Source organism: Cricetulus griseus (genome assembly GCF_003668045.3).
Source record: "Cricetulus griseus strain 17A/GY chromosome 1 unlocalized genomic scaffold, alternate assembly CriGri-PICRH-1.0 chr1_0, whole genome shotgun sequence".
NCBI classification, from domain to species: Eukaryota; Metazoa; Chordata; class Mammalia; order Rodentia; family Cricetidae; genus Cricetulus; species Cricetulus griseus.
This window is the reverse complement of record NW_023276806.1, coordinates 155756725-155863047: the sequence shown is the minus strand read 5'-3', so window position 1 is coordinate 155863047 and position 106323 is coordinate 155756725. Positions and strand designations below refer to the sequence as shown.

Genomic DNA, 106323 nt, shown 5'->3' with positions numbered 1-106323 from the left:
GTCACATAGGCCACCATCATCTCATGAAGAGGTAGCCTACAGAATGTGGGGGAAAAACAGCCTTTTCAGCTGTATGTCTGACAGTGGGTTAGTGTCTAACATATGCAAAGAACTTTAATTAGAAAAAAAAAATAAACAGGTGGTCTTGGTGTACACCTTTAATCCAGTACTTTGGAGGCAGACGCAGTGGGATCTTTTGAGTTTGAGGCCAGCCTGGTCTACAGAGAGAGTTCCAGGACAGGCAGGGCTACACAAAAAATGCTAATGTTGTAGGATATTTGATCACACTGTGAACCCTGAGAGTGCATTATTTATTGGAAAAACTTGCCTCTAGCTGTGGTGTGGTCCAGCCCTCAGTCCATGAGCTTTTTGTTTACTGTATACAGGATTAAATAAAATCAACCATAGGTCAAGAGGTGGAGCAAGTAACTATTTGACAGAAAGAAGCCATAGAGAGTAAGAGTAAATCAGAAAGATGGATAGACATATAGGAAGTAGTAAGGAGGGACTTTGACTTCGGCAGTCCTCTTTTATTTGGCACAGCTAAAGAGTGCTCTCTTTCGAGGACATCAACTAAGGAGAAAAATCAGCCTGCTGCTTTCTCTGCCTCTCAGAGCTAGCAGGTTTTCACCCCAGCATTTGGCTCCTAAATCTTTATTAGTAAAATAAAAGGATAAAGACTTAGAACATTTGTCTACTTATATGGAGGCGGTTGGGGGGCAGCTGTGGAGGCACAGTCACTACCTAAGGTAATAAGATCAGGTGTAGCTCTGTGTGGCGATTTTCTTTTTTAACCAATAAATTTTTTAGGAGGATTTTTGACCCGTCCCGCGGGTCCAGTCATTCAGGGTTCCGAAGGGGGGCTGCCTGAAAGAGTCATGGTCGAGAGAAAGAAAGGAGACCAAGCGGTTCAAGAAAGGAGAAGAGTCCGTCTATGCAATGTCAAGGTCTCGATTTATTGGGCCTTAGAGTGGGCTTAAATAGCCCTGCAACAATAGAATTGGGGGGGAATAACAGAAGGAATATCTGGTATTTGCTGGGGCTGGAACATTCTTAACAGCCGGAACATCTTGTGGTCTTCCTTGGAACAGCGAACAGAAAAGCCCCAGACCCTTTCTCGGAACAGAAGCAGTTAGCAGTTCCGCTTGGCCAAACCGTGTCTAATTACAGGTTACAGGAGGCTCACAGAGCTGGCTTTAAGCAGCAAACTTAAAGGTCATTAAAAGGCTTACAAAGGTGGGCTTTAAGCCGCATAGTTTTGGGCCCATGGCCCCTTACAGATTTTTGTAACCTCTCCTTTGTTAAACCCTATAGAATCATCTGTATAGATTTCTTTGCTCTTAAGTCAAAGCCAGAGGCTTTTGCTGTTTTTTCACCAACTGGCTCTGAGGGCTCAAATTGCCAATCTTTTCTAGTTAAGACCTTAACTGATTGATTGGATGCTCTTTTCAACTATGTTTAAAGCAATTTTGGTAGCCTTTTAACTCTATCCGAAGCAAAAAAAAAAAAAAAAAAAAAAAAAAAAAAAAAAAAATTAGAGACACAGGTGTTGGACCTTTGATTGTGAAACAACTAGCTATATGAGAACGCTAGTACAGCATGCCAGGCTGTGCCAAGGCCTCACAGGAAGAAGGCTGACATAGACAAGTTCATTAAGATTTGTTTAGATATTGGGACCTGCTTATACTCAGGGATTAGTGATGGCAGCTGCCTTGCAGGAACTTCAGTTAAAATATGTTATGACTACAGAGAGAGCAAGGAATAAGGAGGAAGAAAGGCACAGAGCCTTCTAGAGATTGCTTTGGATGTGGCCAGGAAGGGCACCAGGTCAGACAGAGTCCCAACAGAAGAGGAAATAGGGAATCATGCTTATTATGCCTGAGATTCAGGACAGAAAGGCAGCTACAGATCATCTACAGTGGGCCAGAGGGCAAAAGGCAAGGATGGCCAAGGCCAAAACCTAAGAAACTTGCAGCCTCAAGAGCTGCTACCATGGCGGACACCCAATCTAATGTACCAAAAAGAAAATACTATTGATACAGCTAATCAAAAACTGTTTTAAGACCTTGTGGGAAAAGAAAGGCAACATAGAAAAATTTGGATTTGTTCAAATTTTGGATGCTCATAATTCAAGGATTGGCTATAACTGCTATGTTACAAGAGATTTCAATTAAAGAAGTTTCATTTCAACAAACTAATCATAACCTAAGCAAAACGAGAAATGAGAGATGTGTGCATGTTCCTCGTGTATGGTGTGGCCACACCGGTATGTATGGAATGTGATTGTGAATGTCTGAATGTTGACAAAAAACAAACAAACAAAAAGCTTGAATTGCTTTGGACATGATTAAAAGGATACTTGAATTGCTTCAGATACCTAAACAAATCTTAATGAACTTGTCTATGTCAGCCTTCTTCCTGTGAGGCCTTGGCACAGTCTGGCATGCTGTACTAGCGTTCTCATATAGCTAGTTGTTTCACAATCAAAGGTCCAACACCCGTGTCTCTAATTTTTTTTTTTTTTTTTTTTTTTTTTTTTTTTTGCTTCGGATAGAGTTAAAAAGCTACCAAAATTGCTTTAAACATAGTTGAAAAGAGCATCCAATCAACCAGTCAAGGTCTTAACTAGAAAAGATTGGCGATTTGAGCCCTCAGAGCTAGTCGGTGAAAAAATAGCAAAAGCCTATGGCTTTGATTTAAGAGCAAAAGAAATCTATACAGATGATTCTATAGGGTTTAACAAAGGAGAGGTTACAAAAATCCCCCCAAAAATTTTATTGGTTTAAAATGGAGGTGAAGACTCTCCATCCTGATACTTAGCAACTCTCTCTTTATACTCATCCCAATCACTCTGCCCTGTATTTTCTTTTTTATCTAGCCACTCCTCAGTAGGTCTCTGGTCTCTATTACATTGCTAACCAGTTCAGGGGCAGATATTTCCTGCTGTCCTGCATGTATGCAGTCACACCTTCATTTCCCCAAGCCCCGGGGCAGCTCTGATATAGTAGAGGGAAGGATCCTTTTAAACTTTTAAACTCTAAAATTTTCTGTATTTGCTTTTTGCTTTACTTCAGCTCTCTTGGCTATTAAAATATACTTAAGTAAATATGTAATCATCTGACTAATAATTCTCCATCTCATATCTTTACATAATTTTTATTCTCAAGGTTAACTCACTTCTCTATATCATCTGGCTAATATTCCTGGTCATTACCATTTATAACCAACCCCATTTTAATAAAAATATACATTTATAAACAATATGTGGGAATGTGGGCATCGTTCTTTCCAAACTACTTCCTGCTGATTAGGGGCGCTGAAATGCCATGGGGATCCTAAGAAAACCCAGAAATCAGCCAGGCGTTGGTGGTGCACGCCTTTAATCCCAGCACTCGGGAGGCAGAGGCAGGCAGATCTCTGTGAGTTCGAGGCCAGCTGGTCTCCAGAGCGAGTGCCAGGATAGACTCCAAAGCTGTACAAAGAAACCCTGTCTCGAAACCCAGAAATCCTGATTGTAGTGGTCTGTGACTGCATCATCCCAGGTGTCTTCAATGTTGGATCACCTGGCTATTGCTTCAGGGAGTCTTGCTTCATCAAACCATGTTAGTCCAAAAGGAATCTACAGCTTTTCATTTTCTGTGGAAACAAAAGCAGAAATTCTTTTCCCAAGTAACCTGCCCTTATATTTAAATCTAGAAGTCAAAGCCTTTTTAAAATATATAAGTTGGATTAATTCAGCAGCATTTATAATCAAATATCTGTTAGCAGCTTTTGCTGTTTCCTTAGCAATTGAACAATTCAAAGACAGCACAATAGCATACAGTATCCAGACTCTCTGTGTATTTTTTACTTTTCATTTTCTCTTTAAAACTTTACTTTTCATTTTCTTTTTAAACTCTGTATTTGTTACATTTTATTTTCTTTTTCAAACTTTACTTTTTATTTTCTATTTTTCTATTATTTTTACTTTCCATAACAATTCCACTAACTGCAGTTTTCTTTTTGAGACAGCGCTTTCTGTATTTCCAACCCAACTCTCTCAGGAGTTGAGGCACCCTTCCAGTACCTTCCAGCTCTCTCAAGAGCCAAGATACCCACTTTCCAATACCTTTACCAATTCACCCTCATACACCTTACTTACTGGCCAGCCTTCAGAGGGCAATCTCTCAGGGTCCCCTTTCTGTTTCAAGGCCAATGTGGACATTGTCCAAAAAGGTTAGACACACAGGTGTCGATCCTTTGTGAAACAGCTGGATTATGATAATGCTGGTACTGCATGCCGGGCCTCACTAAGGCCTCACAGGAAGAGGGCTGACGTGGGGGAGTTCATTAAGATGTGTTCAGATATGGACCTAGTTTACACTCAGGGATTAGTGATGGCGGCTCCCTTACAGGAACTTCAGTTAAAAACATGTTATTCCCAAAGAGAAAACAAGAAATAAGGAGGAAGAAAGACACAGAGCCCTCTAGAGGTTACTTTGGATGTGGTCAATAAGGGCACATTTTCAGACAACATCCCAACAGAGAAGAAAATTGGAAGGCCAGGGCTAAAAGGCTTCCAGCCTTGGGAACTGCCACTGTAGCTGGTGCCCAGTCAAATGCATAGAAAATGCTTTTAATATAGCCAGTCAGAAACTGTCTTAAGACCTAATGGAGAAAAGAAAGGCAACATAGATAAGCTTAGATCTGTTCAAATTTTGGATGCTCATAATTCAAGGATTGGCTATAGCTGCTTTGTTACAAGAAATTTCTTTCTTTCTTTTTTTTCCCGAGACAGGGTTTCTCTGTGTAGCTTTGGAGCCTATCCTGGCACTCGCTCTGGAGACCAGGCTGGCCTTGAATTCACAGACATCCACCTGCCTCTGCCTCCCGAGTGCTGGGATTAAAGGAGTGCGCTACCAATGCCCAGCTGTTACAAGAGATTTCAATGAAGGATTTTTCATTTCAACAGACTGGTCATAACCTAGGCAAAAGGAGAGATGTGAGATGTAGTCAAGTTATGAATGTAAGGTGTAGCCACACCAATATGCATGATATGTGATTGTGAATGCCTGAATGTTGAAAAAAAAACTCAAATTATTTTGAATATGAACAAAGAAATAGTTAATTTGCTTTGGATATAGTAAAAAAGCTACCAAAATTGTTTTGAATATAGTTAAAAAGAGCATCCAGTCAGTCAGTCAGTGTCTTAACAGGAAAAATTAATGATTTGAACCCTAGGAGACAGTCGATGGGAAAGATAGCAAAGGCCTACAGCATTGACTTAAGAGCAAAAGAAATCTATACAGATAATTCTATGGGGTTTAACAAAAGTGAGGATACAAAAATCCTCCTAAAGTTTTATTGGTTAAAAAAATGTAGGAAATAAAAGTTGATGCATGATTTAGAAAAAGTTTTTTTTTTAAAAAAACAAAAACAAAAACAAAAACAAAAACTTAAAAGCAGCTGCATAATATCAGTGTAGATGATGATTAGGCCTTGTCAGCTAATGAGAGATTCGTAGGTTAGATTGAAAAAGCTGCTCAAAAACTTTAAGTAAACCTCAAAAATTGTTTGACTGTGAGTTGGAGAACAGCCTGGTCTACAATAGCTAGTTCCAGGACAGCCTCCAAACCCACAGAGAAACCCTGCCTGGAAAAACCAAAAAAAAAAAAAAAAATTGTTTGGACATATGTTGTATTCTAAAGAAATTAAGGCTTAATAGATAGCAATTAGAAAGGATAGTTTACAATCTTTGAGTGATTTTATTTTTACAAGTTGTTAAAAAATATTCAATGGTTAAGTCCTTTTTGGGGGGCATCGAGTGATGATTTAAAATCTTTAAATCAGATTCTATAAGGAGATAGTGATCCCAGTTTATCCAGACAGCTAAGAGCGTAGGAAAGTTCTACTGTTAGAGAATGTATCTAACATCAGCAGACATTATGTTAGCAATGCAAAACCATGGGAAGCTTATGTGCTCCCCAAAAAGCATGGCTTTGCAATAGTCTTTCAGCTCCTAGAAAATAATTAATTTAATTTGTATACTGATAGTCACTATGTCTTTAAGGCTCTTCAGGCAATAGAGACTGTTCCATACATAGGATCCTGTAATAGTCAGGTTAGAATATTATTTGAGCAAATTCAAAATGCAATTCACCTGAGAAAATTGCCATGTTTTGTGGTTCATATAAGAGACCACTCAAACCTTCCAGGGCCACTAGCCAAAGGAAACCAATCTGCAGATAAATTAACCAAACTGATTGCTCTGTACCAGGTAGAGAGAGCAAGGCAGTCTCATAACTTTCATCATCAAAATAGCAAGGATTTAAAAAAACAATTAGGCTTAACTAAGAGACTGCTAGCCAAAATACCAAGCAGTAAGATATAAATACAATGTTTACCTGTGGCTAATTTAGGAATGAACCCTAAAGGTCCACTTCCTAATCATCTATGGCAAATAGATGTTACTCATATTACAGAGTTTGGCAAATTAAAATACTTACACATGGCAATTGACACAATTCAGGTTTCTTAATGTTATAAGTCACTATTTTTTTTTTTTTTTGGTTTTTCAAGACAGGGTTTCTCTGTGTAGCTTTGGAGCCTATCCTGGCACTCGATCTTGAGACCAGGCTGGCCTCGCACTCACAGAGATCTGCCTGCCTCTGCCTCCCAAGTGCTGGGATTAAAGGCGTTTGCCAACGCCCGGCATAAGTCACTCTTTAGGATGTATTTGCTTACATGGGAGTCCCAAAAATAATAAAAACAGACAATGGATCTAGATATGCTAGCAAAGCTTTCCAACAATTTTGTGCTCAATGAAAAATTGATCACAAAACAGGTTTCCTTATAATCCCCAAACAGGGAATTGTGGAAAGGGCCCATGGAGCTTTAAAAACGCAGCTGCAAAACATAAAAAGGGGGGACCTGGAACTCATAGAGATCCAACTACCTTGATTTTCTCCCTCTGCCTTCTACAGGCTGGAAGTTAAGAGATGTGCCAGAACATCCAGTTTTTTATTTGTTTGTTTGTTGTTTCTGTTTTTTAATTTCTTTTGCTCAGTGGCTAGAGAGGTGGCTCAGTAGTTTAGAGTACTTACTGGTCTTCCAGAGGATGCAGGTTCTGTTCCCACCCTGTAACTCTGTAGTTACAGGGGTACCTGTTTGCACATGGTACATATAAGCTCATGCAGACACATGCACATACACATAAACAAAAATAAATAATTTCTTAGAATCGTCCTTTTGCTCAATAGCAAACTCTTTATTTGAGGGAGTTGAGCCAGTTACTAAGTAAAGGCAATCAGTATGGGCTGGAGAGATGGCTTGGCAGTGAAGAGCATGGACTGGTTTCCAGTATTCACATTAGGCAGCTCACAACCACCTGTAACTTCAGCTCCAGGGGATCTGTATTATCGAGGATTCCCTAGGGTAACAAAATTTAAACAACTCCCCCTCTGTGTGTGTGTGTGTGTGTGTGTGTGTGTGTGTGTGTGTGTAAAGGAAATTTATTAGAATGACTTATATACTGTGGTCCAGCTAATCCAACACTGGTTGGATATTAATGAAAAGTTCCAGAATCTAGAGGTTGCTGAATCCATGAGGCTGGATGTCTCAGCTGGTCCTCTGTATACAATGGAATCCCGAAAGGACTTTCTAGGAAGGAGAGCCCAAGCAGGCAAAAAGCAAAAGCTTCCTTCTTTAGTGTCCTTTATATACGAAACTACTTCTAACAGAAACTGGGTCTCAGACTAGGTCTGGATTAAAGGTCAGTCTTCCAACCTCAAAGACCCAGATTAGAAGTAGACCTTCCGACTTCAAATTATGCAGAAATCCCACACAGTTGTGCCCTCCAATTTTGGGTTCTAGTTAATTCCAGATAAGAGTCAAGTTGACAACACTTCTGGTCTTTATTGGCACCTGCACTCATGTGCACTTGTCTACATACAGCACACACACACACACACACACACACACACAGTAAAAATAAATTTTTAAAACTATAAGCCTGTGTGTGTGTGTGTGTGTGGTGTGTGTGTGTGTGTGTGTGTGTGTGTGTGTGTGTGTGTGTTGCTTTCAGGTGCTGAAAGGGGCTGAAGAGATGGCTTAATGGTTAAGGGAATGAGCTGTTCTTCCAGAGCATCTGAGTTTGGTTTCAGCAACAATATCAGAGTACTCACAAGTGCCTGTAACTCCAGCTCCAGGTGAACTGACATTCTCTTCTGGCTTCTGTGTGTACCCCCACACATATATGGCAGAGACACAGACATGTTGTCTCTGTCAGTGTCCTATCCCTGTGGAGAGACAGCACGACCACAACAACCCTTATAAAGGAAACCTCTTAACTGGGTCTGGCTTTACAGTTCAGAGGTTTAGTCCATTATCATGGCAGAAGCATGGTGGCTTGTCTGCATGAGGGTGTCAGGACTACGGAGCGGCTCCTGAATGGGTAGCGGGGAGCCTGAGAGGCTGTGGGCACTGAAGTCTGGCATATTTCCTGAACAATTTACCTCTTTCATTAAACAAGTAGGTTAAATCGTCCTTGTTTGTTTGGAACGGCGGCACTGGGGCAATCTGAAAACTTCGTAGAAACGCAGATTATCCGACCCTACTTCTGCATCAGAATCTGCGTTTCAACTCGGCCCTATGTGGGAAGCATGGCTTTCCTAAAGTTCTAAGGGCACATTAGGAAAGTAAGGGGGAAGGCTGAATCCACAGTGCCCTGACCCTAGACCTATAAGGACAGGTGGCCTGGGAAACAGGAAAGGGGCGGGGCCCCAGAATCAGAGCTGCAGAGTTCAACCAAGCGGTGACAGCCGCTTCTGTAACTCATCTCCATTATATATTTGGCTGCCTGTTCTCGTTTTCTTGGAGACTCACCTTCTATGGCCCCGGAAACTCGGCCTGCCCAGCCTGTGCCGGGTGAGCCCGTCCTGCCTGCCAAATCTTCCAATCTGAGAGTCAAAAGGCTCCGCCCCCACCGCCTCGCCTTCCCAGCACCCGGGAGTGACGTCATGTCAAACCGGGCAAACATTTCGGTGCTCTTCCCCGTCTCGTGCTCTTCTTCCCCAGTCCCTTCCCTCCTTTCTCCCTCTGGTCCTGTGTCTTGGGGTTGTGCGGCCTCGGGAGTGGCGGGGGAGATGAAGTAAGCGTTCGGGAGCGGTCAGGCGCGTGGCCCGAGCAGTCACAGCCCGGAGCATTGAGGGAGCCGGCGGGGACGGGCCCCAGCACCGCCCCTCCAGGTAGCCGGCTGCGAGGTGAGCGACCGGTCGCGGGCACCGGCGACCTGGGTCTGGGTCAGCAAGTGGGCTAAGGCCTCTCCGAGCCTCGTGGCTGGCGACTGTTGCCTAGTGACGGACTGGGTCGATCGGGCCGGCGGTGGGTGGCCCGGGAAGACCGACCCAGGTAGCCAGGAGCCGAGGGGAGCTGATCTCAGAGGCCGGAGACTCCAGGAGAGGCCTTGGGGCGACGGGATACTCGCTGCTGGGTCGTCTGCTGCTGGGAGAGCTCCCCAAGCCAGGGCAGGAGCTCGGGTTTCCGCGATGGAGATCTCGGTATCCTTTTGGGAAATGGTACCCTGCATCGGGGCTGGTGAGACAGCCCCACCTTGTTTGAGGCTCGGTTCTGGTAACCTGGGTCACCACCAACTATGGCCCTCGCACTCTGGTCGCCCTTCTCTGACGGTAGTTGTCTTTCTGGACTGGACGGTTTTTGTGTGTGAGGTGGGTGGGGCAGAGAAGGTTCGTAAGAATAAAATCCCCATTCAGGGCTCCAGTGCGCGTGTTTGGGCTACAGAGAAAGGGTAAAGGTTTGGACAGATAAAGCGTGCAGAAACTTGGGATTCAACTGGACACATTGCTTGTGTTCAGTAATTAAGGACACCACTGTTATCAAATCTACCTCTTTGCAGCGACTTTAGGTTTGTAAGTTTCAGATGGAGTATTGGCACACCAAATCCAGGGATTGTGATTGTGTGGTGACACTTTAAAAAAGCTGGGTTTAAGTTTTCTAGGTAGTATGCCTCTGTGTGGGTAAATTATAATGCAAAAATGCTGCAAGTCAGTCAGCCATTATAAAACCTGAGCCTGTTTGGTGATTGCTTCAAAGATTCCATTTCGACTTTGGAGGCCTTCCCGGTTTCCCCCTTAGTAAAGGTTGGGAGAGAGTGTAAAGGAAAGGAACCTAATTGAAGATATATGGTGCTTTATTCTGTTAAGATACATCTTACACACAGGTGAAAATTATTCATTTTGTCTTTAAGAGCGGTAAACTAATACAGCTGTGTTGTAATTAAGACAGTGCCACCCAAGTCCATTCTGTAATTGGGAATTATATCGTGTTGACATAGTTGAAATTTATGATCTATCTTCCCAAGAGAAAAAAAAGGGTCCTCATACTGTGTTTCTATCCCCTTCTATAGGAGTTGAAATTTGTCAAGCTTCTGTCATTCTCATTCTCTACTTCTTATGAAATCCTATTGATTTGACCTTTTAAATATTTCTTGAGTTCTCATATTCTTCGTCTTCAGCATTACCTTCTAGTTCCAGCCACCATCATTTTCTCTACTGCTTCATTAAGTCTCCTACATCTGGAGTGGTTAACTCCTGGAGTTTCTATGTTAGAATTGATATTTTCAAAATATAGATCCAATCACAATTGCTTCTTCTCATTGACTCTAGGATTAACTGAAATTTTTAACATGGTCTGTAAAGCCCTGCACAGTTGTCCCCTCTGTGTGCTCTTCAGCTTTATCTCTACAATGCCTTTGGCGTTGTTCTCCTCTCTTGTCAGTGTGTATACTGTCTGTCTTTCTGTTCCTCCTTTCAGGTACATGGCTATTGTTTATAGTTCCTGGAAGTGTCCACGAGAGCCTGGAAATGCTCTTCTTTCCCCGTGCTTCCAGTTAATGCCTGTTTATCATGGGGTTCCCTTCAGGGAGACTTTTGAGTATAAATCCTCTTCAGGTGTTCTCAGGACATCATTGCAGGGTTCCTATAGTTATGTCTCCCATCTCCTGATACTGCATAGATGTTTGTTAAATGAGTGAATTACTAAGTGCTTACTAAGTGCACCAGAAATGTACCAAGTATCCTAGATATATCATTATCTTTAATTCCTACAATGACTAGGAAGTATGGTGACTTTGCCTTTTCATAGACTAGGGATTGTGTTGTTAGTTGGGGTTCTCTAAAATCTATAGAATCAAAATATATTAAAGAGGATTGATTAAAAGGTCGGCTTCCACAATAGGAGTGGCGAAGTCTAACATTGGCCATCTGCATGCTGGAGCGGCTAACCTGGTAGCTGTTCAGTCCCCAAGGGTGCATGTCTCTGTAGGCCCAGTCTGGCATAGGAGGTTTGGAATATTTGTGGAGAGCTGCTTGTTTTCAGTCAACATTGGGAGGCTGAAGAAACTGGGTTCTGCTGTCAGCAAGGATGGCAACAGTAGCAGCAGCACCTGGCTAGCTTTAAGCAGGGAAAGAGGGTTAAGTCTCAGGTGACTTCTTAGGGGATGAGAAGAAATGGCTTGCATATAAACAAACATTTCTGCCATTTATAATTTTTCCTTTTATGAAAAAAATCAGCTCATTTCTGTCTTCTTTAATCAAGTAAAAATTGAAAAGCTATCTAGAAAAGATACAACCTTCCTGAGTTTTGTGCATGTGAAGTTTCTACCAGGCTAGCACTGCACACTTCCCAGATTTCTGGAAGCAGAAACAGGTGGATCTCTGTGAGTTTGGGGCCAGCATGGACCACAGAGTGAGTTCTTGGCCAAGTCTAAATGATGAGAACTTGTTTTAAGCAAACAAACTAAACTCCAAACAACCAAGTCTCATATAAGTTTAGGTTTTATCCCACTGTTTTGTGTTTGTTTCAGTTGTTCATAGACTCACTGAAAACTATCGTGTCTTTGGCCACCTGTTGCACTTACAGTGTGCTTTTCCCTGAGTTTACTTTGGATGACCCTTCCCAAGGCCACAGTTTTCTGTTCTTACTCATGGAGCTTAAAGTTTTACCCTCAGTGCAGACCTCTATATCAAAACCTAATTTTCCTTATTTGTCATTTGTGTGCATCCAATATTGAGTTTTTCTTCTCCTGAAAACCGCTGTTATGCACATGTCCTGGCTTGGTAAATGGCTTCTTCTACACTTGGATTTGGATTTTGAAACTGGGGATGAAGGTGAAGAGTGGAAGTCTTTTCTTTGTTCTCCTTCCTCACTGCTGTTTTCTTAATTCAAGATTTGAAATGTGAAGTGTACCAACATTGCATAATGTAATTATTTCATAATTATAAAACACATTTCTATGTAGCTAGCCATTTTTGTCTCTATTTCCGTGTGGCCTTGGTTTTCTTGGTTGGTTTTTCTTTTCTTTTTTTTTTTTTTTCTTGCTTTCTAAACTGTTTAATCATCTCTTACTACATGCTGACGTTCTCTCCAGTCTTCCGTGCTCCCAGCCTCCTCCTGAATGTACCTCTTCCACTCTGTTGGATGAATTGATTAGTCATCTACTCAGTGCCAGCTTTCTGTGACATCTTATAGCCTGGTTTGTTCATGCTCATTGCTCTGGGTAATCTGGATTTCCTGATATCTTTGTCATGTTTTCTTCCTGCTTTTGTTTGAATGGCTTTGTTTTTACTCCGGAATCCTTTCTATTATCTAGTCCTTGCTGTTCTCCTTGAAAACAAACATCTTTAACATTGTCCTGTGGGGCTGGGCGTTGGTGGCGCAAGCCTTTAATCCCAGCACTCATGAAGGCAGATCTCTGTGAGTTTGAGGCCAGCCTGGTCTCCAGAGCAAGTGCCAGGATAGACTCCAAAGCTACACAGAGAAACCCTGTCTCGAATAACCAAAAAAAAGTTCTGTGAGGAAACATTCTTCCATCCCATTACTTTGCTCTTGGAGCACTGCACATCACATATGTATGTATATTTTATCTCTTGTCTGAAGAATAAATCCTTAATAGTTTTTTTCCTTTACTCCCCTCAGTTCCTTTTAATGATGTCAGACACATAAGGAGTTTTCAATAATAAGTAATTGATTAGTTTCCATGCCTCCTACCTGTGTTATTAATGTTGATTCTCTTTGGATGCTCCATAGGCACTTTAGATTTGAACATCAATTCTGAAACTGTCTTTTTTTTTTCATAATTTTTTTTCTTTTTTTTTATCATTTTCAGTGTACATCGTACAATTGAAGAGTGCTGTTATGGATAATCCTGTCACTAGGGAATTTGATGTTGGTCGACACATTGCCAGTGGTGGCAATGGGCTGGCATGGAAGATTTTTAATGGCACAAAGAAGTCAACTAAACAGGTTAGTTATTAATGTAATATGAAACAGTAACATACCAAATTCCATAGAATGATTTCATTTTTCTATTGAGAAGTGCCAAAAGTTCTCAAGTGGCTTTCCCCTGAGACGGTTAGAGTAGGCTGTCCGAATACTCCACCTGGTTGTGTAGTTGGGGCTGCCCTTGAACTTGAATGTCCTATTTGTACTCACCACACGTGAGGATTATAAGGATTGCCAGTGTTTTTGAATACATTGTTTGTGGTTTTGGTATGTCTAGGTTTGGGTGAGTATGTGTGTGGAAGCTGGAGGTCTACATTGGGATGTCTTCCTAAGTCATTCTGCATGTTCTCTTTTGAGACAGAGTCTCTCATTGAACCTGGAGCTCACTGGTTGTCTAGACTGACTGGCCAGTGATCTCTGGGCATCAGTCCACTTGTCTCCTCCTGGCAGGCACATGTTGCTGTGCCAGCTCTTATGTTGGTGCTGGGGAACTAAACTTGGATCTTCATGTTTGCACAGCAAGCACTTTACCCCCTGACCCATCATTCCAGCCCTTTAATGACATCTTAAATGACATCTTAAATGGACTCTTTAGGTCTCGTTTTATGAAGTCAAAGCAAATGCTTTTAAATACCTACTGTATCTCCTGGTTGCAGAATCATCATTGTTTTATAAATTAATTTATTTTGTACGTACCAATCCCAGTTACTCCTCTCTCCTCTTCTTCTGTTCTCCCCAAACTGCACCCCCCTCCCCCCCGCCATCTGCTCCTGGGAGAGGGTAAGGTCTCCCCTAGAAAGTCTACTAAATCTGTCGTATCATCTTGTTGAGGCAGGACCAAGGCACCTCCCCACACCCTACACCCATGTGTCTAGGCTGGGCAAGGTATCTCTCCATATAGAATGAGCTCCACTAAGTCAGTTTGTGCATTAGTGTTAAATCTTGGACCCACTGCCAGTGGCTTCATATATTGTATCGGCCACACCATGGTCACCTATATTAAGGGAGTCTAGTTCAGTCTTATTCAGTTTCCCCATTTGTCAGACCTGAGACAGTGATCTCTCACTAGTTTATTCGGTGGGTTTCCCCATCTTGGTCTTGACTTCTTTGTTCATATTATCGATCCTCCTCACTCAATTGTACTCCAGGAGCTTGATCCACTGGTTAATTGTGTATTTCTTCATCTGCTTCCATCTGTTTGTGGAAGAAGGTTCTAGCTTCTCTGGGGTTGTAGATTGTAGGCTGGGGATCTTTTGTTGTATGTCTGGTATCCACTTACGAGTGAGTATATAATATATTTGTCTTTCTGTGTCTGGGTTAGCTCACTCAGGATGTTTTTTTTCTACTTCTGTCCATTTGCCTGCAAATTTTAGGATGTCATTGTTTCTAACCGCTGAGTAGTACTCCATTGTGTAAATATACAACATTGTCTTTATCCATTCTTCAGTTGAGAGGCATCTAGGTTGTTTCCAAGATCTGGCTATTACAAATAATGTTGCTATGAACATAGTTGAGCAAATGTCCTTGTGGTGTGAATGTGTCTCCTTTGGGTACATGCCCAAAAGTGGTATTGCAGGGCTTTGAGGTAAGTTGATCCCTAATTTTCTGAGAAATCACCATACTGATTTCCACAGAGGCTGTACAAGTTGGCACTCCCACCAGCAATGGAAAAGTTTCCCTCTTCTCCACATTCTCTACAGTATAAGCTGTGCAGATTCATCATTTTACATATCATCTTGCAATTTACTTCTGCTTGAGTAATTAAAAAAAGTCATGTTAGCATAATATATGGGAATATTCAGTGAAGTATATGTTTTAGGATAAATATTCTCAGTCTGTAAATTTAGTAAATCTCAATTGTGACTGTTGAAATATCGTGTTAAATTTTTTTTGCCAGCATTAAGTATGCCTTATTTAGTACTTTTGTTGTATAATAGCACTAGAGAATTGCACTTGGTTTCAAATTACCTAGGTAAGGACTTTACCAGTGAGTTCTACCTCAGCCCAGTTGCTGTATTATTTGCTCTTTTAGTCTATAGAATTATAGAAAGTACATTTCTCCAGTTTTTATTTTGTTTATTAACTATTCGTTTGGAGTAGTTTGAATGAGTTATATTGATAAAAAATGGCTTAAGACACCAGGGAATGTTGTTAGAAATGTAAAGGGTGATTATTTAATTAACTGATTATGTATACTTGTGGAGTGGTGACTGTGCACATGAATGCATAGACCTTTAGAGGCCAGAGGCACAGATCCCATGGAGCTGGAGTTACACATGGCTGTGAGCCACCTTGCATGGGTGCTGTAACTGAATTTGGGTCCTCTGGAAGAGCAAGCAGTTTGTGCTGTTAAACTCAGAGCTGTCTTTCAAGCTCCTGTTGAAATTTAAAAATATGGATAACTTGTTTTTTTACATATACAACTGTACCTGTGGTGGAGACAATGTGATGTCTCTTTCTTTTTATCTTGTGGGTCCTGGGGTTGGAAGTCAGGTTGTCAGGCTCGTTGGCAAGTGCTTTTACCCACATCTCACTAGCCCAATTAGTGTTGCAGTTTATTATCAGTTTGTGTTGGGATTGTAAGGTTAGAAATACCAAGTTTGGCTAGACAGTGGTGGAGCAGGCCTTTAATCCCAGCACTCTGAGAGGCAGAGTCAGGCAGATCTCTGAGTTCAAGGCCTGCTTGGTCTACAGAGTGAGTTCCAGGACAGCCAGAGCTACACAGAGAAACCCTGTCTTGAAAAATAACAAAAAACAAAAACAAAAACAAAAAAAATCCAGGTTTCAATTTCTGTAGAAATAGGATTTTCTTCTATTCATTGCATTTGGTTAGAAATCTATTGAAATTCAAAGTTGATATTTCTCGTAAATGATAGTTGATTTAAATTGTCAATTTTGAACATTGTTTTCTCTTTCAACTGATTATATAAAAAGTGAGTAGTTACTAAGTGTAAACTAGCTGAGTAATCATTAATGTAGTTGTAAATGGATAGTCAACAGCAATATTGCAGATTGCATTTGTAGTCACTTTCATCTATATATTGCTGAATACCTTAAGATAGACTGTAAGAAATATTGAAATCTTCATTGTAGGAGTATCATAATGTGTCGTTAATAAACTATGACAACTTTGATATTACTAGACAGTATACTTTTGGGGGCACTGCCATGTACTTTGAAGACTAACACATTGTTCCACAGTGAATATGAACAATATGAAAATCCTTGCCAGATTTACAGCATGCATTCTTACTAAGGCTCTGGAAATCAATCACCTAGTGTCTTTGTGCCTACTCAGAATTTTAGGGGCTGATGCTCACTTGTTAAGTGTGCTTCACCTCTTAAAATGCCATGGTAAGTAAAGTGGGGGCTTGTATTGTGATGCAGAGAGCAGGAGAGCCAGGACAAATGCTCCAACCACAGCCTGTTGTCAGCTGCTGCCTGAATGTGTGAGCTGGCTTCTCCCAGGTGGTTTTGTTCTACTCTATCTTTCCTCAAATTGTATTGCTTTGGGGAGTGGAAGTACCTGGATAAAGCAGTGTGTTTGGTGGACATAGTTTTTGAAATACAGTTTTGAATTCTTTTTCTTTGGTGCCTGCAACCCATAGTACTTCTCTCTCAGCCTTCGTCCTGCTGGAATTATTGGTTTAGTCCAGACTTTGAGGCTGGAAGGCCACATGTTTAATCTGGGCAACACCTTCTACTGGAAGCCTATATAAGGACAGTGGAAGCAGGAAGGGTTTGCTCTTTGCCTGCTTGCCTTCTTCTTGTCAATAATCCTTTCCTTTTTGGATGTACTGACATGTTCAGAACCAGAGCTGAGGCATCCAGCCTCATGAAACTGAGCACTGAGCAGCTATTAGAGTCTTGGACTTTCCATTCATAAGTAGCTATTGTTGAACTGCAGCCTATACGTCATTTCAATAAATTCACACACACACACACACACACACACACACACACACACACACACTCACACTCTCTCTCTCTCTCTCTCTCACACACACACACACACACACATCTTTAGGTTCTGTGACTTTTGAGAACCCTGACTAATACAGATTTTGGGACCAGAGTGGTTCTAGAGAAACAGAAGTATAAGGATAAATCTTTTAAGTATCGGGAATAGGTTGTCTACACCTTCAAATTCATCAACACCTTCAGCTACTGAAACCTCTCCAGTCACTCTCCTGGAAACTCAGAAAGTAATGAAAGTCCAAGGTGTAAAGTACATTTCAGACTTAAAGAGATAAATGCCTTTGATTACCTTGATTCAACACTAGTGAGTGGCAATGGAATCAGTGATGTTATATTTGAAACTTTTGACAGTTTGAGGAAAATAAGGAAAATTATCCTGCTGGTTGGTTGCTGTTAATATTCCTGGCTAAATTACTAAAGGATAGGAACAAGCTCAGTGATTAAAATTAACCAACTTCAAAATATGGTGAAGGACAACAACGAGCTTTGTGATAAAATTGAGCATCTCCAAATGCGAATAAGCAGTCTGCAGTCTAAAGGTTTCTAAGTGTGCCCTGGAAGAGAAGCTGCTCTCCAGCAGCCATAGTACATGAGTTATGGAAAATCAAACCTAAGCCCTTTAAAAGTGCAAAGTTTTAATTTACAGAGTCATCAAGAGGCCTGAAATGGTTAACAGTACATTTTTGTTGAAATTGATGAATTGTAATTAACTGACTGAAGAAGAAAAGTTTGAAAGATTGTTAATAACTTCTTGTGATCTATGGGGGAAGAATCTGTCGTCTTCGAATTTTGAGTAGTAAATTTACAATCTCCTGATAGAATTGTTTCTTTTTCCTCATGAACTGGAGTGTTTCTCTTTAACAGCAGTGAAATGGCAAGAGTGCCAGAGCCATTTCATGTGATACATTTTAAAAAGACACTGTGAAAAACACATTTAAAATAGACGCATTTATAAAAGGTGTTATAAAAGAGCACTCACTAAAATAAATTTTTTTTTCACTTGAGTATAAGTGAACAGTGAGGTAGAAATCTAGACTTCCTGGTCACTTGCTTTATGATTTAACTAGTGTCATATGAGCCTTTCCCCCTCTGGTTACAATGTATTTAAGAGTCAAAAGAGGAGGTATACAATGTTGTATATACACACTGTGAGCATCCCTCATCTAAAAACCTACATTCAATGTGCTCCACTTCTAACAACCTGAGTGACAATATGATGTGTTAGAAAATTCTACACCTGATACCATGTATCAAATTGTATTAAAAATACAAGTCCCTAATACTGTTCAAAAATTATCCTCAGGCTCTGTGTAAGGTGTATGTGAAACATAGTAGATTTCGTGCCCAGACTTGCATCACGTCTGCAAGAGAGCTCATGCATTTGTAAAGTCCTGTTTCTGTATCAGGAACAATCCTGGTCCCAAACAGTATTCTTTGTGTAAGGGTTACTCAGTCTGTGTCTGAAATTTAAAGTTGTCGCTCCACATCAAGGACACCTACCTACCCCAAAGCGGTATATATCATGAATTCTCCTTGTTTATCCTATGTTATTTCTGAGCTGACAGAATGGTGTATTTGTTCTAGAATTAAAGACTCAAACTTTGAGTCTTGACTCTTCATCTTTCTTGTGGAATCTTTTACAATATTTCTTCTCCAGTGTCATTTTTAAATTGGGATAGCTATAAAATAGTATGTCTGATGGGATACCCTTGAAGAATTGCATAATCCCTGAAAAAGACTTAGCCCCAGTACTTGGCACATAACTGCAAATGTAACCTGTTTCTGTAATTAATCAGCTGACTTGAGAAATGCTTTATTTGTCCAGTCTTTGGTAGACTAAACCCTGCAACTTATCTAGAGGGCTTGTTACCTGTTTATTCCTCACCTGATTTGCTTTTATAGTACTGTTGTTTGAAAATAACAAGAACCAGGATTTGAGTTCTAGGTCAGTGTAAGAATAAGTGGCAGGAGTAGTATTCCAGTTTGGACCTGTGTGTTTCAAGAGATTGGTTTCTTTCTTTCTTTTTTTTAAAAGGTTTTTATTTATTATGTATGTAACATTTTGCCTGCATGTATACCTGCACGTCAGAAGAGGGTACTAGATCTCATTACAGATGGTTGTGAGCCACCATGTGGTTGCCAGGAATTGAACTTAGGACCTATGGAAGAGCAGCCAGGGCTCTTAGCCTCTGAACTATCTCTCCATTCCAAGAAATTGGATTCTTTGGTTCCCCCCCCCCCAAGACAAGGTTTCTCTGTGGCTTTGGAGGCTGTCCTGGAACTAGCTCTTGTAGACCAAGCTGGTCTCGAACTCACAGAGATCTGCCTGCCTCTGCCTCCCGAGTGCTAGGATTAAAGGCGTGCGCCACCAACGCCCGGCTTGGATTCTTTTAAAACATATTATATATAGTTTGCTTAGAGGGAGGGGTGACAGACAGTGAATGTGGGCACACTTGCCATGGCACACATGTGCAGGTCAGAAGACGTGTTGTGATAGTTCTGTCCTTCCACCATTGGTCCCAGGGATTGAACTCAGATTGACAGGTTTGGAGACAGGTGTCCAGAGCCATCTTACCGGCCCTGGAAATTGGACCTTTAACCACTCTCTTAGTTACATTTTTGGGTGTTAACTGTCTCTGACATTGGTGTGACATTAGATATATATCACAACATTTTCACAATCCGAATGTATTGATGTTTCCTACTAAATTGACAGTATGAGACTTAACCTGTATTTTTCACAGATGCTATTGATCTTGAATGTACAGGTGTATAGCACTGATCAGATGGGTATTAGCAGAAAACTGATGCTTGTAGTAGAATAGAAACAAAGTAAACAAAGTAAAGGTGTTGACATGGTATCCTAAGATGCCTAAAATTTAATGTTTATAATGTGTCAGGGATTGTGGTCATTTCTTTGTCTGTATAGTGTGGTATTTGATCTCCAGTTATCAAATCTCCCATTTTCCTGTTTGAAAACTTCTTCAATGGCAGCTGGCTGTTTGGAGGGAAATTTTCTCAAAACTCTGGTCTGAACTTGTGCAAATATATTGAATAATGTGTCCTGTTTTTTTATGGTACATGTCATGATTTCCAAGTCCTTGAAGTTTCTAGGTTGTCATTTCTCTCTGTCTCACCTCTCTTTAAGGCCTTCATTCACTAAAATCCTTAACCTACTTCTCTACGTATTCACATCATTCAACTTATTATATTTGAGGAAACTTCTGATTTGAAAATTTACAATAAAGTTTTGAGGTAAGTAGGTTTCCAGACTAACTTTTAATGGCAATCCTAATATCTATGCAAAAACCAAAAACCCAGAAAATAATGAGAATACACATATGAGTGGAATGGGAGGCAGCCTAACAGTTTCATTCAAGGCTTTTGAGGGGGTCTTTTACTCAAAATCTTTGTTCAGAGCGTCTTGGCAAATACCTGCTGTTCTGTGCCAGTTTGCTGTCAGCTTTCTGGAGTGCCTGTCACCTGAAGATGGTGCTGTTTCTGGTCTCAACTAGGAAGAGAGAGTAAATATAGAAAGATTTGCCTTGTGTGTGTGAGAAAATAAAAAGAATATGGCAAAGAGGATGTAGGCTTTAGTGTGTGTGTGTGTGTGTGTGTGTGTGTGTGTGTGTGTGTGTGTCTGCATGTGAGTGTGTGAGAATGTGTGTGTGTGTGTGTGTGTGTGTGTGAGTGAGTATGTGTGTGAGTGTCACTAAGAAATAAAAACTTAATTGTTTTAGAGAAGTGAGGAGCAGCTCCTGGTGCTGTCCAGTGACTGTTGTAGATGACAGGGCGAGGGAAGAGGATAGATTACTCATGCATAAAAGCTCCTTAGAAGCTAGGTGTTTGGGCAAATGATCACTCCTGTTTTTGTGAAGGTCTTTTCAAGATTTTGTTGCAGGGCTGGTGGGGTGGTACAGACCAGAAGTTCCAGTGCTCTTCAAGCAGTGGCATCCTTAGCCTGCATAGCCTGGGCTATATGAGACTTTAATAATAATCTAATACTACAAAGTTATTATGAATCTTTAAGCACTTTAAAATGTTTTTTTGTTTAGGAGTACTAAATAAAGGGAATGAGTGATCCATATAGTGTGTGTGTGTCGTATAACACAGTTTCAAGATGGTTATTTTTCTATGTTCTCTTTATGTAAGGACATGGGGTCTTACACTTCTAAATATATTTAGATCTATTTCTATTTATTTATTTAGCTTTTTGATTGGTATATTATTGCAATATTGCTAAAATTTCCATGGTATTAGTTATTTGTTTATACACTGTTAGGGCACTTACATATGATATTACTGTTTTCAAATATTGCCTGATAAAATTATCGACATATTTTTTTTTTAATTAGGAAGTGGCTGTTTTTGTCTTTGATAAAAAGCTGATTGACAAATATCAAAAATTCGAAAAGAATCAAATCATTGATTCTTTAAAACGAGGAGTCCAACAGCTCACCCGGCTACGCCATCCTCGACTTCTTACTGTCCAGCATCCTTTAGAAGAGTCAAGGTAAAACTTTGATAATTCCTACAGGAAGGGTCCTGGATAAATAGTTAAAAGTAACTATTTGGTCTATTTCAAATACTATCAAAAAAATTTCTTGAATAGTAAGTATTGTAACCTTATGGATCATTTATGCATGTGTCTATTTATTTTGTGAGTATGTGAGTGTGTGTGTGTGTGTGTGTGTGTGTGTGTGTGTGTGTGTGTGTATGTATTTGCTTGTGAGTTTATGTGCACTATGTGCGGGCACCCCGAAGAGGCCAGAGGAGGGTGTCATCCTGAAGTGTACTTATGGTTGTTGTGTGTGCCACCATGTGGTGCTGGGAACAGAGTCTGGTCTTGTGTGACAGCAGCCAGTGAGCTCTCTAACTAGTGGCCTCTGAGGTGTTAGCACTTTTCACATTGTCATGAGTCTGTTTAATTGCCTATAGTAGTCATAGTCAGTCCAAGGGAACTATGGAAATACGGTCACTGCCTGAAAGTAGATGGTCTTGCTAGTTGGCTAGAATTTACTGTCTCCTTTTCATTAATTATTTGTTGATCACTTTTGCATGTGTATCAAGTGCCGTTTTAGACATTAAACTTTTTATGTCCAGTATGTCAGTCTGTGGCCCTCAGATATTTTAGCATCATCGATTTTACTTAAAGATAAGCTTGTGAAAAGTTTCTGAGATAATCAGAAAATAAGATTTATGCATCTTGACTGGCTGGACCAATCCTTTAGATACCCTAGCATTGCAATTTTTTCCTACATTATCGATAACTGGTTATTTAAACTTGTTTTTTCCATCATCTATGGCCCATTGTTCCCATCTTAATTTAGAAGGGTCTTAACGTGTTGGCTAGTTGTGTTCTGTGTCCTTTTGGATGTTTAGGATAAGGCAGGAGGAGGCAAATAGAGGATTCCAAGCTTCTCATCTCCCTTCAGCTGGGGCAGCTTTGCTTTTGTCTGTTTTACATATTATGCTTCTGAAAGTTCCTTGTTTGAAATCCTCAGTAACACTCTCCACTCATGACTCCCAAACAAAGGTACAGGCATTTACTATGCACAAAATTATGCTGGATGCTTCTCATTCCTTAACTCCTATAAGCTTCATAATTACACAGAGCTGGGTTGAGTACTATTTAAACTCTGGCTTGGATGGCAAACCTGGAAGTTGGCAGCTTGGTTTCTGAGCCTATGCTATGTATCTATGTCTATATCTATGTGTATGTGTATGTGTATGGTATGTGTATGTGTATGTGTATGTCTTTGTCTTTGTCTTTGTCTATGTCTATGTTGTGCTTATCAAGAAGTATGTTCACATCTCTTATTATTAAAATGACTTATGTTAATTTGATCCATTTGTCTTATATCTCATAATACATTTGAAGCCTATTGAGGTGAGGAGGGCAATGTACTTTTCTGTTCTCAAGCCCCATAGCTTCTTATACAGAGATTTACACATTCTAGAATTAGGAACTTAAATGTTTTTTTATATTAACTAGGGTGTGCATGAAGTATATGTGTGGACACATGTCATGGTTTGTGTGTATAGGTTAGAGGGCATCTTTCTTTGTGGAATCAGTTCTCTCTGTCCCCATTTTGTGGGTTCTGGGAACTGAACCCAGGTCAATTGACTCAGGTCAAAGTGAACTCAGGAACTTGCATGACAAGTTCCACCTGTTGAGCCATCTTGCTGGCCTTAAACTTATTTGCCCTCAGGAAGAGACACAATTCAGAGCTTACTTCATGATCTTTAGTTGTAAGGCTTATTAAAATTGCAGTAAGCATTATGCATTAATGATAGGAGGAGAGACACTTCATTTTAAATATATTATTAAGATTGAGATGATAGATTTAGATCCTCCATTTCTTAGGTTTAGGGCAGAAGAAGTTAAGCAGTATATTGCAGACACATGAAATAAGAGTGCATAGCTGCTGTTAAGTAACTGGCATCTTGGAACTGAAGCTTGGTTTAGCCTTGGCACTTTGTATGTTTTCACTGCTAAGCCCATAGACAGAGACCTAAAATATTGGGGCTGAGTCTCTGACTGCTTGGTAATTATGATGCAGTGCTCAATTTATTGAGCATGCACAGCAGACAAGGTGCTCTGCCTTGTGTTTTGCACGAGTATCTCATTTTCTCCTTATCATAACCCTCCAGGGTGCATCTCTTAGCCCTGTTTTACAGATGAACAAAGCGAGCTTGGGGAGATGCGATGGGGTTCAGCATCACCAAGATAAGACATAGGAAAGCTAGGGCTTGGCCAGATCTCACCTGTCTTCTGAGCTTGAGGAGATCATTATGTCATGAGTGCAGAATGTTGGTATCCATGGTAACAGTCTGTGACATGGGCACAGACTGTTGGTATCCATGGTAACATTCTGTGACATGGGCACAGACTGTCGGTATCCATGGTAACATTCTCTGATATGGACACAGGCTGTCAGTATCCATGGTAACATTCTCTCACATATGCACAGATGGTCAGTGTCCCTGGAAACATTCTCTGAACATTAAAATCTTATTAATCAAGAAAACAGTAATTGAAACTTAAACTGTTGAATCCTTTCAAAATGATGTGCAAAACAGATAAAATGAAGCTTTTGGGGTGAGGAAAGACTGGGGGACCTGTCTCCCTTGAATTGTTCCTGTGGCATATGTGAGAACTATTCTGAAAATTACAGTCTTACACATAAGTGTATGATAGCTTTAATGAAACAGTTTCTGAGTCTGGTTTTATTTCTTTTTGGTTTCTGGCAGTCATTTTAAAAGCAAAATTGAAATAGTTTATCTCCTCTGACTTTTAAAATTTAAAATAAAATGTATCTCAGTTGTCACAGAACTTAGTTTAAAAGATGATTTTGTTGGTTGAAGGGTGTCATAATCATTCTGTCTTATAAACCACAAAGTTTCTTACTGATATTTGATTATCTGTTGTTTCATATGTATTTAATTAATGTATTTTTATAATGTGTAAAAATGATACTAACTCTTTTTCTTATTTGAAACAGGGATTGCTTGGCATTTTGTACAGAACCAGTTTTTGCAAGTTTAGCCAATGTTCTAGGTAACTGGGAAAATCTACCCTCTTCAGTATCTCCAGACATTAAGGATTATAAACTTTATGATATAGAAAATAAGTATGGTTTGCGTCAGGTATGTAGTTTTATTTAATATGAGATTTTTTTTTTAAACCATTTTGAGCTATTTCAGATTTATCTACTATGTAAACTATCTTGTATAGTTTTGGCCCTTGACAATAATTTGAAAATTATTTCCAAGACCAGGATTGTTTTTTTTTATCGTTAGTGTTAAGTTATATTTTATGTACTCTCCCTTTCCCCCAACAAACCAACCAACCAACCAGGGTCTCCGTGTTTTACCCTGATGGGCCTGGTACTTGCTGTATAAGCCAGACTAGCCTTGAACCACAATGCCCTTGCTAAGTTATTTTAAATATATGAAACTGATAACATTGGTAACCTTTGAGAAGGGTTACTTTATGGCTGTTGGATAAGTTCTTTTTAATTCTTTTGAGTCATATAAATTCATTTCATAAACAAAACTAGAAAAATGAAAACAAATGTATTTAGTAAGAATAAAATAGTTGTAAGGAAAATTTATACTTTTTCTTTCTCTGGTAAATCTTTAGCACCATGAAGTAGATTCACTAGGAAATTCTGAGTTCCTTTGAAAGAAAGATTATATTTAAATTTTAAAAACACTTCCTAATTTATCATGATTGTGTGTTGAGTCGTTAGGGCATGTGTGAGTAGATCAGAGGACCACAGTGGGAGTGGGTTCTTCTATGCTGTGTGTGCTCGGGTGGAGCTCAGGTCATCAAGGTTGGCAGCAAATGCCTTGGCCTGATGAGCCTTCACATCAGTCTGGTGCACCTTTTTAAAATTTAAATTAGAAACAAGTTTCATTTACATGTCAGTCCCAGTTCCCTCACCCTCCCATCCTCACCTGCCCCCCACTGGCCCCCATCCCATCCTCTATCTGTTCCCCAGGGGAGGGTGAGGCCTTCCATGGAGGATCTTCAAAGTCTGTCATATCATTTGGAGCAGGGTCTAGACCCTCCTCAGTGTGTCTAGGCTGAGAGAGTATCCCTCTGTGTGGAGTGGGCTGCCAAAGTCCATTTGTGTTCTAGGGATCAATACTGATCCACTACCAGAGGCCTTCCATACCTCTTTCTTTGTTGCTTGTGCTTTTGATCTTACATCTGGGATGTGAGAACTAATGCCAGGAAATGTCTCTATTGTTCTCCCAAGAGTTCTGTAGTTTTTGGTCTTTAATACATTTTGAGATGGTTGGTTTTGTTTTGTTTTGTTTCATTGTAGGGCCTTTCACATGTTTAATATATGCCCTACCATTGAGCTACATTCCTAGATTGAGTTTAATTTTTGTAAATGGCATAAAGGTCTGTCTTCATTCTTTCTTTTCCCAGCATCATTTATTAAGAAGTCTAACCACTGACCCCTCCCCCCACATGGTTTCTGTGCCATCATTAAGAAAATTATTTGACCATATACACAAGGCTATTTCTGGTTTTTCAGTCTGTTTCATTGGTCTGTCTTTATACCAGTACCACCATCATCTTGATTGCTGCTGTTTTGTGGCAAGCAACTGCACTGTTTTCCCAAGCTATATATAATATAGTCCCTAAGATTAACAGATAGTTAAAATAAAAATGAAAAAGTAGAGGCTGGGGAGAAGGCTTAGGATCAGAGCACTTGCTATGCAAAGCATGAAGACCTAAGTTTGAATTCCTTACACTCATTTAAAAACTGGATGTGTGCATGCCTGGAATCCCAGCTCTGTGGGGTGGAGTAAGGAGGCTTGCTGACAGCCAACCTGGCTCTGGGCTCAGTGAAAGACCCTGCTCCAAGGGGTGGGGCAGAGAATGAACCGATAGAGCAGCATAGTGATGTCACCTCTGAACCCACATATACACATGCCTGCATATATTCCCCCATGCACACACACACTCTCATAAGCACAAAAAATAACCTGCATGTATATCTCTATGTAGCCTGATGTGTGTTTGAGTTAATGTGCTAAAAAACTGGCATCTTAGCTAAAGCATATAGGACACCATCCCTGTATATAAATACAAAAATACTGTCAGTTTTCCAAATATACAAGAAGCAGGTAGCTTGTTTTCTTGTGAAGTTAAGGAAACTTCTAGGTTTGGAAAGCTTTGTATTCTTTCAAGTTATATTTGGAAATAACTATTTCTGAAAGTGTAAAATTTTTACAGTTTATTAGCATGTTAACTATATTACTATGGACTTCGTTGTGACATTTTTCACTCATGTGTGTAATGTGTTTTGATCCCGTTTTTTCAGAACTCACTGGTGTTACTGTCTTGCTGCTGATCCTCCTTGTTTTAACATGTATCGTTGTTTGTGTGCTTAAATGCATACATCACACATAGGCCAAAGGAGGACATCAGAGTCCCTGTAACTTGTTACAGATGGTTGTGAGCTACCATGTAGGTGCTGAGAATTGAATCCAGGGACTGCATTGCTCTTAACTGCAGTTGTCTCTCCAGCCCTTTCTTCATCTTTTTTACTAGTCTGTCTTCTGCTTTAAAATGTTTTAAACATAGTGAGTTTAAGTAGGGTTGCTTACAGCAGCCTGGGAACCTTACCAGTGACTACACCAATGGAGGAAATGTCCCTCCTACTCTCAGGAATCATTAAACTGTCTGTAAATCCTCAGAGAGGGTTGGGGACTCATAAGTCCCTGTTCACCCTATGATGAATGTTGACAGGTCCAGTCTTGTGCAGGTAGTCATAGCTGCTATAAGTCTCTGCAGTCAGCACTGCTGATTGACCAAAGTTGATATCTACATTCATCAGTGGACATAGACAAAATGGTTTAGAAGGCAGATTGACAGGTCTGTCATGTCTCTTTAACAAAACAACAGCATTATCTTTCCTACTAGGGACTACAACCTCTTCAGCCATAGGCTTTTGACCAGATTTATAGTATTGTGAGTGAATTTCTTCCTATGGAGTGGGTCTCAGTTCCCATCAGAATGTGGTTGGTTACCTCCATAACAGACTTGTTACTGTTGGACATCTCTCCTGGCAGGTTGGTAGTCCACAGCTAAGACCATTGATAATTGCTTCCCCTAGCAGCCTGCTTGGTCCCTATGGGAACTTCTGTGAGATAGCTGGCAGGCAGAAAGTGTCCAGTTCAGTACCAGCTTCATTTTTCTGTTACCTTCTACAGTAAAGTCTTGCCATCTAGCACTGGTGGGCACTCTACAGTGGCAGTTACTTATATTTGGGGGTTTCCTTGACCAGTAGCTCATAGGAAGGTAGTCTACCTGGCAGTGTGATTTTCATTTAAGTGCCTATGGCTTCTGGGAATTGTTATAAATGCTAACTTTACATGACCTTTATGAGTTCAGTTGTATAGCAGGAAAGTCTTAGAAGCCAAAGCAATGTTTCAGATTTTACTCTGAGAGAAAATAGGTTTCAACAGGAAAGTGAATGTTCTGGGTTATGTTCTAATAATGCTCAAGTGGCTGCGATCATATCCTAGGTATATTTTGAAGTAAAAATAAGATGATTTGCATATGTATGTGCAATATATATATTATTTTTATTTATTTTTGAGTCAGGGTGTTACGATAAATCTTTCTGCCCAAAGCTGCCGACTCCCATCGCCAGGTGTGTGCTCTACGATAGCCGCCCACCCGAGTTAGGGCCCAAATTAATACTATAAACTTGTATTATGTTCAAATGCTGCTTGGCCAATGACTAAGATCTCTCATCTGCTAGCTCAGTCTTAATTATCATAAATCTATACATTTTATAAGACATCTTATCGGACACCTTCCATTGGTGTCCCTCCTTGCCGGTGGATCACATTGTGCCACTGGAGGAAGAGTGGAGGGGAAAAGGGGGCCACTTGCTGTTTCTCCTTGCTTAAATATGAATCTCCTTGCTATGTCACTTCCTGCCTGGATCACCACTTCTCTATTACGTTTCCCAGAATCCTATTTGACTCCTACTCCTGTCTAACTTGCTACCTCATTGGACAAACAGTACTTTATTCAACAATAAGATAAACATACACAGAAGTACATTCCCCATCAACGGGGTCTTAGTGTGTAATCTTGGGTGACCTGGAACTTGCTATGCAGACATAACTGGCCTTTAAACTCACCAGAGATTCACCTGCTTCTGTTGCCAGAGTACTGGGGTTGTGGGGTTGAAGGCATATACCACCATGGCTGGTTAATTAACCAAATTAAGAAACAAAGCAAAACAAAAACAGAACAACCAGGATTTTGTGTTTAGCAAATAGAAAGAGTAACTATTAACTACAATGGAAAACATTATGGGAGAAATGAACAAAGGTTGGGTAGAAACTTGGTTTCGGATTGCTTTGAGAATCAGGTGCTTACAAGAGAATGAAGGGGAGAGAGTGTCAGGTGATAGTCTGGACTTGGAGCAGAGGCCCAGCTGCAGAGTGGGAGCAGACAGCAGCTGAGTGATGGAAACAGGGCTGCCTTAAGACAGAGCAGACCCCCACGCATATCTGGGATTCAGGAAAACAGACCCATAGAGCAGTGACTAGTACCATTTGAAGAAAGTTGGGGACAGGATTCCTGGAAGCCAGAGAACATTCACTTGCTGGACCCACTTCTTCCTGTACAAACAGTCTCCTGTATAGGACTCCAGAGTCACCTTCACACAGACAGACATAACCATGCTACTCAATGTGACAGCACATATTAAACATTTAAAAACTGAGCATAGTACTTGCTACTTAACCACTTACTTAGCAATAGCAACCACACCCGTCTAAAAAAGGAACTTTTTTTTTTTTTCAAGACAGGGTTTCTCTGTGTAGCTTTGGAGCCTATCCTGGCACTCGCTCTGGAGACCAGGCTGGTCTCCAACTCACAAGAAATCCGCATGCCTCTGCCTCCAGAGTGCTGGGATTAAAGGCATGTGCCACCAACACCCGGCAAAAAGGAACTTCTTAATAGATAGATGTACTCGGTTTGTTGCAAGATTTCCCTCGAAGATGGCGCTGAAAGCGAAGAAGGAAGCTCCTGTCCCTCCCAAAGCCAAAGCCAAAGCAAAGGCCTTGAAAGCCAAGAAGACAGTGCTGAAAGGCGTCCACAGCCACAAAAAGATGATCCGCACGTCACCCACCTTCCGGCGGCCCAAGACCCTGCGGCTCCGGGAGCAGCCCAAATACCCGCGAAAGAGCGCGCCAAGGAGAAACAAGCTTGACCACTATGCCATTATCAAATTCCCCCGACCACTGAGTCAGCCATGAAGAAGATAGAAGACAACAACACACTTGTGTTCATTGTGGACTTCAAGGCCAACAAGCACCAGATCAAACAGGCTGTGAAGAAGCTCTATGACATTGATATGGCCAAAGTCAACACCCTCATAAGGCCTGACGGAGAGAAGAAGGCATACGTTCGCTTGGCTCCTGATTATGATGCTCTGGATGTTGCCAACAAAATTGGGATCATCTAAACTGAGTCCAGCGGGCTAATACCAAATATACTCTTTTTCACCATTAAAAAAAAAAAAAAGATTTCCCTCACTAGTTTGATTGCTAGCTGACTTGTAAAAACTTCCTAGCTGAACCAGAAGGTGTTGTGTTCCATATAAAAAGTCATTTTTTTGACAGAAGTAGTTTGTTTTTTTTTTCCACTTCCAGGTTTCTGAAGGATTGTCATTTTTGCATAGCAGTGTGAAAATGGTTCATGGAAATGTTACTCCTGAAAATATAATTTTGAATAAAAGTGGAGCCTGGAAAATAATGGGTTTTGATTTTTGTGTGTCATCAAGCAATGCTTCTGAACAAGAGGTAATAATGGTTTTCATTTTTGGATTGTTTCAAATCATGGAAATCTATGATCACATCTGCAGTGGTAGTCTGGTAAAGTGTGAAACTTGGAAATGTGTACTGAGATGTCTGCTGTAGAGAAAACTCCTGGTGTTGGTTGTTCCTAAGAGTATTCTCTAAATGATTAATTCTGTAGATGTCTGGAACAAAACGTTGACTGAATTAAACAGAAATTTCTTCCTTAGAAACCCAAATATACAAACTGATGATGTGACTTTTAACACCATGTGCCAACTGAGAGAATGTGGGTTCGTCCTTAGGGACCACAGGGGCAGTAATAGTGATTATGTGCTGACATAATGGGATTTTATTAATTTTAAAAATTGGTTGAATTTGTTGTTTGACGACTTCATACATGTATATATTATGCTCTCTTTAGTCTCACTCTCTTTTATTTTCTAAGGTCTTCCATGCACTTGCTTATTTAATACCTACAACAACTCAGTGTGGTGTGGGAACAGTAAGTTTAGGTAGGTGCCAAGTGTTCAGCTAGGATGTGAGCTCCATTTTCCTGCTCCCAAGCATTTGTTTCCCAGTGATTCAGGAAATCAGCATTGATTCTTAGAAATACTGCATTAGGCCAGCCATGCTTTGTGTTGATTGGTTCCTTATGACATGGAATGGCCATAGGGCACCAATTACAGCTCAGGTATTCGTTGCATGCATTTTCTGGATTTGATGATTTGGGTGTTTTAGAGTTAAATGTGGTGGTAGCATTTTCACTTGCTTGGCTATATACAAATTGTTGCTGTTTCTTATAATTTTTTTTTGAAACAGGGTCTGTACATAATCCTGATTGTCTTACAACTCATTGTGTAGATCAGGCTAGCCTGAACTTAGAGATATCAACCTGCCTCTGCCTCCTGAGTGCTGACTGTATCAATGCAGATTTAAAGATAGCTATAGCCTGTAGTGATTTGCTGTTACTTGACATTCTAACCTTGTCATCCTGTTTCTGTCTTCTTATAGCCTAAGTTTCCGTGTAAAGAGTGGGACCCAAACTTACCATCATTGTGTCTTCCAAATCCTGAATACTTGGCTCCTGAATACATCCTCTCTGTGAGCTGTGAGACAGCCAGTGATATGTACTCTTTCGGGACTGTCATATATGCTGTGTTTAATAAAGGGAAACCTATATTTGAAGTCAACAAGCAAGATATTTACAAGAGTTTCAGTAGACATTTGGATCAGGTATTTGCCTGGCAGAACTTGTTAGAATATCTTCTTGGCATCTTTTCTAAAATGTAGACAGAAAATTCTTCTTAAAAATAAATAGCTTTGTTAATTCTTCAAGAATTTCATATACATATGTATTTTTATCACATTCATCTCTTGCCTTTCCCTGAATCTTCCCGGATTTACCCCTTCTTCCCAACTGCCCATCCCAACTCATACTCCTTTTTAATAACCCATCAAGTTTAGTTTGTTCTGTCAAGAGTTGTGCTCATCCATTGGCATGTTCTAGACATGTCTTGGGCCACATCCTTAGGACAGAGCTCCCTTTGCCAGCAGCCAGCAGCTATCAATAGCTCCTCAGCAAGGGGTGAGGTCTTAGGAGTCCTTCTCCCATGTGCTGGAATGTTGACACTCTTGATCTTGTGGATTTTTTTGTAGGCAGTCACAACTGCAGAAATTTCCTAATAGAAATGAATACTTCATTTCAAGTTTGTGTAAAACCAGTTCAGTAAAGCTAACTTCTATAAAGATTACTAAAAGGTAGTTATTACAACTTTGATCACAGCGTTTACTAGAGTATCTAAAATACTGCCCATCTTACTTTAGAAATGGAAATACTTTTGAGTATTAAAGATGTTGTAATTATGTCGGAAGAATAGTTGGTATTTGTACAGTTGCCAGATTCACTGTGTGGAAAAGGTTTGTAGCCTTTCTGAATGTTTAATACTCATACATATTTTTGCTCTTTTGAATAGCGGTATCGTTTAGGATCTAGTTCACTTACAAGTATACCTGAGGAAGTTCGTGAACATGTCAAACTGTTGCTGAATGTAACTCCAACTGTAAGGCCCGATGCAGACCAAATGACAAAAGTGAGTACATCTAGGTTTATTGGAACAAAAACTGAAAAAGAAAAAAGGCAAAAGAGAAGAAACTTATAATGCATAATTTTGTTCTTAGATGCTGTCTGTGTTCTTGAATGTATTAAAACTTCAGCATTTAACATTAAATACCTAAACAATTGATGTACATATTTGTGAAGAAAATTAAGGTTTCAAATTACCAGAGATCCTGATAGTCACAGTTAGGGAGGTAGGCATTTTGGATGCTCAGGAAAGTAAAGTGTTGGGGGCTGGAGAGATGGATCAGAGGTCAAGAGCACTGACTGCTTTTCAAGAGGTCCTGAGTTCAATTCCCAGTAAACACATGGTGGCTCACAGCCACCTGTAATGAGATCTGGTGACCTCTTCTGGCCTGCAGGCATACATACAGTCAGAACACTATACATAATAAATAAATAAATAAATAAATAAATAAATAAATCTTAATAAAAAAGAAGTATTGTCTTTAGCTTGGTAGGTAGCTAGTGCTCATCATGCTTCCAAAGCATTTTATCCTTAAACATTTTATTTCTGTATTTTTAATGGTGTATTTGTGTGTGTCCATTGGAAGATACATGTGTATGAATGCAAAAGTAGCCCGGTGTTTATGCTGGGAAGGCAACACATGCTTTTAGTTGATGAACCGGTTCCAGTCCCAACTTTGAAGCTGCTTGAAAGTTTGAGGATTTTATACATAATGTCAATGCCAAGTTGGGTCACAGGCACTGAAGATTTGAAAATTTGAGTATGCCAGGCTGGCGATTTGAATTTGAAAAGTTAATTTCTTATTTGAAGTTTTCTAATTAGATTTTTAAATATAGTGTTTTGAATATTACCAAATGTTTTTGAATATTTTAAATATGAGCAATTTTAACCGAATTTCTATGAAAATAACTGCTTTCCATACTGTTAGATTCCCTTCTTTGATGATGTTGGTGCAGTCACACTTCAGTATTTTGATACCTTATTCCAAAGAGATAATCTTCAGAAATCACAGTTCTTCAAAGGATTGCCAAAGGTTCTACCAAAGCTGCCTAAGGTTTGTTATCAGTTTTTTTTTTTTTAATGTGGTCAAGAGATTTTTATTTAATTTTACTTTGACTTACTGTAAACTGCTCTTCCAAAGATATAAAACAAATTTACCTTAGGTACATAGATGACAGTAACATACTGAAAACTAAAGCCAAAACTTAGTTATGGTGCAAAATTAAATAGGATTTAAAATATTAGGATGCTGCGTGTGTTAAGGCTACCTGTGCTGGACATTATGTGTCCAAAAGGATGTCTGAGAACAGCCATGGTGGAGCTCACTGCCTCACCAGCAGTTAAGAGATGCATTGGTATTGGTGCAAACCTTCATAGTTCCTTTACTTTTTCTCTGACTTGCTAAACAATGAATTCAGAATAGTGTTAAAGACAGTAATGAGGCCGGGTCTGGAAGCACATGCACATGTCCCAGCATCTGGGAGGCAGGGCAGTGGGTCTCTGAGTTCTAACATAGCCAGACTACATAGTGAGACCCCTTCTTAAGAACAAAAACAAGAATAGTCAATGAATGCTAAAGAAACTACTATTTGTAAAACTATTGATTCCTGACTCTAAAGTCATTTCCAAAGCTTCAGCAATCACAGTCAGTGTTTGTCTACCACTTTCCTTAGGTGGTCTGGAGAGTGAATAGAAAACAGAAGTGGTGTCATTCCTTCCAAGGCCATTCCACTCAACAAAGACATGGTTGCCATCTATGAATTACCAGTTAGAAAGTCCGGATAATGCTTTATCCTGATAGGATAGGTGATAGGAACCGTAAGTAATGACAGGATTAAGAGGAGAAACGCTATCAGTGAACATTAGTTAGAGTTTTGCTAATGGTAGAATGATCATGTATCTTGTTTTACTTGGGACATTCTGAGCCTGTCCTATTTGTCTTGATGTAGCTGGCAACACAGTCTTACTTTTCTCTGAAAACCATTTCCATTTCACTTTATGGTCACTTTAAAGTTCTGAAATAATTTTTCCTTTCAGCGTGTCATCGTGCAGAGAATTTTGCCTTGTTTGACTTCAGAATTTGTAAACCCAGATATGGTACCTTTTGTTCTGCCTAATGTTTTACTGATTGCCGAGGAATGCACCAAAGAAGAGTATGTTAAATTAATTCTGCCTGAACTTGGTCCTGTGTTTAAACAGCAGGAGCCAATCCAGGTATGTTGTGATAACATCTGAATGTTTATACAGTTACAATGATAACTACTCCCACTAAAAACAATTGAGCTTTTTAAAATTGATTAAGTTGCTGGGTGTAGTGGTGGCACATGCCTTTAATCTCTGCACTGAGGAGGTAGAGGTAAGTGGATTTCTTTGAGTTTGAGGCCTGTTCTACAGAGTGAGTTCCAGGACAGCCAAAGCTATACAAAGAACTCCTGTGTCAACAAAACAAAACAAAGCAAAAATTGAGTAAGTAGGGGCTCAAGAAATGGGTTAGCACATGAGCACTGGCCGTCTCTTGGAGGACCTGGGCTCAGTTTCCAGCACCCACATGGTAGTTCACACCATCTGTAACTGCTGTCCTAGTGGATTGAAGGCTGCACTCCAGCAACCAGGCACAATAATTTTAAATGTTTGAAAAAACTTGAGGTAAGTATATTAGGTGTTTTTCTTCATTTCACAGAAAGCTACTTTGCATACATTTGAAGCATTGCCAAAGTTATGATTAAACTTAGCAAATGAATGTGGCTTTTTATAAATCAGTGACTTAGAAAAAAAATTGCAATCAAATTTTGTTTGTGTTTCATTATTCCTAATTGAAAGATAGCAGTTTGGAAAAATAATACTGTTATTTCTAGTTCCAGATATTTTTATTTGGTTTGCTTTTCTAGCAGTTAATTTGCAGAGATTTGTGTCAGTTGTTTCTCTTCATTTTTTTTCTCTAATAAACTTTCATTAGAAGAGTGTAAAGCATTATGGGAATAATATATATGCATAATCTGTATTTATGTGAAATGCAAATTCTGTGTGTAATGTGCATATGTAAGTGAAATAAACTATATAGTTTTGTTAGAGTTTGTATTTGTCAGAAACAAGGGTGTCTTGCATTTAAGAACAGTGGGTCTGTTCCTGGATTTGAGTCTGGGTCTTGTCTCCTTTCCAGACCTATGTACTAGTCATTACCTTCTGAAAACTTGCAAGCCTCCTTTTTTTCCTTTATCTGAATTTGTGTGTGTGTGTGTGTGTGTGTGTGTGTGTGTGTGTGTTTTATAGGTCAATCACAGTTCTCTCTCCCTCCCCTCCCCCACTGACCCCGTATCCCATCCCCTTTCTGCTCCCCAGGGAGATTGAGACCTTCCATGAGGGATCTTCAAAGTTTGTCATAGCATTTGGAGCAGGCCTAGCGGTGCTCCCCCCCTCCTCCCGTATCTAGGCTGAGATCGTATCCCTCTATGTGGAGTGGGCTACCAAAGTCCATTCATATACTAGGAATGAATACTGATCTAATACCATAGACTGCCCAGGCCTTTTAACTGACATCCATGTTCAGAGGGTTTGGATCAGTCCTACGCTGGTTTCCCAGCTATCAGTCCATGAGCTCCCCCTTGTTCAGGTCAGGTGTTTCTGTGGGTTTCCCAGCCTGGTCTTGACCCCTTTTGTTCTTCACTCCTCCCTCTCTGCAACTGGATTCCAGGAGTTTGCCTCAGTGTTTAGCTGTGGGTGTCTGCTTCTGCTTCCATGAAGGCTCTAGGGTGGCATATAAGGTAGTCATCCATCTCATTATCCGGGAAGGGGATTTACAGTAGCCTCTCCACTATTGCTTAGATTCTTAGTTGGGGTCATCCTTGTAGATCTCTGAACATTTCCCTATTGCTAGATTTCTCTTTAAACTTGTAATGGCTCCTCTATTATGGTATCTCTTTTCTTGCTCTCCTCTATTCTTCCCCCATCTCAGTCTTCCTGCTCCCTCATGTCCTCCTCTCCCCTCCTCTTCTCCCCTTCTTTCTCCTAGCTCCTTCTCCCCTCCCCCCGTTCCCAATTAGCTCAGGAGATCTTGTCACTTTCCCCTTCTCCGGGGGACCATGTATGTTTCTTTTAAAGTCCTCCTAGCTTCTCTGGAGGTGAGGATTGTATTCTGGTTATCCTTTGCTCTAGATCTCAAATTCATATATGAGTACATACCATGTTTGTCTTTTTGAAACTGGGTTACCTCACTCAGGATGGTTTCTTCTAGTTCCATCCATTTGCCTGTGAATTTCAAGATTTTTTTTTTCTGCTGAGTAGTACTCCATTGTGTAAATATACCGCATTTTCTTTATGTATTCTTCAGTTGAGGGGCATCTAGGTTGCTTCCAGGTTCTGTCTATTACATATAGTGTTGCTATGAACATCACTGAACAGATGTCCTTGTTGTATGAATGTGCTTCTTTTAGATATATGCCTAAGAGTGGAATTGCTGGATCTTGTGGTAGACTGATTCCTATTTTCCTGAGAAATCTCCATACTGGTTTCCAAAGTGGCTGTATGAGTTTGCACTCCCATCACCAGTGGAGGAATGATCCCCTTTCTCACACCTCTGCAACATAAACTGTCATTAGTGCTTTTGATTTTAGCCATTCTGACAGGAGCAAGATGGTATCTCAGAGTTGTTTTGATTTGCATTTCCCTGATGGCTAAGGATGTTGAGCACTTTCATATGTGTCTTTCAGCCATTTTAGATTCCTCTATTGAGAATTCTATTCGGTGTTCTGTAAGTTTTCTTGTACTTTCATTGGCATGTCTTTCTGTAGGTTGGGAAAGTTTTCTTCTATGATTTTGTTGAATATGTTTTCTGCCCCTTCGAGGTGGGTTTCTTCACCCTCTTCTAAACCTATTATTCTTAGGTTTGGTCTTTTCACGGTGTCCCATATTTCCTGGATATTTTGTGTTTAGGGATTTGTTGGACTTAAGATTTTCTTTGTTCGATGAATCTATTTCTCCTAGTATGCCTGAGATTCTTCCATCTCTTGTATTCTGTTGGTTATGCTTGCATCTGTTGTTCCTGATCATTTGCCCAGCTTTTCTATTTCCAGCATTCCATCAGACTTTTTTTTTATTGTCTCTATTTCAGCCTTCAAGCCCTGCACTGTTTGAATTGTTTCCTTCATTTTGTTTTCTTGGCTTTCCTTGTTTTCTTTAAGAGATTTGTTTATTTCTTTCAATTTTTGGCTTGTCTTTTCTTCCATTTCTTTAATTTTTTTCTTTTTTCTTCCATTTTTTCCCCCTCATTTCCACTTTCGGGTTCCTACCATCTTCATACGGTTGTTTTTAGGATCATTCTCTTCTGCTTCATCTGGGTTGGAATATTCAGGTCTTGCTGGTGTGGAGTCCCTAGACTCTGGTGGCGTCATATTGATTTTTCTGTTGTTCAATGTGTTCTTTCACTGTTGTCTTCCCATCCCATCTTTTATTGTGTCCCTCTGCTGGTAGGTACTGGTCCATGGTTCTCTTCCATTGGGTGCACCTAGGTCCAATACTCTGATGGCTTTTCTCTTCCCCATGGTTGGATGGGGGACTAGCACTGGGAAAGTGGCAGACTCTGGATACTCTGCATGGGCTGGTTTGCAAGGATGGGTACCTCTCCCCCACTCCCCACAGTTCCCAGACCTCAGGAGGCTCTGAGCAGGGCATCTGAAGGAGGGCCAGAAATAGTGCAAACCTCACTTCTAAAATGCAGAGTTGGCATAGACTAAATATTACAAGGTGTTTCTGGTACTGGGTGACAGTAGCTTAGTAGTCAGCTACTAACAGTCTGATATAGTAATGGATTTGTGATTTTTTTGTAGTTCTTCCCTTGACAGTGCAGCTTTTATTTTATAATTTTAAAAAAATGAGCACATAAGTGTTAAATATCACGATGTCATCTTTAAACACCATGCATTTAGTGATTCTCTTCCTCATCCATCCCCTTGCTATTGCTAGTACCCACTCTCCTCTTTTTGAGACAGTGTTGTACCATGTAGCTCTGACTCGCTTGGCACTCACTATGTAGCCCAGGCTAACCTCAAAAATCACAAAAGTTCACCTGGCTTTCCACTTCTGTGTCCTGAGTTTAGGGACTTAAGGCCTGTGCCATCAGCCTGCTGCCAATTCTCTTGGCTCTTTCCCCAGTTTCTGTTCCTTAAAGAGGTCATTAGAAGGCAGTCTGTGGGGGTGTTCCTACTAACCAGAGAAGGGTCTCAGGACAGAGCCATATGATTTAAAGCAGGGCTTCCTGGCAGATGTCACAGTGTCCAGAGGAAAAGTTGATGACATCAAATTAAGTAGATTGTTCATGAGTCATAAAATCCAAGACATATGATTTCAGTTCCCATTTGACCTTGTTCTTTTTATGATGGTAAATTTTGATTGTTGGCCAGATACTATGCTGAATCTCCTGAGGAGAGACTTTCACTGTGTCATTGTCCAGATCAGGTTATTCTGTGGCATGCTTGTGAGGGCTTCTTTTAAGAACATGAGGTGAGGTGGGAAGACCTGCCCTGATGTGGGCAACAAGAACATTTCATGGTTTGTGTCCTGTGCTGAGTGAAAAGGAGAGAGCTGAGCACTGGCAATTCATGTGTACTCTGTGTGTGTGTGTGTGTGTGTGTGTGTGTGTGTGTGTGTGTAAGTCCTGCTGCCTCGACTTTCCTGCACATTGGACTGGGGATTGTGATCCAAATAAACCCTTTATTCTCTAAGTTGCTTTTGTCACAGTATTTATCACAGCCTCAGGAAACGAAACTAAGGTAACTCTGTATTCTTTTTCCTCTGTTTTCAATTAATAAGCCCTCTTGAAAGTTTTTAATTGAGCATTGGCAAAACTAAGTATTCTGAGGCTTGGAGAGGAGGCTCAGCAGCTGAGAACAGCTGTTCTTTAGAGGATCTGGGTTTGATTCCCAGCACTAACAAGACAACCCACAGTCATCATTGACTCTATTACCGCTTTCTGACCTCCCTGTAGACACAGACATATTTGCAGGCAAAATAGTCACACACATACAAAATCTCACCTAAGTATTTTGGTTTGTTTATTACAATTTATGTATGTAAAGACAGCTAGGATAAACTATTAGGAACAATAAAAATGTTTATTCCTAGAATTTGTCCTTACAAAACTTATTTCTTTACTTTCATAGAAACTGAATGACATTTCTCCTTTTGAGACATCTAACTTTGACTCTCTTTGGCTTTTATTTTTGAAACCCAGTAGTTTTCTGGATAGTAGGGACTTGTAGTGGAGTCATGTGTTACTGTAGACATGTTGGAGGTTAGTCTGGAAACAGTTGTTAAGTGCTGCACTTATAGAAGTGTGAGAGACTTTATGTGTATATTTTTGTCTTCCATGCCTTCAGGCTAGCAACATGGTGTGTCAAAATACACAAATTATTCTTCAGAAAATACTATATTTTGGTATATATTGAATTTCTTGAAAATTGTAGATATCAATACATCTTCCCTCTCCTCACACAGATTTTGTTAATTTTCCTACAAAAAATGGATTTGCTCCTAACCAAAACCCCTCCTGATGAGATAAAGAACAGTGTGCTACCCATGGTCTACAGAGCCTTGGAGGCTCCTTCCTTTGAGATCCAGGTACAGTGTCTGGCTTGTTTTTCCTTCATGATGGTCTTAAGGTAGGAGAAAGAAAGCAGGGAATATTACAGAATTATATCTTAACATTGTATGTGCACTCAATAGTTAATATATTTATCGCATTACCTTACTGGTTCACTGTTATCACTATATATTGACTTCTAACTAAAGAATTGGAGGGGGCTAGAGAGATGGCTCAGAGGTTAGGAGTAAGTTTTTGTTTGTTTGGAAATGGTCTTATTGTGTAGCTTAGGCTGAAGTTTTTCCCAGAGCTTCAAGTTCCTGACTGCTAAGTGGTAGGATTCATGATGTATGCCCTCCCAGGACACCTGGTAGGTATTGCTTTTACAGAGAACACAAGTTAGATTCCCAGCACCTGTGTCCGACTGCTCACAATGGCTTATAACTCAAGCTCCCGGGGATCCAATACCTTGTTCTGGACTCCCCTGGCACCTACATTCACAAAGGCACAAAGTCACCTCCAGGCACACATACATGGAATTTAAAAAACAAAAAAGGGGGAAGCTAGAGTCCAGCGTGATAGCATAATACTTGTAATCCCAGCACTGGGGTGTAGAGTCAGGAAGACCAGGAATTCAAGGCTTGCCTGGGGTATACATGATACCCTGTCTCCAAAACACTATGGCTAGCATTGTGGGTTTGTACTGCCTTGCACACATCTGCTTCTACCATGTATTTCAAGTCACATTTTTGAGGCATTTCTATCTTTTTTTTTAAGTTTTTTTTAAGTTTATTTAAGAGAGTGAGGTTGATTTTTTTTTCCCCTTGTAATCATGGCACAAGTGGAAGGTGTACTCATTTCTACTTTTCAACTCTCTTGAGTTACTGCCCTGTACAAATAAGGATGTGGGCCTGTAATCCCAGTACATAGGTTAAAGTAGGAGGGTTGCAGACTGAAGCCAGCCTGGCCTACATAAAGTCCATGCCTCAGGGGAAAATAGTACAGAACTAGTTGTAATTATAGCTTCTCGGAACACTAACACAGGACCTGTGTAGCCACTCCATTTTTCAGATGATCATAACTATGATTTTTCATGTTCAAAAAAAAGTGTTGTAAGGACCAAATAACACAAAGCATATGAAAGTTTATTTTTTTTTTATACTGTAACAAGTTAGCTGAGTGTGTCAGAGGAAGGTGGACTGCTTTTCCTTGAGACTGACCAGATTTATTTTTTCAATAGGAGCTCTGTCTAAACATCATCCCAACTTTTGCAAATCTTATAGACTATCCATCCATGAAAAATGCTTTGATTCCAAGAATTAAAAATGCCTGTTTACAAACATCTTCCCTTGCTGTAAGTAGTTATACATTCATATTTGCCTTTAAGTGCTCAATGGTTGATATCATTTTCCCACTGAATAATAACTAGCTTATGGTTTATTTATGGAGTTTGTCTTAGTTTTAGGTAACCTATATAGAGTATTATGAATTTTTTCATATAACTTGGTTTTACATGTATTTGCTGTATGTATGTGTGAGATCATGCTTATTTGCACATGTTTGAGTGCCGTAGTGAGCATGTGGAAGTCAGGACTGTTTGTGGGAGTTGGTTCTCTCCTTGCACTGTGTGGTTCCAGGGGTCAAACTCACACGGTCAGTTTGGCAGCTCTTTTACCTGCTGAACCCTCTTTTATATTTCCCAGAACTTAATATTTTGCCTTTTATAAACTTTGATCATTTTATCCATCATCTGTGTCTTGTGGTGTATTAGAAAAATACTCATTAGTATCCTAATAGACTCACAGACAAAAGCAGTGTGACACAATTGTACTTTCCAAACATCTTATCCATTTCAGTTGATGTTCCTTGGCAGAAGAGCTCTGAGATGGAAGCTAGAAAGAAGACTGAAGTGGTTGAAAATAAGTCTTTTCTGAAGTGCAAGCATGGGGAAATGGTTTTATTCTGATTTTGTCACTAACTGCCTATGGCCATGAGCATGTCCTAAAACCTCTAGGAAATCCTGATTCTTATATTGACTTTTCAAAATAGATGGCAAAATTTCAGTTTTTAAAATGCCATTCCGGAAACCCTATGCTTTCTTTATACTGTTATAAGTTTATGTCAACAGAAATCTTGTCAAAGTATTCTTCAGTTATGTATAGTGTGCAGGAGTGTGTGAATGCAGGGGCTGCAGACACTGTGTGGTCTACACTAGTGCCACTGTTGCCCTGGTCCTTCAAGACAGGATGCTTATGAGGATGTACAGTGAATATGGCTTAAAATAGCAATTCTGGGGTGGATTTGCATTTTATGTCTCACTTTTTTAGAAGATTTTATTATGTATACAACATTCTGCTTCCATGTATATCTGCACACCAGAAGAGAGCACCAGATCTCATAACAGATGTTTGTGAGCCACCATGTGGTTGTTGGGAATTGAACTCAGGACCTCTGGAAGAGCAGTGGTGCTCTTAACCACTGAGCCATCTCTCCTGCCCTTGTGTCTCACTTTTATAAATACATTTTAGGTGCAACTTTCCATACTTCTTGCTTCCCTTTGTATGGCAGATAGGAAATCTATAGTGTATTTATAATCTCACTCTCTAAGGTCTGGCAGCTTTAACTAGGAAATGCCTAAATCATTAACCATTGGTTAAAATTGCCTGAAAATGAAAAAAAAAAAAAACAGTACATAGCTAGGTGTAGTGTTTCAAAAGGTATAATTGAAATATATTTAATATTTTGTACATCATAAAGGAAAATAAAATTGAACCAACATTTTTGATTTATGTCTAGTAGATGCATTGGTTCTTTAGTGTAAGAAACGGACTCTGAGAACATGTTAAGCCTTCAGATGGTATTTACATTATTCTGTGTTTAAATTTCAGAAAATAGTTGAGCAAAATGAAAATTTTCTTTATATTCATGTACAACTATTAATCCATGGAATTATTTTCTACTTAGTGTTTTAAGACTAGAGTTTTATTGATACGGTTTCATTAATACTATGAACATGACTTACAGATACCCTTGTTTTGGGGGGAGATTGGGAGAGGGATGACTTGGTACTAAATCCTGAATCTATGGTCTGGCATATGCTAGAAAAGAACTCCTCCTACTCACCTGTATTCCCAGCCCTTCCCCCTCTCTTTTCCATGTGTGTGTTGTTTCTAAAGTAGCCTAGGCCAAAGGTAGCATTGACCTTGCTTTATTGGCTGGCCTTTGAATTCGAATCTTCTGCTTTTACCTCCTGAGTCCTGGGGTGATAGGTGTGCATCAGGGTGTCAAGCCCCAGCCCACTTCTTTTTACCTTAGGACAGGGTCCTTCTGAATTGCCCAAGCTGGCCTTGAGCTTGAGATCCTCCTACTCCCATGTCCTGAATAACAGGATCAGAGTTCTTTGCCAGCAGCCCTGGTCTAAGGAAATCCCACTTAAAAGGGCCAGGAAGATGGCTCGGCGGGTAAAAGTGCATGCTGCAAACCTGACCACCTGAGTTTGATTCCCATAACCTACTTACTAAAGAAGAGAACCAACTCTGGCAAGTTATCTTTCGACTTGACATGTATGTTGTGGCATGCACACAACCACCCACATAAATCATTCAATAAATGGAACCAATGGAACCAATTACAGCTAACTGAGGGTATGATGTGCATCAAAAGGTGAATGAATATAAAAAATTTTAAAGAGCTTACAAATGTTGAGCATTCGTGAGTATATTAAAGATGTATTCAGAAATATGAAATTTTATATAAGGCAGATGTGGATAATCTCCTAGGAGATTGGGAATATCCAGGGTGGGATGGCCATAGATTAATATGGACAATTTCAGTTAAAATATTTAATTTTAAGAATGAGTTGAACCTCCCTTAAAGTAACTAAATCTATGTGAGATTGGCTGCTTGGTGGAATATATCCCCTTTATAGTTACATTTTGCTTATAAACAAATAAAAGCCCTCACAGTCCTGCAGGACTGGGATTGTCACTCACTGACAGCTTGGGTGATAGGTGCAAGGCTCTGGCTCTTGTTCCCTGGCACCATAGAAATGAATGAGTGGACGAGTGACCATTACAAGGTTGAACCTCTTTCTTGTCTTTATCTATAGTATCTCAGTTGGAGCATCTGGAGTTCTTTCCGTAATATGCCAGGAAATTAGTAAATAAGGGAATTTCTTTTTTCCTTTTTTTTTTGTTTATTTGTTTTGTTTTGTTTTGTTTTTCAAGGCAAGGCTTTTTTGTGTAGCCTCCGTTGTCCTCACTCTGCAGACCAGTCTGACAGTGAACTTTGAGATCTGCCTGCCTCTGCCTCCCAAGTGCTTTGAGTTAAAGGAGTGTGCCACCACCACCTATCAAATATCTTATGTCAATGAATCCATGTTCATAATCTATTTAAATAAGCCTATTTTTATTGTGATTTTTTTTTTTACCATGTGCCTGTTTGGAAGACTAAATTTATACTGAATTGTTTTACATGAGAAAACTTTACATGACAAGTTTACATGCAATTTATCTCTTTTAACAGGTTCGTGTGAATTCATTAGTCTGCTTAGGAAAGATTTTGGAGTACTTGGATAAGTGGTTTGTACTTGATGATATCCTACCCTTCTTACAACAAATTCCCTCCAAGGAGCCTGCAGTCCTCATGGGAATTTTAGGTAGCTGAAAACTTAATGTCATTTGGTATCATCTTAATCTTACATAATAGTTTTCTATTAAAATGTCCATTTTATAAAACTATTGTGCTCTGTCTGTCTGTCTGACTGACTGACTTATGGAGCTGTAGATAAACACCACAATATAGCTTTGCTCTATTTTAGCAAAAGAAGTAGACTCTTGACATTTATAAACTAAATGGCTGGGGCTATATCAGAGCACTTGACTCATAGGCATGTTCTGAATTTGAGTCCCATGTTTGGGGAAGTGGGGAGAATATCATTTCTGTTGATGTGATAGTGTGTAATTTTCTTCCATAAAGTAGTGTCAAGTACAAAGCTGCTACTCTGAATTTTAGTATTAGGAGAAATAAAAGTGGAGACTATTCTTCACTGTACCTGTATTTAAACATCTTGAAATAGAGTCTGAGATAGATGATTTCAGAGCAAGGGGTTATTCTGCAACCCAGTTGCTGCATTATCATAACCAAGGCTTTAGTTTTGTGTTGCCATTAAATGTGCTCTTAAACCACAAAAGCACAGGATAAATATGTCCTGGCGTTTATACATCTGAACTAAGTGCCACTGAGTCACTGTGGTCCACAACGAAGAGAGCATCCTTATTTTAAGAAGAGGAAATCTGTGCCATACCCATTACCAGAGGCCTTCTGTAGATAATGTTAATGGTTTCTATGAACTGTAGAGCCAATTTCTAAAGTTTATTACTCTGTTTTTCTCAGGTATTTATAAATGTACTTTTACTCACAAGAAACTGGGAATCACCAAAGAGCAGCTGGCTGGAAAAGTACTGCCTCATCTCATTCCCCTGAGTATTGAAAACAATCTTAATCTCAATCAGGTGGGATTATTATATGTGTATTCAATTTTTTTTTCTTTTTTTGCCACTTGCATTATGTGCTTTTATCATATAATAAGTATAGGAGGTCAAAACAAGTATAACATGCCACAGAGGTTTTTTTTTTTTTTTTTAAGACAGAGTTTTTCTGTGGCTTTGGAGGCTGTCCTGGAACTAGCTCTTGTAGACCAGGCTGGTCTGGAACTCTCAGAGATCCACCTGCCTCTGCCTCCCAAGTGCTGGGATTAAAGGTGTGCGCCACTAACGCCTGGCTAACATGCCACAGAGTTAATGAAGGTTTTGGGTAGGAGGATAGACATTAAAGGCTTTCCTGGAGGAGGTAAATGTGCAGGATGCTAGAAGATGTTGAGGTTGTCTCCACCTGAAATTTGAGGCCATTTGTTGATATGAACAGAATTGCATTGCTACATTTAAAAATCATCATAAACAAATGCTTTAGTGTTTTTAAGCAGTGCATACTCACTAATCTTACATTTTCTGTGGGCCCGCCCCACCAGGGCTTCGCTTAGTTGAATTTGTTACTCAATTTCTTATCCTGCTATAATCAAGAACTTGGGTCTCATTTGAAAGTCCATCTGGGGACTCATCTGCTTAGTTTTCTTAAATAGTTGTTGGAGGATTTGACCCCTTTTGGGCTGTTGGGCTGAAAAGGTTTTAGTCTTAGTTGTATGTTAACTAGATGCTGCTGTCACTTCTGTACATGTGGCTCTTTTCCAAATAGCAGCCTGAAGCCACAGTGTCTTGTTAATGTACTAAAGGAAGTGATAGACTGTTACTTTTGTCATATTCTGCTGTTTAGTAGAAGGAAGTCTTGCTCTTTCCCATGCTCATCAATAGGTGACATAAATAGTAGGAAGAAGGGATAATTAGGAACCATTTGTAGAGCATGTCTGCTACAGAGAAGGAACAATTCAGTGATGGGACTGAAGTACGGTGATAATGGATAGACTTGAATATCTATCTGCTTTAGGTATTGAACTGTGAAGATGTGGTAAATGTTTGAGCAAAGCATAAATGTGTGTAGAAAATTCATTACAGAATTATGTCTCTGCATGCCCCTTTTGCTGTAGTTTTACAATAGTTTGCTGTAGGCATGCTTGCATTGAGATCTTGGCAAATTAGTTTCCTTAAGACTGGGCATTCTTCTTATTCTTCATTATATATAGCCCAGTTGTAATGCAGTTCCAGAAAGAGGAACCAAATCAAAAGAAAACAGTAGAAACCTGGTGTCTAATGAAACATGTAAACGACTGAGGAAAGTTACTGTTTAATTGAGGGTCATAGGCAGGGAAGACTTAGAATTGGGATGGAAAAGTTAATAACAGCCATGAAGAACTGGGGGAGAGGAAGGGTGGGGCATTGGGGAAAGAAGTCTTAGCAGGCAGACTTTTGAAGGTGAAGAAATGTGTAGTTGATTAGACCCAACACTGCACCTGAAGTAGTAAGGAAAGCATTTGAGCTTTGCTCCTAGATGTAATGCTTTCTGTTTATCTTGGGTATCAAGTCAGGGTTGACAAATGGGAGATACTGAATATGAAGAAGAATAGTATACTATGCCCAGAACAGTTCTCATATTTTTGTCATTTTCATTGTCTGATTGAGGATGTTTTAAAACACTTCTAGAGGGCTGGAGAGATAGCATGTGTTGCTTTTGCAGAGGACCCGCGTTTGGTTCTTTGTACCCACATGGTGGTTCATAACCATCAGATCCAGGGGATCTGATGCTCTCTTTTGACCTCTGTGAACACCAGGCATGCACATGGTACACATACATGTGTGCGGCTAAAACATTCATACACATAAAATCAAATAGAATAAAATTTAAAGTCCCAGAAGTTAAAGATTTGCCAGCCATCATGTCTCCTCTGTACAAAGACTAAACGCTTGCTTTGGTATTGTGAGTTCAAATGGACTGCCCTTGTGACTTTGGTGTTGTGAGTCCTGTTGCACTAGCAGAGTGGAGGCTGTTAGGATCACCTTACTGAGCTGTCCTGCTTGGTCCCATCCTCACAGTATCTATCTCTTACCATGCCAGTTCAGTTCTTTCATTGCCGTCATAAAGGAGATGCTGAGCAGACTGGAGTCGGAACACAGGACTAAGCTGGAGCAGCTTCACATGATGCAGGAGCAGCAGAGGTGAGCAGCATCTGTACACGTGCACACACCATCCACTGGGATCCAGGACAGCTCATGATTGATTTTCCAGAAGAATGAATAGGAAGATTGATGGATTTTTCATTTGCTAATACATGAGGCATTTTAAAATTTTCCAACAGATTAGTAATTTGAAATTGATTAAAATGGGATGTTGTTGAAAATAGAGTGCAAATATGGAATATGATATGATCTTAGTGCTTTATCTACATGAGGAAGACTTTGTTTCTGAGAATATCTGTCGTCAGCATCAGCCATTGGCATTGTCAGCTCTGGTTGTCGAACATTGACAACAAGGATTTAGGTATTTTTGAAATCTGAGAACCCCTAATGTCAGGATTTCTTCCTGTCTCCTCTAGCCCCAGGAGTATATAAGCATGTAGTACTACAGCATTTACCTGTTTATTTTAGAGGAATTTTCAGAATTACTACAGAAAATACTGGCATTCTAAAGACAAAGATGGAAGTTGTTCATTGGAACTGCTATTTTCTTCAAGTCAAAGGTTTACTATGTCATTTGCTCAAGTGTAAACACATGAGTTCAGGTTCCCCCAAGAAGCATCTGAAAATCAGCAAAATTGTCTGAATCATGAGCAAGGTCCCCAAATCAAAACTCTTTAGCTTCTGTCCCAGTGTAAGGTAAAAACTTGAGGAGTGAATATTCATACTGTAATAGATAAAACAGCCCTTGTGTCTTTCCTTTGTGTGTTGCAGATGTATCTGAGGTTTGATCCATTAAAGCTGTAAAATTAATGTTTGAAATGTGTTTTAGGTGGAAACAATTTATTTTTGTTGCTGGGCATTGAATGTAGAGCCTTGCACATCCTAAACATGAACTTTGCCAAGAAGTTATACCTTCAGCCTTAAACAAAATTGTAATATTTAGTATTTATATTGGATGGGCAATGCAGTCCTTTCGTTTTTGCTTTTCCTGTCTAAATCCTTCCTCATACATTCTATACATCTGGTCATATCACAGTGACTACAGTATTTCTTGTTATGTTCTAAACTTAATCATTAGCCCGTATCACATCTTGTCTCTCAGTGACATAATAAAATCCTCGGCAGTAATAACTGGCATCCCTTGATTCATTGAATACTGGTATATTCACCAACAACTCTCTTAAAGTTTTTAATTTTTACATTTTTTTAAAATAAATCTTTTTTTAATATTTTATTTATTATGTATACAACATTCTGCTTCCATGTATATCTGCACACCAGAAGAGGGCACCAAATCTTATAACGGATGGTTGTGAGCCACCATGTGGTTGCTGGGAATTGAACTCAGGACCTCTGGAAAAGCAGCCAGTGCTCTTAACCTCTGAGCCATCTCTCCAGCCCCCTTAAAATAAATCTTAAGTTTGGTTTTTATGAGTCGTGCATGCATGACACTTGGAGGGCAGGGACAACTTGTAGGACTTAGTTTCCCCTCCACTATTTGGTTCCCAGGGAATTGAGCTCCCTGTGTCAGGCTTGACACATACAAGTGCTTTGACCTGCTGAGCCATCTTCCTTGTCTAAATATTTTCTCCAAGGTTTGTTTATATATCTATTATATGTATGTATGTGTTCAGGTACACTTGTAGTCTAGAATAAGACATTGAATTTCTCTGAAACTGGAGTTACCAGTGTGTTGTAGTCATCTGATGTGGGTATTTATATTAAATACAAAGTGTGGCAGATGGCTAGCTCTTATTGGCTAGCTCTCTCTTAATTATTAACCCATTTCCATTCATCTGTTTATCTCCATGTAGTTTGGCTTACTGGAGAATGCCCAGCATCCTATCTTCCAGGTAGTTGCATGGTGTCTGCCTGGCTACTCACTCACTTTCTTTTTTCCCAGCATTCTCCTAGTCTGGTAGCCCCGATATACTGCCTGCCTGGCTATTAGACAGTCAGTGTTTTATTAAGCCAACAAGAGAAATGTGTATTCACAGCATACAGAAGGACATTGCCCCATCATCTCCTCTTTTCTGTGTAAATAAAAAGAAAGGTTTTAACTTCAACATAGTAAAATTATATATAATAAAACAGTTATCAAGCAAGAACTATAGTCAACAATATTTAGTCCATTTACATTTGGCAAAATTTAAAGAAAATATTCTATCCTATCTTTGAGTCTAAAGTTTTATATGTAACTTGTTTGTAACAATAACTCTTTCTGCCAAGCCGCTCAAACCCCACTGCCACGTGGCCGCCCAAAATAACATGCTGCTGGCCAATGACTAGAATTTCTTATTTGCTAGATCAGTCTTAATTATGAACCAAAACTATTAATGTACATATTTATAAGACTTATAGAGGATACCGGCCTTGGGTCCTGTCTTCCTTTTGGTCACATGGCAACTCCTCTCTCTACTACATTTCCTAGAATCCTCCTCGAATTGTAGTCCCCACCTGTCTTCCCTACTGGCCAACAGTGTTTTACTCATTAACCAAGAGAGACATATACAGAATGACACCCCCCATCATCTCCTCTTTTCTGTCTAAATAAAAAGGGTTTTGCCGGGTGGTGGTGGCACACACCTTTAATCCCAGTACTCAGGAGGCAGAGGCAGGCAGATGTCTGTGAGTTCGAGGCCAGCCTAGTCTACAAGAGCTAGTTCCAGGACATCCTCCAAAGCCACAGAGAAACCCTGTCTCGAAAAAAAAAAAACAGTGAATAAATAAATAAATAAATATATTTTAAAAAAGGGTTTTACCATTAACATAGTAAAATACATAACAAAACAGTTATCAAGTAAGAACTATAGTTACTATATTTCATTAACATATAACAAGATTTAAAGAAAATACTCTATCATCTATCTTATCTTTGTGAGTTCAAGGTCTTATGTAGCTTGTCTTTCATAATAACTAAATAAAACTATAACCATAACTATCTCTCTTCAACTCCATCAAAGACCACAGAAGGACAATATATAAACTCTAGAATTGACCAAGAAATTATACTACCTAGACAGTCACCCAGAATTCCTCTGTGACATTAGGGCATCCATCTTCAGCCTATAGGCCACAGTGTGTCTGGCAGACGTCTCAGTGAAGCAGGAACCCTTCAGGACTGTTCATCTTGTAAGTTTAGCAGTCACTATCTTGTGGGTCCCGCATGTCCAGTTTATCAAAACAGTCCAGGCAAGAGCAGTTTCTTGCCCAAATGTCTATTCCTTTCATGTTGAAGGCAAACTCCATAACGAGTTTCTTCAATTCCCATCTTCCTCTCAGATGTAATTGGTGTGCCAGGAGCATTTGTGTCTCATTGTCATGAAAAACTCTAAAGCATTTAAATGTCATATATTCTGTAGGTCTTTGAAAGGTTTGAAGAATATCTATCCATCTGAAATACATCTCTGTATATCTAGAAAACCTAACTAACTTAAGTATAAGTTTTGACTATTCCTGACTATATACATTCTGTATTTACTTATGCACCACATTTTGAAATATCTGTATGAACACAATACCAAACAAGAGGAGAAATTTACATATCACAAAATTAACCTTAAAGTTGTATCAGTAAATGAAAATCCATACCAATGTATTCATTCCTATATCCTATTCCCCTTTTTTTCCTATAACCACCCGCATTTAAAGGAAAACAAACATTTATAGACAATATTTGGGAATTTGGGTGTTGTTCATTCCAAACTGCTTCCTGCTGGTTGGGGGCGATGTCCATACCATGGGGATCATGATAAAACACAGAAATTCTGTCTGTAGTCGTCTATGACTGCATCATCTCAGCTGTTTTGGATGTAGGATCAGTTGGGCCACTGCTTCAGGGGGTCTTGATTGATCAAACCATTTTAGTCTGGAAGGAATCCATAGCTTTCCATTTTCTGTGGAAACAAGCAAAATCTCCTTTCCCAAGTAACCAGTCTTTATATTTAAATTTAGAATTCAAAGCATTTTTAAAATATGTAAGTTGGATTATTTAGCCGCACCTGTAATTAAATGTAGCTGTAGCCTTTTCCTCGGCAATCAAACGATTTAAAGACAACAATATAGCATATAGTATCCAGATTCTGTATTTTCCATCTTTATGTGGTTTATTTTTTATTCTATTTCTTTTACTTCCTTCAATTTTCTTTTTTCCTGAGACAGGGTTTCTCCGGAAATCCGCCTGCCTCTGCTTCCTTCAGCAAATCCTACCCGTGTGCGCCAACACAACCGGCTTCTCCCTCCTTCCTTCCTTCTTTCTTTCTTCCTTTAATTACTTTATCCTGTTTTCTTTTCTCTCACAAGACTACATATATTTTTAACACACTGTTAACCTTTAGAGAATTTTCTTCACCTGAAACTATCTTTACTGTAAATCTTTGTTTTTCTGGCCATGCAGTCTTTATCTGCTAGACATTGCTAAAATTAAAGCAATGGCTGTTTTAGCCACTGTCTATCCAAGATGGCAGGAGTACGTTTACCACCAGCATTGAGAGCTGTGCTTAACATCTTGGTCTATGCTACCATCAACAGGCTGCCGGCTTGGAGAGCCAACTGCTCATACACACCACTGAATTGTTATCAAGAGACCTGCAGTGTTTTCCACTTATGCTGAGTCAGGAAACCTCTATTAAAGGAACCGCTCAAGTCTCTGCTTGTCTCTAGCAAAACAGAGATCACCTGAGAAAATGCTGCTACCTAGAAGTCATGCTTGTCTCTATAATTTGCTTCTAAAATCCCCTTTTAAGCTTTTGTGAAGTTTTTATGTGGAAGTTTGTAAAACCACGTCCTGACACCATTTTGTAATGATAAATCTTTCTGCCAAACCACTCATGATCTGCTGCCACATGCTCACCCAAAATAACACACAGAGACTAATATTAGGTACAATACTGCTGGCCAATGAGTAAGATTTCTTATCTGCTAGATCAGTCTTAATTATCAACCATTGAAGGACTTAAAAATTAACAAAGAAATAAAATAAGGAGACTTAGAAAAACCTCCCACACCAAAAACAGGGCTACCTGACTTAGAAATCTAACCAAGGTCACAATGGAATTTCCTAGCCAGCAGCAATAACTCCCTTACAAGGCCACAAGACAACCTAACTAAATACCAAGAATTCCCAGAGGGCCACCCTGCTCTGGGGTCATGAAGATAAGAACAGACTATCCCACTGAGTCGGGAGACCATCTGGCCCAAAGATAAGAGACCTCCAAAGGACCTGTGACTCTGGTCACCACCCCTACCCCTAAAAGCCTATGGTTTTCTCCTATAAAAGAAGCCTGCTGCTTTGGAGGAACAGGGCTTCCTTTGTCTGTTGGACTGGGAGGCCCGTTTGCGCAAACATCCCACAATAAACTTACCTCTTGTTTTTACATCAGCTGGACTGGACATTGAGTTTTTTTGGGGGGGACCGTCCGATCGATCGGAGGGTCTTTCACCATAACTATATGTTAGAGTTATAGAGGACACCAACCTTGTGTCCTGTCTTCCTGGCGGTCATGTGGCGACTCTTCTATACTACATTTCCCAGAATCCTCCTCGAAGCCTAGTCCCGACTATCTTGCTACCCTATTGGCTCACAGTGTTTTATTGATTATCCAATAAGAGACATCTACACAGAAGGACATTCCCCCCCCCACCATCCCTTGTCTTTTATCAAAATTAAGGAAAACTGTAACCATAACTATCTGTCTTCAACTCCATCAAGGACCACAGAAGGTCTGGGAGTTGGTAGTGCACACCTTTATCCCAGCACTCGGGAGGCAGAGGCAGAGGCAGGCGGATCTCTGTGAGTTGGAGGCCAGCCTGTTCTCTGGAGCAAGTGCCAGGAGGATAGGCTCCAAAGTTACAAAGAGAAACCCTGTCTACAAAACAAAACAAAACAAAACAAAAGATCACAGAAGGATAATATATAAACTGTAGAATTGACATCTTGCTCTTCAGCCTTTAGGCCCAGTGTCTGGCAGCTTTTCTGTGAAGCAGGAATATTCCCCCCATGATCCCCATTAGCTTAGGAGATCTTGTCCCTTTCCTCTTCTCTGGGGACCACGTATGTCCCTCTTAGGGTCCTTTGTTTCCTAGCTTCTCTGGCAGTGTGGATTGTAGGCTGCTACTTCTTTGCTCTAGATCTAAAATCCATATATGAGTGAGTACAAACCATTTTCGTCTTTTTGGGACTGGGTTACTTCATTCAGGATGGTTTCTTCTAGTTCCATCAATTTGACTGCGATTTTCAAGATTCCATTGTTTTTCCCACTGAGTGGGAAAAACACTCTCCAGTGTAAATGTACCACATTTTCTCCATCCATTCCTCATTTAAGAGGCATCTAGGTTGCTTCCAGGTTCTGGCTATTATACATAATGCTGCTGTGAACATTGCTGAAGAGCTATCCTTGTTGTATGAATGTGCATCTTTTGGGTATATGCCTAAGAGTGGAATTGCTATATTCTCTGTTGCTTTGCAGGCTGTCCTGGAACTAGCTCTTGTAGACCAAGCTTGTCTCAAACTCTCAGAGATATGCCTGCCTCTGCCTCCCAAGTGCTAGGATTAAAGGCGTGTACCACCACTGCCCGGCTATATCTTGTGGTAGACTGATTCCCATTTTCCTGAGGAACCAATTGGCACTCCCACCAGCAGTGGAGGAGTGATCCCATTTCTCCACATCCTCTCCAGCATAAACTGTCATTGTGTTTTTGATTTTAGCCATTCTAACAGATGTAAGACAGTATCTAAGTGGTGTTTTGATTTGCATTTCCCTTATGGATAAGGAGGTTGAGCACTTTCTTAGGGTCTTTCAGCCTTTTTAGATTCTTCTATTGAGATGTCTCTATTTAGTTCTGCACCCCACATTTTAATTGCATTAGTTGGTGTTTTGGAAACTAGCTTCTTGAGTTCTTCGTAAATTTGGGTAATCAGCCCTCTGTCAGCTCTGGGGTTGGTGAATATCTTTTACCATTCTGTGGGCTTCTGTTTTGTCTTGTTGACAGTGTCCTTTGCCTTACAGAAGCTTCTCAATTTCAGGAGGTCCCATTTATTAATTGTCGATCTCAGTGTCTGTGCTGCTGGTATTATGTGCAAAAAGCAGTCTCCTGTACCAATTTGTTCAAGGGTACCACCTACCTTCTCTTCTAATAGGTTCAGTGTGGCTGGATTTATGTTGAGGTCTTTGATTCATTTGGACTTAAGTTTTGTGCATGACGATAGATATGGATCTATCTGCAGTTTTCTACGTGCCAGCATCCAGTTATGCCAGCACCATTTGTTGAAGATGCTTTCCTTTTTCCATTGTATAACTTTAGATTCTTTGTCAAAAACCAGGTGTTCATAGGTGTGTGGGTTAATATCAGGGTTTTCAATTCGATTCCATTGGTCAACCTGTCTATTTTTGTGCCAATACCAAGCTGTTTTCAGGACTATGGCTCCATAATAGAGCTGGAAGTCACGATGGTGATGCCCCCAGAAGTTTCTCTATTGTACAGGGTTATTTTGACTATCCTGGGTCTTTTGTTTTTCCATATAAAGTAGAGAATTGTTCTTACAAGGTCTGTGAAGAATTGTGCTGCTATTTTGATGGGGATTGCATTGAATATGTAGATTGCTTTTGGCAAGATTGCCATTTTTACTATGTTGATCCTACCTATCTTAGAGCATGGGAGATCCTTCCATTTTCTGGTATCCCCTTCAATTTCTTTTTTTAAAGACCCAAAATTCTTACAGTACAGGTCTTTCACTTTTTTGGTTAGCGTTACCCCAAGGTATTTTATTTTGTTTGTGGCATTTGTAAAGGGTGATGTTTCTCTGATTTTCTTCTCAGCTGATTTATCATCTGCATATAGTAGGGCTACTCATATTTTTTTGAGTTAATCTGCCACTTTGCTGAAGGTGTTTATCAGCTGTAGGAGTTCCATGCTAGCGATTTTTTGGTCACTTATTTAAACTCATCTGTAAATAGTTAAAGTTTGACTTTTTCCTTTCCAATTTATATCCCCTTGATTTCCTTTTGTTGTCCTTTTGCTCTAGCTAGATCTTCAAGAACAATATTGAAGAGTTATGGAGAGAGTGGACAGCCTGTCTTGTTCCTGATTTTAGAGGAATATCATTCAGTTTCTCTCCACTTAGTTTGATGTTGGCTCTTGACTTGCTGTATATTGCTTCTCTTATGTTTAGGTATGTTCCTGTTATCCCTGATCTCTCCAAGACCTTTATCATGAAAGGGGTGTTAGATTTTGTCAAAGGCTTTCTCACCATCTAGTGAGATGATCCTGTGGTTTTTCTTTGTCAGTCTGTTTATATGGTGGGTTATGTTGATGGATTTTCATATGTTTAACCATCCTTGCATCCCTGGGATGAAGCCTGCTTGATCATGGTCGATGACTTCTCTGATGTATTCTTGGAATTGATTGCCAGTACTTTATTGAGTATTTTTACATCGATGTTCATGATGGGTATTGGTCTGTAGTCGTCTTTCTTAGTTGTGACTTGGGTACCAAGGTTATTGAAGCCTCGTAGAATGAGTTTGGCAATGACCCTTCTGCTTCTATTGTGTGGAATACTTTGAGTAGAATTGGTATTAGCTGTTCTTTGAATTTCTGGTAGAATTCTGCACTGAAACCATCTGGCCCTGTGCTTTTTTTGGTTGGGAGCCTTTTGATGACTTTTTGTATTTCATTAGGGTTTTTAGGTCTATTTAAATTGCTTGTCTGTTCTTCACTCCATTTTGGTAAGTGATACCTATCCAGAAAATTGTCCATTTCCTTTTGACTTTCAAAATTTTGAGGAATACTGGTTTTCAAAGTATAACCTGAAGATTCTCTGGATTTTCTCTGTGTCTGTTATTATGTCCCCCTTTTTCTTTCTGATTTTGTTAATTTGCATGTTCACTCTCTGCCGTTTGATAAGTTTGGATAAAGGTTTGTCTATCTTGTTGATTTTCTCGAAGAACCAACTCTTCATTACATTGTTTCTTTGTATTGTTTTCCTAGTTTCTACTTTATTGATTTCAGCCCTCAATTTGATTATTTCCTAGTGTCTACTCTTCCGGGGAGAGCTTGCTTCCTTTTGTTCTAGAGCTTTCAGTTGCACTGTTAATTCTCTAGTGTGGCTATTCTCCAGTTTCTTCATGTGGGCATTTAGTACTATGAACTTTCCTCTTAGCACTGATTTCAAAGTGTCCCATAGGTTTGGGTATTTTGTGTCTTCATTCTCATTGAATTCTAGGAAGTCTTTAATTTCTTTTTTTATTTCTTCTGTGACCCAGAATGGTGCAATTTCCATGAGTTTGTAGGTTTTCTGCAGTTTGTGTTGTTGTTGAATTCTAACTTTAAAGCATGTTGGTATGATAAGATACAGTGGGTTATTTTAATTTTTTTATATTGGTGAGATTTGCTGTGTTGCCAAGTATGTGGTCGATTCTAGAGAATGTTCCATGTGGCGCTGAGAATTAGGTGTATTCTTTTGTGTTTGGATGGAATGTTCTATATATGTCTGTTAAACTCAAATGGGCCATAACTTCTATTAGTTCCTTTGTTTCTTTGTTAAGTTTCTGTCTGGTGTTCCTGTCTAGTGGTGAGAGTGGGGTGTTGAAGTCTCCCACTATACGTGTGTGAGGTTTTATGTGTGATTTGAATTTTAGTAATGTTTCTTTTACGGACATGGATGGCGTTGTATTTGGGGCAGATATTCAGAATTGAGACTTCATCTTGATGGATTTCTCCTCTGATGAATAGGAAGTGACCTCTTTCATCTCTGTTGATTGATTTTAGTTTAAAGTGTAATTTGTAAGATATTAGGATTGCTAGCCCCGCTTTTTTCTTGTGTCCATTTGATTGGAAAGTCTTTTTCAAACCCTTTTCTCTGAGGTACCGTCTGTCTTTGTAGTTGAGATGTGTTTCTTATATGCAGCAGAAGGATGGATTCTGTCTCCATATCCATTCTGCTAGCCTGTTTCTTTTTATAGATGAGTGAAGACCATTTTTCTTTTTGCTGTTGGTGATGTTTGATTATGTATTGCCTATGTTTTTCTGGTTGTAGTTAACTTTCTTGGGTTGCAGTTTTCCTTCCAGAACTTTCTGTATGACTGGATTGGTGGATATGTATTGTTTAAATCTGGTTTTGTTGTGGAATATCTTGTTTTCTCCGTCTATAGTGATTGAAAGCTTTGCTGGGTACAGTAGTCTTGGCTGGCATCCATGGTCCCTTAGTGTTGGTAGAATATCTATCCAGGATCTTTTGGCTTTCAGAGTTTCCATGGAAAAGTCAAGTGTAATTCTGATAGGTTTGCCTTTATATGTTACTTGACATTTTTCCTTTGCTGCTCTTAATATTCTTTCTCTATTCTGTATGTTTGGGGTTTTGATTATTATGTGTCGAGGAGACTTTTTTGTGGTCTACTCTATTTGGTGTTCTATAGGCTTCTTGTACTTTCGTTGGCATGTCCTTCTTTTGGTTGGGAAAGTTTTCTTCTATGATTTTGTTGAGTATGTTTTCTGTACCTTTGAGTTGGGTTTCTTCACCTTCTTCTATACCTATTAGTCTTAGGTTTGGTCTTTTCACAGTGTCCCATATTTCCTGGATATTTTTTTGTTAGGGATTTGTTGTATTTAAAATTTTCCTTGGTCAATGAGTCTATTTCTCCTAGAGTATCTTCAACTCCTGAGATTCTCTCTTCCATCTCTTGTATTGTGTTGTTTTTGCTTGCATCTGTAGTTGCTGATCATTTACCCAGCTTTTGTATTTCTAGGATTCCCTCAGTTTGTTTGCTTCTTTATTGTCTCTATTTCAGTTTTTAGGTCTTGAATTGTTTCCTTAAGAGATTTGTTGATTTCTTAAATTTTTTGTTTGTTTCCTCTTCCATTTCTTTCAGGGGTTTTCTCATATCCTCTTTGAGGGCCTGTATCATGTTCATGAAGTTTTTTTTATGGTCATGCTGTTCTGCTTCATCTGCGTTGTGATGTTTAGGTCGCGTTGGTGTAGAGTCCCTAGTGTCCGGTGTTGTCATAATTGTTTTTCTGTTGTTGGATGTGTTTTTATATTATTCTCTTCCCATCTCATCTTCTAGTGGCTGAAGAAGGAGTCCCTTCCTCTCCTGGTGGGTACTGGACCAAGGTTCTGGTGTGTGTAAACAGTTCCTATACTCTGATGTCTCTCCTCTTCCTGTATATGTAGGCAGTTCTGGTACCAGGTCCTTGGCAGACTCTGTGTTGGCTGGATCCCTCTGGATCGGGCCCGCAGCAGTGCTCAGTGCCAGGCCTCAGGTGTCTCCAAGCAGAGTAAGGTGGGCCAGAGTACATTACAATTTTAAAAGAACTGTGTAAACACAATACCTAAACAAGAGTAGAAATATACATATAACAAAATTGACCTTAAATTTTTAACAATAACCCAAAATCCATACCAATGCAAAGTATTCATTTCTACATCCTAACCCCTGTTTTCTTTAGAAAGAGTTTGACTGTGATCATTAGCCATTTATAACTATAACCCTATTCAAATGAAAACAAACATTTATAAACAATATTTGGGAATTTGGGACACAGTTCTCTTCAAATTGTTTCTTGCTGTTTGTGGGTGCTATCAATCCCAAGGGGATCTTGAGAAAACCTAGAATCATAGCCAAATCCTGGCTGTAGTAAGTAGTCAGTTGTTTTGGATGTTGGATCCTCAAGAGGTCTTATTTGATCAAACCATATTATTCTGGAAGGAATCCATAGCTTTTCATCTTCTGTGGAAACAAAAGCAGAACCTCTTCTCCAAAGTAACATGTCCTTAGACTTAAATTTTGAAGTCAAGGCATTTTTAAAATATATACATTAGATTAATCTGGCAGTATTTATAATCAAATGTCTTTTAGCAGCTCTTGCTCCATGTTCAGCAATAGCTTGTCAAGCAATTCAGAGACAACATAACATACAATATCCAGACTCTCTGTGTATTCTCCATCTTTATGTGGCTTTTTTTCTTTCTTTTAAACTACTCTGTTTCTTTTATTTTTTGGCTTTAATGACAGGCTTTCTCTGTGTATCTTTGGCTGTCCTGGAACTTGCTCTGTAAATCAGGCTGAAATCATAGAGATCTGCTGGCCTCTGCCTCTGAAACCCTGGGATTAAAGGCGTGTGCCACCACACCCAGCTACTCTGTTTTTTTCTCTACCAAGCCAATGTATATTTTAAAACACATTGTAAAGAGTTTAGAGGATTTGTTCTGTATTCTATGAAGGACATTCCCCTATCAGACAGTTTTTGGGAGGTGGCTCCCTCCACAGTGTTGAGTCAGCATCTCTTTCTGCTGTGTGTACTACAGACTAGCTGGCCCTGACCTTCCAGTCAATTCTGTAATCTTTGCCCCATGCCTAGCAGGACTGCTAGATTTACGGATGCATGCCACCACAGCTGACTGTTTTACATGGGTTCTGGAGTTGTCACCAGACTTTCATGGCCCCAGATGTTATCATCATCATTTTTATTATTATTTGGGTAAAATAATGTGGGAAAATATTAGGGAAATCTGAGCTAAGGAATGAAGTTGATGTTTGTTTGTTTTAACTACCTTTCCATAATTCTTTCCATCTTGTAGGTCTTTGGACATAGGGAATCAAATGAGCGCTCCCGAGGAGACAAACGTTGCACATGCTGGAAGTCAGGTAAGATGACATTCATTTTTACAGAAAATGTTTGAGAGTGTGCCTCACTTAAGAGTCCTTAGTCTTTTAGGAACAAAATGACAATTATATTGGGGTATCTTTGTCGGACTTGTATTTCAGCAGATTGACAAGGTCTTTAACAACATTGGAGCAGACCTTCTAACTGGTGGGTGAAACAGAAAATAAAGAAGATGGGCTGCAGAATAAACAGAAAAGAGTAAGTTTCTCTACTTTAAACAAAGCGTTTCTATTGTGAGATTTCCTATAAACCACATGTATTTCCTGGGAAATACTGTGTGACCTCTTAACAAGGAATAGTCTAACTCTTTGTGAAGTGTGTTGGGAAGGAGTGTGTATATGCTATTTTGGGTTCCTTTGTTACCACACACACACACACACACACACACACACACACACACACACACACACACACACGGTGTCTTGTCTTGATCGCTTGTCTCTGCTTGGATGGTGCCATCAGTTACAGTTATGCTGCCTGTCTGCTTCTCCTCAATTACTGCTTATCAATAAAGTTTTTCTAATTTTTTAATGTATTCATGGTGTCCGGGAGGGTTGTACAAATGAATGCAGGTGTTCACAGAGGCCAGGAGAGGTTATTGGGCCCTCCAGTGTTGGAGTTACAGGGAACTGGGAGCTGCCTGATAGAGATGTGGGGAGCTGCACTCAGGTCCCCTAAAGAGCAGGTGTCCCCTTCTAGCCACCAAGCCATCTTTCCAGCCGCAGCTTTTCAGTATGAAATCATCTCTGACTACATTCCTGTCAGAGTGAATGCAAGCCCATTCTTTGTTAGCCCAGCAGCCGGTTTTTTGAGCGTAGTTATCTTCATTACATTTGAGTTTTCCTTCCATTAATTTCTGTAGGGCTGGATTTGTGGCTATGTATTGCTTACATCTGGTTTTGTCATGGAATATCTTGTCTTCTCCATCTATAGTGATTGAAAGCTTTTCTGGATACAGTAGTCTGGGCTGGCATCCATGTTCCCTTTGGTGTTTTGATTTTTTTTTTTGTTTGTTTGTTTTTTGTTTTCAAGACAGGGTTTCTCTGTGGCTCTGGAGGCTGTCCTGGAACTAGCTCTTGTTGACCAGGCTAGTCTCGAACTCACAGATCCACCTGACTCTGCCTCCCAAGTGCTGGGATTAAAGCCATCACCACCAATGCCCTGCTGGTGTTTTGATTATTATGTGGCGAGGGGACTTCTTTTTGTGGTCCAATCTATTTATTGTTCTGTAAGCTTCTTGTACTTTTATAGGCATATCTTTAGCTTCAGGAAGTTTTCTCCTATGATTTTGTTGAATAAGCTTTCTGTACTTTTGAGCTGAATTTCTTCACCTTCTTCTATACCTATTATTCTTAGGTTTGGTCTTTTCACTGTGTCTCATATTTCCTGGATATTTTGTGTTAGGGATTTGTTCGACTTGAGATTTTCTTTGGTTGATGACTGTATATCCTCTAATGAGTCTTCAACACCTGGTATTCTCTCTTCCATCTCTTGTTTTCTATTGGCTATTCTTACATTAGAGGTTCCTGATCGTTTACCCAGCTTTTCTATTTCCAGCATCTCCTTATTCTGTGTTTTCTTTATGGTTTCTAATTGTGCTATCAAACTGTGAACTGTTTGAATTGTTTCCGTCACATGTTTGGTTGTTTTTTCTTGTCTTTCTTTAGATTTTTTTAAAAGATTTATTTATTTATTATGTATACAGTGTTTTGTCTTCATGTATGCCTGCAAGCCAGGCACTAGATCTCATTACAGATGGTTGTGAAGCCACCATGTGGTTGCTGAGAATTGAACTCAGGACCCCTGGAAGAGCAGGGGTTGCCTGCCCCTGCCTTCCAAGTGCTGGGATTAAAGGTGTGCGCCACCAACTCCCAGCTCTCTTTAGATTCTTTAAGAGAATTATTTCTTGAATTTTTTGGTTTGTCTTATACCATTTTATGTAACTTTTTGCTTGGTTTTTCTTCTATTTCTTTAAGGGATTTTCTTGTTCCTCTTTAATGGTCTCTATCATCTTCACAAGATAATTTTTTTTCTTAGGTTTTTTGAGACAGGGTTTCTCTTTGTAGCTTAGGAGCCTATCCTGGCACTCGCTCTGGAGACCAGGCTGGCCTCAAACTCACAGAGATCCGCCTGCCTCTGCCTCCCAAGTGCTGGGATTAAAGGCGTGCGCCACCGACGCTCGGCTCATAAGATAATTTTTAAGGTCCATCTCTTCTTCATCCTGTGCATTGAGGTTTTCAATTCTTGCTGGTGTGGAGTCCCTAGATTCTGCTGCTGTCATATTGGTCTCCTTGTTGTTGAGTGTGTTCTTATTCTGTTGTCTTCCCATCCCTTCTTCCAGTGGGTGCAGGTGGGGCCCCTCCCTCTCTCAGGCAGTAGGCAGAGGGCTCAGACTTAGGCTCAGGCAGCAGCTGGAGGGCAGAGGGCTGACAAGGGTGAGGTTCATCCGGACTTAAGGTGGGCCTTCCACTTTCCTTACTTAAATGTAAGTCTAAAAGCTCAAAGCTCTTGAACAATATTCACAATATTATGTTTATGTAAATGTTATGTACTATTGAACCAAGTCAGCTGGGCTTGATTTCAGAATGTTGTGATATTTAATTCCCTTCTCCAAGAAAGTGAGGAGAAGCAAATTGGAAAGGGAGAAAAGGTTAAGGCAAATGGAGATTTAAGATGACAGGGCTGGGCACTGTTGCACATACCTATAATCCCAGCGCTTGGCCAGCAGGAGAATCAATAGTTCAGTATTAGCCAAGGCAACATAGTGAGTTTATTGGCTCTCCTTAGGTTACGTCGTGAGACCCTGTCTCAACTCCATCCTCCACAAAAGACTTACTTTAAAAATGCACACACAGGAAAATATTTGAAATAAAAGTAACAAAGTATGTATTTTCCTTACTGTATTTGCATAAGTAAGGTTTGCAAATCATGAGTGTGATGCAGTACATGTAAAAGTGACCAGAAAGTAGTTGAACCAGAACAGGGTAAGGTTCTTTTGAAATCTATTTTGGGCTGGCAGGATTAGATGGCTCGGATGGTAAAGGTGCTTGCCTGAAAGCCTGAAAGCCTGAGAACCTGAGTTTGGTCACCAGGACCAAATGATGGAAGGAGAAAACTGACTTCACAGAGTTGGCCTCTGACACCCAAGCCCTGGCACACCTGGGTGTGTCTGCTGGTATACACACATAATAAATAAATAGAAATAAATTTTAAAGCTATATGTTATTAAGTTTTTACATACATATAGAGTAGTTATACATAATTAGTGGGCAGACTGTTATTTTGATATGACACACATATACACATGCACACACATACATAAAATTAGGATAGTTAGGACATCTCCTCAGACGTTGTTTCACTGGATTGGGAATTTTTTTAAATTCTACCATTTTGAATAATGGAAATATTTGAACCATATTGTACTATTGTTCTAGAGCATTAGAAATTATTCCCCCTGCCCAAGCACTCTACCATTAACTGTCTTTACTCCACCTCCTACATACCCTTTCCAGGATCTAATAGCCACTCTCAGAATACGTGCTTTGTTTCTAGTTTATTATTTGTGTGTGTGTGAGAGAGAGAGAGAGAGAGAGAGAGAGAGAGAGAGAGAGAGAGAGAGAGAGAGAGAGAGAAAGAGACAGAGACAGAGACAGAGACAGAGAGGTCAAGGGACAGTTATGTGTGCTCTCAAATTGATCTCAGGCTGTAGGATTTGCACAGCAAGCCTCTTTATTCACTCACTGAGTCATATCATTAGTCCTCAGAATAGTTGATGGCTTTTAAGTATAGAAAAGGTTTAATCCTCATATATAGGCAAAAGCTTTAAAAATACAAGGACTGAGCTAGCCATAAATCTTAGAAACAAATTGAAACATATGCACTACATTATGTTGGTCAGCTTTGAGTTGGTGTAACAAAATATGCAAGATAATCAGGGGAGGTTCATTTTGTCTTCAGTTCCCAGAGGTTGGCTCCATAGTAGCTTGGCCAGTGGCAACAGAATAATGTAGCTGGGCATGGTGGCACATGCACCCTGGAGGCAGGAGCAGGTAGAACTCCATGAGTTCAAGCCAGCCTGTCCTGCACAGTCATTTCTAGGACAGTAAGTGCTATGTAATGAGATTCTGTCTGAAAACAAACAAAAATGAATAATAGCATAGGAAAATGTTTGTGGGATAATATTTAATTGAAAATATAAAATAAGCATGTAGCATATAACAAAATCTGTACAAAGAAAAATATTCAAAGGAAAGTATCTCATTGAAAACTTCCTGAGCCAGTCAGTGGTGGTGCACATCTTTAATACTAGCACGTGGGAGGCAGAGGCAGGCATCTCTGTGAATTCAAGACCAGCCTGGTCTACACAGTGAGTTCCAGGACAGCCAGAGCTACACAGAGAAACCCTTTCTCAAAAACCAAACAAAATCCCGTTTTCTGTGTTTTCATTGACTCATCATCTATATTGTGTACTGTACTGATTCATAATACTTTATAATCAGAAAAGAAGATGTTAGGAGTGAGGACATTCTAGTGAGAGTCAGTTCAGAGTACTAAGGGATAGTTCACTCTGTGGTCAGATAAGACCACCTAACACCCATTCTGAGTTTCTTCCTCTGTAGCTGAACTAACACTTGCACTTTAAAGAAAGATTTACAGATTAAATATGATAATCAAATTGAGAATTTTTTGTAAGGTTAAGATTTGTTTTACACATTCAAGAATTTAATATTTCAAATGGGACATGGTAGCCTACACCTGTAATGTTAACACTCTAAAGTCTGAGGCAGGATTATTTCCATGAGTTCAGGGCTAGCCTGGGCCAATTAGTTCTGTACTGTACTGGCTGTTTTTTGTGTAAACTTGACACAAGTTAGAGTCACCAGAGAGGAAGGAGCCTCAGTTGAGGAAATACCTCCATGAGATCCAGATGTAAGACATTTTCTCATTTAGTGATCAGTTGGGGAGAGCCTAGCCCATAGAAGATGGTGCCATCTGGGCTGCTGGTCCTCGGTTCTATAAAAAAGGTGGGTTGAGTAAGTCAGGGGTAGCAAGCTAATAAGCAGCACCCTCCATGGCCTCTGCATCAGATCCTGCTTTCAGGTTCCTGCCATGTTTGAGTTCCTGTCTTGACTTCCTTCAGTGATGAACAGCAATGCTGAAGTGCAAGCCAAATAAACTGTTTCCTTCCCAACTTGCTTTCTGGTCATGGTGTTTTCATCGCAGCAGTAGAAACCGAAACTAAAACTGGACACCTACACACACACACCAAAAAAAGTAGTACTTTAATGTTTCTTAAAAACAACATTATTATATTAATTCTAGCGAGTGTGTGTGTGTGTGTGTGTGTGTGTGTGTGTGTGTGTGTGTGTGTGTGTGTGTTTATTGGCCTTAGAAAGATAAGGTGGGTGCTGGAGAGGTGGCTCAGTGATTAAGAGCACTGGCTGCTCTTCCAAGGGACCCTGGTTTGGTTCCCAGCACCCACATATAGGCTAAAAACTGTTCATAACTATAGTTGCAGCACCATTCTCTGGCCTCTATGGACACTACACATTAGTTTACAAACATACATACCAGCAAAATGCATAATGAATAGAATAAAAATAAAGCTTTAAAAGGAATTTAAATGGTACTTTAAAGTAATGTTCAGTTGTTTCTCATTTCAAATTCTGTCTGTTTATAAATTGTATTTATTTTGTTTGGTGCCATGTGTGGTATATATGCATGTGCATATGAAGACGAGTTGACAGCTTGTGGGAGTCCATTCTCTCCTTCCACCTTGTGGGTCCCAGGGATCGAACTCCTCAAGCTTGAAGGCAGGTTCCTAACATGTGGAAACCCCTTGCCAGACCTCACATTGTACACATTTTTGTCTGTTAGGCAGCTGCATGTTATGGATGAAACTCATGTGATGAATCAAGTGAAAGAAGATGTGTGCTATGTGTCTCAGGACTTCTACAGGGACATGGAGATAGCAAAGTATGTATGATGGTCATTGGCATTTGGCAAGTGGATTTTCAGGTGCTGTTCTCAGTTGCAAATTTTGTAAATATTCTTTTTCAGATTAAAAGGAGAAGATAATACAGTGATGATTGACTACGTTTTGCCTGACTTCAGTACAATTAAAAAGGGCTTTTGTAAGGTAACTTTTAAATTTCTTTTTTGTTTCATATTTTTATTTGATGCATATGGCTATTTTGCTTGCGTGTATGTCTGCATTGCACTCATGAGCAGTGCCCACAGAGGCCAAAAGGTGGTCACATTATCTGGAACTGGAGTTATAGACAGTTGTGAGCCACTATGTGCATAGGTGCTGGGAATTGAACCTGGGTCCTCTAGAAGAGCAGCCAGTTCTCTTAACTGCTAAGCTATCCTTCCAGCCCCTAAAAGGTAATTGAAAACAAAATCCTCTATAATATCTTCTCAAGTGACAACCTTAGCCATATTTGGTAAGTATTTAACATCTGGCTGGGTTGACAGGGTCTTACAGTGACTGCCTTAAAGGCAGTCCTTTTGTAGCCATTTCTTTAGGCACACGTAGGTGAATTTAATTAATGAGTCTCTTACTGAATTTATTTAGGAAAAATATTAGTCAAATGATAGCATATGTGGTGATATTTTGTTTATGATCTAACAAAGCTTTCCTGAAGATCAGAGTGCAGAGCTAGCCACACTAGTCAGTCGTAGAGGCCAGGCTGTGGTGGCACACACCTTTAGTCCCAGCAGCCACACTAGTCAGCCATACAGGCCAGGCTGTGGTGGTGCACACCTTTAGTCCCACACTCTGGAGACAGAGACAGATGGATTTCTGTTAGTTCAAGGCTAACCTGTGCTACATGAAATCGATCTGGTCTAAAAGAGAAACAGAGCTCACAGAACCTAGGTGATCCCAGCACTTGGAGTAACATGCCTTTAATCCCAGCACTAGGGAGGTGGAGACAGAAGTGATATTACTGGGTAAAGAGAGGAATATAAGGAGGAGGAGACAGGAGCTCAGTGCAGTCTGTGGAACAGTGGAGTTGGAAGCTATCTGAGATTCCCTGAAGACAGATGCAGTCTAAGGACAAGATTGACTTTTTTTTTCCTTTTTTAATTTAAATTAGAAACAAGCTTCATTTACATGTCAATCTCAGTTCCCTCTCCCTCCCTTCCTCCCCTGCCTCCACCCAACCCCCTATCCCATCCCCTTTCTGCTCCCTAGGGAGGACAAGACCTTCCATGGGGGATCTTCAAAGTCTGTCATCATTTGGAGCAGGGCCTAGACCCTCCCCTATGTGTCTAGGCTGAGAGAGTATCCCTTTATGTGGAACAGGTTCCCAAAATCCATTCATGTATTAGGGATAAATACTGATCCACTACCAGAGGCCCCATAGATTAACCAGACCTCCAAACTGACATCCTCGTTCAGGGGGTCTGGAACAGTCTTATGCTGGTTTTCCAGCTATCACTGTGGGGTCTACAAGCAACCCCTTCCTTGTTCAGGTCAGCTGTTTCCCTGGGTTTCTCCAGCCTGGTCTTGACCCCTTTGCTCATCACTCCTCCCTCTCTGCAACTGGATTGCAGAGTTCAGCTCAGTGTTTAGCTGTGGGTGACAAGCTCCCCTTTCAGTCTGAGCATTGGTAGAGGTGAGAACGCTCTAGTGGCTGGCCACTTTGCTTCCCTGATCTTCAGCTTTAACCTCAATGTCTGTCTCTGGGTTTTTATTATTAATACCATTGAGAATTTGTGCTACATCCATATGTGACAAATGTTATTTTAAGTAATATTGTTTAAGAATTGTTTTGAGCCTGGTCGTGGCGCACACCTTTAATCCCAGTACTGTGAGGTAGAGGCAGGTGGATCTCTGAGTTAGAAGCCAGCCTGGTCTACAGAGCTAGTTCAGGGCTATACCGAGAGACCCTGTCTTGAAAAACAAAACAACAACAACAACAGCAAAATACTTGAAAACCAGTTAGAGATTACTTATTTTCCTGTTATGAAAAGATTTGATGTGGATGATCCCAAACTGAATTTACTCATGTCTGTTCCAGTATAATCAGATTGTTGTGAAGGGAAATCTCCATTGCACATTCCAAGTGTTAAGAAGCAGTTTATCTTCATTTTCAAGATTATTTCCCCTTGTCTTTGATCAGCTCAGAAAAAGACAGTTCTGTGTTTGACGACTGTGAAGTCTGACCTAGTTAATGGCTTGATAAAGACTCTTGGGAAGTTAAAAACTTCTACTAAGAAATGTACAGAGATATGATAATATTCATTTAGAATAGTGGGAACTTGGCAACAGCCTAAGTAATTTAAGGAAGATAATTTTAATATACTTTTGTAATAAATAATGATGAAAACAAAGTAGAACTACATGATTATCATAGATTCGCCCAAACTGTAATATTTAATAAGAAGCAGTCTATAGACGGGTATGCATACCTTCAGTCTATGTAGAATGCAACAAAACTAACCTAGTTTTGCATAGTTTCAAAAGACTGTGAATGTTGAACATCAGGTTTAAAAAGGAATGATAATGTATTTGTAAACTTGCATCAAGCTACTTAATGGGTATTTGTAGCTTATGTAAGTACTTGTACCTAGCATGCCTGAAATTTTTCTTTCCATTAACACAGAAGTGAAATACAGATTAAAATTCACGAAGGAAAATTGTCCCAAACATTTAGACTGTGGCAGCTCTCTCATTAGACACACTTGATCATCTACATGTTTTTATATCTAATTATAATCACAATCCAATTATAAGAGATGCTTTGGAGACCATAAGACACAGAGGCAAAGTTGTCTGTTCCTGCAGAGATGGGCCTGTGTAAGGTCACAGCGATTTCTAGTTTCTCCCAACCTGACAGATCACTGGAATCATGAGGGCATTAAAAATCTCTATGGTCAAGGCTGGCCAAGTTGGTTCAGTGATTGAGAGCATACACTGCTCTTCCAGAGGACCTGAGTTCGATTCCCAGCACCTGTCAGGTGACTCACAGCCACTTGTAACTCCAGCTTCAGGGAATCTGAGGCCTCTGGTCTCCTTAAACACCTGTAACCATGTGCATAGTCCCCCAGAACACATATACATATAATTAAGAAGTAAATAAATAATTTAGATCTGTTTGGTTTCTCTTCTTCATCCTAGGAGATTTTAGTTCTTAAGTCAGAGAACTTTTCTGGATAATGGACAACTAGGAAGGAATCTTTCTCTTTTTTAGAGCTTTTCTCAGGGCTGGAGAGATGGCTTGGTGCTTCATAACACTGGCTGGTCTTCCAGAGGTCCTGCAGTTAACCAAATGAGGGCTCACAACCATTTGTAATGAGATCTGGTGCCCTCTGCTGGCCTGCAGGGATACATGCAGACAGAATACTGTATACATAATAAATAAATCTAGCCAGGGTCAGTTGGGCTGTGTACATTCTGGTGGAGTGGCACCAAGTTCCACAGCAATCTGGAACCTCAGTCTGTTTATTGCTGCACAGCCAGGAGGAGATAGTGAGTCTCGGTGGGAGGTGTCAGTTACAGTGGTCTCTGGCTGTAATCATTGGTGGGAAGAAGCTATGGTTGCTAGTTTTTGCACATTGGTCAGGTGATAGGAAACATTCCTGTTGGGACCACAGGAAGGCTTTGCCATTCTAACCCTGACCCCTGTGTGGGAGGCTTTGCCACTCCAACCCTGACCCCTATGGGGGAAGGCTTTGCCAGTTCCCATGTGTTGAGGCATTGATACTTGATGTGACTGTGTCATGTTCACAGTACACACTCACTCAAGCCTTCATCTACTTTTTACATACTAGGGGTTGCTAGGCCCCCAAACTAATTGTTATTGATTTTCTTATGTAATGTACATGTTATCAGATGAGAACATAAAGTTAGTTGAATTGGGCTCTTGCTATATGAGCTATTACAATAGTATTTTTTAAGAATGGTTTACTCTTTGTTGATTAATGTTAAAGTTTATACCCTATATACAGCCATGTTTAGTCATTTATATAAAAGTTATTGTGTATAAGTAAGTTCAGTTATAAAATTTGAGTTTCTTTAGTACTTTATTTTGTTGTTTCATGCTAGGAAAACAAAATTTTGACATTAGAGAAACATTGTTGCATGAAATGCGAAAAATGGTTTTGAACCTTCATACTTATTGTCTTTTGTTTTGTTTTTTTAGAGACAGGGTTTCTCTGTGTAGCTTTGGAGCCTATCCTAGCACTAGCTCTGGAGACCAGGCTGGCCTCAAACTCACAGAGATCCGCCTGCCTCTGCCTCCCGAGTGCTGGGATTAAAGGCATGCGCCACCAACGCCTGGCTCCATACTTAGTGTCTTAATTAGGGTTCCAATTCAATGGCTGTGAAAAGACACCCATGACCACAGTAGCTCTTTTTTGGGGGGAGGGGAGGTGTTCGAGACAGGGTTTCTCTGTGTAGCTTTGGAGACGTGGCTGGCCTCAAACTCACAGAGATGAAAGGGAAAGTCAGTAATACTATTATATTTCACAGCTGTTTTCCTGGTTCACATTTTGTTTGAAGTTGCAGTCATGACATATTTTAATCAATACTGTGCTAATATGGGGCACCTTTGTTTTGATGAATAGAAGCAGTAGGTGTGGGATGCCCAGTGTCCATTACTTCTTAGTGGGTTTTCCAGTTGTGCTCTATAGGTTTTTATTATTATTTATGTTTTTGGTTTTTTTGAGATAGGGTTACTCTGTGTAGCCCTAGCTGTTCTGGAACTCACTCTATAGACCAGGATGGCCTGGAACTCAGAGATCTGCTTTCCTCTGCCTCTGGAGTGCTGGAAGTAAAGGCATATACCACCACACCCAACTACTCTGTAGGTTGATTGGTTCAACTTATGCCTGCTGTTTGCTATCACATACCTTTAGTGTGTTCATTTACCCCTAGATTCTTTATTTAAAGGCTATGGATTATGAGTGTTTTTCCTCATCAAATGTAAATATTATTTAGTAGATTTTTTTTTTACTGTGAGAATATGGAAATTTGGACTAACAAGTTAAAAATACCAAGAAAGGCCATTTTAGTGCAAGAGTTTATAATCTCATCTCAAGCAAAGTTCCCTGGATTTTAGGTGCAGAAAGTAATTATATGTTGCTTCCATGCATATATAATCAGTAATTAGTAGTTCTGCCACCTTATTTTTTGTATTAAAGATTTATGAGGTCATATTTTACTGTCTGTAAACCATCGCCTTATCACAAATTTTAAAATGTAGCTAGGTATGGTGGTGCATGTCTATAATCCCAGTATTCTAGACAGTGAGGCAGGGAGATTACAATTTAAGGCTATCCTGTCTTTGTCTCAACAACAGCAACAAGAAAAGCTTAATAGTGAAAACAAAGAAAAAATTAAAATCTTTTTTTTTTTTTTTTTTTGTTTTTGGAGACAGGGTTTCTCTATATAGCTTTGGAGCCTGTCCTGACACTCGCTCTAGAGAACAGGCTGGCCTCAAACTCACAGAGATCCACCTGCTTCTTCCTCCCGAGTGCTGGGATTAAAGGCGTGTGCCACCAACACCCGGCAAAAATTAATATCTTACCAATGGACCCCAACCTGTTTCGAAGCCATAGCCGTGATTGCCGCCTGCCTTTGTGCCTAGCTGAGTCTTTCCAGAGACAAGTAGGTTTCCTAATATTGTTTTTCTTCTTTTTCTCCTTTAAAGAAATGCAGCCACATTTTTTAAGAACATCATTTTGACGGGAGGAAATTCCCTCTTTCCAGGATTCAGAGGTCGGGTTTACTCAGAAGTCCGATGTCTGACGCCAACAGATTATGATGTTTCTGTCGTGCTGCCTGAAAAGTAAGTGTCTTTATAAAGAAGCAGAGCCATCTTCTGGGAAGGTCTATAGGGGTTGGGGATGGGGTGGGGTGAGTGACAAGCTTGGCTCTGTATAGACACTGGCTCATTTATTCCCCAGGGGGATCCTGGCTTTCTTTCTCCAGAAAATGAAAGTTTAAATATTAAGTGAGTTAGAAGAGATGGCATGTAACGTGCCAACCAAGCTGCTCTTTCCATGTGTGTCAGTCCTGGCTCCAAGGATTTTTATAGACAAAGAAGCCAAATTATTGGATTTATTTTAGCCATACCATTATCTGCTGAGTTCTATCAAGAATAGAAGTTTAAGAATTGAGTTATTAAGATCATCTATATCAATTCATATCTTATGGGATTTTTTAGTTGTAAATGTTTTGTGAGAACTTTAGAGTTGACTAGAATGTATTTTTATTAAAAATTGTGAAGTCATTTATGGTGGTCATTGTCCATAATCCCATTTTTAGGAATTTAGAGGCAGAAAAATCAGGAGTTTAATGCCAGGCTCAACTACATAGCAGTTTTGAAGCTGCTGATCCATGTGAGACTCTTTAAAAAAAAAAATACTTAGAGAAATCTGTTTTAATGTCTACTATTGTTTTTATGAAAAAGGGGCAGATAGTATCATTTCACCATAAGCAGTTAAGGTAGAACTCTGGAGCTGTGGATGTGGGTTTACCTATCATTCTCCCCAGAGCTTTGCATTGGCCATTGGAGAGAGAAGGCCTTGTGAGCCCGAATCATTATGGTTAGTTCATAGCAGCTACCAGAGCAAAGCCTAGTTATACTGCCTGAATTAGAAGGGCTTTTATTTTATTGTTTTTTTTTTTTTGTTGTTGTTGTTGTTGTTTGAGACAGGGTTTCTCTGTGGCTTTGGAGGCTATTTTATTGTTTTAAGAGTGTGTGGCGGGGGTTGTGGAAGGGGTGTGCTACAGGCATGTGTGCAGAGGTCAGAGGACAGCTCTGTGGACTTGGTTTTCTCCTTCTACCTTTATATGGGTCCCAGGGATTAACTCTGTTTTCAGACTGAGGTAGAAAGAACTTGTGTGGTGAGCCAGCTACATCACCTGCCCGAAACCTGCTTGTTTGTTTTTGGTCATGCTTTGAGGTCATATCACTGGCTGGTCTGGGACTCACTGTGTAGACCAGGATGGCCTCAAATGCATATCAAGTACTCTGACTTTCTCTGCCCCCTGTGTGCCAGGATTCAAAGCCTGCACCACCAGACCATGGCTAACTCAAAGCTTGCCTAGTGGTAGTGGCAGAGTTACAAATAAGATCCTATTCTAATTAAATTGAAAGGTTTGGGGTTTTTTGTTGTTGTTGCTTTTACACTAAAATAGTATTTTTCAAAGTCTGTAGTAGTAAAAAAGAAGGCCCTCATCTATATCACTTTATTTTCCTTTGTTTTTGTTTTTTTGAGACCCAATGTGGCTTGTCCCAATAGACCCTAAACTGGCAATCATTATGCCCATGCTTCCAAGTGCTGGGATAACAGATATGCACCACCTGTAACACTTTCATTTGTAGCTATTGGGTAAAAGGATTAAAGAATGGTAACTGCTGGAATAATTTTTGGTCAGCAGTAACATTCATATACTTCTTAACACTGGGTTTTTGTCCTGCATATACACATCTGAGGCCAAGGAATTGACACAAATAGCTTTTGTTCTATAATTCTATGAGTCATGATTGTGCATTTTTCCCTTCAAAGGAAAAACACAGGCACAAATATAAGGACATAAATAAACCTGTTAATAAAAGGTTGCAGACAAAGTAGGTAAGGCAGTTCTCTCCACCTCCTCTGATCTCAGCTGGGGAAGAGGAGGAATAGAGCTGAGTCAGCACAGAGCCCTTAGGGGCTGTAGTCAGCAGAGCCAAAGAGTGCCTGACTTGGTCAGATTTTACCTCCTGTCCAGCCTACTGAGAGACAATCAGCAGTGTCTTACAGCAGCAACAGTACAGACTGAGTGGTGCTGAGACAGTTTCTAGGTCCACACTATAGTACAGCTGCAGGGTAACCTTGGAACCTCCTGTTCCCAGCTCCAAAGTGGGACTGACCCATAGCTGTTGATGGCTTCCTATGAGAATCATCAGGTTCATACATCTTCACTTGGGTTTAGGTCCAAAGTTAGCACATTTTTTCCCCCTTACTCATCTCCAGCTTTTGTTTATGTTCTGGGGTTTTCACAAAAGTAGAGGGACCATAAAAGAGGGGACATGGGGGAAAATATCCCACTGCTTTAGTCTGATGAGGAAGAGCTTATCTCTACACTGTAAATGGGATTCCATTAAGTTGAGCGAAAGAGTCTGCAATTGACATTTGTTCTATAAATGGTCAGTTGGCGACTGTGTTCATTTGCATCATCTCTATTTCAGCCCTATTACTTACTCCTGGGAAGGTGGAATATTGATACCTGAAAATGATGACTTTGAAGATATGGTGGTTACAAGAGAAGATTATGAAGAAAATGGATATAGTGTCTATGAAGAGAAATTTGATATTTAAGAAACATTTTGGAATGAAAGTCTTGGGAAGTTTGATTTCAAAGTTCCTTTGAAAGGAGGTTAAGGACTTTGTTACTTTTCATCGTTAAGAGAAAAATCTTCAACTAACATAAATAGTCTGAGTCATGGCTGATGTTCACAGGCATCTAACGTGGGTTTTACTGTCAAGTGTAATTAAGCCCATGTTTCATTTAGTAGTTAGACTACTATACCAATACTTACATTGTTTCTGAGAATACATTGTCTGTCATGAGAAAGTGAGAGTAAATGTTTAATTCTTCATGCTTGAAAACTCACCATTCAGTTGTTCCTAAAAGACCTTTGTGTAGTTTTGACTGTGATAGGCTGTGTTTGTAGACTGATAAGATTCTGATCTCTTGGAACTAAGTATTTTATTTAAAGTTTGTTATTCTTATTTGCACATTATAAAGTTGGAAAGATCAATACTAAATATGTATGTATGATGTTTCCTTTTTATTTAGTAAAAGTTTGAGAGTGTAAAGATTTTCATAGTGTCTGTGGTCACCACTGTTCTGAAAAAAATGTGCTTTGTTTTAGAAGTCCTTTTATGTGAGCCACTGTAAACATAGTAGGATAGGAAGCTTAGTGACAGTACACTTGCCTACCATGCTTAAGGCCCTGGGTGTGAGCTCTGCACTGCCAAAGCAATTGCTTTCCAATTTGAGGAAAGAGCTGTCACTTTCCTGGAGTTAAAACATGCCATCCTGGAGGCAAGTTCCTTAAAACTCAAGAAGAACTAAAGAGGCTCATTAAGACTCAAAAAGCAAACAACTCAAAAATCTCAAAAAGTCCCTAAAACTTAGCAGATTCACAAGGCCTCATCCATCCTAGGATGTATAAATAGTAATGCCTTCTGGGAAAATACTTTCTGACCTGCAAGTCATGTAGAGCACTCCAAAGTATCAGCTTTTTCTGAGTTGTTAGTCATGCTAGAGTGGGTGTTAAGTGACACAGCTACCTTTGAGATATCTATGCTGCTGTATGTATCCCTCACCCATATTCCTGTAATTAATTAACACCAATAAATTCATTGGTTCACTAGTTAGACTTTGGCAATGTTGTTACTTTGATATGTTGTCAGTTCCCTATCTGGGTGACTAGACGTGTGTATGTGCAAATACTGTCATACAACACAGTGACATTAGCAAATGAGTCAGATAGGTTGCTTGGACTACATGTGTGACAGCCATGAACACATGGGGTCTTGTATCTGTCGAGGTCAGAAAGTCAAAAACAGAAAAAGCAGGTGCCCTAACACAAGGATGGATAGCTACATGAAGAGTGAAACTAGATGCTTATCTCTTACCCTGGACAATACTCAACTACAAATGGATCAAGGACCTCAGAATAAGACAGGATCTTGGAATCTGTTACAGGACAAAGTAGGGAATATAGAGGCACAGAAGAGAACTTTCAACCAACCACTGACAAATGGGACCTTGTGTGATTAAAAAGCTTCTGTGTCACATAGGCCACCATCATCTCATGAAGAGGTAGCCTACAGAATGTGGGGGAAAAACAGCCTTTTCAGCTGTATGTCTGACAGTGGGTTAGTGTCTAACATATGCAAAGAACTTTAATTAGAAAAAAAAAAAACAGGTGGTCTTGGTGTGCACCTTTAATCCAGTACTTGGGAGGCAGACGCAGGGGATCTTTTGAGTTTGAGACCAGCCTGGTCTACAGAGAGAGTTCCAGGACAGGCAGGGCTACACAAAGAAATGCAGGGCCAAGCTGGGCATTGGTGGCGCATGCCTTTAATCCCAGCACTCGGGAGGCAGAGGCAGGCGGATCTCTGTGAGTTGGAGACCAGCCTGTTCTCCAGAGTGAGTGCCAGGATAGGCTCTAAAGGTACACAGAGAAACCCTGTCTCAAAAAAACAAAAAACAAAAAACAAACAAAAAAAAAGAAATGCATGGCCTTCAGAACTCCCAGAAATGAACATCTATTCGCTGTAATCACCCAGCCATTCTGATGTAGCAGTATACAGCACAGCAAGTGGATAGAATTTGTTCTGGAGAAAAGAGGATTCTAAATCCTCTGAACTGCAGAAGAGGATACCAAGGTGGTCAGAAACACCTGAGACATTATGGAGTCCAAGAATCTTGACCAAATATCAAGAGGCAGCCTTCTTGCTAAAGTGACTTAACAAGATTATCTGCTTCAATGGGGTTTGATAAGGAAATGCACAGATGGACCTAGGAGGAAGTTTAGAAGTCTCAAATTTGACCAAGCAAAGAATCTTTGTCATAGCCCAATCTGTGAATCACAATTTAAACATTGCTTAAGCATTATAAATCAGAATAAATCCTTGTGGAAATTTAATATTCTACTATGAGGTAAACACTTATTTGTTGGGGAATATTATTTTAAGCTTTGTGGCTTCTGTTTATGCTGCATTTGTTTAACTCTGTGACTCTGTGTTACTATACCTGTCTAAAACATGTGGTGGTCCTAATAAAGAGCTGAATGGTCAATATTGAGGCAGGAGCAAGGATAGGCGGGGCTGGCAGGCAGAGAGGATAAATAGAAGGAGAAATGAGGGAGAGGAGAGCAAAAGAACAATCAGAGGAGGACAACAGGGGCCAGTCATCCACCCACCCAGACACACAGACAGCCACAAGTGAGAAGTAAAAAAGATATACAGAAGAAAGATAAAAGCCCAGAAGGAAAAAATGAGTATGTTAATTTAAGATAAGAAAAGCTGGCTAGAAACAAGCCAGGCTAAGGCCAGACATTCAAAACTAATAATAAGCCTCCAAATGTATTTATTTGGGAGCTGGGTGGCAGACCCCTCAAAAAGGCAAAAAAGCCAAAAGAGCAAAAACACCATGCAACACCTATTACTTACCAAAAGGAAAATTTTAAGCATTCTGCTCTAAAATACTTAGTCTAAAACCAAATGATATTATTCTTAGGATTTTAATTCCTTTTCAGCCCAATAATAGTAATATATTCAGCAGTCATTAGTGGCAAGGACTGGCTGGTTCAGTGGTTTCTGTTTAGAAATTATGTCCAAGAACCCAAAAGAACCACTCAGAAGAAGTAAGTTTTTCTCTATAAATAAGTTAATTGGAGTTCTGTTACTGAATATTTTGCACAACATCATTAAGCTTAAGTAACATTTCATTTATATAAAACATGACCCACTTCCCCCATCCAGGCCCTAATTTCTAAAGGTTCCACAGCTTCCCCAAATAGCACAAGTAGCTGGGAAACATGTTCAGAACATAAGCACTTCAGATTCCAGCCATGTTGGTACTTATGCTATTATCTGACTCAATCTGAAATATAAATACAAATCTATTTGCTTAACCCCCACCACCACACACACACACACCACTTTTTGTTGTTTTGAGATATGGCTCACTCTGCAGCCTTTAAGAGCAAGGAATTTATCATGTGACCCAAGCTGGCCTCAAACTTATGGCAACCCTCTTACCTTAGCCTCCTGAGTACTGGGATTTACAGGCATCAGTCTGATAAGTTTGTGTCTGTATGATTGTACATGTGTATGTGGGTGCATGTACCTGTGCACACACAGAGACCAGGAGACACTGTTGATAGTCTTATCTCTCTTCATTTATTCCTTTGAGGCAGGGTCTCTTCTTTAACTGGCACTCATGTTTTCTCAGCTAAGCTGGAAGTCTTAGTGATCCATTTATCTCCATTCCCTTTAAACTCAGGTGATAGTGTGTGCAGGATGCCTGGCTTATTATGTGTGTGCTGGGATTCAAATTTCTGTCCTCTTCATTGTGCAGACACCCCTAACCACCTCTGCAGTCCCATCATGACCATTTTTATTCTAATGAATTAACTAATTAATTAATTAAAACTCTAAGACTGTTTCTCTCTCTAGCCCTAGCTGGTATATAACTCATATGTAGAACAGTGTGGCCTTAAACTCATAGAGATCCAATTGCCTTTGCCTCACAAGTGTTGGAACTAAAGGTGTGCAGTCCTATTTTTATTTTTGTTAGTTTTATTCTTTACAAGCTTTTTTCAGAAATGATAGATCAAATTTGGGACAACATTAATTTAGAAATTGAAAATACAAAACTGAGGCTCAAAGAGAAGATTTTTGCCTAAAGCTTTTATATTCTAAGTAGTGGTTCCAAAGACAGGCTGATACCATTATGGTATTGGTCAAAGTGTCAGTCAGTCATAGTGATGCCTAGCAATTTTCTATCAGTTCATGTCGAGACTCCTGCCCTTTCTTGGGGGTAAGGTAGGGATATGGATGTACATTTACAATGTTCTTCCAGTTTCTCATGAACTAGCCTCTCAGTGACCCATTGGAAGTTGATTAATAGCCTTCCTAATTCTGAAAAGAACCACACACACATAGGGAAGATTAATCTTTTACTGTCAAAGTATTATTATGCTTTGTGCCCTGCTTTTTCAAGTTGGAAAAAACACAGAAATCCTATAGCTTAATGTTCTTATTGTAATAGAACATTTGGTATTAGATTAATAATTTGTCCATGAATTAAAAGCAAAGTTTGAAAATATATATGTGTCCATGTGGACCCTTGTTGTATCTCTGAAGCAAGCACAATGTGGACTCTAGTCCAATCTCAATTTCCACTATAATCTGGGTGATATCAGGAATCTTTCACTAGAAAAACGCATATGCACAGATATAATGGTTATACCATGGGGATGGTTTTCTGAGAAGACCTCTTCCTTCTGAAACTCAGCTTTTGCCAGACCTTGCAACCAAGTTAAAAAGAAGCTTTGAAACCATTTAAAAGAATGTACTCAAGTCTCCATACTGTGTATTCAACTTGTTTAACTGGCCTTTCAGAAACCAATGTAACCAACCTTGTTTGGATATACCAAGTTTTACAACCTAACAGCTTTCACAACCTAAGCTAAACACTTAGCTTAACTCTGTATTTATTGTGACAAGCCGGGACTCAGAATAGAGGTGTGTGTGTGTGTGTGTGTGTGTGTGTGTGTGTGTGTGTGTGTGTGTGTGTATGTGTGTGTGTATCAGTTATTGAAATCAGCCACTAGGTTGAAAACCATCTGAAAGTAAAATCCACCATAAAATTTGAAGCATCATGTGACTGTGGGTTGATAACTTTTGTTTGAAGTTTTGAGTGCTATTCTGGGTCAGCGGGAGTCAGTCCCTTGCAAAACTCTGTTAAAATTTTCCTGCAAGAAATTCCTCATTCTTTCCTCATACTTTTTTCCTGGTTGTTCGATAAATACAGAACAAAATTCTTTGTTAGGACCAGACAGCAAGGCAGGCAGACATCACACACACATCCACATATACCCCCTCACACCACACACAGACTTCAGACAACTAATAGGTAACTTCATATACAGCAAATAGACAAGAAAGACACACGACACAGACAACAGAGACAGGTGGGTAACACCATGAAAGAATTGGAAAATTCAAATTTGTGTACACTGTTGTCCTAAACTATTCCAAGACAAAGGGTCTTTTTGTTCTTTAATGTGGCATCAATACAGTACACTATAGTTTGGCTATTTGGAATCCCTTCATAAGCATTCCTTTGAGACAGGGTCTCTTGCTGAACCTGGAGCTGGGCTGACAGCGAGCAAGCCCAGCTCTCTGCCCCTAATAGTGCTGGGATTACAGGTATATACAGCCATGCTTGGCTTTTACATGGAAGCTGAGGGCTCATGTTTGTGTAACAAACATCCTTCTCTGCTGAACCTTCTCTCACCCCCTCCTTACCTTTAAAATTAGCATACAAAGTAATGGGTTTCATTGTGGCATTTTCATAAATATATCTGCATACTTTTAATGAAGAGCTTGAATCTAAGCACTTAATTCAAGACAAATGAAACAGCTTTTTTATAAAAAGATGAAACTGATACCAACTCAGCGTGTTTTTTAAGCACTTATATTTTAAACTCCCTTTTCCTCATGACTAATGACAAAAAATATGATTACAAAATGCTGTCTCTTTCTGTGTAATCTTCAGCAGAAATTGAATCTGTAACCTGTGCTATACTAAAAGAATGATGCCAGAGAGTGAAGTAACCAGTGTAATAAAGAGCAAGAAAACAGAGTAAAGAACAGTGAAAAGGAGAGAAGTTGAAACGGTGAGATGGAGAAACATAAAAACTGGGTACCAAAACGGGGCCAGGGAGGATGGGCACAATTATGGTTTTTGGATACTTATGATTTTAAAATATTTAGTTTTTGATTCATTTTTTTATTTTTTATTTTTATTTTTATTTTTGGTTTTTCAAGACAGGGTTTCTCTGTGTAGCTTTGGAGCCTATCCTGGCACTTGCTCTGGAGACCAGGCTGGCCTCGAACTCACAGAGATCCGCCTGCCTCTGCCTCCCGAGTGCTGGGATTAAAAGCGTGCACCACCAATGCCCGGCAAAATATTTAGTTTTTTTGTTTTAAATATTTAGTTTTTAAAAATCCACTTTCTCCTTACTTGCAGAACCAAGTACCTGGTGGTAGCTAGGGTCAAGATGCTACCTATTGCATTCTTCCTGAAGGTCAGAACCAGAAAGGCCTACATATGACATGAACTATGTTCACTCGGCACAAGTGGCTCTACTGAACAAACAATTCTTAAAGAAAGAATATCCAAACGCCAGTGTCAAAGAAAGAGCTTCAAAACTGACCATGGCCCCCACAGTTGTGAAGGTTTGGTTCAAGAACCAATGAGCAAAATGCAAGAGACTCAAATGTGACACTCAGCAGAAACAAGTACACCAGCAGTCACCCCAAGACCAAGAGCAACACCAGCAGTCACCCCAAGTCCAAGAGCAACACCAGCAGATATGTCAATTAAAGCTTCAGGAGTTACTTCAATTCCAATTTCAACAATCACCTCAAGTCCAATGTCAGCTGTCACCGCTACTCCAACACCTACTGTCACCTCAAGTCCAACACCAGCCATCACTTCTTGTCCCACTTCAGTTACCTCAAGTCCAACACCAGCTGTCACCTCAAGTCCTACTTCAGTTAACTGAAGTCCAGCACTAGCTGTCACCTCTAGACTGACTTGAGTTACCTCAAATCCAACACTGGCTGTCACCTCTAGTCCAACACCAGCAGTCACCTCAAGTCCAACACCAGCAGTCACCTCAAGTCCAACACCAGAAGTCACCTCACGTTCAACACCAGCAGTCACCTCAAGTCCAACACTAGCAGTCACCTCAACTCCATCATCAGCTGTCACCTCAAGTTTATCATCAGCTGTCACCTCAAGCCCAACACCAACAGTCACCTCAAGTTCAATGCCAGTGGTCACTTCATGGTGGAGTCAATGCCAGTCTATCCCAGAGTAAGGAGAATACACCACCAGAAGGCCCTACCAGCATCCTGCCTGAAGCCCACGTTTATACCAACAAAGTGATGCCCTCATTCCAACTCTGCCTGTACCCTGACCTTAAGGACTCCAAGTGTCCCCCTGAGGGCCATAAGATAGTCCATTTTGGTTGTTTCCAGGACTCTTCCATATACTGGCTCCGGCCCATCTTGAGGTCTTGCAAACACCTCTAGTACTTCCCATTAAAGAAGCTAGAAATAAGGACGACTCATATTAGACATGTTTGGGGAGGGTTGTTTTTGTTTTTGTTTTTTTTGTGAGACTGGATCTTCCTATAGAGTCTGGTTGGCCTGATACTATGTACACCAAAGATGACCTAGAATCTATGGCTATCCTACTACTTTCTACCCCCACAGGCTGGGATACATCCTTTTAGAACTTATTTATTTTATTATTGAATTGAAACTGGGGAATTGAAACTAGGCTTCCTATGTGTATCCTAGGATGCCGTCCTCTTGAGTGTAAGAGCCTCCTAGAACCCTGGGATGAGTACGATCATCTAACTTGACTTCAAACCTGAGTCTTCAGCCACTCTAGCCTATGCCTCCCTGCCAGCTGTATGTAATTCTGCCCCAGCTGCACCTACCTGATCTTATGGTGGAAGGAGTTCCCACAGAATTTAGAGCATTCCATGTACAAAGATATAAGGCTGTCTTCTTTGGTGTTAAATTAAGACTTTCTGGTATGTCTGTGTGGTGGTTTGTTCAGGAATGGCCTCCATTGGCTCATATTTGACTGTTTGGTCATTAGAGAGGCACTACTAGGAGGTATGGACTTTTCAGAGTAGGTGTGGGCTTGTTGGACAACTGTTACAATAGTTGCCATGGGGGAGGGCCAAGGCCCTGCCCCAAATGACTTGACAGATTTTGAGATGGGAGGGAGAAGGAAATTAGATCGTTTCTAATTGAAATAAACTGTATAAAATCATTTCTATTTAAATAAAATGTATAAAATTGTTTCCAATTTAAATAAAATTTATGAAGAAAAAAATCCACTTTAAAACTCTTAAAAAAACATTTATTTACTTTACTGAAGAAGTGTGTTGCCTGCATGTGTATGTATGTGCACCACATGCATGCATGAGTGTACTGCCTGGAATCCAAAGAGGCCATAGGAGGGCATCAGATCTGTGGAATCTCCCTTTACCCTGTGTGAATATATGTTGCTGTGGTTGGCTAAATAAAGAAGCCGACTGGCCAATAGTTGAACAGGATAAAATTAGTCAGGAGAGCCACCCTGAGAATGCTGGAGGGAGAAGAGCAGAGTCAGAGGAGTCTGGAGCAGACACAGAGAGAGCAAGATGGGCATACTGTACTGAGAACAGGCACCAAGCCATGTGGCAAAGCGTAGATAAGATATATGGCTTAATTTAAATATAAGAGAAAGCTAGGAACAAGCCTGAGCTATTGGCAGAGCATTTATAATTAATACTAAGTCTCTGTGTGGTTACCTGGGAGTGGTTTGTGGGACAGAAACTTCTGCCTACACAGATCCTCTGGAGCTGGAGTACAGATGGTTGTAAGCCATCATGTGGGTTCTAAGACTAAACCCATTGTGGCATTTAGTTTTCCCATAGGAAATTGTTGTTTAAAAATAGGATGGAATCCAAAGAGCTGGATCAGTAAGTAAGAGCATGTACTATTCTTACAGAGAGGACCGGAGTGAGCACCAACAGTGACTCACAGCTGATTGATCAAGAAATTCAGATGCCTTGGACTTCTCCCTGGAGCACTCACATGCATGTGCATTACACATACATACATGCATGCATGCATACATCCATACCTACCCACAATATAAATAATAAGAATTACACAGGGAAAGTATCTTAGAAACAACAATTTAAAAAAAAGAAACCTTAACTCTATTACCTTTATTAACATGTTTTTTACCCAGGGTTTACACAGGAGCTGAGGCCCTAACTCAGGTCTGACACTGTGACTGAGCTACCTCCCTAGCTCCCATGATCATTTTTGACATCTAACATACTTGACTACAGTAATCACTTAAAAATAAAGGAGAAGGACATGGTGGTATACAAATGTCATTCTAGAGCTTAGGAGGCCGATAGGCAGGAGGATCAGGAGTTCAAGGTCACCCTTGGCTAAACATCAAGGTCAAGGCATTCCTGGGCGACATGAAACTACGTCTCAAAAATATTAATACAAACAACCCCACTACTAGTCATAATAATAAAGGAAGAAGTTGGATTCAATACCTGACATCTGGGTCTTCTCCATGTGAAACTTCTTTATTTTCATACTAACCAGATCCAGTAAAGTAACCCATGTCTACAGAAAAACAGGGATTTTCAAATACTTAATACCAGTTGGTTTTTTGTTTTTGGGGTTTTTTTTTTTTTTTTTTTGGTTTTTTTGAGACAGAGTTTCTCTGTGTAGCTTTGCAGATCAGACTGGCCTCAAACTCACAGAGATCCTCCTGCCTCTGCCTCCTGCGTGCTGGGGTTAAAGGCATGTGCTACCACTACCCTGCTTAATACGATATTTTTTGTCATGAATTCAACATAGGGAAAAAACATCTATTTTTGGCTAAATGGCCGAGAATGATTACAGATGAGGGGTGGGTGGTAGAAGGCCTGGTAATATAAAGAGTAGAAAATATTCTTAATATTCTTAAACTCAGTTTTCTGCCTTTGTCCATATACTCTATTTGAACTTAGGTTAATAACTTATTGGAGAAATACTTGTCTGTAATAATAATGTTTACTTATACTTTGATGATGCTATTTGCCTGGAGAGCTTTATATCATCATTACATGGTCTACTTGTACATGGTGGCTCTAAAATACAATGAAACCTTTCCTTAAAGTGGGTCAATACTCCTTTTCCAATTTCAGTTGTACAAAAGGTAATTCTGGATAGCAACACTAGTCTGGGAGCCATACTTCCTCTGCTCACATGGTCACAGAGGCCACTTTTTAGTCACCAGGGCCAAAGCTCATGTCTTGGCAGTACCTTCACCCTGAATCTCAGGCTACCTTTCATTTTATTTTATACTTTACTTTTCCCCTTTCTTTTTAAAATGTTGTTGCCAGGGATCAAGTCCAGGGCCTCATGTATGATAAGCAACTGCTATGCACTGAATGTTATCATAGGGCCCATACCCTTTCCATAGTCACTTCTTAGCTTTGCAGCTTTCCACTTTTATCAGTCATGAAAACTTAGTGATTGTTTCTTGCTAGGTTCTGTTCTAGGTGATGAATAAGCAGATTAATGAAATGACAGTCTCAGAGGACAGAAAGACAATGAAAAAATACACCTGAAAATACATAATTTAGGTGTGGATTTATGTGTCAAAAGAAAACATAAAGCAGGATGGAGGTTAGAGTAAAGAAAGCAGCTGTTTTGGCCAGTAAAGGAAGCTCCTATCTTTCTGAAGGGTAACATTGGAGCAGAGGTCCAAACTACTGTGAAGAAGTGGATTCCAGATATGTTTGGAAGAAAATGGCTCTAGACAGTAGAAAATACGAGTAAGATAAACTGTAACAGAAGCATGTGTACACCTATTAGAAAGACTCCCGAGTCAGGCTCCATGAAATACCGAAGTCTAATCTCTGGGGACCCAGCTTCCTGGATCGTATAGCCCCAACTTTTTCTAGCTCACGTCAAGTCCCTTTCTCTAATGTGGTGTACTACAAAAAGTGAACTAATAGATTTCTTTACGATACTGCCACTTGTGGTGGGAGCAACAGTAGGAGAAAGAAAGAAAGAAAAAAAGGAACCAAACCAATAACCAATGCTTTTAAAGCATTCGTGTCATATATATGAAGAGGCAAATTCATTTACACCTCCTGCCTGTGTCATTCCAATGGCCCCTAAAATGTCTTCTTGCTTGTTGTCCCCTCTCCTCTGCGATCTACCCTCTACATAAATGCCTGAGCTGTCTTCATGGATGCCAGTCAAGTCAGGCACTGTGTGGCTCAAACTCTCCAGTGATTCTCATGTGACAGCCTCATTGGGTCTGGGATACCCACTGGCATCTTTCTCATCTTATCTTATATCATTAGTTCTGCTTTTCACTACTTGCTGTTTCCAGTACCTAGGCAAACACCACGATGAGGACATCTGCTCTGGACAGGATCCTAGCCCGCCCCTGGCCCCGCCCCGCCCCCGCCCCCGCCCCACCTCTGCCCTACCCCCACCCCTACCCCCCAGCAGCTTAGTGAACTCTCTCCCCTTCCAAGAGCTGCTCAGACTTTGTTCTTTCTTGAGCTCAACCTTGGTCACACCAGTTAAAATTGTAAGCCGCTGGCTACCCCTTCTCCAATATCAAGAAATTTTTGTAAGTTGCTCTTTTTCTTTTTTCTATGGCATTTATCACTTTTTATCATACAATTGAATTTAATGTTCTGTCTTTATTATCTGCCTTCCTCCTTTTAGGTATAAATTCCCTGAGTGCTTTTATGGTGGCATTTTATTCACTGATACATTATATTCTAAGCCAGTAGAACAATGCTTAGCCATGCATAATAAATTGATTGAATAGATTAATCAATATACTTATAAATACCAAGATTTCTGTAAGTCGGCTTTCTTCTCTTTACCGGCCATGAGGAGACATTAGTCATTCCTTAAAGCTTTGCACATTTTAAGTACTTAGTAAATTAAGTAAATGATTTGTCTTTTTGCTTCACACAAATAGTTTACAAGTAAATGTGCTCTGGTAAAATACTGAGATATACTGAAAAGCTCAAAGGGGTACTCCAGTAGAAACCGGAGCTGTTGTTCAGCCTGTACCTCTAATAACCATTTGGTTTGCAAGAATCCTTTGGCAAGAGTTTTCAGGACCACTGTCTAATATCATACTGTAAAAAGAAAAACCAGTATTAGTTTAAGTGATTTCTAAAGGAGAGATCTAGTGAAAGATTGTAAAACTGCTCTTTCAATTTTTTTGACCTGTGCTTGCAACTTTCGGGTATCAGGTCCTGATGTAATAGTCATAAAATTAAGCAGCTGTTGTAAAGCAATCTTAGGTACAGTTTTGTTGCTTCAGGTGTGTCTCTGTCGTCTTCTTATTTTTGTTAGACCCCACCCGGAAAACTGAGGCTTCCAGGGTCTTAGCCCAGGACCACGGTCACCCCAATCACCAGGCAGATTTGAGAGCTTGATGCAAAATGCATTAGGCTTTATTGTTGTTTAACAAGCTAACCCCATGTTAGCTCAGGTCTTTCACCCACCCGCCATGGCAGACAGCTAGCAAAGACAGCTTTAAAGGGCTGCAGAGTGATCTTGTAGAGCAGCGTAAGGGGAGTGTCTAGGGGTATGCACAGGCTCAGGATTGGTGTGCCTCCAGGCTTGGAGGGCTTGCTCTGTATTGATTGGCCAACTGGTTGTTGGCCTCCCAGGATGGTGCTATGCTCTGTGCGTCATTGCTGTTCACTTGTCTGTAAAGCACACCCAGAGCCATAAAGCATAGCACCACCAGCTAACTTCTGATTGGTTCCTTGCCACGAGGCAGGCATCTGACCTATTAGTGACCAAGGCAAGGTCATGGCGAGCACATGTTCGGCTGTCATGGCTGCCAAAATGGGGAGCTGGTCCCTTCATTTTCTGTTACATGAGCTATAAATATGAAAAATAAAATAATAAAAATTTTTAAACATAATAAAACATAGGTCTGGGGAGATGGCTTGGTGGGTAAAGGTACTTGCTGTGTCATCTGGGATGACCTGTGTTTGGGGCCTGGAACCCATGTAAATGTGGACTGAGAGAACTGATACCTGAAAGTTGTCTTATGATCTGCTCTCCACAGGTGTGACATAGCAATGCATCTCCTCAATAATAATAAAATGAAATTTCAAAAATGATGACAGCATTTGCCATCTATTTACTTGGTCAGATACAATGTTGCTGTGGTGGTGTTCTACATTTGCAGCCCCCCCCCCAAGTTTTTTAGATTTATCTGCTGGATGTTGTGACACATGCCTCTGATCCTAGCAAAGGCAGACGTAGGCAGAGCTCAATGAATTGGAGGGCCAGCCTGATCTACATAGTGAGTTCCACAGTGAGACCCTGTCTCAAAAAAAGTTTATTTATTTTATATGTATGAGTATTTTTTCTGCATGTATGTATGTGACCAGTGTCTGCATCCATGTGCTTTCCTAGGTGCTCACAAAAGTCAGATAAAGGTGTTGGACACCCTGGGACTGGAGTTAGAGGTGGTTGTGAACTGCCATGTGGGTGCTGGGAATCAAACCCCAGTCCTCTGTAAGAGCAACAAGTGGTCCTAACCATTGAGCCAACTCTCCAACCTCCAAAGGTTTTATTATGAAAAAGATAAAACTTTAAACAGCATTGGGGTTAGAGAGATGGCTTAGGAGTTAAGAATGCCCATTGCTCTTTCAGAGGACCTGGACTTGGTTCCCAGGATCCACCCTGCTGTCTCATAGCCACCTGTTAACTCCAGCTCCAGGGGGTCCCATTCCCTTTCTGGGCCTTACTCTGCTTGTGCACTCAGGCAGACATGCCCTCCCCCTACATAGACACAAAAATAAATCGCTAAAAATGATTTTTAAAAATTCCAACTATGCTACCTTAAAAGTTCAATACTTCCTAAATGAATGTCAGTATATTCACTGGTTAACAGTCAAGATCTCTGTTGGTAATATTATATTAGGACTTCAATTAGAATCTTCCTTTGACTATTCAGTCTTGTTGTTTCATTTTTGTTTTTCTCTAACTGCTGACTAAGGATAACTATGAACTGGTCATAGAAATATTCCAGTCAATTTGCTGTATTAAGCCAGTTATTGGTCCTGGGGGAAAAATGCACAACAAAATAATTCCATAGTTAGCATTTGCTTTGAGCTTAGGCACTGTTTGCTGAAACACAACAAAATCAAGCGTATCCAAGGAAGCAACTATTTTCTGAGAGCATCTCTCTAGTACGATGATTCTAACCAGTGACTCACAACCTTTTAGAGGTTGGACCACCCTTTCATGGGAGTCTCCTAAGACCATCAGAAAACACAGATATTTACATTGTAATTCGAAAACAGTAGCAAAATTACTGTTATGAGGTAGCAAAGAAAATAATTTCAAGGTCGGGGTCACTACAACATGAGGAACTGTATTAAAGGGTCACGGCACTGGAAAGGTTGAGAACCAGTGATCTAGTACATTTTACTGAACAAATGACAGAGTGAATGAGAGAAAATGGCTTTTTTCCCCTCACCAAATAACCAACATACATCTGCATATCTGCTATGTTTTAGAAGTGAAAGCACTTTTTGGTCACTTTTTATTATTTATTTCCAATTTTGTTAGATTGTGTTAATGTTTTCCCTTCAATTTCATCAATGGACCTCCTTCCTTTTCCTAGACATAGATGTAGTTCTGTTATTATCTGAAAATAAGACAGGTTCACTCCCTTTTATTTGTGATGCTTGGAACCAGAAATATTTCAGATTTTGGAGTTTTTCAAACTTGGGAATATTTGCACAGATTGCAAGCATCATGATAGTCTCGAAGTTTTAAGTTTTAGAGCATTTCAGATTCCTAGATCATAAATGTCCAACGAGCATCAAACTTTCCCATAAACCCAGACCTGCTGCTTAGCCTAAATTTTCTTTTTGCCTACCTACCCCAATAACGTGAGAACTCAGGAGCCAGCCACTGCCCAGTCTCCTATAACTCAAAGACTCTGTTGGAGGTCTGCAATTCCCTTCTCTTTGTCTGTCATCCTTCCATCCCAGAGATACCATACAGCTCATAGTTAAGATGGTTTGGTATTTACTGTTTGTCTTAAGAGTGGCTTCCTTTTTAAACTCATTGGCATGTAGTTATTCTACAACACTTTAGTATTCTTTAATTTTTGTACATTCCCACAGTCTCAACCATATCTACTTGGAATGTGTGTAGGCATCAACAGTGGGCAAGAAGGGAAAACAAATAGAACAAAGACCAGCCTACTGGATTTTCTACCTCTTCTCACCTTTCCCCATCTCAAGATTCTAGTTACTTATTTGTACTCTGATTAAAGTATTTCCTTAAACATTTTCTTTGAATGGAGTCCTGAATGATAAATCTTTTTTTTTTTTTTTTTTTTTTTTTTTTTTCCTGAGCTGGGATCAAACCCAGGGCCTCGTGCATGCTACACAGGCACTCTTACCTCTGAACTATGCCCCCAATCCTCTATGAATTTGTATCCTAGAGTATCTATCCCTCTCTCCTTCCTTGTCTCCTAACAGATGAGAACAGCTTGTCCTCACGATCTGTGGGATTCACTATCTTTAAGTGTTGGTGTTAGACCCACAGAAATACTCAGGTATCCAGGGTCCCAGGCCACGACCGCAGTCATCCCAATCACCAGGCAGATTCGAGAGCTTGATGCAAAATGCATGAGGCTTTATTGTTTTTTTAACGAGCTAACCCCATGTCATCTCAGGTCTTTCACCCACCCGCCATGGCTGATGGCTAGAAAAGACACCTTGAACTGGCTGCTGAGCAATCTTGTAGGGCAGCGTAAGGGGAGTGTCTAGGGGTACACACAGGCTCAGGATTGGTGTGCCTCCAGGCTTGGAGGGCTTGCCCTGTGTTGATTGGCCAATTGGTTGTTATGGCCCATAGGCCCTCCCAGGGTGGTTGCTATGCTCTGTGCGTCATTGCTGTGCACTTGTCTGTAAAGCACACCCAGAGCCATAAAGCATAGCACCACCAGCTAACTTCTGATTGGTTCCTTGCCACGAGGCAGGCACCTAACCTCTTAGTGACCTAGGCAAGGTCATAGCGAGCACGTGTTACTGTCATGGCTGCTGAAATGGGGGGCTGGTCCCTTCAGTTGGGATCATACATGAAGACTGTAAGGGCAGTTTGATTGCCTTCTCTTTCAGATAGCCTTCCCTTTGTAACTAGATGCTAGTGAAAACAGACTGCAAAGGCATCTGAAACCCTCTCTTCTAGGTACCCCTATGCTGTCCCTGACTCAGACATGGGAAACCCAGGCCTTTGTTTGGGGCTTTCTTGTCCTGTTCTGAAATAGAGAAATCAGCCATATGTGAGCAGGATGGCTGATAACTGTGTGGACTCACAAATCTTCAGCCAGCACACCCTTCCTGTCATGGCCTGGCAAGTCTTAGCCCCAGCCACAGCAGCCATGAGGTTCGGTCTGAGTGGGGAAGCGTGGACTTGGAAACTCCTAGCAACCCAATGGTGAAGGAACCAGCTTCCTTTTGGCAGCCATAACAGCCGAACACATGCTTGCCATAAACCTGCCTTGGTCACGTAGAGGTCAGATGCCTGTCTCGTGACAAGGAACCCATCAGAAGTTAGTCACTAGAAAGTCAGATGCCTGTCTCATGACAAGGAGCCAATCGGAAGTTAGCTGGTGGCGCTATGCTTTACGACCCTGGGTGTGCTTTACGGACAAGCGCACGACAATGACGTAGAGAGCATAGCAACCACCCTGGGAGGGCCTATGGGCCATAACAACCAGTTGACCAATCAACACAGGGCAAGCCCTCCAAGCCTGGAGGCACACCAATCATGAGCCTGTGCGTACCCCTAGACACTCCCCTTACGCTGCCCTATAAGATCTTTTGGGAGACCCAAGGAGCAGTCTTTTTCTAGCCGTCTGCCATGGCGGGTGGGTGAAAGACCCGAGCTGACATGGGGTTAGTTCGTAAAATTACAATAAAGCCTCATGCAGTTTGCATCAAGCTTTCGCCTCCATTCTGTGTTTGGGGTGGCCGCCGTCCTGGACTAAGATTCTGAAAGCCTCAGCTTTCTGAGGGTCTAACATTTGGGGGCTCGTCCTGGATTTGCGACCACCCCTCACCTGAGTGGAGTCGATCTTGGAGGTAAGTGGGTACCCTGTATTGTCTGTGTCTTTGTGTTTTTGTGCCGGCTGAAATCTGGTTCTGTGCTTTGCAGTCGCTCGTGTCTCGGGAAGAGACAAGAGCTCTGGTCTCGGGAGGAGACAGAGTGTGATCAGTAGACGTGCTTGGGAGATCACCGACTGCCACCCTGGAAGACGTTCCAGGAAGTCTGTGGGAACCTCAGGGACGCTTGGGAGATTCCCGTCTGGGAGCCGGTGAGGGTACGGTAGTTCTCCTGGATTGGGGAAGTTATCCGTCCTCCCGGCCGTCTGTATTTCTGGAATGGTTTTGTCTGTCTAGGTGGAGACAGACATCTGATAGTTTTTGTCTGTCTGTGTCTTGGGTGTTGTTTTGTCTTATCTGTGACTTTGATGATAGGACTGACTGTAACCAACCCCCCTCAGTCTGACTTTTGACCACTGGATGGACGTTAAGGACCATAGTTAGTCAGTTAAAGTTACAGCACCCTCTTTCGTTGAGTCATGTGGCGCCACACTAGGTAACTTTATCTTCCAGTCTTTGTTTCTGTATGGTTTCTGTACAAGAATTGTTTAGGGTGGAGGTTCGGATGACAGCTTCTGCAGTCTGTAGGAGCGGGACTTGATAGGACCAAGTTGCTTGGTCCATCTGTAAGGGGACCCAAGCGGGTCGCCCAATTTGTAGGACAGGGGCTTGCTGGGAGCAAGTCGCCTGGTCCGTCTGTAAGGGGACCCAAGCGGGTCGCCCAATCTGTAAGGACAGGGACTTGGTGGGAGCAAGTTGCCTGCTCCATCTGTAAGGGGAACCAAGCGGGTCGCCCAATCTGTAAAAGAGGTACTTGTTGGAATCAAGTCATCTAAAATTCCAAATAGGGGCCTAGTCTATGTTACTGTACTGTCTGTCCATGTTTCACATTTATGTTACATGTTTCTTAAGCATCTCTTTCTGTCCCTGCTCTCCCTATGCACGTGGCATGCATGGGTCAGGGGGTCAGGGGTCTTTTCTTGATTCTCTGAGCACGTGGCGCCACCTCAACTATGATCGGCAGATGCACCCGGAGGACAGACTGCCACTCTGAGGACACCCAGGACCCAGGAGGTACGGACTCGGGCCAAGGACACTTGGACCCGCCTCAGTTAGCCGCCGAGTTCTGCTGCCGTCTTCCCGGCGCCATTGCCTTATGAGCAGCGTGGGCGGATTGGGTTGGCGTCTGTTCTTTCCTGTCTATTCTGTGTTATCATCATTGGTTGTCAATTCAGGATCCACCACGCCACCCCCTTTCTATCCCCACCTGCGGGTCTGAGGCATGCCCAGTAGGGCTGTTTCTGCCCCAGCTGCCGTTGTGGCTGTTTCCCTGCTCTGAGGGAACATGGCTACAAGGCCGCGATCTGCTACCCGTCTTTCTGTGCTCCACACACATGGTATGCAGGGGGGCCGCAGGAGTCTTTTTCCCACCCCTGGATTGGCCAAGGGTCTGGGTTTACCAGCAGCACAAATGAGAAAAAAAATATAGGAGACTTAAATAATAAAGAGGGAAAGGAAAAAAGAAAATTTGTCTAAGAATGTCTAAGAAAGTCAGAGAAATAAACTAAAAGGTTATAGAGAGTTACAGCAAATGGTAAAAGTTATAGAGGGTTAAAGCAAGTTGTAAAAGGTCAGAGAAAAGTTGGAGTTCAGAGAAAAAGATTGTTACAGAAAGTTATAGAGGGATAAGTAAGTTATAAAAGGTCAGGAAAGTTGTCGAAGGTCAGAGAAAAGGTTGTTACAAGTCAGAAAAATGTAAACTGTGCTATGGTTTCTCATGTCTACAAACAGTAAATTTTAAAAATAATAATATAAGTTAAAATTTTAACCATATTAAGCTGATTTTGTTTTTAAAAAAGTCCTGTTTATTTCTCAAGTAAATTATGTATACTTGTTTTAAAAATGTTCTATATCCTGGTATAAACTTAAGCATGTTAAGCAAAGCAAGTTACGGCCATTTTGTAACTGGTCACATGACTTGACTGGTCGCCATTTTGCTAAAGTTAAAAAAGAATACTTAAACCGCCATCTTGACTAAAGGTGACCACATGGAAATTAGAGGTACCATCTTAGAAACAAGTTTTTCAATTAAGATTTAAAATGTTAATGCTTCTATATATTACAGAAAGACCTTAAGGGAATTTAAATTTCTTTTTAAAACCAGTTTTCAAATGTTTGTTTTTATTAATGTTTGTACTTAAAGAGCTTCAATTTAGAATTATTTTTAAGCAAAGCCTGACAGTGTAAAGTTCTTGTTTTATAAAAGATGCTGATCTATATAAGACGGTACAGTTTGTGTTTTCAGAAGTTAAGTTTAGAATGTTGGTGACACACACCTTTAAGCTCAGGGTGTTGATGGCACACGCCTTTAAGTTTAGGGCGTTGGTGGCATACGCCTTTAATCCCAGCATTCGGGAATAAGAGGTAGATGGATCTTTATGAGTTCAAGGCCTGCCTGGTCTGGCAGATCGAAATCCAGAACAGGCTCCAAAGTCACAGAAAAACCCTGTCTCAGAAAGAAGTTAAGCTACTGTTTAAGAAATATAAGGTAGCTCTATGCAGTTTTAAGTTCAGCTGTGCTGTTTCAAACATTTTACTAAGTTAAAACCAGTTACAGTCAGACTAAAAATCATTTACAGAAATAAGACCTTACCTAGCCACCTGTATGCTTAATGTGTGCTTAAGGCAAGTAACTAAAACAGACAAACAGACCTCTAATGCTTCAGAGATCTTCAGAATATGGCATTTAAATTGTTATCTTTAAAGTTTATAATGTCAGACAGACTGCCAGATCCTAACAGTGACCCAAAGTCTCCAAAGAAGATTACGAGGCACCTCAGTTCCTGCACCTGGACCAGTGAGCGAGATGCTCAGATGTGATACCTGCCGACTGCCAGGACCTGGCCGAGACTGTGGACAAAGCTGCTAAACACTGGAAAATTGATTGCACCCCTTTGCCTAGACAAAACAAGGTCTTTTCCATGTCCCTCTTCCACAGAGAGGAAAAAAACCTCTCACAGTATAGGCCTGGCGAAGATTGCTGTTCTTTGAGACAGCTGCCTCCAACAGTAATGGAGAAACTTGGGTTTGGCTAACTGTATATAGACTGGCTTCTAACTGGCTTCTGTCACTTTTTAGTAGATTCGGACAAAATATACCCTTCTCAGATCTCTGAAATATTACTGGTTGTCAGCTTGACAGCATCAGTCAGTCAGATCCACTATAGACTAGTCAGTATGTTAGCTGATAAAATAGTAACTATCTACTGTTCAGGCACAAGCTCAAGGTTTTTAAGTTTATTTTGGTTGTCATCTAAGTACAAACTTAAAGGGCTTTTCATCAGGCCAAAGGCACCTCTGTCCAATCCATACCTGGCACTCTGGACAGAAGAAAAATATACATACTTATAGCCCAAATCTGTAGTTTTTGCTAAGTATGTTCCTGCTGTTTAAACAGATATCCAGATATCTGCGCTTTTTCTGCACTGTGGGCTTCAGTAAATAAGTTTTAACCTCTGTTCCTAGTTTAAACATGTCTTAAACAGGTTTCTGCTTCTGGCAGACATCTGAGTATCAGTACTCACTACAGGCTGTTCTAAGTAGACTGCGAGCCCTGGACTTGCTGTGGATGTGAACCAGTTCAGCTGATATGGACACCCCCTGTCTCTGCAACAGTGTCTGCTAACCAGAAGCCCCTAATAAATTCCCCATTGCCTAAATTCCTTTTTGCTTTTGACTAGCATTTCAACCTTCTGGGGTCCCTAACTTCGTCCCAAAGTCAGCAGGAAGCAGTTTGGAAAAGAATTTCGCCGTCCATTTTCCCTGGTTAAAATGCTAAGTCAAAAGGAACTCCCTTGCATGGGGATGACAGTATCTATCACTCCCTGATGGGGATGCTAGAGAGACAGCAATTCCATGATTGGAATTTCCAGAAAAGAAAATGGGGGAATGAAGGAACCAGCTTCCTTTTGGCAGCCATAACAGCCGAACACATGCTTGCCATAAACCTGCCTTGGTCACGTAGAGGTCAGATGCCTGTCTCGTGACAAGGAGCCCATCAGAAGTTAGTCACTAGAAAGTCAGATGCCTGTCTCATGACAAGGAGCCAATCGGAAGTTAGCTGATGGCGCTATGCTTTACGACCCTGGGTGTGCTTTACGGACAAGCGCACGACAATGACGTAGAGAGCATAGCAACCACCCTGGGAGGGCCTATGGGCCATAACAACCAGTTGACCAATCAACACAGGGCAAGCCCTCCAAGCCTGGAGGCACACTAATCGTGAGCCTGTGTGTACCCCTAGACACTCCCCTTACTCTGTCCTGTAAAATCTCTTGGGAGACCCTAGGAGCCGTCTTTTCTAGCCATCCGCCATGGCGGGTGGGTGAAAGACCCGAGCTAACATGGGGTTAGCTCGTTAAATTACAATAAAGCCTCGTGCAGTTTGCACCAAACTCTCGAATCTGCCTGGTGATTGGGGTGACCGCGAACGTGGCCTGGGACCCCGGATACTTGAGTTTTCGGGGGTCTAACAACAGTCCCTGTGACTCTGTAACCCTGCAAACCCAAGCCCTGTCTTATCTCAGTCAAATGTATCTCCCTTGAAATGTGTAGTTACTGACTAACACTGTACTTTGTATGACCTTGAGTAACCATGAAAACTCTGTAATTTGTGGCTCTCAACTGAAGGACCCAGCCTAAGATGTTTTCTTTGCAGATACATAAGAATCTGAACTTACCACCTTAACAGGAAAGGGCCGTTAGGGTTGAGAAATTCCACCCTGACAAATGGAATGAGCCAATCAGAACTGTTACCCTCGCTCACCCCAGACCGCATCTGTTTGCAGTTTTTGCCTTTAAGAAACCCCTAGACTCAACCTCGGGGTCCAGCTCCTCTGCTCCTGTGTGAGTAATGAGTTGGGACCCAGCACCAGTTACTAATGAAGCCTCTTGCGGTTTGCATCAAGTCCTCCTCGCCTCTGCCTGGTGCCTGGGGTTGCCGCATTCCTGAGTGTTCACCCCGGGATTCCACCCCCGGGGGAGGGGGGGGTCTTTCACTGGCACTCACTCTGGGAGACCAGGCTGGCCTCGAACTCACAGAGATCCACCTGCATCTGCCTCCCAAGTGCTGGGATTAAAGGCATGTGCCACCAACACCCGGCTAGAGTGTATATTCTTGTGAGAAGAGAATAAATAACTTGGTAGAAACCTGGTCACATTATTTTAGCATTATAAATTGAACATGATAAATATGGATGGTGTAGGAAAGGATGGAACTACATATGTGAGTTCACCATGACGGATGGCTAGGAAGGACGGCAAGAAGCCACTGCATAGAGATCTTATAGGGCAGCATAAGGGGAGTGTCTAGGGGTATGCACAGGCTCAGGATTGGTGTGCCTCCAGGATTGGAGGGCCTGCCCTGTCTTGATTGGTCAACTGGTAGTTGTGGCCCATAGGTCCTGCCAGGGTGATTGCTATGCTCTGTGCGTCATTGCTGTGCACTTGTCCGTAAAGCATACCCAGAGCTGTAAAGCATAGCACCACCAGCTAACTTCTGATTGGTTCCTTGCCATGAGGCAGGCATCTGACCTCCTAGTGACCAAGGCAAGGTCAGGCAAGCACATGCTAGGCTGTTATGGCTGCCGAAATGGGGAGCTGGTCCCTTCATTCATAGGGCGTAGCACTACTAGGAGGTGTGGCCTTGGTGGAGGAAATGTGTAGGAGGAGGAAATAGGGGTAGGCTTTGATATTTCCCATGCTTAGGTTACCAACCACTGAGTCAGTGGATATCCTGCTGATTTCTGGTCAAGATGTAGCAAGCACCATGACTGCCCCCAGGCTGCCAAGCTCCCTGTCAGGATGATAATGGGTGAAACCTTTGAAACTGTAAGCTGCCACCTTAATTAAATGTTTTCTTCATAAGAGTTGACATGACTAAAGGAAAACATAAGAGCAAATGTCAACATGATCCTATGACAGTCCTCACGAAGCCAAGAAATGACAGGGAAGAAAGAGGAGTAAATCCCAGCTATTTGTGGGGGGTCACATCCCTCAAAGGGGCAAGTTTCCCATTTTTCTTGCACACCAAGGGTCAATTTAACCTTTAGATAACTAAAGTCCACACAGCAGGAGAAAAGCTTGCCATGGCTAACAGGATCCATGGGGGGCAACTTAGACCCTAGAAAGTGCAAGCCAAGTCTCCCCAGGGATGCTAGCAAGCTTTGGGCCAAAAGATGGGCACTGACCATAACAGCCTTCCAGTATGCCCAAGTTGTGGCTAGTGATCTGCAGGAGACAATGGTAGAATTTACAGGCTCCAGAGTGTCCAGAATGGGGCCAGCAGTCCTGTTTTATACAACAGGTGGACCTGTTGGGTCATCCTAGTCTATAAATATATTGGCTAGGAGAGGATGCTCCAAAGGTCAGGCTTGGACCTAAGTGAATACACCTTCAGATGTACAGTTTCCCTAAGAGGAGTCACTGGCCTGCAGTTCACCTCTGCCTCAGATACCAAAGTCCAACATCAGTTCTGCCATGACCAGAGACGGACGAGCTGTGAAGCTCACAAGGTTTCCAAGGCCTGAATGGAATTTTATATTTTTTTTGCTTAAAACAGTCTTGGTAAATAGCTGAGTCCAAGCCGGGCATTGGTGGTGCACACTTCTAATCTCAGCACTTGGGAGGCAGAGGCAAGCGGATCTCTGTGAGTTTGAGGCCAGCTTAGTCTCCAGAGTGAGTCACAGGATAGGCTCCAAAGCTACACAGAGAAACCCTGTCTTGAAAAACAACAAACAAACAAACAAACAAACAAAAAAAGCTGAGTCCAGCCTTGCAGCCAGGATCCACCCTGGGCATGGAGGATTTTTTCTCAGAGCATCAGCAGACTCTATTCTCTTGCTGGGTGGGGCCTCTCACAGGTACAAGAGGCCTTAGGGACTTGGTGCCTCAGTGGACTCACAGCAGCATTCCCCTCCAGCTCACTCTGAATGAACTATATCACCTTAGAAATTCAAAAGAGGGGCTGGAGAGATGGCTCAGCGGTTAAGAGCACAGACTATTCTTCTAGAGGTCCTGAGTTCAATTCCCAGCAACCACATGGTGGCTCACAACCACCTTAAATGAGATCTGGTGCCCTTTGCTGGTGTGCAGGCAGAAGACTATACATAATAAATAAATACATAAATAAATAAATAAATAATAAATAAATATGGGCTGGAGTGATGGCTCAGAGGTTAAGAGCACTGACTGCTCTTCCAGAGGTCCTGAGTTCAATTCCCAGCAAACACATGGTGGCTCACAACCATCCGTTATGAGATTTGGTGCCCTCTTCTGGTGTGCAGATATACATGGAAGCAGAATGTTGTATACACAATAAATAAATAAATACTTTAAAAAATAAATAAATAAATAAATAAATAAATAAGAAATTCAACAGAAGCCAGACTGGTCCTGGATGAAGAGAAGCAGGCCTGGCAGTGAAGGGACCAGCTCCCCATTTCCGAAGCCATGACAGTAACACGTGCTCTATGACCTTGTCTTAGTCACTAGAGGTTAGGTGCCTGCCTTGTACCAAGGAACCAATCAGAAGTTAGCTAGTGGCGATATGCTTTATGGCTCTGGGTGTGCTTTACGGACAAGTGCACAGCAATGACTCACAAAGCATAGCAACCATCCTGGGAGGGCCTATGGGCCATAACAACCAGTTGACCAATCAACACAGGGCAAACCCTCCAAGCCTGGAGGCACACCAATCCTGAACCTGTGCATACCCCTAGACACTCCCCTTAAGCTGCCCTATAAAGATCTGTTCGCATCGGCTTCGAACTGTCTTTGCTAGCCATCTGACACGGCAGGTGGATCAAAGACCGGAGCTAACATGGGGTTAGCTCGATAAACTACAATAAAGCCTCATGCAATTTGCATCAAGCTTTTGCCTCCATTCTGTGATTGGGGTGACCGCCGTCCTGGGCTAAGATTCTGGAAGCCTGAGCTTTCTGGGGGGTCTTACAGCAGAAAGGGGGAAATGGTGGTGGGAGGGAGATTGAGGGTGCAAAAAATTGAGCCCAGCATGAATCAGTGTGGTCCATCAGTTTCTCAGTAGAATCACCATGTAAATTATGTTTCAAACCTGGACTTTTGAGAGAAAAAAGATTCTGTTAATAATCATGCCAAATCCGTAGCCCTCAGGAGGCTGATGCAGGAGAATCAAAAGTTCAAAGCCAACCTAGCTCACTTATCAAGACCCTGTATCAAATTAAAAAAAAAATGCTCGACATGTGACTCATTGATGGAGAACTTGCCTAGCATGACTGGGGACTGTGTTCTTTCCCCAGCACAAGAAAAGAAACCCAAGTCAACAGCCGTTAAGCATAATGTATCCCAGGCCAACCAAGATGTGTTTTCTCCCTGGGTGGCCTGAATCCATTGTGCACACTGAACCTGCATATGTATGTGTGTGGTGTGTGTGTGTGTGTGTGTGTGTGTGTGTGTGTGTGTGTGTGTGTGTGTGGACTCCCCTTGTTTGGGGCTCATATTGGGTAAGAGATGAAGGAAGGCCAGCTTGCTTGTCTGTTATGTTACCATGCATTTCTTTTCTTTTTTGGTTTTTCAAGACAGTGTTTCTCTGTGTAGCTTTGGAGCCTATCCTGGCACTCACTATGTAGACCAGGCTGGCCTCAAACTCACAGAGATCGGCCTGCCTCTGTCTCCCGAGTGCTGGGATTAAAGGCGTGTGCCACCAACGCCTGGCTGTTAGCATGCATTTCTAAACCACTTCAGTTGTTAATCCACTTACTCCTCTATCCATTGACTTGTTTCTGTTCCTTTCCTTCCACTTTGTACTCATTTAATTTTGCATTTATTTATTTTTTTAAAAAGAGTTGCCGTGGCCATGGTATCTTTTCACAGCAATAAAATCCCAAACCAAGACACCTTATACATCCAGGGTAGTGCAAAACTTTCTCTGATGAGGAGGGGTTGTGGATGCAAAGCCTTTAAGAATCTATGCTCTAAACATTAGTCTTTTTTGGAGTCTCTTTTAGTCCCTCTCCCTTCCCTACATACTTTTTTTGAGCATCCTGTGTGTTCTTGATTCTGTGATGATTTGCAATAAAGATTGTAACCATTAACAAAACATACATGGCTGTATCCTTCCTGAATGCCTGTGGTGGTCTGAATGGAAATGTCCCCCATAGGTTCACATGGAGTGATACTATTAGGAGGTGTGGCCTTGTTAAGAGAAAGTGTGTCACCAGGGGGTGGGACTTTGAGGTTTCAGGAGCTCCACTTATCCTTCCTTCTAGCTCACCCTTCCTGCTGCCTGAGGATTCAGATGGAGAACTCATAGCCCCTCTCCAGAAACATGTCCACATGTACTCCACCATGCTTCCTGCCATGACCAGAATGGACTAAACCTCTGAGCTGTAAGCCAGGCCACAATTAAATTTTTTCTTTTATAAGAGTTGCTGTGGTCACGGTGTCTCTTCACAGCAACAGAATTCCTAAGTACAACACTGCCCCGGTGATTGTGTGTTTCTTTCCATGATCAGCAGTAATACAAGGACTGACACATGAGTAGATGAAGAGAAAACATGAGTGAAATAACAGATAGCCTAGATACACTGCTCTGAGAAAGGGAAAGAAGAGTGAATTGTTTTTGGAGGAGTTTATACATGGGCAATGGATATATTCACAAGGATGGTCTTAGATCACAAATATTAAGATCTGGTATTGAGTTTGTTTCTTTTGGAAGTACAGACAAACACACTTCCAGTTTAGCAGGTTATATATTTTTTTAAAGTAAACAGTGCCCTGGAGCTGTGTTGCTTCACCTGTGTTGCCTGATGTAATCTCTACGGAGGGCACAGGAGCAGAATCAACACACCACACACTAATTTTAGCAATCTAAAAAGCCAGTTGTGCTAAACAGTAAAATATTAGTAGTTGCTAGGGGTTAAACAAAGAGAGGCTTGAGTGTGTGAATCACAGAGGACTTTGGGGGCAGTGACATGGCTGTCTGTGATAGCATAATAACAGGTACAGGTCATTTTATATTGCTTTATATCCACACAACATAAAATACCAATCATGGACTCTCATGTGAACTATGGGCTTTGAGTGATGATGATGTGCCATGTAGTTCATTACTGTTAACAAACGTGCCACTCTGGTACATTATAGGGTACTGACAGCAGGTATTGTAGTTTGAATATGAGATGTCCCCTTTAGACTCACTCGTTAATTGCTTGTTCCTCAAGTGATAAAACTACATAGGGAGGTACTGGAAACTTTTGAACGTAGAGCCTAGTTGGAAACAGTGGGTCACTGAGGTACACCTTTGAATGTTATGGCCCTTCTCTGGTCCCCTCCTCTTTGATTCCTGTCCCACTGTTAGTTGAGCAAGCCTCTTCTGCCACATGGTATTGCACAAGTGGTTTTCTGCCTTACCACAGGTGCTCAATCAATGCAGCTGAACACCAAGACTGGAATCTCTCAAGCCATGTTTCCAAACAAATATTCTCTCCTTTACGTTATTCTTTTGGGTGTTTTATTCACAGCAAGGGGCTAGCTGAAAGGTTCTGGCTTTAATGCTGATCGTCTCTACCTCTTTAAGAGACAGACCCTGCCCCCTGACAACAGTCAGGGTACACACAGGGACATGCCATCACCACATCACCCACCACGCAATTACAGCCTGTGTGAGGATTCTGGGCATGAGTGGAACCTCAGTGCGCACGCAGAGTCTTCCCTTTAAAAGTTCCAATTTCCCTGCTTTGCTCTCTTTCTTGCTTCTTCTTCAATCTGCTCTTCTCTATGGTGACCGGCCATGGCGGTCAGCCATTACCCCTGTTCCTCTTCTCTCTTAGTCTCCCTACTCTGGCGGGCCTATAATAAACTGGCTAATATGTCTCATCTTGTACCTGCCTCCTCGTTTTCTTTATATCTAAATTAACAAAAACATAACACTAGCAATAAATGTGAAAATTCCACTTGATTTGACTGTGAAACTAAAGTGATCTTAAAACTCCATTTTTAAAATTAATTAATTAATTGTTTTTTTGTTTTCCAAGACAGGGTTTCTCTGTGTAGTTTCTCGGTATAAAATTTAGAAAGTGTATGTAATATGTTCTTCATGATACCACTAGAAGGCATTTGGGCTAAAGTATGCTTGATATGTCCTCCATGATAGAGTTAGAATAAATACTGGGGAAAGTCTGTGTGATATGTCCCCCATGATATGTCGGGAGCCGAAAATTATGCTATTAGAGAATTTTTGGGGGTCTAGACCTCCAGTTCCAGTATCCAGGAGCTCTATTCTCCATTGTATTTCAGATGCTAGCTATTTGCTGTCGAATGGCATGGCCTCAGGAGAGAATGGGCATTCTGCATCTCTACAGACCTAAGCATTTGAATAGGCCTGCAAGAGGGCAGAAGTCTAGGTCTTCGTGAGGAGAGACTGTTTTTGAGGTATCTGCTGATAGGATCCAGAGAGGTGGAGGAGAAATGGTCTCAGCTATCACCATGGAATGGCTAGAAAGCAGTTGAGAGGAAAATGCTGGAATAAATGGGAGACTCCAGTTTGCAGCAGAGAATTGAGAGCTCTCCAAAGATAACAAGATGCCTGCGTGTGCTCTTTATCGCCATTGGGTTGCTAGGAATTTACAAGTCTACGCTCCCCTACTCGGGCCAGACCTTGTGGCTTCTGTGGTTTGGAACTGAGACAAGTCGGGCCACATCAAAATGGCGCCCGAATGCAGGATCTGAGAACAGGGAAGAAGTCATGGACACCACAGAGAAATGGACACTAAAGAAGTAATGGACACGGCAAAGGTGCGGACACTGCAAAGAAATAGGTGGCCAGGGCAAATGGGTCTGAGAAGAAGCACCTGCAGAAAAAAGAAGTAGTCAAGTGCTCAATGGAAAATTGATCACAAAACAGGTATTCCTTATAATCCCCAAGGACAGGGAATTGTGGAACGGGCCCATGGCACTTTAAAAAATTAGGCTGTAAAAGATAAAAAGGGGGGAGCTGTACCCCCAGTCACCACATGATGCATTAAATCATGCAATCTTCATTTTAAACTTTTAAAATGTGGATGCCAGTGAGTAATCTGCTGCAGACAGATTCTGGCATGACGGAACTCGAGGGAATTTTGCTCAGGTCAAGTGGAGAGATCCATGTACCGCCATTGTCTGTGTTTTTGATGGCATAGGCAGTGCTAATTTCTTAAATTTCATCTCCCATCCTATGAAATCCATAATATAATCATTGAAATTGCATGACATTTTTTTCTATCAATAAAAAGAATAAACCCAGGAACTTGCTCTACTGATATGAAATATAGTGTGTGCCTGTAGACCTTAAGACAAGCATTTACAAGCTATATTTAATCTTTTTTATTTAATCTTGAAGATTGCTTCAGAACACATATGGAAAGAAAATAAATAAATTTGAGTCCTTGCTATTACAGAGCTGTGGCTTCATCAGGATTTCTATTTTTCCTTTTTATTTCCATCGTGACTTCTTTTCTCTCTCTCTCTCTCTCTCTCTCTCTCTCTCTCTCTCTCTGTCTCTCTCTCTTTTTTCTCTCTCTCTGTCCTCCTTCCTTCCTTCTTTACTCCCCTCCTTCCTTCCTTTTCTTTCTCTCTTTCCACCAGGATTTCTGTTTGTCCATCTGTCCTTCCTTCCTTTCTTTTTTTTGAGAAAGTTTCTTACTATGTAGCTTTGAGTGGACTGGAACTCATAGAGATCCAACTACCTTGGTTTTCTCCCTCTGCCTTCTACATGCTGGAAGTTAAGAGATGTGCCAGAACATCCCGTTTTGTTTGTTTGTTTGTTTGTTTTTGTTTTGTGTTTCTGTTTTTTAACTTCTTTTGCTCAGTGGCTAGAGAAGTGGCTCAGTAGTTTAGAGTCCTTAGCAGTCTTCCAGAGGATGCAGGTTCTGTTCCCACTCTGTAACTACAGTTTCAGGGGTACCTGTTTGCACATGGTATATAAGCTCATGCAGACACATGCACATAAACAAAAATAAATAAATTCTTAAAATCTTCCTTTTGCTCAATAGCAAACTATTTGAGAGAGTTGAGCCAGTTACTTAGTAAAGGCAATCAGTATGGGCTGGAGAGATGGCTTGGCAGTGAAGAGCATGGACTGGTTTCCAGTATTCACATCAAGCAGCTCACAACCAACTGTAACTTCAGCTCCAGGGGATATGTATTAGTGAGGATTCTCTAGAGTAACAAAACTTACACAACCCCCCCCTTCTCTCTCTCTCTCTGAGTGTGTGGGGGGATTTATTAGAATGACATACAGGCTGTGGTCCAGCTAATCCAACACTGGTTGGCTATGAATGAAAAGTTCCATAATCTAGTAGTTGCTCAATACATGAGGCTGGATATCTTAGCTGGTTCTCAGTATACACTGGAATCCCGAAGAATTAGGCTCTAATGCCAGTGTGAAAGAATAGACTTTCTAGGAAGGAGAGCCCAAGCAGGCAAAAACCAAAAGCTTCCTTCTTCAATGTTCTTTATATACAAAACTGCTTCTAACAGAAACTGGGTCTCAGATTAAATCTGGATTAAAGGTCAGTCTTCCAACCTCAAAGACCCAGATTAGAAGTAGACCTTCCTACTTCAAGTTATGCAGAGATCCCTCACAGTTGTGCCCTCCAATTTTGTGTTTAGTTAATTCCAGATACAGTCAAGTTGACAACATTTCTGGTCATTATTGGCACCTGCACTCATGTGCATATATCTACATACAGAGCACACACACACACACACATACACACACACACGTGCGCTCTTATAGTTTTTAAAATCTATTTTTACTCTGTCTCTGTCTCTGTCTCTGTCTCTCTCTCTCTCTCTCTCTCTCTCTCTCTCTCTCTCTCTCTCTCTCTCTCTCTCTCTGTGTGTGTGTGTGTGTGTGTGTGTGTATGTGTGTTGCTTTCAGGTGCTGAAAGGGGCTGAAGAGATGGCTTAATGGTGAAGAGAAGTAGCTGTTCTTCCAGAGCATCTGAGTTTGGTTTCCAGCATCAACATCAGAGTACTCACAAGTGCCTGTAACTCCAGCTCCAGGTGAACTGACATTCTCTTCTGGCTTCTGTGTGTACCCCCACACATATATGGGAGAGACACAGACGTGTTGTCTCTCTCAGTGTCGTATCCCTGTGGACGACCACAACAACCCTTATAAAGGAAACCTCTTAACTGGGTCTGGCTTTACAGTTCAGAGGTTTAGTCCATTATCATGGCAGA

At 40.7% G+C, this 106323-nt stretch overlaps 1 protein-coding gene, 1 long non-coding RNA gene and 1 pseudogene across 2 annotated transcripts; all 3 read left to right on the top strand.

The window, feature by feature from the left end:
• The first annotated feature begins 9631 nt into the window (after nt 1-9631).
• On the top strand, nt 9632-60800 carry LOC100764975 (SCY1-like protein 2). The gene is given in 17 exon segments (XM_035451374.1): nt 9632-9665; nt 13163-13299; nt 21612-21769; nt 24762-24906; nt 30457-30606; nt 31615-31836; nt 32577-32693; nt 33616-33741; nt 34725-34901; nt 40176-40298; nt 41501-41614; nt 44785-44917; nt 45655-45773; nt 47827-47927; nt 60463-60529; nt 60650-60697; nt 60699-60800. Coding segments are annotated over 17 exon segments (2058 nt in total). The 3' UTR covers nt 60786-60800.
• LOC107978272 lies at nt 29788-30272 on the top strand (annotated as a pseudogene).
• An 11207-nt stretch (nt 60801-72007) lies between the features above and the next one.
• Nucleotides 72008-75931, top strand: LOC118239577. Its single transcript, XR_004772091.1, has 2 exons — nt 72008-72349; nt 74741-75931. It is a non-coding gene; the product is annotated as an uncharacterized LOC118239577 (long non-coding RNA).
• The last annotated feature ends 30392 nt before the right edge of the window (nt 75932-106323 follow it).